This window comes from Ciconia boyciana, chromosome 4 (genome assembly GCF_034638445.1).
Source record: "Ciconia boyciana chromosome 4, ASM3463844v1, whole genome shotgun sequence".
NCBI classification, from domain to species: domain Eukaryota; kingdom Metazoa; phylum Chordata; class Aves; order Ciconiiformes; family Ciconiidae; genus Ciconia; species Ciconia boyciana.
Genome location: NC_132937.1, coordinates 31,575,191 through 31,719,369, shown reverse-complemented (window position 1 = coordinate 31,719,369; position 144,179 = coordinate 31,575,191). Strand labels below are relative to the sequence as shown.

The 144,179-nt window shown below is 39.7% G+C and overlaps 1 protein-coding gene across 5 annotated transcripts; it reads left to right on the top strand.

Annotated features, from left to right (window-relative positions):
* The first annotated feature begins 48,467 nt into the window (after positions 1 to 48,467).
* Positions 48,468 to 123,186, top strand: FGF10 (fibroblast growth factor 10). 5 transcript variants are annotated; one of them, XM_072860162.1, is made up of 5 exons: positions 48,468 to 48,578; positions 48,995 to 49,069; positions 49,182 to 49,727; positions 118,827 to 118,930; positions 122,959 to 123,186. In XM_072860162.1, the coding sequence occupies exons 3-5, from the start codon at positions 49,391 to 49,393 to the stop codon at positions 123,154 to 123,156; spliced, it is 639 nt and encodes a 212-aa protein (XP_072716263.1). In that variant the 5' UTR covers positions 48,468 to 48,578; positions 48,995 to 49,069; positions 49,182 to 49,390; the 3' UTR covers positions 123,157 to 123,186. The 5 variants fall into 5 exon arrangements, with proteins under 5 accessions (XP_072716263.1, XP_072716264.1, XP_072716262.1 ...); XM_072860163.1 differs by having other exon boundaries at positions 49,178 to 49,727; XM_072860161.1 differs by having other exon boundaries at positions 49,163 to 49,727.
* The last annotated feature ends 20,993 nt before the right edge of the window (positions 123,187 to 144,179 follow it).

The following is a 144,179-nucleotide window of genomic DNA, read 5'->3' as shown; positions in this document are numbered from 1 at the left end:
CTTACAAGTAGCACAAGTTGTTCATTCTAGTATTCCTCAGCCAAGTTAGTATTAACATGCATCCAATGATATAATGTGGAGAAGCATTGCTACTGCCAGATAAGATGGCTTCACAAATATATCAGTGGCTATCATACACATATATACACTTTTAGCTTCTAAGGTCATCGTCAGTCTGTATGTTAATTAGAGTAAAATGGTTTGAAGCATTCATCTTTTTCTTCCAGTCGGACTCCAGTCTCCCTGAACTAGGCAAGAGCTTCTGCTTTATGTCAAAGAATAAGACAGGTTCTGAACTCTCTTCTCATATCTGAAATCACAGAATCACAGAATCATATAGGTTGGAAAAGACCTTTAAGATCATCAAGTCCAACCATTAACTTAGCACCGCCAAGTCCACCACTAAACCATGTCCCTAAGCACCACATCTACACATCTTTTAAATACCTCCAGGTGACTCAACTACTTCCCTGGGTAGCATGTTCAATGCTTGACAACCCTTTGTCCAATAAATTTTTCCTAATATCCAATCTAAACCTCCCCTGGCACAACTTGAGGCCATTTCCTCTTGTCCTATGGCTTGTTACTTGGGAGAAGAGACCAACCCCCACCTGGCTACAACCTCCTTTCAGGTAGTTGTAGAGAGCAATAAGGTCTCCCCTCAGCCTCCTTTCCTCCAGGCTAAACAACCCCAGTTCCCTCAGCCGCTCCTCATCAGACTTGTTCTCTAGACCCTTCACCAGCTTCGTTGCCCTTCCTTGGACACGCTCCAGCACCTCAATGTCTCTCTTGTAGTGAGGGGCCCAAAACTGAACACAGTATTCAAGGTGCAGCCTCACTATTGCCAAGTACAGGGGCACGATCACTATCAAGTAGTTAGACTAGGATAAAGCAAGTGTCAAGGATAGTAGAGAAAAACAGCTGCTGCAATGAGTCTGTAAAAACATGTCACTTCCACCAGATATCTCTTCAATGGATGCCAACAAATCCCTATCTCTTGTCTCCCACTCGAATGCTGTAGTGCCTGTTACGAGAAACCTTGTTAGGAAGACAATTCAGAAATGAGATTAGATTTGTTGCTGCTTCTTAAGGTATTTAAAATGGTAACTGGAAAACTTGAGCTGTAAAAAGTTGAACTAGCTATTGATGAGAGACTATTTGTTCTGTTCTGCTTATTACACAGATGGCCATGATGGCAGCAAATTCCCCTCTACATTAATTCTGATTATGAGTTCTCCTATGATTATGAAATCCAAGAAATGTTTTCACCACACAGTTGTCAGATTTAATTTAGTGTAGCTCTTTCTTTAAAAAAAATTTGGCGCTCTTTTCTTTTGCTAGCTGGACACTAGTTGTTTCAAATGTACTTACACCCCTGTAAATCATTTTCTGCCATTTGTTGTTGTTGTTAGGAGCATCATGAGCTCATAAATCAGTGGACTTTTCACATTTTTAGGATTATGTCTAGAAAATCTTTAACACCCTTAAGCTGATTCCCACAAGAGTGTTTACCACACTTCATTCCATCATAAAATGTCTTATAGGATAGTCTGCCTCCACACATTTAGATCACATGGACAACCACTTCAAATGCACATTAGAAAACTCCCTGATGCGTTTGTTCTCAGTAGGACTTCAGTGTCTGCTACTTCCTGCCACCAGAGAATTTCCATGGTCTTTGAGGCAGCTTAAGGAGAAGTGAGAGTTTCTTAATGTGGCTGTGTGACAACACACTGGTGATGTTACAACATTGTCTTCAGGACTTAAGTTTTGTTCTCAGTTTGATGCCTTCCCTCTTCACAGTCTCATCCAGAGTCTTCTAAAACTATGAAAGCCTTTGATAGTCTGTGGTTTATTTCATCATGTGGGCGTGCATCCTATAAATGGTGCTTCTTAATGAATTACTTCATCCATTGCAGACAGCAAGTGCCTAATGGTGATGTTAGCTAGCATTAACAGGAGCTGGTTGATAAGTGGAGAGTAGAAACAAAGTTTCTCTTAAATGTTGAGTAGAAACAAAGTTATCACAAGTCCTATGGACCTTACAGCTACCAATAACACATTTTTTTTCAAGAGAGTGTTAGGATCACCTGAATTATTCTTATGTGGAACCAATGGATCAGAAAAGGAGGAACCTAACACTGAGCTCATGAGAGAGTGTTGTTAGTAAAACAAAAAAAGGCTTCAGAGAGACAGAGGATTTCATGAAAGATCCTGGGCTGAAAAATCTTGCTGGAAATGGAGACTAGGTGAAGACAAATATGCAATTATTTCTCCATTTTTGGGAAGAGAGTGGATAAATGAAAGGCAATTCATAACATAGGAAGAAAGGTAAGATAAAGGAAAATAGTTAAATCAAAATGAAAAATTGCCCTCCTTATAATATTATGACTTAGATTTATGAGATTCTTATTCCTGATGGACAACTCGCAGACTAAAGAACTTTTAATAGTCCTTGATGCAATTAAGGGTGATGGTCTTTTGCTAAATTCTGAGTTTCAGCCATGGTTTGTGTAAGTCATTCACATTACTCAACCTATAATGATGTACTTGGCTTCATTGTTTGTGGTCTGTTTCTCATTTATCTGGCATTACATTCTAAGATTGCAATAACTCAGATTTCCTTTAGTTTTACAACAAAAAGCACTAGCATGTATTGCATGAGACATCTCAAATTTATTCACTTGTTTGTGGTCTTCTGTGCAGGCTTCTCAAGCAGGTGTATCCAGACACATACCTCTGCATTCAGAGGATAAATAGGAACTCCCTGCTGTAGTGTCACTATAGTGACTCCTTCACTATATAAAGACTGACTTATATTTGAAGCTTTTAATGTAATTTGAAAATTTTCAGTCCAGAATGTTCCTGAGAAATTATTTAATCATAGTCCTTTATTTTTAATAAAGATTGAGATCTATGTGTTTCTTCCTAGTTTTGTTTTGGTTTTTGTTGTTTGGTTTTTTTTTTTAAGAAAGGCATGGAAGAGAAAGCTATACTCAAACTATACTACGTAGGAGAAAACAAAAATTGCACATAATCTACTTGGCAGTGTTTCCAGCAAGCCTTGCTTAGCCTTTATTCAGACAAAGCACTGCTAAAGTTGATGAGTCTTTTACCTGGAGCAGGAAGGCAGGAGTTGACTACTGTGGTGTTACAGTATGTTTTCACATCACTAAAAAAATAATTGCTATACATTTCAATTGGCTTTAAATCAATTAGTATTTTTGCTGTAAGCAATAAAAAAGGCTATCCAAATGTTCACGCTGATAAAGTGAAATGGATTCAAGAATTTTAATAGACTTTGGGATATGACTTCTACATATATTCAGACAGCAGAAACAATGGTGTAAACTTTAGCATATGCTAACCAAAGCATGTACTCAGATTCCCTTGACAGTCTATACTTTGACTATTTTTGCATGCCTGTGGCTTCATGGGCACTGGGTCCAGCTAGGATTATTAAAATTAAAATTATTAAAATTAAACTAGAGAGTCAAGTGTATGCTATTGTCTTACCTTCACTTTGTCATCCATGTACACAGCCAGAATACAATATGTCCAGGAAGAAAAAGCCTAAAGAAAGAAAGAAAGAAAGGATGAACTGTAAGCAGGTACAGAGATTTTGGAAAAATAGAATGATCAGCTTTTCTGCTGGGCCTGGAAATAAGATAGAATTCAAAAGGACCTTGAATTTAATTCCTAGGCTCTAGATTCCTATGGACATTTCTTTGGGCCTATCACTCCAAATTGGTAGGTGTCAGGGAAGAGTGTGGAAGAGGATATTGAAAAGACCCAGCAGAGACAGATGATTTTTGAGAGAAGAATGCATGTTCTACTTTGGATGGAGAATATTCTTCCCAAGACTGTAGAAACCCATCTCTTCAATAATCAGTAGGACCTAGCTAGTAGACTGAGCTCAGAGGCACTGTATAATGATTATAGAGGACTCTGGAGTTGACTGACACTGTGAGAAGCAACCCAGTGAAGCCTGAGAAGTCACATTTTGGCAATAAACAGATTTTCTTGGTGCTTGCAAAGACTCGGTCACATAATAGTTTTAGTTCTACACCTAATTAAACTAGAGTATTTGATCACTCTCTATTATGTTCAGCTATAGTCCTTAAATTAAAAAAATAAGGAAAAAGCAACAACAAAAAACCCCAAAGAGATGACCTTGAGATCCTGAACTACAGACTGCAGCAGGCTCAGCAGCAGTTTGATGCGGAGAGCCAAAATTTTGTGGTCAGGGGCTGCAACAGCTCATCCTCTGTGGATAAGTAAAGGGACAAACCTACACAAAATACTCACCAGGAGGTTTTTGAATAAAGTCTGTGTTGAAATAGCTGTATCTGGACGAGAAAATTTGTTAAGCATTTATTTATCATTGACAACAGGAATTCAAGAAAATCTGGAAGATGATCTAATGATCATTTTGTCAACAAAAAAAGACAGTCTTAGACATTTTCATATTCTCTGATTATTGCAATGCTTTTAATAGAAGTCATATATTTATATTTTTTCAAATAGCAAAACATGTTCTATCTTCCTGCAGGGGGCAAAAAATTAACTAGGAAATCATAAGTCCTCCTGACCATGGAGAAAGCTTGTGTGTATGCCTGCAAGCTGTTGTTGGCTTATTCTCTTCCTTTTTATTTTCTTTTTCCGTGGTACCCTCAGCACTGACTGCTGAAAACCAGGAACAAAAAACCAATTTATTTTTCTTTTCTATGAATAAATGGACAATAACAAAAATAAATATAGAAGACTGGATGGCCATTGCCCTGATTAATTTTGGCAGTTTACAATAATCTTATGTAAAATTCAGTTGGTTCCTGGAGTTTGACTATATGTCATTATTGATGCATTTCCTGGGGTCCTAGCTCAAATTCACTCAATCAACCCCCTAAGCAACTCCAAGGATTTCAGATCTCTTTCTCCAGGGCACATGGTTCCAAAACCAGTATTTGTTTTCTCAGAAATTACTTTACTGGCATACCAAAAGAAACTTTACATCCCCACACGTGAATTTATAACATAGATGATGCCGAGATTTCAATAAGCAATGCAAAGTGATGCTGATGAAAGCAATCAGCTTTCAAACTGTTCAAGTATAGAATACAATGGATTTGTAACCAGTGGAAAGGCTTCCCCTTCCCTTTCCAAGGTCACTTCAGTTGGCTTTGCATTAGGCATCATGATTATTATTTTCCCATGAGGACTATGAGGAAGGTCTGCATTCCTCATTCCATTATGAAATTCACCTTAACATGCTTTTTACATTTGAAGCTGTCCCAAAAATGTAAAATATGATAGTCTTGTTACATAGATGTTTTATTTTCAGAACAGCATTAACAGAAACATTAGAGTTTCAGGAAGAGCAATAAAAGTAAACACACACATTACATAATGCAGTTTAAAGAACCTGCAAAGAATTAGCTGGAACTGTAAATACACTCAGATGGACTGTAATAATTTTTAATCAGAAGATCACTAAGACTCAAATTTCATATGGGAAAAACTCTACTTTCCTAACTCAAATGAGTAGCCCCACAGGAGTCAGTGAATCAAGAGAGGAGTAATTTTGTTTATGCAGAGCTTACAGAGAAGAGAAACATTTCCTATCTGCATATTCCATGCTCTTTCTTCTTAGGACAAACATGAAAGCTATCCTTCCAACAGCAATTATTTAGAATTCCATCTTAATCTGCCTCCTTCTTCAGCTGACTGATTTGCTGTAGGAGGGGCCAAGAATGGTTGAAAATTGAAAGGAAAGGACCATCAGTCATCCCAAGCAGAAGTGTAGGATTAGGAAACTAAGGTAGCTTCATCCTAGCATCCTAGGAGATGCAGCACCTCCAAAGCAAAGAAGTTTGTGCAAAGACCAGTCCCAAAGGCAATGTCACCACATTGTCATAAAATCCTTCTGGTTTTCTGCAGCTCTACACTCTACTACATGCAGTGTCGAGGCTGAAAAAGATACAACTTATCACTGGCTTACATGTACTGTTATGCCCAGGAGAGGATCAGGCCTCCAGTAGGTTTAACTGCGTCTAAACTTCACTTAATGTGAGGTCTTCACCCATGGCTAGTGTGGCCCATTGGAGAGGAAGCCATTGTAAGATTCAGATGTGAACCCCAACTTTGATTTTAAACTATGGAATTTGAAAAAAACGAATTTAGTAATTAAGGATACTTTATAGTCCATTCTCATAACTTTAAGGGGGTGTCATATTATACAGAATTCTAACTAATAGCAGCTTGTGGACATTTTTTCAAACTGTATCATTTTGTAAGTTTTCTCTTCCTCTATAACACCAGATAAAAACACACAATTTTAAATAACTCCTATAACTCTATGGCTTTTCCAGCTAGTACCACAAAGAACCATTTGTAAGATTAAAAATTAGTATAAATTCTGAGTCTAGCAAGATCATTTAAAAGAAATTATCCTCTTTACCTTATCCTTTATCAAATAGTCAAAGTAATTATTCAAAATTAAATCCTTATTAAAATTTATCATATTAAATATACAAGACACAAGTGACAATAAATACCAAAAATATAGAATGCCTCCAAAACAGAATAACACTCTCCATATTGCAATTGCAAAGTATAATTACAGAATAATAAAGACTAGAAGAGCTATCAAAATTACCTGCTGTCTTCTCTTCATGTTATATTCACTAATATAACCTGAACTGCTCTTCAGAGAGAAGGAAACACTGGGGCAGTCTTGGGGAAAAGGGGGCAGGGGCAAGTGGTTATCCTCATGAACAGACACCAGAGACCATCTCTCAGTCCTACAGATTTTGAAGTGTTAGTGGAAGGGCCAAGGTCACCCTTACAGCACTTGCTCCTTGGCTGCAGATCTCTGACCACCCCTCGAAGCACATTTGTACTTGAAAGCCCCTCTTTAACAAGAGCACCTATTGCAAGACAGAAGAGATATGGGACTGTATTATCCCTTAGTCTAGTCCAGGATGCTGACAAAAAAATGGCATATGCTGTTCTCTTTGGATGAAGCTTCAGGTGCACAGAGAAACCTCCATGATCACCTAAGGAGAAAAACAGAAAGAAGAAAAAGGAACACTGATGTGAAAAAACGTCTCTCCCCGTGCTTCAGGCTCAGCACGTGGGAGCAGAGCCAAGACAAGGCAGCTTGCTTGGAGGAGGAAGTTGAGATGCTCTATATAGGCTTAAGGGTACAGTAGTCTTGGCAAGGCACCTAAGTCTGAATGGGAATGCACAATGAGAAGGCAGGACCTTTGTGGTGGTGGGGTCCTGGCTTTAGGGGTTTGCAGGAGAAAGATGGCAAGAAGAGGAGAGAGACGTTAGATTTCCATTTCACACACACAACCTGCATAAAAAAGGAACAACAGATTTTAAAAAAAAATCTGGTAAAAGAAAAAATAGAAGGCCAATTTGGGGATATACATAAAAAGTTATTTGTTCAAAACAAGTCGTAAAACAGTCCTATAGTGTGCTGGTCAAGTGGGTAAACTGTTGAAAGGTAAGAGCCCTAGAAAACCTGTAATCTCATTTCCACAAAATTTGCAAATAAATTTTTATTCTAAGTTTGTCATTACAGGCTGTCAGCGCAGGTACTTGTATAGCGAATTAAGAATCTTAAAAATTCAGTAAGAAATTGTGCCCAGAAGTTGAAAGTGATTTCTGAAAATGCAACTCTATGGGCCTGAATGTGTACGATTCCACCATCTACTTAGTGGAAAAGTTCCTGTGGGTTTATACTCCCTTACAATTGTTATCACTGGTAGTATTCATTGTGCTTTGGATCCTTCTTAAAGGCAATTTTGGGGGGGGAATATAAAACAGCCAGTCATGCTTTGTAGATGAATAACATATCTGAAAAATGTATACATAGGCCTCCATTAACCCAGTGCTCAAAACAGTATCGGTGTTCAACTTAAACAGCTGTTGAGAGCAAATTAGTGATGATAGAGCTAGAGCATTATACTGCTCTAGCAGTGTGTATATATATATTTATATATATATATATGTGTGTGTATATATAACCTCAGAAGTTATCTCCTAGTACCTTTATGAGTCCTGATGATCAATACATCTATGTAATCACACTTGAAACCTCTAACTGCTCTACTATTACAGCCCCATACTATAGTGCTTGCTTATTGAAATGAAATTATTCATTAGGACATTACTAATGAATGCTAGACTTTGACTAATGCTAGACTTAGACTAAGACTGCTAGATTTTGATTCCTGGACTTCTGATTACAACCCATTTTCTATCACCCTTACCTTTCATTTAATGAGAATTATCTACAGAAGTTTTATTTTTGTCCAAACTCTTGAAATCCAAGTACTGTGTCTCCCGACTAGGTTTTGTGTTAGTTTGCTGCTAAATTTCTGCCAGAGTGCATTGCTTGTTCTTCGAGACTTTCAGCAATTTTTAGCCAGATCTATCAGCTGCAAGGAGATCTCTCAAGTCCTGAGCAATTTCTCCTCCACAAGCCATCTCCTATTAGGCATAAAACTTGCTGGGATAGTTCCAGATTCCCTCTTCATCCCTCTGGGATGTTTCTTAAATCTCTGCACCAGGTCCTCAACAAAGGAATGAGCTCTTGGTTTTGGAATCAACAAGAATAAACTGTTTAGTTTCTTAATTACTGGACTAGGCTCTCTCCAAAAGGGACTAAGTTTGGAATTATTTTTCTGGCTATTTTTTCTAATCAAGAGCCAAGCATTTTCTGCTCCCTGGATGGGCACATAATTATTTTCATTTCTTTTGGGTTTCTATTGTCTTTACTTGCAGCTCAGAACTGCCTTATATTCAGGAACACTGTGCTGAAGGCAGAGATATAACACCACTGTGACGACAGCTACCTAGAGAGGACTCTGATAATTATCAGTGCCTTTTTGTTAAAGCACAGGAAATCAAAAATAAGTTCTGGGAAAGTAATGGATAATAGAACACTAGCAAAGACAACAAATGTTATTTTTATATTCTAGCATTTATAGTCTTCACCAAGACTTTAAGCGTTTAATTTGCAGCCTCCAAACTCCGCACCAATCAAGCTCAATTTATTCAAGTGCAAATCCCACAGCAACTTTTAGCATTGCATAAAAATAATTTCCCATACAGAAGCCACAAGTGACTAGGATCAATTTGGAAATTTAAATAGAATCTAGTTCATAAAAATCCTTTCTTCACCAATTCAAATCCTTTTTGCTGGTCCTCTGTCAAAAGTCACTCAATTATTTGGTACTACAATGGCATTGCCCACTCATCCAAACTGTATACAAGTCTTCTGTACTTTCAAACTGATGAATTTCTTCCAGTCTTGAAGAAATTTCCTAGCCCTTTCTAATGATCAGTTCTGTAACTGGAGCTGCAGGAGCATGGATACACACGACATTACTTTAAACTTGCATTCCATTCCTGTGTGTTAAGGTGTGAACTCTAAATTGGGAACATGCATTTGGATAGCTTTAGGATCCTTCCAGTTCCTACCAAATAGCTCTCCTCTATTCCATATAAACAACTGAAATAATCTAAGTACTTGAGAACATCTTCCATTCCCAAAAACTTGGGTTAGATCACTTACTGCTCACCAGTGAATCCAAAAAGCATTCCACAGTGAGTTTTTCCTCACTTTAATTACAGACAGAAACAAAATATATTACATATTTTGCTCCCAATGTTTTACATTGTCTGCTACAGGAGAAAGCTGTTAACTATCTTGAGCTACCTGTGCATTAGGGATCAGGGTCAACACATGTCCTCCAGTTTCTGTCATACTTTTAAAATTATTACCGTAAAGGATGTCTAATCAGCTCGTTATTTAGTTTCTTTTATCTTTAGGTGATACACCATAAAAATCCTACATGGTGACTTTCTGTCAATAACATGGTCTGGTTTAAGCTTGTCCTAGTAACGCACCAGATCAAATCTCCCAAGTTGTCTGTTATTTTGGAAAATATAATACCGTATGTTGAGAACTATATTTACAATTGCTGTTTCTTGCTTTTTCAGTTCCTCTCCTCCAAGGCATCCTCTAGATCTCTGACTCACGGCTGCTTCACAACTCTTGTTCTCTGCAATTAACATTGCAGCATAAGCTGCAGTGAACCTGGTATCCTTAGTCTGGTTTCTGACTGACTGATTCTTGGTCAGCCTCAATATTCTTAACCATATGTCACTCAGGAGTACAGCTCTCCTCTACAGAGAAAAAATTTTCATTTCAAATGCCAGTGCATTCACTGCCACAATCCAGTGCTAGTTTTATGCACTTGGATTTCTACTTCATTTACTTTGGTTTGAGAAACCTTCTCATGTTGAGTTGGCCTGTTGCATATTTTGTCCCAGTGGGACAAATATGACCTTAGAGGATCAATCATTTTGCCACAATTAAGCAGTATTCTGTATGTGTAATTGCTGCAGAATTCACCCCTGACGTGATCACCACATCCTTCCCCACTGCCCCAAGTTTTCTTTTACTCCTCATACCCCCTGTAAGCTACTGAGCTGCCAGCCAGGGGAGAAAAAAGTCAGCACTGAACACAAGTATTTCACGTATACATAGAGCTTCAAAAAGGCTACAACATGATGAAACAATATCTCAAATTATAAGATTTATGGACACCATTAATTAATTTAGAACTAGACAGGACAGACAAATTGCAACTACATGAAAGCAACCACCAGATAAATCTAAAACTAAGTGCCTTAACTAGATAATTTCACATCATTGCTTTTATTTGGTTTAATCAAATCTGAAACAATATCATCCAAGAGTGGGAGGACAAGAAGAAATTTAGATTCCTTTCTTAAAATTAAATTTTTTTGTTAATTTATCTTCTAGAAAGCTTTCATACTCAGAGAAATCAGATTCTTAGAAATGGAAAGAAAAATCTTGTTCCAAGACTCCATTGGGGTACTGTTTTCAAAAAGATCTTGGAGGTGTATGTGTCAAACACTTGGTTTAGGCAGGCTAGAGTCAGTGAGAGTGTTCTCTGTCAAAGGAAGATATTTTGACCATCAGAAATGAAAGCATTTCCAAAGTCCTAACAGATTTACAAGAAGTCAAGATTTTTTCCTAGAAAATGAAATGCTTTTGCAAAAACATCCTGTATTTGAAAACTTAATTTTCTATGAAAAACAAATACAACCAAAACCACTTGATCACTTCTGGCTGGACACATGGTGACATGTAGTGAATTATTTCTGAAGGCTTCTGACTTACTGTGTTGCTCCCTTGATCATCACAAATTTGAAGATATCCATTAACTAATAAATCTAGGCAAAATTTAAAAATACATTTATTTTTTAAAAAATGTTAAAATATGTAGAAATATGAACAGGGCAATATTGAATTCTCAAGCATGAAGAAAGCAAGACTTTTTTCTGGGCATTGCCCTGCAAGAGGAAAAACCTCAAATATTCTCTGAAGCAATTAGAAGGATCACACTTAAGAAAACTATACGCTCACTCTGTTTAATGTATGAATTCATCAATTATTCAGAAACAGAAGCAAAGTAATCCCATGTCAGAAAGTTTAATCTCTTAACTATTTGCTATTGTTATGTTCTCTTCATTGAAGCACTAACAAGGTCTTTTATTGTGTTTAATAGCTGTATTATAGGTGTACCCAGCACCACAACTGCAATTTAAGTTCTAGTGTGCTTGGTGCTGCACAAACTTCAACAAAAATACAGTTCCCTTCACAGTCCTATGGTTTCATAATTTGGATAAGATCCTAAGAATACAATTCCCATTTAATTCAATGGTAAGTACATAACTAAAAAACCCTGTGCAAGGCATTGAACATTTAGCACAGTATTCACTAAGTAGATTCAGATGATGGGCCAAATCCAGCTCTGATGTAGGTGGGCAAAATGCCATTGAAATCATTTGAGTTGCAACACTACAGTTGAATTTGACCTTATATTTTTTGAACATGATGCCAAATGACAGCAAAAACAATGTAGTTTTTACTCAAGTGCAAATGAATGCGGTGGTTTCATCCTAACCCCTGGAGGACATGTATTCAGAGCACAAAAGCATCACACAGTTTGGCACAGCTTGTAACTGCTTTTCCGCAAAGATCCAGGACTAGAGTGTTCAGGGCGTTGCAGGTCATGAGCGAAGGAGGCAAAGCAGGATAGCTGCATGGACATGGTTGCACAATGTTTGCCTCTCGCTAACCTCTTGCCAGCACTCATTTCCTCATTTTCATCATTCACTTTAATGTTTCAAGAACAACAGCAGCAATTTGAATTATTTTGAAGTCTCAGTGGATGTGCATTGTTCCTCCCCAGGGCCTACTGAAAGGCAACTCTATAACTTTGTATTTATGCTGATAGAACTACAAGCTGAATTTGTCTTAGTGTGACTATTAACACTTGGCCTGTGTAATGTTTTACCTTCAAAGATGTCAAGGGTCTTTCTGAAGGCAAATTTATAGAAGACAGTGATAAATGGGACCAGTATTTTTAATACATGTGCTTGTTAGCCATTCATATTTTCATATTTAGACTTTGGCTTACAGAATTCCTAAGCATAAGGAAATTTTATTAGCTTCCTTGAGAACTATATTCACCCTATGCCTCCAGGGACCTCATTCAGGATATAAATCCAAGCCTTTAATTTCCCCTTCAAGTCAGTGGCAACATCTTTAATGAGCACAAATAAGCACAAGACAGGTAACAAATGAAAAAACCCAAATCTATATAGCCTGCAAAAAGGCTGCCTGGATCATCAGATCCAGCAACTAGATAATATGAATGTGGTCAAGAAGGGCTCAAAATTCTACCTTAAACTTGTGCCTTCTTACTGCTTTATATAAGGGCGTTAAGTAAATTTAGCACCGTTCCCTGACTGCTGCTTTTCCTATTTACCTTTTCTGTCTTGAGAGCAATTAGAAACAGCAGAAAGCTTTCCATAGAAAAAGAAAAATAAAAGGCACAAAAAAATCATGTCTGGGGAAAATTTCCTCATTTTGAATACTGGGGGGAGACTGGCATCTAACAAGTTCAATATTCAATAAATAGAGGAAGAAGATGCAAGTCTTCTGGTTTTGCTGGTATTTCATAAGAATTTTTGTTCTGCTCTTTGTTCATCTCATTTGTACTCTTCCAAACTGTACTTCATCAAAGAAACTTCCCTGAAAGAAATCACAAGGATGACACCCCAGGGCCACAGAATAACTGAAGAAATAATCTGCAGCAGTACTTGTTATTTTCTCAAATAGAAAATGTGAAAGATAATTTGTTCCTCACAATCATCTCCTCCAATCTCTTAGCAGTTTTTATCACCAGTTTAATTCTTCCTTCCAGAGTTCTCTGATCTGTCCAAATGAGATATTATAGCAGTGTTTGTTTTGCAGCTGTATGGATCCCATACTACCTCAACCTGCAGACCAAATCTACAAAGCAAACTGAAAAACTGAAGTAAACCCAAAGCAGGCGGTACCAATGTGAACTGAGAAGCAGCAGCTCTTTGGTCATCTAGCTAGACTATTAAGGAGCAATTATGAAAAACACAAATGGAAGCTGAGGCTTTATCGGGAACTTTCCCAAAAGCAAAAAGTGAAATTAAAAGTCTAACTTCATTAACCCAGTTTTGACCATCTTGACTTACTGCTCTACAGGCTTCTGATTTGGGATTTTTAATCAGGAATACATGCCATTCAATGTTTTCCAAGATATTCTAGAAGAAAAAGGTTCTGATCTCACAATTCATTTAGACATCTTTCAAAGAATCTATTCAACCAACAGCATGTAACATTGTTACACCTACATAAACTTACTTCATCTGGTTGCAATGACATCAGAATTAGATTCTTCACAAGAACTGTTAAACTGTTGCTGAAGAAACATTTTAGATCTATCTTCTGACAGGTGGCAGATATACTTTTTCTTGCCCTTCTCACTCCAACAAGTACCAGGAAATAGATACAGAAAACATCATGGAAAACAAGCAATATATTTCTCTATGAGCCAAAACCCAGACTTTTAAAATAAAAAGATGTGCAACATAAACCTTTTAAAAATCTACTGGACAACATTTTTTTTTTCTCTAACTCATTTTTTCTTACAGCTGGGATGTCTGGAAAACTCTACTAAACTGGCTTCCAATTCCAGTAAGCCCCTCTAGGAAAGCAGCTTTCAGTTCCAGGAGAAAATTTTTACTTAGTGGCTAAAAGACTTCCAAGTTCATGATCCAGAACAGGCCAAGAGCACTTAAAAGTCAACATCATCATAACTTAGTTAAGTAAAACTAAAGTACTGAAGTATCTGAGGTTGATTTGAGGGATAACAAATCAGAACTGAACTCAGACTTCCAAACCCTATTTAATTTTCTTATAAAAATTCTGTCTCAAAAAATAGTCTGTACCAAAATACTACATCCCACAAGAAACACCACTGAAACCTTGAAGAGGCGTTTGCATTACAAAAGCCGATTTATTTATTTTTTTCCCTTGACCCTCTTTTTGCTAAATCAGACTTCAAAGAGAGAGCTTTTCTCGGTGGAATTAAAAAACACTCACAAACTACTCCCATTTTAGACTGAATTTGACATTTCATAAGGATGTTAGAGATAAGTCTAGACAACTCCTGGGTGGAAGACTTCCAACCCAGGATCCTGTGGCACATAGGGCTGGTGGATAGAATCACAGAATCACAGGTTGGAAAAGACCTTTAAGATCATCAAGTCCAACCATTAACTTAGCACTGCCAAGTCCACCACTATACCATGTCCCTAAGCACCTCATCCAAACGTCTTTTAAATACCTCCAGGGATGGTGACTTAACCACTTCCCTGGGCAGCCTGTTCCAATGCTTGATAACCCTTTCAGTGAAGTAAAATTTCCTAATATCCAGTCTAAACCTCCCCTGGCGCAACTTGAGGCCATTTCCTCTCGTCCTATCACTTGTTACTTGGGAGAAGAGACCGACCCCCACCTCTCTACAGCCTCCTTTCAGGTAGTTGTAGAGAGCAATAAGGTCTCCCCTCAGCCTCCTTTCCTCCAGACTAAACAACCCCAGTTCCCTCAGCCGCTCCTCATAAGACTTCTGCTCTAGACCCTTCACCAGCTTCGTTGCCCTTCTTTGGACACGTTCCAGCACCTCAATGTCTCTCTTGTAGTGAGGGGCCCAAAACGGAACACAGTATTTGAGGTGCAGCCTCACCAGTGCCAAGTACAGGGGGATAATCACTTCCCTAGTCCTGCTGGCCACACTATTCCTGATACAAGCCAGGATGCTACTGGCCTTCTTGGCCACCTGGGCACACTGCTGGCTCATATTCAGGCGGCTGTCAACCAATACCCCCAGATCCTTCTCTGCCGGAAAGCTTTCCAGCCACTCTTCCTCAAGCCTGTAGCATTGCATGGGGTTGTCGTGGCCCAACTGCAGGACCTTGCACTTAGCCTTGTTGAACCTCATACAATTGGCCTCAGCCCATCGATCCAGCCTGTCCAGATCCCTCTGCAGAGCCTTCTTACCCTCAAGCAGATCAACACTCCCACACAACTTGGTGTCGTCTGGAAACTTCCTGAAGGTGCACTCGATCCCCTCATCCAGATAATTGATAAAGATATTAAACAGGACTGGTCCCAATACTGTGCCCTGGGGGACACCACTTGTGCCCAGCCACCAACTGGATTTAACTCCATTCACCACAGTTCTCTGGGCCCAGCCATCCAGACAGTTTTTTACCCAGTGAAGAGTACACCCTTCCAAGCCATGAGCTGCCAGTTTCTCCTGGAGAATGCTGTGGGAAATGGTGTCAAAGGCCTTACTGAAGTCTAGGTAGACAACATCCACAGCCTTTCCCTCATCCACTAAGCGGGTCACCTGGTCGTAGAAGGAGATCAGGTTAGTCAAGCAGGACCTGCCTTTCATAAACCCATGCTGACTGGGCCTGATCCCCTGGTTGTCCTGTATGCGTCATGTGATGGCACTCAAGATGATCTGCTCCATAACCTTCCCCGGCACCAAGGTCAGGCTGACAGGCCTGTAGTTCCCCAGATCCTCCCTCCGGCCCTTCTTGTAGGTGGGCATCACATTTGCTAACCTCCAGTCAACTGGGACCTCCCTGGGTAGCCAGGACTGCTGATAAAGGAGTGAAAGGGGCTTGGTGAGCACTTCTGGCAGCTCCCTCAGTACCCTTGGGTGGATCCCATCTGGCCCCATAGACTCGTGTGTGTTTAAGTGGTGCAGCAGGTCGCTAACCATTTCCCCTTGGATTATGGGGGCTTCTTTCTGCTCCCCATCCCTGTCTTCCAGCTCAGGGGGCTGGGTACCTGGAGAACAACTGGTCTGACTATTAAAGACTGAGGCAAAGAAGGCATTAAGTACCTCAGCCTTTTCCTCATCCTTTGTCACTATGTTTCCCCCCACATCCAATAAAGGCTGGAGATTCTCCTTAGCCCTCCTTTTGTTGCTAATGTATTTATAGAAACATTTTTTATTGTCTTTTGCGGCAGTAGCCAGATTAAGTTCTAGTTGGGCTTTGGCCCTTCTCATTTTCTCCCTGTGTAGCCTCATGACATCTTTGTAGTCCTCCTGAGTTGCCTGCCCCTTCTTCCAAAGGTCATAAACTCTCTTTTTTTTTCCTGAGTTCCAGCCAAAGCTCCCTGTTCAGCCAGGCCGGTCTTCTTCCTCACCGGCTCGTCTTTCAGCACATGAGGACAACCTGCTCTTGTGCCTTTAAGATTTCCTTCTGGAAGAATGTCCAGCCTTCCTGGACTCCTTTGCCCTTCAGGACTGCCTCCCAAGGGACTCTGTCAACCAGGCCCCTGAATAGGCCAAAGTCTGCCCTCCGGAATTCCAAGGTAGCAGTTCTGCTTACCCCCCTCCTTACTTCTCCAAGAATCAAAAACTCTATCATTTTGTGATTGCTATGCCCGAGACAGCCTCCAACCATCACATCACCCACAAGTCCTTCTCTGTTCACAAACAACAGGTCCAGCGGGGCACCTTCCCTAGTTGGCTCCCTCACCAGCTGTGTCAGGAAGTTATCACAGCTGAAAAATATAACGAAAGTATCTGAGGGTGAAAAAGCAGTGTGCCTCTTTAGCTTTCTTTACTTTGTCTTTTCAAAAAATTCTTTCATTTCTCATGTGAGCAATTACATTAAGGACAAGTTTGCTTAGTGTCATGTATCATTTACATATGCGTTATATCTGAAGCAACTGCATGCCACAAGCTATTCAGACTAAACAATTTACATTCTCTATTCAGAAAACAGAGAGGGCCCTATTCTGAAAATCGTGGCTTGTGGGTAGCCACTGATCACTGGTCGTATTCCTTTGAGCAGAAGTTAGCAGGATTAAGTCCTAATCTGTGCACCTGACATCAAACCTCCAAGGAAAATCCACACAGACAACAGATGTTTATCCTGAAGTTCAACAGCGAGACACACTTTGGAAAAACACAGGAGCCCTTTTGAACTGTATTTATTATTGTCAGGAAATATATACCTTTCATCTCCTGTAATGGAATATTTTGGTTTATTAAATCTAACTTGAACAGGTGAAACAGTAAGAAACAGTTCAGTTAATAGCTTATCTTTTAAATTGGATGACCTTGCTATAGTTAAAGTGAATATCAACAGAAGGTGCAAAAGAGAAAATGAACAAAGTCGTCAGAGACTGAAAGATATGTTTGTTACTGCTTAAGATCAGTAGCTTCCAGCAAAATGTTTATTTGGTTACTCATAGATGCAAAACTATTATCACTAGAACCTTTCTAGTCACAGGTTGTTTTACTATCCTTATAAACATGATTATCTGGTTTCAAAATAACTTTCATGGAATACACAGATTTTACTGTATAAAACTTAAGTTCAGAAGGAATAATTATCATAATCTAAATCAGTATATTGTCTGTGTGATTATTGCCTCCCTTCTACAGTACTTGCATTTCCAAAATGTGCATGACCTACAAGGAATTTTAGCAGTTGTCTAATTCAAAGTTGCTATCCATGTTTGGCCTTGACTTTAATCATCTGAGCAGTGAGCCATTAACATTTGTTGTGTGCCTGTATCATGCCATAGAGTTGGGATCTCATTTAGGTGCTGCATTGTTAACATTGGTAAAAAAAGCATTGCTTTCAGAATGAAAGCGAAAGAATAAATAAGAATTTGAACATGCAGAAAGTTCAAATGTTACAGATGGTTCCTATCAAAAGACTGATATCTGGATATAGCTTTATTGGAAAGCTAAATATTTATAAAATAATTTGGGCTTGTATTTAAAGGTCATCTAATTAAACAAATAAGTAACATTAAATTAGTCACAAATGTTCTTAAAATATTGGTTTGTGCCATTTACAATTAGCCAGTAGAAAGCTGACATACTTCTCACATCTGACAAAGTGTTACTTTTAATTTTTAAAGCAATAAAAGGTTTTAAGCTGTATCAGGCTACTAATATTTAAATGGGAATTGAGAACTGGCTTTGAGTCATATTTGGCATGATCTCCTACTTTTCCTCCCAATGGTAAAAATTATTGCTGAATTTCCCATTAACTTTCACAGAAATGTTCTTTGGACACAACTGGACAAATTCTACCCAGATTTACATTCTGGAATCCCAAGCAGAGCCAGTAGGGATGCAAACTATGGCCCAGCAGCTGTCTGACAAAAAGTGACATGCTGTGATGTATCTGTTTGCCATCAGGATACTGCTGTGGTAAAAACTAATATTACAGTTATCCCAAACACCTTTTCAAAGCCACTGCTCTTACTTTGAACATTTAGGCAGTGTTTACTTCAGAGAAACACTAATCTGAATGTATGGAGATTTAATTTGATCCCTGCAATTTAGCACCTTTGTAGTACAGCATTTGTAAAGGAACAGATAGTGGTTTCAGAGGAAGGATTTTAATGAGATTTTAATTAGTGGATTTTAATTTTTTTTTTTTTTTAAAAAGGATGGCACCAGTTGTATCTAATCACTGTAGTACCCACTATTCTTTTGTTGGTGTTGACAATGGTTGCTTCAGCTTTATTTAATACCTTCTTGATTTTTGCTACAGACAGGGTGATTACATATGGTCCTGCACTGAAATGTTTGCCCATTTGCCAAATGATATGAAATTAATTAACAAATATATATCAGCAAAAGTGCTCCCCTTAACTATAACAAGCCAACAAGCTATAAGAAGTTCTTAGCCTGATACAGCAACATTTTATAAAGCCCTAATAGCATGGCCCTGGCAGGATTATACACACCAGTTCCAATTGCTGTAGAATTATTTTCACTTCAGAACACTTTATGCCCAGAGTACATTCAGTTTTAGTTTGCAGTGCTCAAATCTACTATATACAACAAGGTTTCTTTTGATCTAAACTGGCTTCAGTTTGGAGGTCATTTTGTTAGCATAAAACAGAATCAATTAAATTTCAATTATACTTGATTCCTCTTTTTCATTCTGGACATAGCTCTGCTCCTGAAAAAATTAAATTACAAGGAAATACAACATATGCCTGTCCTGGTTTCAGCTGAGATAGAGTTAATTTTCTTTATAGTGGCTGGTATGGGGCTATGTTTTGGATTTGTGCTGAAAACAGTGTTGATAATACAGAGATGTTTTAGTCGTTGCTGCACTGGTCAAGGACTTTTCAGCTTCCCATGCTCTGCCAGGTGCAGAAGAAGCTGGGAGGGGACACAGCCAGGATAGTTGATCCAAACTGACCAAAGGGCTATTCCATACCACATGACGTCATGCTCAGTATATAAAGCTGGGGAAGAAGAAGGAAGGGGGGACATTTGGAGTGATGGCGTTTGTCTTCCCAAGTAACCGTTATGCGTGATGGAGCCCTGCTTTCCTGGAGATGGCTGAACACCTGCCTGCCCATGGGAAGTAGTGAAGGAATTCCTTGCTTTGCTTGCGTGCGCGGCTTTTGCTTTCCCTATTAAACTGTCTTTATCTCAACCCTTGAGTTTTCTTACTTTTGCTCTTCCGATTCTCTCCCCCATCCCACCAGGGGGGAGTGAGCGAGCGGCTGCGTGGTGCTTAGTTGCTGGCTGGGGCTAAACCACGACAATGCCCTAATCTTTTTCTGTAGCATATGTCAGATAATAATATATGGGTTCCAGTTCCTGCTTCAATGATAGTCTTCAGCAAAATTCTCATGGGTACAAAATCACATTGTGTCATATCCTCTTGGCACAATATATAATTATATCCAGCAAGCTTAATACTCTACATAATATATTTCAACATCTGAGCCACAATTATTTTTAGACATCTAATTCTCTAAGCCTTTCTGTGTTATTGTAAGGACACTCTGGTCATCACATTTGTTCCCCACCCAAAGTAAGCTGGAATAATATCTGTCAAGAGCTCAGAACTTGTTACAGAGCAGACAGAGATTGCCATCAACCCCAACAGTCTACAGAGTTCCTCCTACTAGTGACACGCAGAAAGAAGCTGAGATTTTGTTTGATACAAACTTAATAGCCTTAAAATATTTGTAAAGGTGAATTTGAATGCCATTGTAATTCACCTATTTAATACAAATTTAAATCCATGTGAGACAGCAAAATATGCCTGCCTATTAAGGTTGTTTCCTTCTTTCAAGGATTTCAGTCCTTCCCTAATTAAAGGAAATTGCAAAACTCCTGCCCATTTCACTAGGAGAAGAATCAGATCCTTTCAGATCTTTACCAGGGACTACACCCTGCTATGCATGTTTTTACATGAGAATAAATCCATATCATCCAAAAGTATTTTTGCAATGGGAATTAATATGAAAAATGAGGCCCATAACACAGAATCCAGAGTAGAGAGTCAGTACTATTTTCTCAACCTCCAGCATTTGGCCATCTTATTTAGTCCCAACAGGCTAGTTATAATCCATTTTATAGGCTTCAGGATGTAGGAACGATCCAACAGTATTTAGCTGAAAAAATAAGAAATGTGCAAGTGGAGCAGGGCATCTCGCTTGCCTCATTAACAAGCCCTAAACATACATGTGCTCAGCTGAGTGTCACGCTCAATCACAGTGTAGGGAATCATAGTAAGCAAAGCAGCTCTCACTGTAGTTGCTTTGTGTCCATATCAGACTGTGCTGTCCCTTCTTCCCAGTAAAAATTGTCAAATTCTCCGCTTGGACACACCTTACAAAACACTAAAGTCGTGGTATACAACCATTTCTAACACTTCCATAATTAGCTTGAGTTCTGGCTTGGAGGGGGTTGGGAAAGGAGCAGGAGGAGAGAAAAAGCTGTGTGTTAAATATTGTAAGACTTTCTGATGTTACATATAAAATGGCGGAAGAGAGAACTTTTGCATAAGGTCGTTCTCATGGTTTTCATTATCACATATAGTTAATCAGAACCACTTCAACCCCAGGCAACCAACACACTGCAAAGAGAATATTAAGAGGGTATAAAAGCATCCTACTCACTTGGAAACTAATTAACTTGGTTAAAAATGAAACAGTTTTTTAAAAAGTACTGTAGTGTCAGGAAGGGCTTGTTGATACCTCAGATTTACTATGTGTGCACACAAATGAAAGCCAATTTTGCTTCTGTTGAAGGTAATGGCAAAAGTCCGACTCCAGTGCAGGCAGATCAGGCCTGTAACATTAGACTTAAATCTTGAAAGAAATAGGATAGCCTTTTATGTACTTATATTTTAGGTCAAACAAATTCGATATACTCTATGGTTCTTGAACCTCAAAATCCCACTTCTAGGACATCTCAGTTTCAGAGCTATATAGCAGCTCAGGTTTAAAAAAAAATAGCCTTTAGGTGCTTGATGCTAGTTTAAGAGCAATTTAGTCACTTAATTCCAAAATAATAGCCCTTAAAATCCTTCTTCAACAACTTCTTAAACTTTGCAGTGCCTCTATTATTGTGAATATTTATTTCCAGTTTAGCACAGACTAAACAGCTTCTTTCTTAAGCATTATAGTGCTCCCTACTTAACTTACCACTTACCCATGACTCAAAGATGTAGACCCAAAGCTCTGGGACCAAGACCCTTCCATCGAACTGCAGGGGTCTACAACGTAGGTGCCCCATTCTGATATTGTCAGCAAGAATCTTTCTATGGTCAAGGGAGATTGAGACACTGTAGTTAATGGAGTTTGGGGCACAACTCACCTTTCTCCCAAGATTTGCTCAGAAGAATTATGGTATAGATTCCACTATATCGTCAACAGGACAAGTACCTCAGACATTGATACTTAGAGGTAGGTAAGAAGAGCTTTGTGTTTGGGGTCACTCTTCCTATTTCTCTTATCAAGCACTCATTCTCTGAGCACATCTACTGAACACCAGCTGACGCAGGATCTGCATAAAATGCAGTAGCAATTCCTTTCATTTAGAAGATGCCTGGAAAAACTGCTTTCCCTTTTACATCAAGAGATCAGAGCACACATGCAGATTATGCAAGAATAGTTTTCTATCTGAGGACATTTGAATTCATGTCCCCAGATGTGCCAAAGCCCTCCAGGTATTGGCTAGTCTGATGACTATGTCAGATAAGCAATTGATTGTTTCAGACCCTCTTGATGAAACTGTTCCACTAAACAAACAAAAAAAAATCAAAATTTATTGAGGTGCAAGAAGACAGCAAGAAGGAGTAAGGCTTTTTGCAGCATGGTGCGCAAAACCCCAGTCTCCTGGAACAGACTCCAGAAGCAAGTGAATGCATCCTTTCTTTTCTCAGGAAACCTACCTCTCGGCACAAGCCCACATTCCCACCTCTCACGAGTTGGCCATGCTCGAGTGTCCCACCCACTTGGCACCCCGCAAGGTTTCCAAATTGAGATCCCTCTCTGAAATCCTGAATAAAATATATAAAACATCCAAGAGCAGAACAAAACCCACCTCTTTTCACTGCATTTCACCCAGACTAGCTTGGGTGATTCTAATCAGCTGGTTTGGATTCCATCTTGAGGTTTTTCTCTGTATGGAATTGATATTAATTCTGGGTTATTTTCCAGGCACCAAGTTTGATAAGAAGAATGCAGCTTCCTTAAGATGTACTCAGCCTCTGCCAATTTCAGTCCTGACCTTGCACTGAAAGCCTCCTGGCTAGACCCTATATCTATATGGGAAGCCAATTAAATTCTCAGCAAGTGCCTTAATGTTATGGGAGTTTCTGAAGAATGGAGGCCCTAATTTGAAATTCTCTCTTGCTGACATGGATTAAAATTAGAATAGACAAAATTAATAAATAGTTCTATTTTAAAAAATCACATCAAATCCTACATTAGAGTATCTTTAGACATAGCATCATAATGATTTAAACAAGGATCTCAAAAACTTAGTGCAGAATAGGTCAGAAGTCTTTAAAATTGTTGCTGATGTCTATTGCACACTGAGATATTTTAAGAGTTATTCTGTTGCGCTGATTAATAATAAATAGAGCACATTAGAGTGGTTTTATTTACTCAACTTTCTCTCACATGAAAATAATCCTCACATACATTATTGATAAATAATGTACTCCTCTCCAGTTCACAGCATCTAAATTATGCAGAATTAGGAACAGCTGACAAACTAATACACATAACTGTTTATCCTAGTAGATATCACTGTATTTGTTGCCAGCATACTTGGTGAACTGCAGTTTTGAGTAAAACCTATATAGGTGGACTTTTTTCCATAGATGCCACAGCAATGTTTGGCATTCAGATCAATACCACTCTTATTACTCTTTTTCTCAGATAAAACCTATTAGAATTAACTTAAATATATACAGAGGCATCATTTGAAAGCAATAATGCAGTTTAGTGCTTTTAGTCAGCCTTATAAAAATCAAAAGTTTTGCAGTATTTTAGAGTATATTAATTTGCAGATGTTTCAATACTGCATTACACTATAGTTCTTCCATCAACAATAAATAATCTTCTACCAATGCTCACTCCCGTGAGTGTTTATTTTCATCTAGGAACTAAACTCAACATTGTCAAGCAACATCTCTCAACAGTCGTGAAGTATTTAGCACAATATTCACCTGAGAACATCACTTAGCACAGATTTTCAAAGCAATAATCTTAGGTTACATTTGCATTGGGTTTCTAAGAGGAAGTATGAGTTTTCCTATGCAGATACACAAGGCCAAATTCACCTCATCAGTTCACTTAATTCATGTCTGGAATGAATTTGGGCTATTCTCTATTCAACTGTGTTGAATTAGACTTTGCATCTCCAGCTTTATTTAAATGGAAGTAATTACCTGAGAAAAGCCCTACAGAATATTCATTGTTTAATATTACAGTATTACAGAGAAGTATGCAAAAATTTGCATGAAGTTTGTTATACACTGTATGTTCTGCCAGTTATGACTGGACAGCTTAGGTGAACAATTCATAGGGCCAACTACATACATTATGGGGTTTGGGGCTTTTTTGATCACTGGGGCAATACAAGTACGAGACGAAAGCTTGAAACCCTAAAAGCAAGCCATTCTTCAAATACTGAAATCTAAATCCCATTTTATTATGCTGTCAATGAACTGCCGAGATTCTCCTTTGCTTGTTAACATGATAGCAGACAGATGAGAAGAAATAAAAAGTACTGGCCTGTGAAAGGCAAATCAAAAGGGGAGATTGGAGGGATTTCTCGAGTTACTCAGGTGAGTCTTTACGCCCCAGCCAGTGACCCAGCCAGTGGTCAGAACGGTGCAGGTTCCGTTTGGTTGCTCCGAACGCTTAGACACGGTATCCAACTGTCTGCCCAAAAGGCTGAGAATTTGCAGTTTCTTTGTAAGCTTACTACACAATAAACAAAAGAAGGGAATTTGATACTAACTAAACAGAGAATGAATAGTCAATAACATTGTATAAGCTTTTTCAAGTCACACATCTTTATGCAGTAGGAAAAACTTTGCATGTTACTGGAGTCTTTTACTGCAAAGATTGCTTTTTTTGTTCCCTCCACTCATTTTTTAGGTGTAAAATGTATTTTTCTAAAATGAAACCCTCACCTGTTGGCAGATAACAGCATCGAATCCCTAACTTCTATAAAAGAAAGGTAAATCATAGATTAAATAGACATTAAAGTAAATGAAGGAAACTGAGAGCACTATGATTACAGAGATACTTAAATATTCTGCAGAACTGAAAAATAATTATTTTATGACTTTCAACATGGGTGGCATAATGTTTATGAAATAAATGATTCCAGTAAAAAAAAAAAAGTATATTTTTTTCCATTGTAGGACCTCTAATTCTTAAATTTAAAAGCATTTAAATTTGAATTAATAAATTTAAACCCATGACCAACATTTTGAATAAAAGATTAAAATATGTAACAAGTTCCATGCTATCATAACTCAACAACTATGAATTTAGGTGGCACGTTAAGAAGAAACACAGAGGACAAAATGCAAACACAAGGATATTTGTACAACAATTTTAAGTGCAGTTAACTAGAGTTTATAGACCTAAACCTGAATACTCTTACAGTGGAAACATTATCGTATGCATCATGGTGTATATTTCTCAGAATGCGTTAGCTGTCAAGTTTAAGTAATACCTTACATGCCCTTTTCTTAACTTGCAGAATTAGCTTTATGAAACCCAGCTGTTCAAAATAAAGCCTGGACTAGCAGTGCCATCTAGCATCTTTTAAAAAAAAAAACAACAACAACAAAATCCCTGTGCACTTACAGAATTGGTAGGTTAGCATTTATTAAGACTATCAATCTTTGTAATAGATCTATGCATCAAGTCATAACCCTCAAGTGAGCAACAGGACATGTTTTGATAATCAGTGTATTACCAAATATAACATCTGTACACGTCACAAACCATCTGGACAATAAAAGTGTCAGACAAAACTCTTTAGCCTTTGAAAGAGCTGAACTGAGACTGGGGAGAAGAGGGCTGCATTTACTCATGCAATGTTGGGTTATAATACATGGATAGTGTGAAGCTGTGATAAAGATAGGAAGAAGGAACAGCAAGAGGTTTTCTTCCTTAAGCAATATTAAATATGTAGAATGCTTTAGATGACCAAAGAAAATATTTGCTTATGGCAGTAAAGAGAAACATCTGCTTTGCATGGCTTAATAAATGAATTCCACATTCTGAAATCTAATAGACTTCTGCTTTGCACAGGTATATATTGACATGTAACAATGCGTATGAAGTATATTTATTTGCTCCTCTCTATATGGAGTTAAAAGGCTTAAGATTTGCAAAAGTATAACAGTGAGCGAAATTTCACCCACTTTTATTGTTTGTTGAACAGAATGAATTGCTTGGCATTGAATAAGACAAAACATGAAAACAAATACTGCCTCTCAGAGCCTGCAGTATAGAAGACAGGCTCTGAAATGACAGGATGTACTGGAAAGCCTTGAAACACAGTCATTAATTATCATCATTGTTAGGAGCAAGCCTTTAGAAAGAACTTGAGTGCAAACAAGGATGGGAAGACACTGTGGCATAAGGAGCTGCAGAGAAAGAGAAGTGAGATGAGTTATTATTACAAGCTCAGCCATAGCAGCCCCTTGGCACAACAGTGTAGAGATATATAGGCACACACCTTTGCCCCATAGCTAAGAATCATTTCTATATTGCATAAAACAGAGAAATTAATTATATCATAGGCATGGAAATTAGATTACAAATCTTTCAGTTGAAAGTCCCCAAAGAACCGTTACATTGTGAAAAATTATGAATGCCTTGTGACTTTCAAACAGATTTCATCTTCCACTGTTTTCCCCTGTTCCTGTGCATTTTTGTGTGGACGTTCCCTGAGAAAAGTTTCACTGATTAGAACTGTAAATTTAAAGATACGTCTTGCAATACTCTAGATTATTCCATTCCTGAAGCAAATTTTTTTCCCCCCAGCAAAGAAAGTTTTCTTGGGATAGAAACAGAAATAGCATGCAAAGATTTAAACAAATACCTCTGGAGCAAAATTAAACAAATACCTCTGGAGGCACCCAGTCACCCAGTTTGGATAACCAATGTGATCAGTCTGTGACACCACCAGTGAAGTTTGTTTCCACAGAAACATGCACAAAACAAACCAATCAAGACACAGTTTAATATAACATTCTGCATCTGGCTTACATGAAAAAAATAAACTAAGTTATGTCAATATAACTGTTTGGCAGCCACTGTAAAGTCACCTGTAACTGTCTTAAAATCATCTTTCTGTTAGCAGCCTCAGTAGAAAAGTACTATACCTAGATATTTATTTAGATGATTCTCTTTCAGGGAACAAGTGCCTTTTACCAATCAAAAGCCCCACTTTACTATTATCTACTTATTACAACTGGTATTACATAAGGTTTTGTGAGCTTCAACTATGGCACAGCATTCAGCTGAGTTAGATACAAACACTAAGTACATATCCATGATATTCTCATTTTCCATGTCAGGACTTGAACTGCATGTTGTTAACACAGTAATTAATTGTGTATTTCTCCAAAACACTTTTTTTCCCTAGTGTGAAATGATACTTCCCTGTAAGAATAGTTATTTTAAAAATATAACATATCTGCAGTACTTTGAAAGAGACCAGCAGGTTTTACATAGAGAAGTGGAAAAGCAAACTGTCAACACTACAGTCTGACAAAATGTTTTTACCTTTGTAAAAAAAATATACAAATGGTGGCAGCATGCCATGTGTTTTCCAGTACAATCACCCTAACTTTAGACCTACCAACAGAAAGGAACAGCATGCACTTCGAAAGAGAGTCTAAAGGAAATGTGGGAATGGAGACATGGCAGATGTTTTACAGAGCTCCCTTCTGCCCTCAGTTGCTTATTTCAAGCTTACTAGAAAGGAAATGCTATGAGGAAGTAACACAGAAAATGTTTTATTTTCACACTCTTTTCAACTTTTGGTTTAAACGCAAGTTATTATCTTACCTTTTTGCTGTGTTCTAATTAAGAAACTTTTATTTTCCCTTCTTATTCTATTTCTGCTATGGGAGGCTGGTGTAATTAGGAATTCATGCCCACTGGGTGAGTCTCTGCTTATAGACCTACAGAGGCAAGGTACCTCATATACACTAATATAGCTATTTATGCAGATCACATCAGTTTATTCAGAAGACTCATCATATCCCTGCAGAAGTTCAGAGCTTGATATGACAGCACTCCCATTTGTTAAGCATCAACCTTTTAACACTTAAAGAGTAAGAATGTTTCCAAAGGAGAGCAGCAGCAACAGCAAATAAAATTCCCAACCAAAAGGCAGGGGAAAAAAATACATTCAAACTAGACAACCCACCCTTTCACAACTAACCCACTGGCACAAAACTGATTAGCTGCCTAAGGCCACTGAAAGCATAGACATGAGATGTTTTCCTAAAGGGAGGAGGAATTACTTTGACCTTTTAATTTATAAAAGGAAACCACACACCCAGGTGTTGCAGCTCTGCTCACAAGGAGCAATTAGGACGTAATCTGGGTTGTTTACTTTGTTGGGTTCAGAGGTCCGTGCTGAAAGATCAAAAAAAACTTATAGTCACTCAGTAAGCTCTATGTATGTGATGCTTTTCAACTGGATTTTGTGTTGGTACTGTCTAGTTATTTGTTTGTTTGGAAAGAAAAAACAGTCTCTTTAAGTAGGAAATCCCACTCGGGTTAGTCTACTACAACAAGGCAAATTGCCCCTTCATGTTAAAGTTGGATTTTAAAGGAAAAGAAACTTGAAAAGAAATATGTGCTTGTACAGTGAGCAGCTGCCATACAGCTAAAGGTGTATTCTTAAAACTGATACAGCCAATCCTTTCTAGATGAATCTGCTTTTAATGAATACTTTGTGACTTAAGGTATATTGTTATAAACAAACTTAGTAAAGAGATTGATTTAGTATATTTTAAACCAGTAACAGGCTTCAGAGGCTAGAACAATTCTGCTTGCTATCTAAAGAGAAGTATAAAAGAAAACATATAAGCCATCAATTACAACAGGTGCTTTAAGGGACTCTTCTGGACAACAGTGACACCAATGTCACAGCCAAAGTTGCACAATTACCTCTGCATCTTTCCTAGAATGAAGGAGTCAAGCTTGCATAGCTTTTCTGACCCAAACTGTGCCAGCATGGCAAAGAAAGTTAGGCAGTATTTCAAAGCAGCAATAAAAAAATGTTTCTCAGGCTGTCAGCACCGAACCAATAGTGAGAGAAATAGGATATGCTGTGGTGTTCCCAACCTCTGGTATCTTGAATCTCTCCAAAGATTTATAGGTGCTGTCCTAACAGTGCTGCCTGTTACTGTGGTCTCAGGTTTGTTTAAAACAGTCCTAAACCATAGAAGGTGTACACAGTAGACCCTTTGGCCATGATATTGGTTCAAGGATAAATCTGACTGTAACAGTTTAAGTCAGTTGTTTGGGTTTTTTTTTAATGGAGGTGGAAGATAGTATTTAAAGAATGATTGTTTGTGTCATCCGCCCAGGAAAAGTAGATCCCTCTGTGGGACAAGACCTATCATTTATTATATGGATATGCAACTTTTAGCATATTGTAATGTCTTGGACAATCTTCAAGCAAGAAAGAGATTCTTCCCCTCTACTAAACTGCTTGGTAGTTGATCTGTCATCAACTACCCACAAGAGAGGAGGAGGGTAAAAATAGCCATTCTTCACAAAAAAATTCCTTTCCAAATCTTTCAGATTCCCTGTCAATGCCTTTTCTGTGGCTACTGTTCTTGCAGCTACAGGGGACCTCGGCCAACAGGATGGCAGGCCAGCCATACAGTGGAAACTCTGTGAAATCTTGAGACTGGCACAGAAGTCAAAACTCGCCAACAGTGTAACATTACTGCAATGACTAACAACAGGCTGGGATCCTGCAATCTGGTCACTAATCTTGCAAAGACTTGTACACAACCTCAAATTAACATACTGTTAGCCTGATCCAGAAAACACTGATATTAATGGAGACCTTTTTCCAGCTGATGTGACAGACCTTTGGCTCAGGAGTTGTAAACAGTTGTAAACTTGTTTGTGTGAGTAGGGTTTCTTTCACTGTGTGAACTTAAATCATGAAGGTTATGACTGCAGCACCTACCTGGGACATGTTGGGATATGGCAGTCAAAAGCATTAGAAAGGAATTAATACAGGGTGCTTTTTTTCTTGAAATATTTTATTTCTAACATTTGCTGACATTTAGTCTTACATCAACAAGAAACTTTAAATAAAGACAAACTGACTGTTTGGTCTTGTCTTCACTATTCAGAAATTTCCTCTCTAAGGTTTTCATGGAAAGAAAATAAAAACCAAGTCTAACATCTCAAACTTCCAGAACAACCCATAAGCCTAGACATGTCCATTTCTTTTCTTTCTTCTTTTTTCCCATGAAAATAAAGCAAGCATGTTTTTCTAAAGGAAATGGCATACGAAAAATTTGGCACTGTAAGATCTGATTCACTGCAACGTCTTCTTCTTCCATTCCATTCCATTCCATTCTGACTAACACAAAGACCAGTGATGTAGAAATGCCAGCCCTCTTTTTATATGACATTAATATTTTCCACAGCGTTGATACTCTAAGACAAAAATTACAACAGAAACAGTTCTGCTATCTTTGGCTTCAATGAAGAAAAACTACAGCATCCTATAAGATTCACAAAACTAATTTTTCTTTCATCAGAGCTAAAAGCTAATTTGCCATGGCACAAACAGGAAAGAGAGAGAAAATCTATTTCTGAACACATCTGTTGGTTATGAGCACAAATTAAGCTGAGTTTTTGTTCTTTTTAACTGATGGAAAAGTTTTAAATATCAAAAATACAGTAAGAGCAGAAAATAAAATATGGCAGTTTCTTCAAGATTTCATCCAAAAATAAATGTCCTGAACTTAAACACTAATTGTTTCACTTTTATATAATTGGAACATGTTTTCATTGTTTCCATTTTTTATTTTTTGGGGGTAAGGTTATTGTACAGATTCGTGAATTTCTAGTCCGTAAGCCAGTGGATGTCATACTCGGAGCTTGTTCCTCCTCACAGTGTTGACTAGAATCCACTGTTGGAGGCTTCTGGAAAGTTACTTTTAGGTTATTGTACTAGCCGCAGGAACTGTGTGGAAGATAGATACAGGAAAGAGGAGCTTTCTGTAGCATACATTAGAATGCAAGATAGATCTGATAGCCATAATAGTTATTCCTGGATCTAGTGTTTATGAAAAAAATAGAATCTTAATCAATAACGGATGTAAATTTTATTCCATGTTTTAAAGAAAGCTTACCATGTACAAAGCTACAGAGCTACAAAGCTGGTAGTAATTTAAAAAGAAAGGCAAGATGTAATTGAGAAATACAGAAGCAAATTCAATCGTTTATTTCTTAAAATTTTAAACTACATCAGATGAGAAAAATAGCAAATGAACAAATGACCAGATGAGCCATATCTTATTTTGTCAGCTATTTTACAATCCAAGGTAAGTGGACACTACATGGGAAGAAAGAATTTGCTGCACAGATAGAGTAGCAGACTAGGATTCTGGAGATTTGGCTCTTACCTCTTCTACTGGCCTCCTGGGTTGCCTTCAGCAAGCCACTGCCATAGCTTGTACCTCTATTTCCTAGTATGTAATGTGGATTGCCTCTGTAAAGCATTGTAAGATCTCTTGGTAATGCTCTCATAGTTAAATTGTATTGTTTTCATATTTTAGAATCATAGAATATCTCGAGTTGGAAGGGACCCATAAGGATCATCGAGTCCAACTCCCTGCTCCTCACAGGACTACCTAAAACTAAACCATATGACTAAGAGTGTCGTCCAGACACTCCTTGAACTTTGACAGGCTTGGTGCTGTGACCACTTCCCTGGGGAGCCTGTTCCAGTGACCGACCACCCTCTCAGTGAAGAACCTTTTCCTAATGCCCAATCTGAACTTCCCCTCACAAAGCTTCATTCCATTTCCACGTGTCCTATCGCTGGTCACCAGAGAGAGGGCATCAGCACCTCCCCCTCCGCTGCCCCCCTTGAGGAAGTTGTAGACTGCCATGAGGTCACCCCTCAACCTTCTCTTCTCCAAGCTGAACAAACCAAGTGACCTCAGCCGCTCCTCTCAAGCCTTGCCCTTGAGGCCTTTCACCATCTTGGTCGCCCTCCTCTGGACACACTCTAATAGTTTGAGGTCCTTCTTATATTGAGGCACCCAAAACTGCACACAGTACTCAAGGTGGGGCCACATCAGTGCAGTGTAGAGTGGGACAATCACCTCCCTCGACCGGCTAGCTATGCTGTGCTCGATGCACCCCAGGACACGGTTGGCCCTTTTGGCCCTTTTGGCTGCCAGGGCACACTGTTGACTCATATTCAACTTGCCATCAACCCAAACCCCCAGATCTCTTTCCGTGGGGCTGCTCTCCAGCCTCTCATCCCCCAATTTGTACGTATAACCAGGATTACCCCATCCCAGGTGGAGAATCTGGCACTTGCTCTTATTAAATTTCATACGGTTGGTGATTGCCCAGCTCTCTAGTCTATCCAGATCTCTCTGTAAGGCCTCTCTACCCTCGAGGGAGTCCACAGCTCCTCCTAATTTAGTCTCATCGGCAAACTTACTTATGTATATTCGACTCCTGCATCCAGATCATTTATAAAAACATTAACGAGCATTGGCCCTAAAATTGAGCCCTTACTGTGATCTTATCCTTTTTGAAGGCAAAAAGTAGTTTGGGCATGTGGGATATAATTTATCCCACAGCACTACCCTTGGGCAAATAATATTAACCCAGGGTTATTTGCCGTATCCAAAATGGGATTTAAGGCAGACTTATGCATCTAATCAACTGAGCTTTTGAAAACATTTGCTCAGAGATTGTTTAAAGTTCATAGGGGCCTCAGGCTTCAACAAAGGTGCATTGGCACCTACAGATCAACTTCTAGTGTGTACAAAAGCACCTAAGCACCTAAAACTGGACAGGACCAAGCAAGTCAGCACACCAGTGCATTCCATATATCATGGTGTGAGCATATGTCCTGCTGGAATCCTGAAACTAAATCTGCTTATTTCCATGAGGGATTCAATCCAGTGAGCATTAACAATCATACATGTGAGAAGAGAGACTTGAATTTCAGTGCCTGCTTGAACTGCTGCTTATTTATTTTGCATTAGGCAGTCATAAAATGCATAAACATACCATGGAGCAATGACTGGAACCCACATCTTTATTTAAGAGGAATACTTTAACCCTAAGCTACTGTGTTACAGTTGGTGTTTTTCTGGATACTAGTCCACGCAAAGTGGAAAAGCAACATTAGAACTGAGTAAGAAGAAAAAGAAGAAGGGAGATTATCTCACCTAACATGGCTCAAGCACTTTGTTGACTGGAGATGTGGACCTAAATCCTCTTCAGGCAGAGGGATTTGAACCAGAAAGTCCTATCACATTACTAAGAACCTGTGGATGAAAGGCGATCTCCACTTGTGCTTTCACCTCTGTTTCGCAGTACTGATTCCTACTTCATTTGAACAAAGAAGATTTACCTGAAGTGTCTATAAATTCAAAGAAGAAGAAGGCATGTTCCTCTAGTACAGAAACAGCACTTAGGTCTCCAACAGAGTGATAACCAGGTCAGAATGTTTTCTCTTAGGTGTACAGACAACAGTCTGGATGGAACAGGCTGTAGCTTCTTCTAGAGGAGCCAAGCATCTGATACTTAGGGACTGTGATGATGAACATCACAGTGCCAAAATCCTTTATTATGAACAGATTCTCATGGTAGTTATATTGCACAGAAACAGGAGCTTACTTGTAGACATAATGATGTCTCCAGACACCCAGCAATTTTTGGCGGTTCTTACAGTGTTTCAGTTCAGATTCCAACTTTGTAACACATACATTTTCTCATAAAAATATGTAGGAATAATGTTTTAGACATCTTGCACTTACCAGTAAGAAATTACATTCTGACAGTCACATAAAGGCATAATCAGTAACTAATCTGACATGAGTCAAACACTGTCCATGTCTAGTTCAGGTCCTCAGTCATAAGTAACCTGCTGTCATATTTATTACAGCTAATTTCAAGAATGTTGCAAGAAGCTGTCAGTGGAAGGGGTGGGGAGTGAGGGGGTGTGTATGCACACACATTTCTTAAGAGGTTGATTCAGTCAGGATTTGTGGCAGTATAAATTACAACTTCCTGAGTTTTTATTATTGAATTATTTGTTTGAATGGCAACTATCTGAGGATATGATTCTTGGTTTAGTCCCCTGTTTTTCACGTCTTTTATCTATACCAAAAATACCACAAAATCTGGCTCAATAAAAGACAAAGACAAGACTACTTCTAACTCATGGAATATTTACACCATTAAATTTTTGACACAATTAACACGGTTAAATTTTTGACAGAATTTAAAACCGTCAGGAGCTCTGCGAGTAAACAGGCTGCAGAACTAGTCTAGGACCATTTACAGGACCTGGATTGTTAATGTAGCCTTGAGTAAGAGTGACAATAAACAGCATCATGACAGAAGAAGCCCTTCTGAGTTAGACAGCCTCTCATTACTTTTTTCCCCCTTTCCATGAAGGTCAATGATATCACCAGCAAAAGATTCCTTCCTCTAACTCGGCACTCAGGAGCAAGAGGAACTTAGTCTACCTATTCTGTTACCACCATCCCTAGCTAAATACCTTGGTGAGCCAAGCACATGCACACATAGCTCCTACTTACTGCTGCCATAGCAAACCAATGTTCAAGACACCAGAATAAGGGTAGCTGAAGAGGTCCTCTTTTTCTCAGCTGCAAGGATGCATTCTTCAGACTAATTGGTTACAAATGTTCACTTAACAAGCAAAGTTATTCATATGTTACAGTAATGTAATAGTGAGTCTTGAAGACTTTAAATGTTGTTCACTTGTCTTTCTAAATCAAAATCACCCAGCAATTATTATGAAAAAAACCCCATCCAGTACTTAAAGAAAATGTCATTTTTAATCTAGGGGAAATTTGTATCCCAGAAATTAATGGATTGTTAGCATTCTTTTCTTTTTCCTTTTTCCTTTTTTTTTTACCAGAAAGCAAACCCTCTATATGAATGCATAGCATAGCTAAAAAAACTCAAGGATTAGAAAGAAAGGTAGAAGCCTTTTGCTGCTATGCTATTGATTTTTTCACTCAGTTGTGATCAAATAGTCATACTGTCTGACAGATATTCAGTGCACTGTGTAAAACAAACTGCTAAGTCAAGCTCCTAGTGGATGTGCACACATGACAAAAATATACTACACTGGAAAAACTATAGGCAGAATGAAAAAAATCAGCACACATTGAATGAGCATTAATTACTGTCTTCCTTAGTCTGCACTGGGAATTTCCAGGGAGTTTCTAGAATTGCCACGCCCTGATGTATTTTCTGCAGTTTGGTCAGCGCAGGAAAACCACATAGAATCTGTTGAAGTCAGCTGCCCAGAATCAACTGAAATTTGAGTCCTGTTTATTCTCTAAGTTTTGCAGAATTAGAGTTTTAGAGAGAAAGGATCCTCATAAAAAGAAATTGAAAATAAATTATTGTGAAAGGATGAGAGAGCTTGCTCTGTTCTTGCTTATGCTGTAGTTTCACAGGAGATGTCACTTGGTAAGGCAAGCATTTTGTTAAGCTTTTACTCGAGATCTATTTGTTTTCTTCAAAATAATTTCAAAATCAGGAAAAGAATCTAGCAATCATCTAAACTGATCCCTGCACCAGATCAGGTCCACCTAGAACAACCCAAGAAATTTCTTTCTAACTTACTTTTGAAACTTCCCATGAAAAAGATCATACAACCTACTGGTTCCTTGTAATGCTCATCCAAAGCACCAAACATTGTGTCTGTAATAATGATCTTCTCCTGGGAGGATATATAACAGCTACTTTGGTACCATTCTTTCCAGTTATGAAAATGTTAGTATCTTTCAGACTTGCCATGCAAGTGCCATGCAAAAATACTTTTTCTTCTCACATTTTGCATAGTTTTTAATCCCTTAAAAATCCTGATAATCTCATTCCTGATACCCAGATTTCTACAAGAAGAATTCCACACCTGAGGAACTTTTTATAAGCCAGCTGAAAGACTAAGTAGGAAAAGCTGAATAATCCTGCCCAAAGAGTACTTAAACACACGTGTAGCTTAAATATATGTACGGTCATATTTAAATTTATTGGAATATTCAGATGCTTAAGCACAGGCATAAGAAATTGTCTAGATGGCTGGCAAAAGACTCAAAGTTCTGTAGGGCCAAGCCCAGTTTTGCTTGAAGACTTCTAATAGATTAGAGGGTCTTATTTATAGATAGTGTTTTCTATGTCATTTTACTTAGCAGAACACATTATATTTTGGTGAGTTGACTTGCATTTATTTCCCTGACATTAACCTCAATAATTATCTCTTCATAGATATGACTTGCACATTTGCTCCTGTTGTAGAGGACAATACTTTTTACATATTAGCTGATATTCATTGATTTGCTTTTGTCAGAAATCTAGACTGGACATAGTCATTCTTGGTGCCAGGCCACTCCCTACTCCCAATTCTATTCAGTGTGCAGAAACGAGATCTACACGTGTCAGCCATCAGTCAAAAAACTGGGGAGGCAACATCCCAGCCATCAATTCTCTGCAGATACTCCATGTTGGGAATAGGATAGGCTGTTTTTAGGGACCACAGAAATGTGCATTTCTGAACAGATCTTCACGGACAAGTTTCCATTTTGGAGGAGGTATGGCTTCTCCCCAGCTCCCATTTGAGGATACTAAGCAATTGCAAGAGAATGAAAGGATACTTCTGAAAGCCACCAGGGAGCAACTTGTCCAATGCAGCTGTGTATAAGCTCCCAGTCTTAGACTTCTGAAGGAGCACCTTTTACTGCAAACTGTAGAGAAAAAAAGAGCTTTATTCCCCCCTGACACACACACACACAGCTCAGAGCCTAATGTTTTCCTTTCAGCAGTGAGAGAAAAGAGAGCTGACTTCTGGTGGCTTATCTGATGATGTGATTTGTTGACAAATTTGAATGCATGTCCATAGGGAACCAGGACCAGAAATACTGTTTAGTAATTAAATTGTATGGTCTGAGTTCGTACATTATTTGTAAATGCTTTTTAAATTTTTTCTGACTAATTGCCATTCAGTAACCATGAATCTAACCAGCTGACTCTCATGCCTAGAGTTTTTTCTAGGGAGCATTTTCTTGCCACTTTAAAAACAAACTAACTAACTAACTAAATAATAAAATTGTTAATTAATTGAAGAGTTTTCTGCCTTTTGGTGTATGCCTGACACAAGCACCAACAAGCGAAGCTGACCTGGGGCAGGCTGAAGCAAGGGTCACCACTATTTTGTTAAATCGTTTGTACAACAGACTCACAGAAATTCAGAAGACATTAAAAGCACTAGTGTTGAATGCCTCAGAAATTAAGCAAATATTTTTACCCTTGCATCATCTGTGGATATTGTAGGTTGGCCTATCTATTCAGCCCTTCCATATGCTCTACTCTGCTTAGACAGCATTTTGTATTAAGCAGTGCTTTTCCACAGACAACAGTCAACATTTGCCACAACTAAGTAACTTGCTCTTTGCTGTTTATATTTCTATCATTCAGATACACAAAAAAGCCTCCAAGATTATACTCTTTTCCTGGTAATCACATGAATAGGAAAACTTGGTGATTCAGGGCTGGAAGGAATAACAGAGATAAGGCAGCATCACAAGCAGAGTAGGAGAGAAAGAAATGGAGGTGCCTCTCCTTTTTTTGCCTCCTCCCTCCATTCTTTGGGTGCAAGACACTCTTGTATGCATTTGAAAACTGCTCAGAATGAGCTTATATCATATATACAGGCTTCTACTGCTTGTTATGATCAGTAACTTCTCTTGGTTGGAGGCTGTCTTGGGCACAGCGGTCATGAAATGACAGAGTTTTTGATTCTCGTAGAAGTAAGGAGGGGGGTCAGCAGAACTGCTACCTTGGAATTCCGGAGGGCAGACTTTGGCCTATTCAGGGGCCTGGTTGACAGAGTCCCTTGGGAGGCAGTCCTGAAGGGCAAAGGAGTCCAGGAAGGCTGGACATTCTTCCAGAAGGAAATCTTAAAGACGCAGGAGCAGGCTGTCCCCATGTGCTGAAAGACGAGCCGGCAGGGAAGAAGACCGGCCTGGCTGAACAGGGAGCTTTGGCTGGAACTCAGGAAAAAAAAAGAGAGTTTATGACCTTTGGAAGAAGGGGCAGGCAACTCAGGAGGACTACAAAGATGTCATGAGGCTACACAGGGAGAAAATGAGAAGGGCCAAAGCCCAACTAGAACTTAATCTGGCTACTGCCGCAAAAGACAATAAAAAATGTTTCTATAAATACATTAGCAACAAAAGGAGGGCTAAGGAGAATCTCCAGCCTTTATTGGATGTGGGGGGAAACATAGTGACAAAGGATGAGGAAAAGGCTGAGGTACTTAATGCCTTCTTTGCCTCAGTCTTTAATAGTCAGACCAGTTGTTCTCCAGGTACCCAGCCCCCTGAGCTGGAAGACAGGGATGGGGAGCAGAAAGAAGCCCCCATAATCCAAGGGGAAATGGTTAGCGACCTGCTGCACCACTTAAACACACACGAGTCTATGGGGCCAGATGGGATCCACCCAAGGGTACTGAGGGAGCTGCCAGAAGTGCTCACCAAGCCCCTTTCACTCCTTTATCAGCAGTCCTGGCTACCCAGGGAGGTCCCAGTTGACTGGAGGTTAGCAAATGTGATGCCCACCTACAAGAAGGGCCGGAAGGAGGACCCGGGGAACTACAGGCCTGTCAGCCTGACCTTGGTGCCAGGGAAGGTTATGGAGCAGATCATCTTGAGTGCCATCATGTGGCACATACAGGACAACCAGGGGATCAGGCCCAGTCAGCATGGGTTTATGAAAGGCAGGTCCTGCTTGACTAACCTGATCTCCTTCTACAACCAGGTGACCCACTTAGTGGATGAGGGAAAGGCTGTGGATGTTGTCTATCTAGACTTCAGTAAGGCCTTTGACACCATTTCCCACAGCATTCTCCAGGAGAAACTGGCAGCTCATGGCTTGGAAGGGTGTACTCTTCACTGGGTAAAAAACTGTCTGGATGGCCGGGCCCAGAGAGCTGTGGTGAATGGAGTTAAATCCAGTTGGCGGCCAATCAAAAGTGGTGTTCCCCAGTGTGCTGGTTTTGGCTGGGATAGAGTTAATTTTCTTTATAGTAGCTAGTATGGGGCTATGTTTTGAATTTGTGCTGAAAACAGTGTTGATAATACACTGATGCTTTAGTTGTTGCTGCACTAGTCAAGGACTTTTCAGCTTCCCATGCTCTGCCAGGTGCACAAGAAGTTGGGAGGGGACACAGCCAGGATAGTTGATCCAAACTGACCAAAGGGCTATTCCATACCACATGACGTCATGCTCAGTATATAAAGCTGGGGAAGAAGAAGGAAGCGGGGGATGTTCGGAGTGATGGCGTTTGTCTTCCCAAGTAACCGTTACGCGTGATGGAGCCCTGCTTTCCTGGAGATGGCTGAACACCTGCCTGCCAATGGGAAGGAGTGAATGAATTCCTTGTTTTGCTTTGCTTGCGTGCGTGGCTTTTGCTTTCCCTATTAAACTGTCTTTATCTCAACCCACGAGTTTTCTCACTTTTACTCTTCTGATTCTCTCCCCCATCCCACCGGGGGGGAGTGAGTGAGCAGCTGGGTGGTGCTTAGTTGCCGGCTGGGATTAAACCACGACACCCAGGGCTCGGTATTGGGGCCAGTTCTGTTTAATATCTTTATCAATGATCTGGATGAAGGGATCGAGTGCACCCTCAGGAAGTTTCCAGACGACACCAAATTGGGCAGGAGTGTTGATCTGCTTGAGGGTAGGAAGGTTCTACAGAGGGATCTGGACAGGCTGGATCGATGGGCCGAGGCCAATTGTATGAGAGTCAACAAGGCTAAGTGCCCGGTCCTGCACTTCGGTCATAACAACCCCATCCAATGCTACAGGCTTGAGGAAGAGTGGCTGGAAAGCTTTCCGGCAGAGAAGGACCTGGGGGTGTTGGTTGACAGCCGCCTGAATATGAGCCGGCAGTGTGCCCAGGTAGCCAAGAAGGCCAATAGCATCCTGGCTTGTATCAGAAATAGTGTGGCCAGCAGGACTAGGGAAGTGATTGTCCCCCTGTACTTGGCACTGGTAAGGCTGCACCTTGAATACTGTGTTCAGATTTGGGCCCCTCACTATAAGAAAGACATTGAGGTGCTGGAGCGTGTCCAGAGAAGGGCAACGAAGCTGGTGTGAGAGACTGAAAGAGTTAATGTCTCAAACATTGTGGCGACTTGAGGCGCTATTTGCATGGCGATGGCAGGTCAGCAAGCACCGGGTGGGGGAGAGCGGGAGCGGGACATGCGGGACGTGGAGAACGAGTCGGAGGACGCACGGTTCTGGGTTCCGCCGGACCTTACCATATATGGCCAGAGGTCACACAGGGTTGATCTGAGGAAGGGGCTTGCAACCGCCTGAGAGACCCCTCGCGACCACCCCCCTCCCCCAGCACCTGCGCAGAAGATTGAGAACCTTCTAGAACAAGAACCATGTAAGTCCTGAAAGGGCGTACCTGGAGGCGGGGATTAGCTTATAAAAGACACGCCCTCCAGGGAACCACGCGCATGCCCACCACTGGAGGATTGCCATGTCTGTCATTGTCATCGTGGGAGCCAAGGGCAGTGATACTTTTTCTTTCTCTTTCCTCCTCTCTTTTCCTTTCCTTTTCTCACTTCTCTCTTCCTCTACTCTTCCAATATATGCAAGTTTGGGATAAATTGTGACGGGTTGCCCGGAAAATAGCTCCATTGCCAAGTCGCCTCTGTTCGTTCGTTGAGCTTGCCAGTTCGTTAAGTTTGTCCGTTTGTGGAATTCGCCAGTTAATAAAGTTGCTGGCCAGACTGTTCCTCTGAGTGATTGTCGTGACTCTACCGACCACGCGGCTCTGCCGAGCAGAGATCGGCTTTTGTCAGTACACAAATTGTTGGGGAATCGAAAGGATTCACCCATCTCACAACCCACTGAGTGGGACAAGACAGCTGGTGAAGGGTCTAGAGAACAAGTCTTATAAGGAGTGGCTGAGGGAACTGAGGTTGTTTAGCCTGGAGAAAAGGAGGCTCAGGGGAGACCTTATTGCTCTCTACAACTACCTGAAAGGAGGTTGTAGCGAGGTGGGGGTTGGTCTCTTCTCCCAAATAACAAGCGATAGGACAAGAGGAAATGGCCTTAAGTTGTGTCAGGGGAGGTTTAGATTGGATATTAGGAAAAATTTATTGGCCAAAGGGTTGTCAAGCATTGAACATGCTACCCTGGGAAGTGGTTGAGTCACCTGGAGGTATTTAAAAGACGTGTAGATGTGGTGCTTAGGGACATGGTTTAGTGGTGGACTTGGCAGTGCTAAGTTAACGGTTGGACTTGATGATCTTAAAGGTCTTTTCCAACCTATATGATTCTGTCATTCTATGATTCTATGATTGGTTTGGCAGATTCCAGCCTGTTTTAGGGGCTACATATTCCTGAGCTGCACTGAAAAAATTGCAACAGTTTTTTTTAATATTTAGAAATATCCAAGGAAGGTATTTTACGAATTATTGGCATGCAAAAAACAATGTGTGTCATTTTCAAAGTTCCTTGCTTTTAACTGCATGTATAGTACATGAAACATGATGTCAAATTTAGGGAATCTGGCATTTACAGCTAACTATTATCATCATTAACTGGCAACATGGTTAAAATCTGCAATAATTTGGATCTGTGTGGCCATTTGTTACCCACATGCTGTAAAGAAAAATAATCTCTTTAAACCTAGCAGAATGGATGACTGCTCTTCAGAGAGCTGCTTAAATCTTTAACATGCTGTAAACATTTTAAATAATGCTGGAAAGAAGAGACCATATTGTTATCCTTTGTCTCTATGTTTTGATCTTAATAAAAAGCTAAACAATATGCTAATAAATATAGAACTAATTAAGCTGCATTTCCAAAATCATAATCAGCAGCTGGAGAGTACCTTCTAACAGAAGAAAATCATCTTTAAATAGATCACAATTCAGCAATAAGCTGACTTTGAGGGACTTGTTCTTTGATACAGAGCCTAGCACAGCAGTAGAGCCTTGCTGTTCTTTCTGAAATCCAGGACTAAATAATAAGAAGGGTGTATCTAGCTGGGAAATTGTATCTGAGTCACAGTGTTCTTACTAATAACATTAAGGGTACTAGTATGCCCTAAGCTATGAAGTGCTTAGGAAAAAGTCACACATATTTCAGCTGACTCCACATTTATTTTTTTGTCTTCATGGTATCTTCAATGAGACATATTTGTCACATATGTTCAAAAAGGTATGGTTAAAGTCTTAGAAAAGGTGGTATCCAACCCTGCACAGCACTTCTGTGGAAACACAAGTGGAATGTACCCTATAAGAGCTACTATGCTACATATCTCCTGAATTATGCCATATGTAGGAAGGCTGACAGGTGCCCAGCCTGGCTTGCAGCGGCTCCGGCACTGCCCACTCAACGGGAGGCACAGGGAGCTGTCCCTTGCTTCCAGCCCTGCCCCACGCTTCTCTGCTAGCAAAGGGCTCGCTTCCATCACCCTTCCTCACGCTGAGAGGTGCTTACTCACAGAAGTAATTCTAGTGACTGCTACAAATTAACTGACAAAGAGGAGGCAATGTGTGAGCTCCCCCTGCAATGTGTGAGCTATTAACTAGCTCAGAGGGAGCCCAGCTGGCTACCCTGGTTGCCTGTGGTGAGGCAAGCATGTTCAGCTGTTGGGCTGATGTTCCTAGCTGTCAGCTGTTTCAAATAGCTCCACAAGCAATGCCTAGAAGTGACTTCTTTGCTCCCTTCCAGTAGCAATCAAGAAAGATGGGGCCTAGCAGAGCTGTGGAGTTTTGGTTTGGCTTTGTTGCCTTTCTAAACAGGATCTTGGTTGGATCCAGGAAGAGTATGGGATAGTTAGCACCTTTCAGCGTACACACCCCTGTTCATAAAAAAGCTTGTATAACTTTTTTTGGTTTTGTCTCAGTTACATCCCATACAAAGACCTTTTCCAGTAAATTAATAGATACAATTCAAAGATACAAAGATGATCTTACATATTTAAGTACCAAATTATCTCTATTTCTGGAAAGCTTCTTCCAGGGAACAGGAGCTTCAATGTCACAAATAAGCCAACACCTTGTTTCAGCTGAAGGTTTGGATCCTGGGAATGATTAGTGAAAATGTTTACAGTCTATCTTCAGAAGTTGTATAAACAGTTAGAATAACCAGTATGGGGAAAAAAAAAAAAAAATTACCATCAGCATTATCCATTACAAGGAAAACTCACAGGTGTATAGGTTTATGTGGAGGGAGCGTATATCAGAATGCACAAAGTATTTCTTCAGAGCCCTGGTAGGTTTCTCCATGGAAAATGTAGGCTTAGATGAGATTGAGTGGGGAAAAAAAAGAAAGAATTCTGCATAGACCTGACTGACATTTGCCTTTTCCTGGCAGTTTTTGAGAGTTTTGTTCTCAATTACTTATATTTATAGGAGTACTTAAGTGGCCTGTATTCATGGTAGTTCTGTATGAAATGAGAAAGAAAAACAAATCCTTTAATATTAAAGTAACTCCTTGAAAATATTGCCTTTTTAATTATGTTTGTGCTGCAGAGTATGCAAAACCAGCTGCCAGCAGACCATTACTAAACACGGTCAGTGTCCAACCCACGCACATAGCTATTTATGGCACTGCAGCTCAGTGTCTGGGGGTCTGTAGTCTCCTCTAGCTGACCTCTGTAGAATGCATTTTTTTTACTTATTTCTTCTTTTTTTAATAGCTATGTTTATCAAACAAAAATCACACAGATGTTTTCAAATTTGTCATACATACATTATTCACAAATCTCTCTGTAATTTCTTTGTCAGACATAGCATAACCATAAACATATTCTAAGAGAACAGCCATAATTAGCATTTTAAGAAGAATGAACAATTTTCTTAATTGTCTGCTTGAAGCGCAGCATTCAGACAGCTTTGCCAGTACATCCACGAGAGAGAAACGCATCCTACTAATCTACGTAACAGGGCAAATCCCAATGACCAAATCCTGCCTGGCCCCACAATTTATATGTCTGTATACAAGATGACCTGTGTGGTCCTAAAAGCTGCCATATTTTGATTCTGTTTCTTAAAAGAAAACCCTAAAACAGTGTATATTCCAGCTAATCATTACGTATCACCAGCAGGAGTACTAGCCCGGCCAACTCTTCATTATTCTACCAGATCTCACAGAATGAGTACCATCTTATTCCTCCTGAGGACTAGCCTCAACCTGGGCAGGGCACTGCCATTCTCACTGGTGACTCTGCGGGCTGGGTGGAACCAGCTCTGGCTGAACTACATTTTGGTTATTTCAGACTCATTTTGTACGTGTCTGTTGTTATATCTGACCTAGAAATGCAAGTGGTTTTGAAATAAAAAAGAAATGCTGAAACAAGCATTTTATTAACCTCTGCTAAACTCTGCTTGAGTTCTTTTCCGGTTTTGGATGCTTAGTTGGAAAGGACTGTGCACAGAGGAGCCAAGGACTATGCTCCACACACTGGCAAATCCCACTACAGGCAGCTAAAATAGTATTCTGGTTTTATATGTCTTATTCCAGCTACATATGGCATACGGATGAGTTACACCTCCTTCAGTCTTGATCTTTGACAACTTAAGGGCTTATTTTATACCTCATTCTATACATAAAATTAGAATAATATTAGTATTTGGACACTTTTTAAATGACATGGAGGTACATGAAATGATGAAAAATAGAGATAAATACAATGATGGTGATTTTGCAGATTTCTCAGAAGAAAACAACTGTAATGATGATTTTTTTTCAAGCTTTAAGATGCACTTAATTCAGATAAAATGCAATGGCCTTCAGTCCCTGTTGTTGGTGGGCATGAACTCCACAGTGTAAAGATTTCAGGAAGTAGCACTGCATCTCAAATCAAACAGCTTGTCTCATTGCTGGTTGGTGATTGTGGACACTATGTGCCACTGCTTTTTCTTTATAACCAAGTTTAGTGTTTTACAACACTGCCAAGTTCTGCAGTTTGGAACTGACATATAGGTGGAGGTATCTGAGCCGTCACTGGCATTTGGCATTCCTTGCCTCATTTCTGGCAGAGCTGCCTCACTGGCAGTGACGTTCCTGGCCCAAATCTCTCTCAATGAAATCACTGGCAAATTTCCCAACACCTTGAATAATAACAGAATTGGGTCCCATGACCAGAAGATGCATGTGCATCTCTCATCATACTGTAAGCAGCAAATGGTCATGATTGCTATCTAGCAATCCAAACTGAGGGGCTGGTGACATCTGAGAGTGAGTTGATTATATTAACACTCAAAGGCACAGAACTTATTTACAACAGCAGAAAAGATAACGCTTTGCCTAAGGGAAATCATACAAGGCAAAATCTATTCCAACTACCTTAAAATATTCCTTCTCTAATTCAAGTCATCTGCTTAACAAGGAAAAAAAACTCCTCAAACAAAAAAACCTCAAAACATCCCTCCTTGCTGATCAAAAGACAAAAACATGACATAAGCTATTGCTACAAGTATCAAAAAAATATTTTGTTTAGACTATTTTTCATTAAAATTCACCTGTGCAATTCATTTCCCTGAACATTCTTTGGAAAGAAAACAGCCTGAAAAGAAAATTCTTAAAATATATTTTCTACTTTTTGTACATTTTTTAGAAAAGTTTTTCTTTATTTCATTCTGGATGAGTCAATGTAATCCAGCATTTATAAAACTGCAGTGCAGGAAACTTTTCACAAAATCTTAGAGCAGTAAGAGGCAAAACAGAAACACTGTTTTAGAAGCAGCAGGTACCATTTCTAATCTAGGACCTGTACTGAAGGTAGCTGCTTTTCAAGCTTAGGAATGGAACAATTAATAAAGGAACCCATTAAGGTCTGATTGTTGCTGCTAAAAAGGAAGGTTGAATTTCAGTCCTTTGAAGTAACTGAGAATGATTCAGGCCTCCTTACAGAGATATAATCTACATTCATACATTTATGTTAGTGATTCAAATCTATTGGGACAGATTGAATTCCGTTAAATAGTGCATCTTTCCTGTGGAACTTTTCTCAGGCTCTCTCAGGCTAACATAAGAGGTGACCCGACAATACAAAGTAGTGGGGTATTTAGGGATTCAACTGGGCTATAAAAGAAAGGCTATACAGAAAGTAGAAAAAAGAATGAGATATAATCTAAAAAGCTATGTCAGCTTTTCATTTGGACTCTGTTTTGTAAATGCCCTCCCTGTCATCACACAGGATAGAAAAGGACTCTATGTGTTGTAGTAGTTTTAAGTACTGCACTGAATATTGCACCTGCCAGAAGCAGATTTAATATGAAATTCCGGATATATGGGTTTTGTTCTTAACCACAAGGTCTTACAACCAACATACAGCCAATCACAAGCTAGGAACAGGTCCAAGCAGAACTCTGCTTGAGTAAATTCAAGACTACCTATTTTTTTAATGAGTAGGGGTTAAATAGATCTGTTTGACCCCCAAACTAGTATTTTCTCCTGCCACCAGAGATCCTAAAAGGCCAATTCATTGTATTTTCCAGCATTTGACAGGAGAAGGAGAAAAAATGAAAGGTTTCTTCAAATGTATAATTTTAAGACATTATGGTAATTATTTATGATTTAAGCTGTTGGAATCAAAAGAACTTCAATTTTAGAAATAACGTGTTGTACCCTTCATGACCTAGACAGCAAGCAAACATTGACATCAGCTTTGTAGACATACATGTAAGCTGTCAGGCACTCACTGAAAAGTAGGCTTTTGCTTTTCATTTTGGTTTTATTTCTTTCTTTTATTAGTTGCCACAAAAGGAAAGCCTAAATCAGATTCACCAAAAATTTTCTGAAATGCTTTGCACGCAGTGCAAATACATGCAGAATAAATACTCTGAAGTACCATAAACAACATCATAAAACATATTGATTCTAACATTAAATGGTTTCATTTTTAGGGCTGTTTAAATGTCACCCCCAGAAGCTGAACTCATAAATTTAGGAGCTGACTCTCTCCAGAATAAACACCATAATTGGAGAAAATAATTTCTAATTTCTGTTGTGAAGATAACAATATATTTAACACCCTAATCTAATGAATCAGTCTAATTTTAGAACTATTTGTTCTTTTCTGCATTTTCTGTTGTTTAAATTAAGATTGACTCCAAATGCCAAATGTAATTGCATAGGCAGTTTTCCATTGCATTCCACTTATCTGTGTTATTAAACTGCCTCTACTTCAAAAAAGTTCTGGTTTTACGTATTGAGTAACTCACTGTGTTTCTGTACCACTTCACTTCTCCGCTACTCCATTCTCTTAGAGAATGTTCCACCTACTTGCATTCTAAAACAGTTATTTTACAATACTAAATACTGAACCAAAATTTAATGTCTTGCATGCTGCCCATATCCTGTCAGTCCCTGATCCCTTATTCTGGTGTTAAAAGATAGTACGTCATATGGAAGATGCCTGTTAATTACTGGGAAAGTTGACAGTTCAGTGATGGGCTAGAAATATGAATCTGTCATAACAATCAGTATGTGAAATGACAAATCCGTTAGGAGAGATGGAATCAAAAGGAGAAACCAACAACATATGCCCCTTCAGGAAAATAATAGCTTGAAAAATCGCTTTAAAATAGCCTTGAAAATGGAAAATTTGTTTCTTTCTGGCAAATGAAACTGCATTAGTTAAAAAAAAAAAAAGCAAAATATTCAGACAGATTTTATGGGGAAACCTTTGCAATCCCAATAAAGCCCCTTTTGCTTTGAAGTCAGACGTGTGATTCAGTAAATGACTCATGTTAGCAATTAGAAAATGGTCATTTAGGGCCCTGATTTCTTTTGAGACAAGGAGGATGAGGGTGGGGAAAGAGACACAATAAATTTTGAGAGGCTTAAAAGGAAGAGCAGGCTAAAGTGTGAACTTTTTATTTCAGCAACAGAAGCAAGAAATCAGTGATTCATTAAAGGAGGGAGAAAGACCTCCTGGAAGCTGGCAAAGAAGAAGGAAAAGGAGCTAATTATGTCTCTTCCCTTTTTACTCTCTCTGACCAGCATATAATCTGTTTTTCCAGGGTCTGCCTGTAGTATATACTTCTTTCCAACCCCTCCACCCAACCCCTCCTCCAGCGGGGGGGGAGGGGGAGATCTAGCAGGCAACAAGCTCCAGGTGGCTTTCTCAAGCACTTCACTGCCAAAAAAATAAAATAAAATCCTCCGCTAGAAAACAAGTTTCTTTTTTTGGGGGGTGGAGGGGGGAGGGAAGCCTCCCTGGAGGGGATTGGTTCAGCCTGCAAGACAGGGAAATTAGTAAAGCATGAGTCTCTAAGCCATTCTGGTAACCGGTGCTCCGAGAAGAACGCTTTAGGAGCAATTAGCAGCGAGCCAGCTGCTGCAGCTGCTGAGGAGGAGAGGGAGAGCAACTCCTAAAACTCCCTCCACAGCAGCAGCAGGCACCGCTCGCTCCAACTGTGTAAAAGGGTTTCAGATGTCCCACCGCCGCTTGACCCCCTGCAAATAAGGGTTGACCACCAGAGGCACATCCCACCTCTGACTTGTAATCGCTGACATTTAGGCTACAGCTTCCAACCTGTTTACAACCAAAGGGGGAGGGAAAGGAAAGGAAGGGAAGGGAAGGGGGGGAGACAAGTTGGGATTTTTCCCTCTCTTTCTTTCGCTCTCTCTGGATTTTTTTTTTTTTAATGCTGTTCTGGAGAATTCAAAGCAAAACAAAGAAACTGCCTCCTCTGGGGTTGTCAGTGAGAAAGGACGAGTTGTGCAACTGGTTTGGGATCTGCAAAAAGGTGAGTGGGTGGGGATCAAAAGAAGGTGCAAAACCACAAAGTGTGAGTGCGTGTGTGTGTGTGTGTGTAAAGGGGTATGTGTGAAAAATCCCTCCCAGCACCCCTTTCCGCTGGTTATTATTTATTTTTGTTGTTGTTGTTGTTCACTTTGCTGTCATCTATTTTTCAGACCTTTCTGCATCTAAGATGGTGAAGAAAGGAGTGAGGAAGAGAACAAAATAACTACTGGGAAGTCTCAAACCAGGTTGGGGAGTGTGTGTGTATGTGGGGGGGTGGGGTGGGGAAGAGAAAAAGGAAAGAGGATTAACCACAGCAACCCCCCCAAAAAAACCAACAGCTCTTTTTTTCTGAGGGAGGACTCGAAGGATTAAAAGGCAGCAACTTCTGAGGCGATTTGTCCCCTGAGTTATGGATGTTGGTGCACTTACTTCAGCCCAGATCAGAGCTCAGAGGGATCTAACCAGAAGCAGCAACCACCGGCTCTCCACTTGCCTTTTACCAGGTTTTACCCTTCCAGTATGTTTCATTTGATAAGACATTTTCCAGCGCCCAGAGTTTCAGTACAATGTGCAAATGGATACTGACAAATGGTGCCTCAGCCTTTTCCCACCTGCCTTGTTGCTGCTTGCTGCTGCTCTTCTTGGTGTCTTCTGTGCCTGTCACCTGCCATGACCTCGGCCAGGACATGCTGTCCCCGGAGGCCACCAACTCTTCTTCTTCGTCATCCTCCTCCTTCCCCTCGTCCTTCTCCTCTCCTTCCAGTGCGGGGAGACACGTGCGGAGCTACAATCACCTCCAAGGAGACGTGCGCAAGAGGAAGCTCTACTCTTACAACAAGTACTTTCTCAAGATCGAGAAGAACGGCAAGGTCAGCGGCACCAAGAAGGAGAACTGCCCCTTCAGTAAGTACCGCTCTGCCCCGCGCTGCCGGGCAGCGGCTGCCCGCCCCGGGCGCGGCAGCCCCGGCCCCGGAGCGTCCGAGCCCCCTCCCTGGGGAGGGAAGGGAAAGGTGACGCCTCGGCGGGGAGGGGGCGCGGGGCAGAAGTGAGGTGGGGTGGGCTCGGCTCCTCCGGGATGCCGCTCCCCGCCAGCCCGTATCTGCAAATCTCTCCGGTTACATTTGTTTTGCAAATGGCTTCGCTGAGCAGAGTTTGTTTCTTTGCCTGGCGGAAGAGCAAATGAGAAAGATTTGTAAGGATGTGGCGGGGGGGACATTGTCTCCCGAATCTGAAAATCATTATCCCCTGTCATTAAAGTGCCTTGACGAGAACGCTATATTGAAACAATGCATCGATTTCCCCCACGCACACACACGCTCTTCTCCCCGAGCCACACAAGAGCTGTCTGCTCCGTGCTCCCTCCTCCTCGAGCCCGGAAAAGGGGGTTTTCCTTCGGGCTGGGATTTTGCCTGGGTTTGCTCTTCGCCGTGGGGGTGCCCAGAGGGCGCTGGGAGCCGGTGCGCGGCCGCGCAGCCGCCCGCGGTGAGGCGACGCTGGTGCCCGCCGCGTCCCCGGCCTGCGCGCTGCGCCCCGCCGCCGCCCCGCTGCCGGGCTGCAGCGCCGCTATACTACTTACTACTCGCTCCGTTGTAAACATCTGGGGCTGGATTCGCACAGACCTCACACGCATTTCATTGTGTCTCTCTCTCTTTTTGTTTGTTTTTTGTTTGTTTTTTGTTTGGTTTTTTTTAATTATTTCAAATTAAAAGTTATATGGCCATTTCCATGGCTGTAGTTTCAAGCTTTTCTGTAGTACTAAGTAGGCTTTTAGTAATAGCATGCTTCTGGTAATGTATTTTTGGCTGTCAGTGTTAGACATGTACCCTTTTTTCGATTTTCCTGCCTGTGCAATCTCAAATTGAAGTAACTGTAGTAAATCACAATATATTGCATTGTAATTTAAGTGACTGCATCCCACTATAGGAACATGCTGAAAAAGTAAGCTCTGTTATGCAAGTGTTGGAGGAAACTCTCAGACTTGCTTCACCAGTAGAGAACTGCGTTTTGTTTCTTGGACTGTCTTACATAAATCCAGATAAACCTGGGGATAAATCTGTTAAATTAAAACAACTTAAAGTAACTTAAGTAGATCTCTTCTTAGCTAATATGTAAAGTATGGAGTACTTCAGTAGGTTGCCATGCTGTATGATAGATATTGCTGTTAATTCCACTGTATTTTTATTAAATACCCATAATATAGGCTTGCAAACAGGGAGGAGAGGGCTGCGGTATCATATGTCACTACTTCACTCGCTCCACCTTGTAACTTCATGCTTTATCATGAACTTAATGTTTGTAAAAGCTTTAGATGTCAAAGCAGCTGAATCTTACCATGCCCCTTTCTATATTTCATAGAAAGCCAAATTCTTGAAAAACAGAGCTATGATGAAGGCTTCACTAAGATGAATTTGTGTGGAACTAGGTTCTAGCACTGTATTTTTTAGATTACTTTTATTTGTGAGGGAGGACAGCGTCATTCCCCTAAAATGGGATTCTGAAAGCTTTGTGTGCATCTCTGAGAACACCAAGCCATTCTGTGTAGAACATTGCTGCTGAAAAGGCTATAAGGGGCCCAATCTGACAACAGTGTACTCAGAGAAGTAACTACTCATCTGAGCAGTCCCATTTAGCCAGCAGAACTGTTCAGTGAGTAAAGTTGCACACATGCATGAGCTTCTGAGAGACCTTGCCAAGAAGAGGTAGAATACACTGAAATGCACATATAAATTTTCCTATTCTTTCAGTCTACATGCAAGAACAACCCTCTGTAACTATAGGGTGTGATTTGTGATTATTTTTTTCTAGTTTTCTAGTCAGTGCATCAGAAAGAGAATAGGCATTCTTGGTGATGTCATGGTTATTGTCACATCTGCGGAGTATCTGCTGAAAGAGAGGAGAATGTAATTTGTTTCATAATAAAAGCAAAACAATGCCTTTATTATACATAGTGATATCCTGTCCCTCAAGTTTATGTGTAGTGAAGAAAGGACTCCCACCATCTTAGAACTTGCAACTTGCTAACTGCACTTACATCACAAAGTCAGACCTAGTGTACAACATCTTTAAATACAAAACAGTTAGGATCTTATTAGCAGAAGATAAGTCAAACAATTGTATGTTCTTCTTTAATAGTCATTATAATTTGCAGTGTGAAATAGTGTTTTCTGTAAAAGTGCATAGCCTGAGATCATTTAAGAATATATTTACTGTGCCTTTATTTCAAGGGTGTCTGTGTAGCAAAATGTTGCAAGTGATTCACAAAATCTATGCTTTTCATAACTTCACATGTAGCTGTGCCATCATAATGCTGCTGTAATCCCCAGATGGACTGATTCCATGCAAATATGTGGTATCTTTAAGATAGTCTAAAATATGTAATGACATGTGAATAGATTTCTGCCGTGCATAAAGGGTTAGCCAGCCAGCCCTCTAAATTGTAGCCTGTTTAACATTAAACACTTATATTAACTCTAATATAAGTTCTTCTTTTGAAACCATGCTTTCCTAAACAAATAATAGTGACTATTCACACACAAGACTTTGAAATATTGTAATTTGGAGGCTAATTTTCTTGTTCTCATATGCTAATGTTTAAAATCCATTTATGCTGCACTAAAGCCTTATCTGTAGGGCTGTAATATCATGATATGTTGTGCAATTAGACAATAGCTTTCATGGCTGGCTGCCAATTAAGTACTGTCAAGTAAGAAGAACAGTTGGAGAAAGTCAGAATAAACATTCAGAAAATAGAATTTAGTCCCTGGCCTTTAAATGACTCAAGCAGCATTCATAGATTTGCTCTATAAATATTGTGTAGAGTGTGCTAAATTAGAGCTTACTCTGGTGATGTTTTCCAACTTCATTGCCTGGAACTATTCCATCAGCTTTTCTCTACCTATAGGGTAATGGGAACAGAGGTGGCTTCTGACTGCTCTGTCAGGAGGCTAGGGGAACTTGCAGCATTTGGCATAGATGGAGGGTGTCGGTCACTAGATAGAAGTAGGATGCTTTTTAGGTTTTGTTTTAATGTTCCTTGCATCTGGAGTTTTGTCCTCAAAATGCAACTACTCAGTACTAGCTCATCCCTCAGTACCACAGCTGTGAAGTCCCTTGCCCCTGTTCTTGATAGGGCAATTTGCATGCATGAATAAGGAGAGCTGTACTGCTTTCTGGTGACTTAAATACTTCTGTGGGAAAAACAAAACCAAAAATCCTCAAAAGAGTAATTACAAAAGCTTTTGCTATAACTTGATCTGGGCTGACCGAGAGGAGCTTAAGCCATATATAAAAGTGGAGAGAGAACTGTATGTGTGCAGATTCTGAATTTACTCACACCCAGAAAGCTTTCTTGAAGATAGAGGAAGTCTTTGGGTTTAATGAACAGTATGCATTGGGCTACATGATATATGATAAGCTGGTTCAGGAAAACTTGAACATATTTTCGAGTGTTCTATTATTTTCAATTGACTTTTAAGGCAACTGTTAATAGTGCTATGAAGCACACAGACTTCAAATTTACAGGACAGATCTTAGTAGCTGAAGAACAGTAACACAATATGTGATGCTTGATTAGCAGCAGCTAACCTGCAGTCTGTAGGGGGAGTTCTGCCTGAGCAAGGATTGCAGGATCAGGCCGTTATTTAGGTACGTATTTAGGGAGTGGAGTCTGTGTCATTGAGCCTGGATATTAGTGGGAAGAATTGCTGGAGCAATTCCTGCGGGCTTTGGACCAAGCAGTGCTATGCAAAACCTACGGTAGATGGCGGCACAGCCGCTGTCTGGTGTCACCTCTGCTCGAAGTAGGTGGGCAAGAAGGGGCTGGATCCTCAGCTGTATGAGCTAATTTAGCTCAAGCAAAGCTAAAAGGGCTTACACCAGCTGAGAGGCTATTAATTGGCCTTCTGAGCATCCACAGTGAATTAATCCAAACAGTGCAAAGGCACTGCAATTGTAGAATAAGAGTGTTTACTGGGGGAGCTAGCATGAAATAATTAGCTACTTCTCACAAGCTAACCTATTCTAGGCTTTTCCCCTGAGTATGTGATTATCTTTTATACATAGTTTTAGGATCTGCTGAAGTCCCTGATAGTCTTTGGTTTTGCTTTAGTTAGTGTGGGATCAGATTAGCAACATAGTGACTAATAGCGAGAAAGTTTTGAGCCTCATTCTGTAGCCCAAAAGACTGTAAACAACCACTCTAATTACTAGAAATGCTGAACATTACTACTGAGGGTTTTAAGTGTGTGCATATATACATGACACACATACAGATTTATACTATATATTGGGTTATATACATAAAAATAGCATTAAAAGTGTTTTGATTAAGTATATTCAGTTTGATACCTAGTTTTGTTGTTATACGTCAGCTGTAATAAAATCATAAAGCTTGCTAGGTACCTTAACCTCAGCTGTAAAGCTCAAACCAGATTAGAATACTTGGTAAAATATGTTCTTTTGCTACTGAACATTTTTTTTAAGCTAGCTCTTTGGGGTTATCGACTCCTCACAAGCTGGTGTTTGTAAATTAATGTGAGAACTTTTCTCCATTTTTCTAAAGACTGATCCGTAGGCGTATGTGTTTTGTTGTTTCACTGTCCATAGAGATCTGGTTTATTTTTTTACCAATCAAAAAATCTTAAAATAGGAAACAATACTGTCTTAGTGAAGTAATTTGAATCTTAGGTTCTTTAATATGAAATTTATATGTTCTTATGGAGATGATTTCTCACTTTAAGTCTTTATTTTTTTTTCTTTCCCCTGCAGAACTCAGTTACATAATTTATAACCAGCAGTATACAACCTTAGGCACTTAGGATTTATGAATGTGGAAAGAATTGTACTATTTAATGTCTACATGACACTCCTGTTACCCTTACTGCATTCCTGCCTTGTGGACCCTCCATGCTGATACTGTAGCCCTGTCATAAATCTGTTAAAAATATACAGTTGTAAGAAGTCTTTTTGTCTTCATAAATCTAACTTATAGCCTCTTGAAAAAAAAAAAAAAAAAAAAAGAGTTAGGGGCAATTGGAAGTTTGTTCTTCGTAAAACCTCAGAAGAAAGAAACCGTGGGGCATGCAGGCTTATAGATGCTGTGCTGCTGTTTTAATGGGAGGGTTCTCAGGTAGTGGCTTAGTCAAAGCTTCCCTTGAAGATGGCATTAGCTGAGTGAGCATTATAGAATGTGCTTACACTTCTGAAACATCTTGGATGCATTCACTCATAGGATAAGATCCTCTGTTTTGAAATAAGGCATTTTAAGATGACTTTCAGATGTCTTTGTAATGTGTATGTGAATAGGGGCCTTTTCACTTCAAATGGGAGTCAGATCAGATCCTGCAATAAGGGAGTTTTCATTTATTCCACAGAGCTTTTCATTTTGGAAAAGGAAAAACCCTTCTATGAGCAAATCTTGTTAACCTGTGTGTCTTAAGTTAAAAATAGCAGGTACCTATATGAACATAGGACATCATCTCCTGTCATGGTGGATTCCTGACTTTTCCTCTGAGCAAGTAACATAATTACACAAGGAAGGTTCTAAATAGGAAAAGACAATCTTTGTAAACAATATTGCATTTCTATTCTTAAGCTTAATATTTGGGGTGATACAAATAGTTTCAGCAAGGCAGAGAAATTATTTGGTCAACTTGGGATTTGTTATAACAGTCTCTTCATGGCCTGTTTTTGTTTGTTTGTTTTTCTCAGTTTTCTGAAGGGCTTTCTGAATCAAGCTCTTACAGTCCCTTCTTCCCCAAAATAGCACTGAGTTGAAATTCCAGTTTGCACATTTTGAACAGTTGCTACCATTGCTTGCAGTTGCCATAAGACAGTGAACTACCTTATCCTAATATTCTGGGGTTTATTATCTAATGACCTCTTTGCCACTTTAAACAACACAAATAGTTTGAATGTTTGTCAGCGTTAGCAACCAACGTCAGCTTGATGAGACTGCATGGAGAAGTAAGCTTGCTTTGGGCATGAGACTGCATGGAGAAGTTGCTTGCTTTGGGCTATGAAAACCAAATTATCAGATCAGAAATGGAGGATGCATTTAGTTAATGTTAGCACACTATGTTTCTCAGTCAGTAGGTATACTAGTACCGCAAGTCTAACTGTATGTACTTATGAAACAAATTCTCCTTCTTTTGCTTCTACAACTTATTTTGATGCAATATTTTAATATCTTGCAGCCTTTCATTGTTCAGATACTTTGAACACAAAAAAGTAGTAATGGTACTTGCAACCATTAGTTCTGTTAACTGGAAAGATCCTTTCCTAGCAGTATTAATTGCTTTTGTCACTAGTGCCAATTTGTTGTAAAACAACTCTGTTAGTTACAACATAGTAAAAAGGAGACAGGAAACACTGTTACATGAAGTTTTGAAAAGTCAGCCTGGGAAAGCTCTCTGTGTTTATGAAGAAAATTAATATCTTCAAGGGTAGGAGTGAGGAGGAAGTGGCTTAATCTTTAATCACTGAATGGATATTAAAACTGAATTAATTAGCTGAGTAGATTATTAAAACTGATTATGCTACTTCATGAGTACAGTGCAACAAATGGAAGTTCCAGGGGAAAGAAACGTTTACAAGTGAGCCAGGTCACACCCTAAATAATGGCTTTAAAGTCACTCTTTGCTTTTAAATTAGGTCACTCGTGTTCTTTCTTTGAACATTCAGTTCTAATTGCAACAGTAAATCAAAGAATACACTCAAAGTAGATTCCCATGTAAGGTGGACAACTGGATAGTGCCTTTTTACTGCTACTAACACGTGCATCCAATTACTGGGTTGATATACTCACAGTGTCAGCTGTAAAGCATTCCCCTGTTTTATAGTTAGTCTAAAGAATTATTAGCCTGTCCCCTTTCACATTTACCTCTAAATAATCTGTCAGTAGTGTATATCTTCTATAGTTAAAGAGGAATTTTCACACGCATCGAAGCTGACTTTCAAGAAAAAGGAAATGTTGAAACTACACCAAAAAGTTTCATTCCTTTTCCCCCTTCCCCCTTCCATAATTTCTGGTATTGGGTGTGAGAGGAAAAGGCTATGGATACTAGGACCATGAATGCTCATGAATTTTATATAAAAACAAAGATCAGATCTTTCATAAACCTTGATTTAGTAAAGCAATATGGTGCCTACTCCTTTCATGGTGGAAAACATATGTGAAGGACAATAAACTTAGTTGTGTTTTGCGGTTCCTGACTCTTCTTCCTACATGGGGATCAGAGGTGAAAATGCAGGGCCTGAGGAGTCTAGTTGCTCTTCTTTCTTCTGCCACTGATATTAGAGGTTCAAACATGGCATAGAAATAAAGGAAATATAAGTTTTCTTTCAGGTTCCTGATGCACATCTGTGCAGCTGTAGTTAGTGTGTGTGTGGGAGTTGGGGAGGGAACACTGAAGCATTTTGGAAGCATTCAGGATGTTGTTTAATTGGAATTAAGGCATAGTGCTAAGTGGAGGCTGGTATAAATCAATGATATTGTGCCCGCATTAGAGGAAGGGGATGGGAAGTGTGACGAGTGCCAGAGCAGCACTAGAAAGGATGACAAGAAAGAAATAGGGGCAGCATGTCTCATGAGTGGGAGAGAAGTGGGGAGAGGGGGGGTGTGGCCTACCCATTTTGGCAGCTGTGAACTGTCGGTGATGTTGCATTCTCCTGTCTCATCTCAATCCATCATCAGTTTGCTCACAGACTGAACCTACGAAGCCATTAAGGTGCCTGTTGAATTTGTCTAAAAGTGTGTCATCCGTGTTGCAATATAAACTCTTCCCACTTGCAATTTTATTGTGTCTTCTCTAACCCTGTTCTGTAGATACTAGGTACTATTTGGTACATGCTCTGGGATTCTCTTCTTCACTTTATCCTCTTCAAGAGGATTAATAACCTGCTTTATTCCTAATGTCAAAGTCAGTATGGACTACTTGCAAGCAGAAAGGTGGGCAAACTTGCCCTTGGAAGTAATAAGCTATTCAGAACAGCCACAAGCAAACCTGTGTTAAAGAAGAAAAAAGTTGGGGTTTTGTTTGGTTGGGTTTTCTTCAATTTTTCACTATGCTAGTACTATCTACTGTATTTGTTATGAGAAACATACACCTGAAGGACATCAAGATATCCTAAACTTCTAAGTGTTTTAATCTTTTGAGGGTGGAATAAACATATGACTGATATGTTTAGTGTTATCACGTATGTCATATTTTGTAAGCTTATCTTTAAGATTTGAAGTAGTTACATAGTTACAAGCTCATATGTTCAGTAACTGTTTGTTACTACAGTGAGCAATGGAATATATGCTCTAGAATAGGATACAGGATGACTATTTAATATGAAGTGGATTTTATAAGACTGCAGTTTTAGTGCTGCCTTTTCATACATTTTTATGCCTGTCGTGGTTTAGCCCCAGCCAGCAACTAAGCACCACGCAGCCGCTCGCTCACTCCCCCCTGGTGGGATGGGGGAGAGAATCGGAAGAGCAAAAGTAAGAAAACTCGTGGGTTGAGATAAAGACAGTTTAATAGGGAAAGCAAAAGCCGTGCACGCAAGCAAAGCAAAGCAAGGAATTCCTTCACTACTTCCCATGGGCAGGCAGGTGTTCAGCCATCTCCAGGAAAGCAGGGCTCCATCACGCGTAATGGTTACTTGGGAAGACAAACGCCATCACTCCAAATGTCCCCCCTTCCTTCTTCTTCCCCAGCTTTATATACTGAGCATGATGTCATGTGGTATGGAATAGCCCTTTGGTCAGTTTGGATCAACTATCCTGGCTGTGTCCCCTCCCAGCTTCTTGTGCACCTGGCAGAGCATGGGAAGCTGAAAAGTCCTTGGCTAGTGCAGCAACAACTAAAACATCTCTGTATTATCAACACTGTTTTCAGCACAAATCCAAAACATAGCCCCATACCAGCCACTCTAAAGAAAATTAACTCAATCTCAGCTGAAACCAGGACAGTATCCACCCCTTATTCCATACCATTTATGTCATGCTCAGGTCTCACACTATCCAATACATTCTCATTACCCACCATCACCCTTCCCATCCTTTGATATAATACACACATATCATTCCCTTAGTCTATGGACCACCCCTGTGAAATGTCTGTAACATGTCCATAAATGTCCACAAAATGTCCACTGAGTTCATTTAGTCCATGACTTTGGGCTTCATCTCTTATGGTTGTTACTCAGGACAGGAGAGGTGGTGTGTTGCTTGGAGTTATTGGGCACCAAAGCCAGCTCAGGTCAGGTCACTGCTGCACTTGCACTGCTTCTTGTAAGGCTTCTCCTCCATTGGTTCAGGTGGTTCCTGCTATAGTAATTCCCACAACATGCAACTCAAATCCCGGGATACAACAATTTAAAGGTATTTCCATTACAATCTCCACCTCTGGTCCCTTTGGACAGACCATCAGGTTTAACATTGCAATGAAGTCCTCCCCTTGCCCCTGCTCCAGCTTGGACTTATCCACAGACTGTAGTCCCTTCAGAAGTAAACTTGCTCCAACATGGCCTCATGCACAGCCACAGATGCTTCAAGGTGTACCTGCTGCAGCATGGACTTCATCCACAGCCACAGATGCTTCGAGGTGTACCTGCTGCAGCATGGACTTTATCCACAGCCACAGATGCTTCGAGGTGTACCTGCTGCAGCATGGACTTCATCCACAGCCACAGATGCTTCGAGGTGCACCTTATCCAGCGTGGACTTATCCTTGGGCCACAATCCCTGCAGAGGTATACCTGCTGTGGCACAGACATAACCATGGCCACAGACGTTTCAAGATATACCTGCTCTGGCATGGGCTAATCCATGGGCACAGACGCTTCGGGGTGTCCTGCTCCCACATGGATTCATCCACAGGTCACACTCCCTTTGACTCGAGTTCACACTGGAGTTCCAGCCTGTCCAGTACAGCAGCACAGAAACAGCAGTGATGTCCTGGCCATCTGCCAGCCCAGGCGCAAGGCTATTGCTGTTATCAAAATGTTCCCAGGCACAGCACAGTAAGATGATCAGCAGTACAGCAGCACGGCAAGCAGTGAAAGCAAAAAGCAGCCACTAACAAGCCCTAGACTCTAACATACAGTAAGGCAGGCAAGCCCTATGGCAAGCACAGAAGCCTGCCGATTAATAGCTTAACAGCAATAACAGCTATAAATTTTATCTAGCACATTCCAATCAAATCCGTCATTATCTCAAACCTTTTGAGCCCCACGTTGGGCGCCAAAAAGGACTGTCGTGGTTTAGCCCCAGCCAGCAACTAAGCACCACGCAGCCGCTCGCTCACTCCCCCCTGGTGGGTTGGGGGAGAGAATCGGAAGAGCAAAAGTAAGAAAACTCGAGGGTTGAGATAAAGACAGTTTAATAGGGAAAGCAAAAGCCGCGCACGCAAGCAAAGCAAAGCAAGGAATTCCTTCACTCCTTCCCATGGGCAGGCAGGTGTTCAGCCATCTCCAGGAAAGCAGGGCTCCATCACGCATAACGGTTACTTGGGAAGACAAACGCCATCGCTCCAAATGTCCCCCCTTCCTTCTTCTTCCCCAGCTTTATATACTGAGCATGATGTCATGTGGTATGGAATAGCCCTTTGGTCAGTTTGGATCAACTATCCTGGCTGTGTCCCCTCCCAGCTTCTTCTGCACCTGGCAGAGCATGGGAAGCTGAAAAGTCCTTGGCTAGTGCAGCAACAACTAAAACATCTCTGTATTATCAACACTGTTTTCAGCACAAATCCAAAACATAGCCCCATACCAGCCACTCTAAAGAAAATTAACTCAATCTCAGCTGAAACCAGGACAATGCCATTTTAGGAGATGCTAAAGCTCCTGATGTTCACTGAAAGAGTCTTTTGACTTCAACAGAACAATTTTTTTTTCTCTGTGTATGTCTCAGATACTTAGTTTTTCCCCATGGTTTTCCTGGAGGTAAACATTAAAAGTGTAAACTGTGTCGATCTGGAAGTACCTCTCTTGTCCACGTGAAGTATCTTAGTACCTGTGGCACCTGTCCCTTGGAGGCAAGGAAGGTAATGAAGACCTTCCCCTGAACTGTAACCTTAGCTGACTTCACTGTCCTTCTCCCCTGTCTCAGGGGAAGCAGAAAGGTGCACATGGCCCACATTCTGATGACAGGACACCTTTCCTTTGTCAAAACACTAGTGCTAATAACTGTAATACAGAAATTTTGTGCTCACTGAGGATTTGTAACTGCAAAACTAATGGTAACATGAAAAGAAGCATCAGAAAGAGTCTAGAGCTAACCACGTGAGCTGAGCTATGGCCACTTTTTGTTAGTCCGAGGTATGGCCACTTTTTGTTAGTCTGCTTCAAGGTGTAGGCCTGGTTGCTCAGCTGGCTCTTCAGATGCTAAAAAAATAACCTCCTCCCGTAGAAGATACATGTGTCGTTTTGGTGCTACCCTTACTGGGTAGCTGGGTCAGCAGTAGGTAATTTGGCCAAAGGGCTGGGCTAAGGCACCATCATGTGTAAACTGGAGCAGAAAGTTAGTACGAGCTGAGTTTCACCAGATGGTACAACCAGACATCCAAACCATTGCAAGCTCTTTAAATTATCAGTTTACCTGGTTCTGACAGAAATAGATTGGAAAGTGAGTAGCATGTAAGAAATGGAAGGAAATTATGATTGTTCCAGCTTCTTACAGGTGAAGATGCTGGATGAAGGCACATGTTGTGCAAGTACACCAATTATTAGGAACAGTAACATTTACTGTCATGTCTGTTAGCTTTTATTCACAGACCAGCTTCACCTCTGCTTCCAAACACCCATGAGCACACACAAGCAATGACTCACTTCTCAGTGCAATGCACAGTTTAAACTGCTTAAGCAGCTAAAACAAAATTTACGAAGGTTAGCACTGGGAGGTGCAAATTACGCCCCTTCTGAGGCCCAGAAGTGGATTCAATTCAAGCGGTTTTGCCACTTCCCTTGGGTTTTGCCGCTTCCCTTGGGTTTTGCCTTGTGGGCAGCCCTAGTCCTAGGCCAAGAAGGATGGAAGGAGATGCTGAGATCATGCAGACTAGCAATTTTATCCATCCTGGCAATGATGATGTTTCCTATGGCTAACATACGGTGGGAGATACTGCAGGACAGGGGAAAGGGAACAATACTAACAAAAATCTCTGCTCTGAGTACTATGTAGAGAAATGGACCATTTCTCTCACAGGTTCACATGCCCGAATAACCTGAGGAGTGGTAATTGGAACCCAATCTGTACATCCCATGGCATTTAGACTATGCAACAGCTATATATTACTTAGTTATTCCTTGGTACTTCCTTTTCTCATATGGCATAAACCAGTCAAGAACAGGGAATGCCGATTGCTTCAAAGATCATGATAATTGTATATTAAGGAGCTACAAGACTGAACGCACTGACATTGCTAAAAACATTTTAAGATCACTGTATGGAAGACACAGAAAGATTACTATTAGTAAATGCAGTGTGTAAAATACCTTGCTATAGGGCTTTGGATGAGGAAATGCATTTCAGCTGGATGGTATACCTCACAGAACAGCTACTCCTTCAAGGCTGCAACTAAATTGGTTGGGAAAGAAAAGATCCAACACCAGCATTCTTTGTAGAAGAGTTTGGGGTTTTTTTTAACTTTAGAAAGGTTATGAACGACCATGATGGAATTTTTTATCAAAACAAGACTGAAACGCATAAGGGCTGGAATAATGACCTGGGACTGTGGGAAACTAAAGGCTCATATCCTTCACCACGAGCTGTGAAGATATCATGGGCCTAAAGGGAGCTGGGGGACCCTTCTGAGTTCTCCATGTTCCTCCTGCTGATGGTCAAACAACACAGAGGAGGAATCTACTTAAAGGGAAAGGGAAGAAGACTGAACAATTTGGCACAAGGATAGTCTGCAAGAACTAAACTTTGAGTATGAGGAGTGCCATAAAGTGTTAGGTATTATGAAATACCAGGTCCTCTATATGTTTGTTATCCATTGTATCCAAAAATTTATAAATGTGTTTGACTCTAATCTCTCTTTGGCTCTTTGATGCCTGTAAAATGAAGATAGTAATACTTCCTACATGAGCAAGGTTGTTATGAAAACAAATTATTTGTGAAACACACCAGTAACACTGTGATGAATGCCAGAAAAAAAGCCCAGGAGAGTAATAATTATCTTTTTACAGAAAGGTTTGGATATAAGGAATAGCAAGGGTAGTTTTGTCCTCTTTATAGAATGGGAAAGAGTAAGCTACTTCATAACTCTAGCAGAGTTAGTTTTTTCTAGTCAAAGGACAAACACCTTAAGATTCCCCCCCCAAAAAGTATTCTATAGCTTCTCTTGCAAGGACTCTGTCAAGATTACTCAACAAATTTGTTGCATAGCATAATACAAAAGTTAATGGCAAAATAGCTCCTAACCAAACAGCATGGGTGTAGGCGCAAATTGGATCTGTCCTTCCGTCAAACTGAGCTCTAGATCTGGTTGTGCTGCTTGACCATTATAGTTGAGAGATGTCAAAATTGACTTTGCTTTAAAGGTCTGAACATTAGGATGTTTCAGCTCAAGGATCTATATAATTTCCATGATTAAACAGTTAAAATATAATTGCGATTTCACTCTCTTTACTGTCAGGTCTATCAGTCAAAGAAATCTGAGCATGATCCCCGCCTAATATTTATTGTATTTGGCCCTATTATACATTTTTGGGACTGCCTTAATTTCCCTGAAATGCTGTCTGTGTTGGAGTTAAGCTACTGGAATTATTTGTTTGGTTTTTATTTCTTTTCCTACCATTTTTTTATTATTGATACTTCCTTTTAGTGTCACAGACATTATTCTTTCAGTTTAATTTACTACAGTTACTTTTACATGTCACAAGTTCTCTTTGAAATGACAGCCATCCAAGTTAAAGTCTTTTCAACTTTAGTGAAAACACATATAATGAGGCTGACACTTGGCTCATGTGGTATTAATCTGGTCTCTTGGTCATTTCTTCTGTGTCTCCTGCTGCAGTCTGCTCTCAAAAAGACATAGCTGCAGCTGGGGAGTACATAAGATTAACTTCTGCCTTTCTGTGGCTTCTTGCCTCAGACCACACACCAAATAATTCCTCAAAGCATTATCCAGATTTGCTCAAAATTCACCATGCTTGGTTCAGTCCTTCAGTTCTGCCACACATGCATTTGTGAACTCTGCTTGCAGCTGATTCTGCTTATGAAACAGGAAACATTTTGCAAAGATGAGGATTTGGAGACAAATACTATTGTAAAATATCTATAATAATTTTTCTGTGGAACTCCTCCCTTTTTGGTTTTGCTGATTTTGTAAATGTACACAGTAGACCATAAAGGTCAACAAGATGTAACCTTTTTGTTTTCAACTGTACTCAGGGCATAAGAAAGACTGAGGTAGCTTTTCAGTACAGACTGAAATATAGTAACTCCTGTATCCAAAATGAAATAAATAAAAAAAGCAAACCACAGTGCTTATATTCAGGAAGATCTTTAGTGCTGTCTGAACTATTAAATTCAATAATGCTACAAAAAAATTGCCGTTGTGCGGATGAAGGAAGTGTTAGTCAGTGCTCTTATCCAGAGACCTCCAAACCTTAATCACAGTTTAAAATCCTTAAAAAGGGAGCCGCAGATATGAGGGGTACAAGTATCTGTGCTCACACACCAATGCAGACTCAGGAAATATCTGTAATGATGAGCAGGAAAACCAGTGCGTAAAAGCATCTAACTACTTTCTGTTACCTTGTGCTTAATACAAGAGGTTATAGCTGAGCTTACCAGACACTTCTCATTAAGTCCATAATAGGCATGGGAACATAATTTTGGTGTTTGACTAAACTTCAGCCTAGCATTTTCTAATATTCATATTGTTGGCTTTTCAACTAAATATTTTGTAATGGTAGTTTCAGAATCTTTCTTTCTCCCAGTGCATGAGATCTAATCATTTTCAGAAATATTTCACTGGAAGACCACCAGCCAGATCACATTTTCTGCTTTTCACAGTAGACAGTCATAAATATGTATAATCTCTTCATTTATAGATGTTTTGTGTGCCAAGCTATGGAAGTTCTAAGTGCAAAACTCCTCTTACACACTTACAGACATACTGATAATGCAAGAATAGATTGCATGACAATGCAACTAATGTACCACATAAGATTCCAAAGAATCTGTAAGGGCCCTAACAACTGAAGAGCACACTTATATTTTCAGATCTAATCCTTGTATAGCTATTGCTGTGAGCACCTCTGAGAGCTCTCTCTATCAAGTGTATGATGTAAAAACTCTCACGATGGGAAACATCTTTAGAATAAGTAGAAATCTGTGTCATTATTGCAGTGTTTGGACACATTAGATTAATGTCTTCAGGAGGACCATAGCATATGCTTTACCTAGCAAAGGATGACAAATGTTAGAGACGTCTAGATATCTAATAAGAATTTCAGAGTTTAGTCAGTTAAAGAACTTATCTTATTCTCCTGTTCCAATAAATACCTTGCAAATGAATCCTAGTTAATGTGACCTTGTAGCAGAGCTTTTTGTTGTTACTTGTTTTTTTTTTTGCATTCCTCATCCAAATGGTAGATTTGTTTTCTGATTTTGAAGGAGAGCTGATACTCACAACTCATATGTCACAAGCCACTAAAAGTGTCAAAATCTTACAGCAGGCCCTTGGTGGCTTGTTAATCTCTCCTTTTTTTCCCCTCCTTTTTTAAAGGAAACAGACTAATTCACTTAAATATAATGAGAGCCATGCTTGCCATAGCCTACTTTTTAAACAGTGTCAGCCCAAGTAAGATCTGTCTTATTTCTTCACCTCCTTTTCTTGGCTCCAACAATTAAACACAAAGCTAAAAAATACAGGTTTTTATGGCAGAGCTATTTCATATGTCAAATGAGAAATGGAGGCTGCTGTTTTCATAACAGAAAAAAGTGTTAGGGCAGGGAAGTTTTTCTTTTCCTTTGTGGCCCCCTTCTAAATTCTCATCAGCAACATGCAAAAGATAAACCTCTATGTTAAATAGGGAGACCAAATGTATGTCTAACCTCTTGCCCTCATTTTTCTAATTGGCTTTCATTAGGAACAAAACTTTAAAATACCTCTAAACAAAAATAACCAATATGGTAAGGTAAACTTTTCAACTGGATAAGAGCTCTTTATAAAAAGACAGTATTACAGAGTCCTGTGTTAGGCCAACAGACTGTTTTACTGTAGTGATACATCTATACTTGGAGCAGTAACTCCATGTTTACTTTTGATAAGTAGTGGCAGAAAGTTTGTTGAATTGCAGCAAAAATGAAAGTAACAAGTAGTTAAAATTCTCATGTGTTAAAGAAAATCTAGAAATTTCATGCTACAGATCTTAGGTTTGCTATTCAGTGTTAGACTTTTTCATCTCTGCAGACATTAGCTAACCAAATCTTGAAATATGGCTGAGTTATTTTCCCCTTTTTCAGAGACAGGGACTGAGGCAGAGAGTTTAAAGACCTGGATTTTCTCTCTTTTATCTTTATTCAAGCTTATTCCACCATAAATCCCTGGATTGATGATTCTACTCTGTTCCTTATTTTGTGTTCACAACACAAAGGATGACATTCATGTTCGGAATAGAAATGGGAATTGAAGGGTAAAGTGTAATTCTGTTTATTTTGTATAGCAGAGTATGTCTCCAAATAGATGTACATGTATGACAGATTAAATGACAACTTTAACACTAGTTAATGATATAGAAAGTAGAAGAAAAGTTTACAGAAGTGATTGAAAATAGACAATATGCAATTCTGTTTAAATACAGAGGTATTGGAATGTGTCTCCTCTTGGTAAGATGCCCTACAGCCAGTGGAGTTGAGAAAATTAACAATGTTTGAAAATTAATTGTTCTTAATGAGCAAAGCTAGGAGCTTCTGGTAACCCATAAGCTATCCTTTGGAAGAGTTTGGGAACTGAGTTTGTTTTATCATGAAAGATAAATGTTTTAAGTGCTGTTAATGTATTCACTACAGATACCAGCTGGAGAGAGTCTGTCCTTTTGGAAGTGCACAGTCTGAAAACCAGATTTTGCATATGGATTCTAAATTCATAATTTTAATTGCTTCCTTCTCACATTGTCAAGCTTTTATGGATGAGTTAGTGTTTAGGAGAGATTTAACTGAAGAAAAGATATTCACCCAGGAACAAAAGAAAATTGCCTACAGTAAGGCAGGAGAAAGAGATCTGACATTGAAAAAAATGAAGAGACTATTGCAATCAGAGATTCAGGGATTCGAGTAGTTATGTGCAAAGACACTGAGAAATCTAAGGCTGTGGATGTCTCTACCAGAAGTGATGCCTCTACCAGTACCTCTGCTGGAGGTTACTAAATCTCACCAGCTCATGTGAGCATTCCATAATTTCCCCCATGCAAAATCACCCAGATTAGTTTTACTAGCTTAAATACAAGATTTCAGCCATCCAGGTTGATATTATCTAAAGCAAGCGTACACTGGAGTGTTTGGAGGGCAGTTAAGCTCCATCTGGGGACAGTGACGAGCAGCTGGAGACAGGAGGCTTTTCAGCCAGTGCAGGAAAGAATGTCTTCATTCCTACTGAAATCAGGGATATTTAAATATCTGGATTTCTCAGCAGTTGAGATCTAAAAGTTTCTAGGGACACTGAGATCAGACTTCATCAAGGTGTAGCGAGGAAGAATTTTACAGGACAATTTTTCAGTCCTTTGAAATATCTGTTACTGCCATTGAGAGAGGTAGGACATGAAATCACATAAAGACTGGCTGGTATAGATTATTTTTTCCCCTTTAGTCATGATTCATAACAGAGATCCAGGATGTTTCAGAAGGAAAAAAGTAAAGGGAGTGTTAAAAGGAGTGACATTTGATATAAAATCACCAAAATCATTTAGACTTTGAACAGAGAGAAGGGAGTTTTGACCCCGTACCTAACTGTAGCAGTCCAGGATCTCAGTTATGTATTCCTTGTATTTCTCTCAAATTGACAATGTAAAGTAGCAAATTTATTCACACTGTGATTTAAATTTCTATCAAGAGTATAATTTCAGCACCTTATAAAAGTAATAATACCACCTTAGAACCTAGTCCAGGAGAAAATACCAGTTTATTTTATGGGTTGTGCCAATGCTGGAGAAGTTGCAGATGTCAGCTTTACAGAAGGCTGAAATAGCCGAAGGAAAAGGTCAGTTGTGGGATAAAGAGGAAAAGGAAATTAAAAAAGAATTCTTTGTACTACAAGCTGCAGTGGGGAGGCAGGAACACTCTGAATTCACACAATAAGCTTCTCATCTTTTGTGCCCTGCAACTACCTTATAAACTGTCTTCTCTTTATCTGCATAAACTTCAAAGCTAAAACACTAGTATTGGAACCATTCCTACTGGATAGCTTCAGCAGACAGTTTCTGTGGAACAGCAGTCTATGCATGGTATCAGCAGTATCTTTACTACACTTCCAGAATGCTCCCTCTTCCACAAGATGGGCACTTCCAGATGGCCTCTCTCACCTACAGACATCCAGTCTGTGGCAGTTTGAGAGCTGTAGGTAGGCGGGGAGTGTTTTGTGGCTCTTGGCCTAGAACAGGGAAGTCCTACAAAGCCATGTCATATGTAACCAGTGAACTTATGGTACCAAAAAAAAAAAGTCTCTACTCATCTTTCTCTGGCTTCTTCTTTTAACATCAGCTTTTGGTGGATCACTTCAAAGTTGTCAAGCAGGCCATGTGTCCCAGGATCAGGAAGCAGCCAGCATTGCTGTGTGGCTTACGACGACTGGGGAGCTCTGCTGTGTGCACAGCCTCGCCATGGGCATTTGTTACACTTGGTCGGTGTGTGTCCATTAGTTAAAAGTGTGTCAAGGCACAGGAAAGCAGGACCAAAGAAAACCTTCTGGGAATCCTAATATAGCCCCTGTTATCACCAGTGCTTGTCATATAAATTTGTTCAGAAGTTTATCAAGTTCAATTAAAACCAGATAGGTTCTGCTCACCATACTACTTAGCTGAAGGCTGTTCCACAATCTCATTCCTCTAAGGGCTACAAATAATTCTTATTTTCAGTCAAAATGCATTCATAGTCAGCACTACTCTTCCCACTCTTTTGCCAGTAGTGTCCTTCACTGCCCCACAGCTTTTCTTCTTTAGAGTTCACCACCACAACATACATGTGGGGAACAGTTATATTCTCTCCTTTTTTTTTCCTCTTCTAAACTTAATATGGCAAGCTCATTGCTAGACAGCGAACGTTGTGCTGAGACATCACTCACCACCTTCCCACTGGTTCTGGCCACAAAGCAATGTAGATACATCTACATAGGCTAATAAGCTATGCGTCTTGGTGGAGCATATTAATTCCTGTGTGGCACCCTGGAAACATAGCTGTCTTGCTTTCCAAACCCAAGTTTAATAGCTTTTCTGGGGCAGTTTAATTTGAAGTATTTTTTGTGGTTCTTCTGGTTGGTTCTGTGTAGACATGCCCTTTTCTTGTAAGATAATGCTTTCATTCTCCTGCCTTTCTAGAACTGCTTCTAGGTGCCTGGTCTTAAACCAGAATTGCACACCATGTCCCAGGCCTAATAAGAATTCTAAGATTGCCAAAACTAACAAATCCCCCAAACACCTTATATGTGCCACTTGGCAAAGGCCACCCTTTGTCCAGTAAGTAAAAGAAATGTGGACTATAGAAATGGGCCTGGTTTACAGTGTGTTTGACAGGGCAGAGTGTTGGAAAGGTTGAAGTACTCTAAGAGTGATGGTCAGAATATAGCTGATGTAGACAAAGGTGAATTGAAACAATTTATCACATAATGTTTTACTCTCTTGATTTGCATATAAGACTTCTCTTTAAATTTGAAAGGAGAGTATTAGTTTATGGGCGTTTTTGGGAAGGAACTAATTTTTCCCACTTTCTGAAAGATGTTGAAATGTCAAAGCATTTTCTAGAGTGAATATGAAATACTGAAACAGACTTTCCTACAAAATCAAAGTCCAAAATAATGTCAGTTTAGATGAAGCATGACATTTTGTGGGAATTAGTTAGAAATATGTCATGAAAACTGTCCAAATTGAAATATTTTTTTACTATAGTAAGCTTAACAAGATGTTTCTCTTTTTCTTTTAAAAGTAGAACAACTGAATTGTATCATAATTTTTAGAAAGTTTAATTGAAAATTTGGTTGAAGCCCATTATTTCTAGGGAAAAAATTAATTTCGTGATATTTTCACATGAAATAATGTTTGGTTATAAAAGTTCCATATATAGCTTACTAATTTAAAAATAGGAAAAGAATTGGAGAGTGAGCAAATAAATGCTCAGAAGAGAGTTGTAGTATTCTTTGCCAAAATAATCAGGCTCTTCACTGACATGATGCTAAACACAGAGAACGACTATGTTTTGTTTTGCCCAGGCCTGTATCCAAGTCTTTGGTCCAGGCAAGCAGTTTGTCTGTAAAATGTCTGTTAATACTTGAGGCTCAAGGCACTGATGTCTGTACGACTGAAGGAGTAGACAGTTCCAGCTGTCCTTAGGTAGCTTCAGTCCCTAAGAGTTATTGAATTAGAAATACCAGAGAATTAGGAGGCGTACCCATAATGGCTTAACACTGCGCACAGAACTGTTGCTTTCCATGCAGAAATCTGTCCACAGGTCATTATCTCTCTGTCCCACATGTAGAAGGGAACAGGCAGCGCTCTACATTTACTTCCTTGGCTTCATTCCCCAGTATTATCAATGGTTTTAGGGTAAATATTAGGAAATATGCTTGTTTTTTCCTCCCCAAGCAAAGCATTGTTTCCCCTGACTTTTTTCCAGAGTAGCAAGACAACTGCCATTTGTTCTGGATACAGTGCAAACTGAGGAACCAGGACTTTTATTCATGACGTTGTATCTTTATGCTAAACACACATTTGTATTTAGAAAAGCACTTTAGGAAACAGTATGTTTTATGTGGCTGTGTATTTGCATTTAATATAATCCGTACAGGTCTCTTGCTTCTGTGTTGAGGAGGGGTGAAAAGAATCTGTTGACAATTTTTTTTTTCATATTGTGACAGATCTTTTCAATATAGTATTTCCTGATGCCTTTAGGTATAATTGCACTTGTTCCTGCCATTCTAAGATAGATATATCAACCAAAGCTATTCTTAGTGCTCCCCTGATGCATCAAGATGTCATAGAAGTGTGGACCGTTGCAGCTGATATATGGAGATAATGGGCACCACATGACAATTTTTTCTTCTGTTTTCCTTTTCTTTTACTGTCTGTATGTCTGGCTTTAATCAGTGACTTCTCTGTGAAATGTTGCAATTGGGCCTGAACAAACTCTTTGCTCTTCTCTGATACGGACCTGTGGATTATAGGTGAAACTGCATTAAGAGGCTACAGGGGTTAATGATGCCTGAAAGTTTCCAGTACTATCCACATCAGTTGACACTCTCAACACACTACATAAACAACCTGGGAGAAGCTATCATTAGCAAAACAGGAGAGCTGCACTTGCCCAGCCCCGGCACTATCTGCTTGCATTTTGAAGCCTTCACACATGGTTGTGCATTTTGGATGAGTCATTTATGCATTCAAATAAGTTTGTTGGTCAGCTGCACATCCTGTGTGTGGTATTTATTTCATATGTACAAGGAAAAAGATTCCTAGCTATCCTCCAAAACTTTAACACCTAAATAGTCTTTTCTAAAAGCTTTATTTTTATTTAAAGTGCCTGATCTTTCTTTTTTAATAATAGCTTGAAGTAATTTTGGTAGAACACCTGCATATATTGTACTTGTCAAGAACTTTTGAGGTTCTGTGATCACATTTTGCTACTTTACAAAACATGTTTTCTCTGTTGTCCCATAAAAATTCCATAATGAGAAGCTAACTTTCATTGGGAAAATAGTAAAACTGATTGAACAGAAGTGTTGTTAAGAGTGCAGTGTAAGCATACTGATAAATCGTTGATCTCTTTTTAATAGAATCCTTGTAGGTGTTAGGTTAAAAACAGAAAGCGTAAGGTTTTCAAACAAAAAGCAGTCTTCAGGACAATCACGTCTCATTTAAGATTATTTTATTTCAACTCAAACTCCAGTGAAATTGGTTATCTCCTATGCAAAAGAGAGAAGTGAATGTGCAAGTACCTGCTTCCCTCCATCTCTTGTTACGATGTTTTCTTACATTCCAACACCATTTTCTTTACTCTTTCTGAAGAGAAGAGGCAGCTTTATGCTTTGGAGTGTGCAAGAACAAGTTGAGGAAGGGTTGGAAGGTCAGCCAGTGAGCTTAAAGAGTGGCAATTCACTTCTGTCTCACCTCATTCCTGCTTCTTCAGAGCAGCAGCACAATAATCTTTTAAATCTGTTTGATATGGCTCGTATGCTTGAAGCAACTCAGACACTGCTTGCATAGGAGCTGTCTTGAATTTGCCTATATGAGATCACAGAAAAAAAAAAATCATAGGACAGTCAAGGAATTCTCCAGGTTGCTAGATTTAATTACTAGAATTTCTAAGGAATTATTTTGTACCAAAAATAATTGGATCATCATTTTTTTTTAAGTGGATTAGATACAAAAATATAATGTAAAACAGCCATTACATTGAGATATGATGTGGGACATTTTTAGCTGTCAAAATGCGCTTAGAAATGTATAACAAATGCCAGCATGATACTGTGAATTGTGAAAAGGAAAAGGCACAAGTTCTGCTGTTTGCTGTTGCCAGTAAATGTCTACTTTTGTTTAGACATTATTACTACAAAAGCCAAGATAAGATTGTGATTTGCCAAGTGTTGCATTGTGCTGTCCAACTTGGGTTTTGAATTAAAATACACATATGCCAAAAATTATGTTTATATCATCTAGTATGTTGTGTAATAAAACAGTGTTAGGTAGTCCAGTGAATGAAATTATTAAATTTTGGCAGAGTGGTGTTAAATTGAGTTTATATTTAATATTGTTTTGGGGGAGAGTGGGTGGAAGGAGAGTTGAATTCTGCTTTATATTAATTGAAACAGACTAAACTGTTGATATAATAATGCCTGTAAACACCAATTAACTGCTACGTGATGGTAGGTTTTTCTAAGAAGACAACTTGGAAAGAGTTTGCTTTAGAACGGAACAGTCTATAGTGGAGCTTTTATTCCCTGTAAGCAAGACTCTGTGTAGCCAACTTCTCTTTTGGACAGGTGAGATGTTGCTCATCCCAGGAGAACCATGTACTGGGAAAAGGTCTTTCAACTCATAGTACAACTCAAAAAATGAGAGTTAAATATTCCGTGGTAGAAGTTGGCCCATGGAAATTAGCACACCTTATTATCTTCTATCAAATGAGATCTTGGTTCTCAAAACAAGTGTGGCCTTTTCCATTTTTTGTAAATTAGAATCATAGAATGGTTTGGGTTGGAAGGGACCTTTAAAGGTCATCTAGTCCAACCCCCCTGCAATGAACAGGGACATCTTTAACTAGATCAGGTTGCTCAGAGCCCCGTCCAACCTGACCTTGAATGTTTCCAGGGATGGGGCATCTACCGCCTCTCTGGGCAACCTGTTCCACTGTTTCGCCACCCTCATCGTAAAAAATTTCTTCCTTATATCTAGTCTGAATCTCCCCTCTTTTAGTTTAAAACCATTACCCCTTGTCCTGTCACAACAGGCCCTACTAAAAAGTCTGTCCCCATCTTTCTTATAAGCCCCCTTTAAGTACTGAAAGGCCGCAATAAGGTCTCCCTGGAGGCTTCTCTTCTCCAGGCTGAACAACCCCAACTCTCTCAGCCTTTCCTCATAGGAGAGGTGCTCCAGCCCTCTGATCATTTTTGTGGCCCTCCTCTGGACCCCCTCCAACAGGTCCATGTCTTTCTTGTACTGAGGACTCCAGAGCTGGATGCAGTACTCCAGGTGGGGTCTCACCACAGCAGAGCAGAGTGGCAGAATCCCCTCCCTTGACCTGCTGGCCACACTTCTTTTGATGCAGCCCAGGATATGGTTGGCTATCTGGGCTGCGGGCACACATTGTCGGCTCATGTCCAGCTTTTCATCCACCAGTACCCCCAAGTCCTTCTCTGCAGGCCTGCTCTCAATCCCTTTATTGCCCAGGCTGTATTGATACCAGGGGTTGCCCTGACCCAGGTGCAGGACCTTGCACTTGGCCTTGTTGAACCTCATGAGGTTCACATGGGCCCACTTCTCCAGCTTGTCCAGGTCCCTCTGGATGGCATCCCATCCCTCAGGCGTGTCAACTGCACCACTCAGCTTGGTGTCATTTGCAAACTTGCTGAGGGTGCACTCAATCCCATGTGTACGTGTACAATTTAAAAGATCTCATTCTTTATATCAAAACCCTATTGTACTCACTTGGATAATTTTCTTGAGGTTAAATATCACTTGGATGGAGGAGTTTGCAGCATCAGCTTTGGTCTGCTTGCAAGTTGCCCAGGCACTTTCAGTTGGACAAAATCTGCACACCCTAGCTTTTATGAGTTATGTTTGTTGTTAATTTTTCCATTATCAAGATGACCAGTCATATGTTTCATAAGTAGTTTTTTGATTAAGAGTGTGGCAAACAAGCTCCATTCATTCCTTGTTTGGTTTGACACCCTTCCTGGATGCTAACACTTAATCAATCATTGTCCAATCTGAGGAATTTGAGTAGCTTATTGGTTTTGTTTATTTATTCCGTCCCATCAGTAAGTAGAGCAGTGTAAGATGTATCTTGAAACAGAACATGATGTGAAATGTCCATGTTGAAAAATTGCTCATTATGGATAACAGAACTTAAACCATTGCACCATTCTTAAATTCATGTGGATTGTGCAATGAGAGATTACACTTTCTAAATTACATATCAGAAAAAGAGACGGATGGATTGAAATTGTAGCTAGGAATATCTCTCAAGTTTGAAGGTGAAATTAAACTCTCTTTAGGAAAAAAGAAAGTAGGACAAAATTTGAAAATACAGTGTATTTAAGCCAGTTTGAAATAAAGCTGTCTGAAAATCAACAACTGCAGTTGTAAAGGGCTCATGCAACTGTTGTGCTGTCAGCCTAGACATATACTACCCATTCTTCCAAGCATTAGTTTTCTAGTTTGGGTTTCACTGAATAAAAATGTTAAAAGAAAATTCAAGTTCTGGAAAGATTTCCACATAGACAAAAATACCAACCCTGTTCCTCTTTGAATCATTTGTGTAAACACTTGCAACAATACAATCCCAAAATGTTCATTAAAGTCAACATCTGCTAAGCTTCACAATTTCTGGCTTTACTGTGAATATTTCCAGTTGTTGCAAACTAGGTAATTGGGGCTTTTTTCCCTATTACTTAGCATATTTTGCTGTAGCAATAAGCAGAGAGGTAGGTAAAGAGGTTTTAAAGTATTATTTTGTTTGGAACAATTCAAGCCAAATGTTGACAGCTTGTATTTGTATGAAATCTTTCCGTTCATATTTTTTTAAAATTAAAAGAACTTTAAAATCTTTGATGCTGGAAGCTAAGCCTTTGGGTATCCACTGATAGTGTCCAAATGTGCATAGTTTTTTGCACATTCAAGCATTTATAGCTGCTGTCCAGAAAGATATGCCAAATAATTTCACTCTGCTCACATACATTGCAACAAAATAGTTAGGAGTAGATAAGAAAGCAGAGACAAGGCCCAGAACAATAAGATAAAAGATGAGATATTTGGTTATTTAAAATTATAAACAAAAATGTCATCAATGACATACATCTCATGAGCATTTTCTTAGCAGAAATATTTATATAAGATGACCAGGTCTGACTGCCCAGATGTAGGAGAGTATTAGGTGTCTTGTAGTGCTACAGGTGTAGTGAAACCATGAGAATTAAAAAGAGTAGGTGTGTGTATTTGTGAGTGTGTGTGTGCATATACAAAGAATAGATTAAATAACAGGTGTTATCTTACTCAAGGTGGTTTACTGCAAAATAGCTTTTTTGTTTGTTTTGGGTTTTTAATTAATAAATCATTTGGCTTGTTATCTAGCTGCCTGGTTTTGTTCTCATGGCTACAGTTGTTTTGCCTAGATACACACATGCATGAACATATATTGCCGGGGATTTGGAGGAAGGATTTACAGTAATTTACAGAAGTTAGCAACATGAAATGAAAGCAAGGGTATTCCTGTTAGAAACCTGGCTTCAGCTAGTGTCTGCGTAACCACTGTTGAGTCTAATGAGTAGCAATGGATCCTGGTATTAAGAAGTACAGGGAATCATCAAAGGTAATAAAATCGAGATCAGACCAAAGCAGCATCTGGGAGTGAAGTTTTAAGTAGCAGACAGGAATGTGTACTAATCATGCACTAAATATAACAATTGCATTGTTAATATGTTGCATATGTTGGTTGAGTAGAGATGGTGTGACTAAGGGCAGGCAGTAGCACAGCCAGTAGCCCTGGATTTTATCCATCACAGATTCTGTATTAAATCTCCAGCTGCTTTATAACTTTGCTAATACAACATATTCCCATGCAAAACCTGTCTGTCCAACTGAGCACACCACTTCTTTCAGATGTCACCAAATTTATGTAACAGCCTAGGACCATTTGGCTTCCTGCTAAAATGGATTGAAAGCTTAGAAGAGACAGCTGGACAATGTTTCACTGCTACTAAAATATTTGCATTGTATACATCAGACACTCAAGTTCATCAATGTGCTTTGATGGTTTCTTTCCTATATATACAGGAGGAACATTTAGTTGAGATGATGTTGCAGCGTTGCCTTCAAACACAGCATTCCAAGGTGTCTTTTATCCTTAGAGAAGACTGTTCTTCAGTCTGTTCTTCCTTTTTATAGATCAGGAGGCTTTGGAAAAAGTATTGTTTTGTTTTCTGTTCAAGGTGTGCCAAAGAGATACAGAGCAAGTACACTTCCCAGCCAAAAAAACCTCTTCATCCTGAATTTTACAAATTTATTATTTGAAGTATCAAAGCTGTGAAATTAAATGTAATAATATTCAACCTGTTGAATAGAATAATTTTTAGCATTTGTACTTCAAATTTTCAAAGGTATAGCGATATAAGCTAATTAATGTTCTGGAAGCACAGGAAGCAATAAAAGTCCTGTAGTGCTTTGAATGTGATGTAGTAGGATAATATAATCAGCTTACATGTCTGCATGAGGAATAGTCTTGAATATAAGCTGGAGTAATAGTGTAGTAAGTGAAGCCATCATTTTTCTCTATGAAGTCTTCCAAATTTGATGCTTTTGCCATCAATATCTGTTTAAAATGCAGAAAATTCACCTGTTATCATCATTGCTATTTGCATCATTCTCAGTTTATGTCCTGTTCTGCTCCCAAACTTCCTGGGGCTACCTGATATCAATGAAAAATCATAGGTTTATGACAGATGTCAAGGGGATTTGCCTCTCATGCCTAGCAGCCTTGTGAAGCTCTTATGGAAAATTTTTATTTCTCATGTCAGTCTAAATGTTGTCTTCATCTTAGGGAAATATTTTAACTGTTTATAAGTAATACGAAATGGAATTTGTCTATCGTGTATTTGTAGGTATCAAATACTTCATGGACAGTCTGCCAATGTAGTTGTCAATCCATGATGAAAACTTTTGGTTAGAGTGAGTGAAAAGTAGAGAGGTACTGAAGGACCTCACATCACCATCCCTTTGACCTGGGAATGGAATTGCATTTATGATTTGATCAAGAGCGTATGTCAGGAACAGTCACATTTTGTTGTGGCTCCTGTCACAGGGCCATTGAGAAAGAAGGTAGAAGGGTGCAGGCCACCAGCTTGATTATGGTGGTCTGGATGTGCCCTATGATATTGAGGATTTTCTCACCCCACTCTTAAACTATCCAATGACCAGATGCTATCACATTGAAGAATTTACATTTGAAAAGAGCAAGGGGAAGTGTGCTGTAGCTCTTCTGGGCTTTGTCCATTCTCCTGTACATAATTTTTTGCCAGGCTACCAGGACTCTGATTAGGTTTTTCCTATTCTTAGTTTGCTCTCAGACTCTAGTGGTAAGAAAGTGTGATTTCTTTTCCCTGACTCTGTGGATTTTGAAACATATCTTGTCACTATCTGTTTTGCTTTGTAACATATTTTACTTTGGACACAAATACCCATCTGATTCCAGTGGTAGCAGTGGCTTGGTCAGCCTCCTTGGTGCAGAGTGGGAACACTTCTGAAATCTTGAAATGTTTCCTGGGCTAGAGAGATGGTTTCCCACCCAGCTCGCACTAGCAGTCACATATTTATCCATGGAATCCCCACGTGGCTTTGTGGGTGGTAATGTGTAGAGGGCAGCTTTCCCACCACAGCAGTTTTCCTCAATATAGATTTATTTCTCTTTTCTCTGCAGAGTTTTCAATCTTAATCACTGCTAAACTTAGGCCTGGTGTTTGTAGACCAATATTAACTGTATGAGGAAATAGCCTATATTGAACCTTACAGCTCCTTGGATACCCATTTGTTACTTTTTGTCTTTAAAATTGGATAATTATTTTGAAAATTTCCTCATCCTGACTAGAGGCAGAATAGAATGTACAAAATCCTGGCACCAAGACTTTAATTACAAACTCCGTCCTGGAGGCAAATTGGTGACTCTCTGAGGGTTAAAAACCTCAGCCATGCAGAAAGCAGAGAAGAACCAACAAAAGCAGAGTCCTCTGGCTGACTCCTATAGATGAGAGCACTGCAGTGCTCTGTGTACACAGCAGGGGGCAGACAGCAGCCAACTTTTGGCATCTTTGTCAGCTCTGAAGTAAGCACTCCTCAGAAATTCATGGCACAAAAGTATGAGAGCAACAGGGTCACCCTGAAATTGATAAATACCAGTTTGAAAATGTCTTCCATTATATAAAGATTGGCCTGAAGCAGACCGAGTGTCACATATCTTGCCCTGTTAACTTGTGAGCTGAATCCAGGAATTTGAGATGTGTACCTGTCTTTTGTTATTAATATGCTCCAAGGGGCTGAGAAGTCTTTGGGTTCCAGTCCAGTAGATACAGATCTTAGCTCAATTAGAGGATGCCTCTCTGGCAAATACCACTTATTCTCTTACTTTGAGGAAATTCTGTTATTATATTGGGGGGAAAGGGAAAGAATAAGGCATGGTTCATATATCCTGTCCTCACTTGAGACCTGGGGTGCAAGAGGCATTTAATGCACATTGTGGGCTTCCATTGCAGCCTGGTCCAAAGGCAAACATTGTGGCTGGAGACAGCAGGCACTCACCTCTCCTTCTCTTGTAAGGTGCATGGAGTACCACTATCCCACTCCCATCATACTCAAGGGACGTAAGTAGACTGTAGCTATCACTGTGTTAAGAGTTTTTCTTCACTTCATGAAGCTCGTTGGGGGTTTCATACCCACAGGCCAAAATTCTTTTTAAAACAGTAGTTTTCAACAATATTATTTGATGATCTCATATAAAATGCAAAAGCTGTTAGAGATGTGAGTGTCCGTGCAGAAACCGCACAATGGCATGCCAATGCATATCATCTGGCTCAAGTCTGGATTTTTGTTTTTAATTTTAGGATTGCCTTCAAAGTATTTTTCTCCTTTAACTGCTTAAAATTACATGATCATATACCTTTTAGTTGGACCTAAATTTGCATCTCACCATGTTTTGTTATTTCATAAATGCTACTGCTTAGCATAATGAAAGTACAAACAAAACAGGAGGAAAGATTGGTTGAGTCTAAACTTTGTATGGAAGTGCTAAACACTGCCATTCAGATGTTGCCATTCAACTGTCTCTAATGGATACTGTTTAAGCAAAAAAAGGAAGTAAATAAGACCAGTTAATAAAGTACACCAAAGCAAATCAGTCAGTTGTAATTCATAATTAATTTTATTTTGGTTCACATCAATAAGTTATCCCTACATTCACAACCATTAGAAAACCAAAGTTGTGAATTAAAACTAGGTGCAAGTGTATATGTAAGTAAGCACCTAGTGAATGCAACTTACTTTTTCTTAATAAAACAGCCAGTAAAGTAATCTGATTTTCTGCTGCTGCAATTGAAAGAAAGATTGCCCTAACCTGTGTATGTTGTTTGCAAGCTAAAGACATGAGATAGATTCTCCTCTATAGTAACATTATCCTGATTTAGTCTTATAAAAAGAAGTACTGAAGTACTGAATATTTTTGAAAGTACATCTAAAAGATGTGAGGCTGTTCTTTCATTGTTTCTAGTTGTTTGGTGGTGTGTGTGTAATTTTCTTTGTATGAAGAAGTTGGATTCTGGGACCACAACAGCCGCTTTGTGAGGTGCTGTACAAGCACTTAAGAAAGCATAGTCTCAGTACAAGTGAAGCCTTTTACTTGTATCTTTGGAAGTGGCAAGGAAAAGAGGAGCAGGAAGAGGATGTGTCAGGAACTGTCATCAGACTGGCGATTTCAGGATTTGTTGTAATAATTGTAGGACCTTAGCCTTACAAAATGAGGCATTTGCTCCTGGTTTAGGAACAAGAAAAGGTTTCCTTCTTTAGTTATAAGGTTAGTGTGAGAGAAGATTGAGTAGAACAACTGCAACATGCTCTGGTGTAAGCTGTGCCCCAGGCACATTTGCCGAGTTGGGTGAAAGGGACAAGAAGAGACTGGTGCAACCTCAGAGAATTAGACTGAACTAAGGGAACTGAGCACTGGAAGGCACTAGAAAGGGCCCTTGCCCCTCCATTTGCTTGAGTAACTTAGTGGCAGTATATTACAAACCGCAACTTTGACTACAAGGGAAACAGTTCAACAGTTAATGCATGTTAGTGCCTCTTCTTTAGAAGGAAAACTCTCAGAATAAACCTTAAAAGAGAACAATTTTTTTTTTACTTCAAGCAATTTGCATAGTTCTGATTTACCCTCTTGTTTCTTTGGTGGAAAGCACTAAAGAACTCTTGCTTAAATCTAAGGCAAATGTTTTCTTTGTAATGTAAATCAAAGTTATCTTCCCATGACACTGTGGTGCAATCTCTTATCAATGATAGATATAGAGTAACAAAATATACTGCTTTCATTTTCTTTCCTAAGTTGGCAAAAGTTAGTTTTCTGACAGAGACAAAGTCAGTATCACGTCCTCAGCAGATTTTATGCATCTATTTGTTGTATTACACCATAATAAGAAAGTAGCAGCTGGAATTGCAGGACCTGATGTTGTTCTTCTGCAAACTAGCAGTAGTTTTGCCATTGACTTCATTGGGAGCAGGGCAGGTTTACATTTCACTAGAGCATACACCACTGATTTCTGAAGAAGAATGGCACTTCTAAAGCAACCGTTGAACTACCTTTCACAATCTTCAGGTGTTAAGAGTGTCATGCAGATTTTATCTCATATGAAATAATGCATTGAAAAAATACTACCCTAATTAGAAGTCACTGACAGAGGCATTCCCAAAGGTGGTCTTGGTGCATAGCAGATCTTAGTAGAGAGACTACTTCATTAGCAGCAAGGAAAACCTTCACTTTTTTGTCTTACAGTGGCATTTTATTTTATGCAGTTATAGCAATAGCATAGCAGTGTGCAAATTGACAATCTGAGACAGATTTGGGGTGCCTTTGCTCCAGGCTTATTTATCTCTGTTGAAATTGCTGAGGTCTTTTTTGTGTTTTTAAGTAGCCTCTTAATTTGGTGTCACAGATAGAAATAAAGAAAAGCATTTTCTGGGCATTAGTTCTTTGTGGACTACTAGCAATGTTCAGAGGGTGACAAAAGGTCTGGGCATCCATATTTGAATGTCACTAAATCACTGAAATTCCAGAAACCAAAAACTTCATTAGGCTGTTATGTACCACCAGTGCCTTTACATATCATCCCACTCACAAAGTCCAAACAACCTCATATCCAAGAAACTAATTAAAAGGTTTTTTATACTACCCAAATAATATTAATGAACAGAGTAAGACCTCACTGAGGTGTAAAAGAGGATACTCTATTGATTCCAGGGGACCAGTTTTGATACCAAGTAGATGAGGGTTTGATCCTTTTATTTTACTGAGGTGCACAAGTTTTTGTTTGTCTTTGTGAGTGGGAAAGGCTTGATAGTATTTTTGCTTTTTTTTGGTTTTGGTATTCAAATATTTCCCTTTAAGAGGTCAAATAGGAAATGCCTCCTTGCATATGTTTGCTGAGAGTTGTTGATAGAGTGATTATAATTATTGTTTTTTGAAGAAAAATATGTCCTTCATTGTAGATTGATAAAAAACAACTGTTGACTGTATCTGGCACAGACATAGCTGTTCATCAACATACATTAATATGTAATTTTGGTATGTTTTATTTTACAGACATTTTCCATCTTGTGTGTATATTTTCAGATTGTGATAAAGTAATATTTATTCTGATTGAGAGTTGAGTCTGAGTTGCGAGGAAATGGACTTCACTGAGATATGTGCCATTAAAGGGTCCAGACTGAAGTTCATGGAAGTGTTTCCACTGACTCCAGTGAACTTTAAATCTGGTCCCTTATGAATGTCAAATTAAAGATGCCTTATTTTCTCAGATTATTCAAACATACTGCCCTGCACTTTTGGTTCACAACTGGAGGATAACAACAATTAGGTTCAACACAAGAATTTCAGTTGTCCTATATAAATCACTATTTTTTATGAGAGAGGTTGGTCCCTACATTGTTAAAATGTGGTGTTAAAAAGCAGGTACTCCTTTGTGAGGTGAGGAGAAGGAAAATCTTTCAAACATACAGTTGACTTTTGTTTTATTTTTAAGCCTCTTGCCTTCAAGAGCTACTCTTTACCTTAACTTTTAAATGGGATTTTTAAAATCAGGTTTAAATGCAGTTCCAGATAAATCAACTTCTAACATGGTTGTCTTGGCAGAATATTTGTTTTAAGTAGAACTAAGAATTAAAATGTGTTTTAGCTTAGACAAAAAGATTGAAAAGCCCAGAGATTGTTATATTACTGTTTCTCAAGAGTACCCCAGAAGATTCCCATTCTATGTTTCCAAGCTTTAATGATCCATAAAAATTATTGTATGCTTGGGATGGATGACAAAGTATCAAATTTCTTGCTTTGCCTTACAGACAAGCATGCATCCTCCTGAAAAATGATCCTGGGTTGCAATTTCAACATGACTTTGAACTCATCCTTGACAGCATCTTATTCTGAACACAGTTTTGTCTCAAAGGGCCCTACTGGACACATGGCTGCCCTCAAAGATTCAGGTCTCTGACATCTGGAGATGATCTCACTGTGATTGCTCTCTCATCTCCCACCAATCTTCCCTCAAACAATTTCCAACTCATTTTTCTCACGCAGGCATTATTATGCCCAGAATTCATCTTTGGAGTATTTTTATCTGCACAAAGAAACGGTAACAGTACAAAGCTATGACTCATTGAACAAAGTCTGTCAGTATGAATTCTGAAAACTGTTACCATCACAAAGCTTTGTTTGGCTTCTGCTAGCCATGTTAGTCTTTATTGACCATTTACTCCAGCTTTTGCAAATGCTGTTGCTAATATTGTCTGTTCCTTCTCACCTTTCTCACACTTTCAAAAAAGTAAAAAAAAAGTAAAAATAAGTAAAAACCATTACACCATCCTTTCCAGTCTCTGCTTCCAATTCATATATCACTACACAACCAGAAAACTCCTGCTAATTGACCTCACCACCCTGTCACAATGTTAACTTGTGCTCACTTATCCTATTTGTTGCATCTTGTCAATATTTTTTTAGGGTGGAAACTCTTGGGACCAGGGTCATTTCAAGAATGAGCGTGAACACAGAAGTCTGCAAAATAGGGTGGTAGATCCTGCGTGAGGTCTCCAAGCACCATTGCAGCTAAACAGAAACATTTTTTATGCATGTACATACATACATAGCCCAAACTTTCCATCTTAGGAAAACTCTGCTTGTTATTGTAAAGAAGCAAGGCACATGCTTTAGATGGTTTGTGCAGGACCATGTAGAGTCCATGGTCCATATAGGACCATGTAGGTCATGAACAAAGATATGGTGTAATTCATTCCTATGCACAAAGCCTTGTAGAAGTGTGTATATTAAGTTCAGCTTAAGCGTATTTACAAGATGAGAGGAATAATTTTGTCTTGTTTTTCCATTAGTATATTCATCCCCTACTTGCATGTGCATTCACCCTTTTAATTGCATGAAGACAGCAAGGTTGTAATTTCCTTCCATCGTTTGATAAACAAGGACAGACTGTGATTCTTTACAGTGCCCTCCTGCTTGTGCAGGACCTAACCTTTTTTTCCCCACAAGACACATTCAAGCTTTTTTTCAGAAAAACACCACTTGGTGAGCTGTTTTTCAAAGGACATGGGGTCTTAAAGGCAGGTTTGTTGGGATCTGCAGCTGATTCAGGAAAAGGAAGACTGCTCATAGTGATTCTGACTGCTCTTAGATTCTTCTATTAATTCCATTCAAATTTTTCCTTTTTGACTCATCCACACAGCTAAAAATCAGATAACCTAAAAACCATAGGATATAATTGTTCTCTTCTTCAATAGTCACTTTAAATGCATGGAAATAAATAGAAAATGGGATAAAATTTAACATGGATTTTCCAAATGAGCATAATGTCAGGGTAATCTTTCTTTCTTTCATCTTTCCTTGATGATTGTTTTTTCTGGAGAAGGAAAATAAATGAGACTTCATCTGTCTGGCTGGACTTCAGGGGAGCTGCTACATTTTCAATGCTTTCAGTTGTAACTTGGACAACAAAGCAAATTAAATTTGGTGGTGTGACATCGAGAAATCTCGAAAATAAAAAGCAGTAGTAGTATATAGGAAGTATTTGATGAGATTGGTGAGTGGAGAGGTGGGAGGAAATTTGATAGTTTAAAGAGCAAGACATACTATTATGGGCTAGTAACAAGAATATATATTATAGGCAACTATTGATTAATCTGGAAGCAGGATTTCATCATACAGCTTCATCACAGAATGAATACGAATTTCTAATGTGATGCAGCCATGGAAAATATAAACACAAGTCTCTAGTGTTCTGCATTAGAGATTTCCTGTAGAGGTGGAGTAATTGTGGGTCCATTCTACAAAGCACTGTTAAGAGCTCATCTGAAATAAAATGCACGATTCTAGTCAAGAAAAAAAATGGAAATGGGAGCTGAGGCAGACAAGAATCTGTGGACAGCTCTGCAATGAAGAGGTACAGTTTTACCAGAGAGTCTGAAAAAACCTTACTTGTTTAACCAAGCAAAAGAAAGGCTGAAAGAGGATGTAAGACTTCTCTGTTAATATATCTAAGCAGGAAGATAAAGAGGAGTAACCCTACAGGTATGGAAAGAGACAAGATGACTACTTACAATAAAAGAGACTAATGATACAGAAGAAAATAGGTAAAAACTGATCCTTTAAAAATTTTGCTGGAATTTATATTTTTTAACTGTACAATACAGGAGATTTTTGAGCTGCACTTTCAGCAAAAATCTAAGCAGGAATTAAGGTTTATCAGTTTATGAAATGACTATATGATGCGGTTGCTTCACATAATAAGTAACTTAACTCAGCTTTACTACCCCACTCTATATTATCATGATTTAAAGCATCCAACAGAAATATTTAATTTTAAAAAAATAATTTTGCATTTATTTGTTTTAGTCATTTTGTTGGTTCTCACTGCTTGGTACTGTTTAACACTCTTCTTGCTAACCACAAAGTATCTGCAGATTTGTATGTGCATAGTTATATGGCTTAATGAACAATTATTCAGATTCTTAGTTTTTCCTTTTTGGTTTTGCTAGAAAATGGTGGAGGATAAATTAGTTATTTACAAGATAATTATTTACATATGGCTTTTGTCAAGCCACATTTGGAAAGAAATTAGCATGTAACTAAAAAAATTAAAAAACAATTTAACATTGTTTTGTTAGTTAAATTACATTAAATGACATTATGTTGGAAACATAAAGAGTAATTTGTCAAAACATGCTTTGCATTTAGTATGAACTAATTTATTAAGCGAAAGAAGTGTATGCAATTAGTGTACTAAACTGGCTGTTTCTGGTTACTGTTTCCTTTGGGTTTTTAAAAGTAGTAGAACTTATCTTCTGACACCTTATTTTTAATCATTGATTTCTCTCCTGTTACAAATTTCACTATCTTTCAAAATCCCAATCACTTCTTAACTTTGAATGGATGACTTACTGACATGAATAAGTTGAACAAATCATAATGAAGAAGTATTTTCTCTGCTAAAACTCTGATGCAAAGTATTTCATCCATGTCCTTTACTACTCAAGTGTTTGACACCTAACTTCATTAGCAAGTGTACTACTTCATTTAATATCATGTTTTTAGTGTCAGTCTTAATATGTTGTCATACAGCTGAACATTCTCATTAAATAATATTTATTAAATGAAAAATAAACTAGATAAGTAAATATCATGTTAACATTAAATAACATGTTAACATTGATTCTTTTTTAATTAAAACTAATGCTACAGATTTGTATTTTTCCAATTATACAAGAGAGAGAGACATTGTGGACAGTTTAATAATGGGGAGGGCTGTAACATTGCCTATAATAATTACTCAAGCAACTTCCATGATTCAAAAGTGTCACAGTTTAACCCCAGTAGGCTCCACACAGCCACTTGCTCAGTTCCCCCCTGCCATGGGATGGGGGAGAGAATCAGAAGGGTAAAAGTGACAAAACTCATGGGTTGAGATAAAGACTGTTTAATAATTTAAAAAAAAAAAAAAAAAAGAAAGAAAACAATAAAGAGGAAAAGAAACAAAACCAAGAAAAACAAGCAATGCAAAAAAACCCCAAAAGACAATTGCTCACCACCAACCAACTGATGCCCAGCCAGTCCCCGAGCAACAGCAGCCCCAGCCAACCTCCCTCCTCCCCCCCCCCCAGTTTTATTGCTGAGCATGATGCCATATGGTATGGAATAGCCCTTTGGTCAGTTGGGGTCAGCTGTCCCAGCTGTGTCCCCTCCCAGCTTCTTGTGCACCCCCAGCCTCCTCGCTGGTGGGGTGGGGTGAGAAGCAGAAAAGGCTTTGACTTTGTGTAAGCACTGCTCAGCAATAACTAAAGCATCCCTGTGTTATCAACACTGTTTTCAGCACAAATCCAAAACATAGCCCCATACCAGCTACTGTGAAGAAAATCAACTCTGTCCCAGCCCAAACCAGTACAAAAACCAATGTTGTATTCAGATTTTTGTACAACCCACTGCAATCAAAGAAATATCTGTTTATGTATCTAAGAGATTCACAGTGCGTGGCAGGGATGTCCAAGCAGCTTGCAGGCATTTGAATCTCTTGATAAAGCCATATTTGAGAGGCAGCTGCTCCCATCATTAGCTTCCAGCATTTTGAGCTTGCACAGAGACAAGATGCTGGCAGCAAGGTCAGCTGGAGCTAGGAGTCCCTGTCTTGCATCAGTGAAAACCAGCATCTGCGTGTTCTTACTGATGGTATGCTTAGCCCCTAATCTAGAGAAGCAAGGTGACTATAAACCACCCTTGAAAAGTTATTCTGCACTTGATACACTCAGTGAGTCCTTCAAGGCTAAGCGCTCAATCAGTAGATACTGAGGTGGCTATTATAAAGGGATAGAGGAATGCAGGGTTGAAAGAAATTCAACACTGATTTTAGTGGAAGTAGATTTAGCACAAGAATGAACTTTTTAGATGTAGGCCAATCTTAAATGTCACTGTGTGTTTATCTTATTTGCCCACTCTAACGGCAAAAATAAAATATTACTGCAATAAACAAGACAAAATAATGTTGCCTTGGAAGTTATATGATGAACTGTAAATGTTCTTGTGTACTATAATATCTACTAATTCTGCAATATTCACTAAACTGATTTTTATGATTGATGATGTTTCCAGGGACCTGAGCCTTTCTTCAAGCAGTAGATTGTTTCCAGTGTTGGCAAGACTTCCAGGCTGTAAAGTGAAAGTGTTTTATGTGGAGAAGTCAGAGAGCAAACTTGAGATTTAACTATAGCTGACACATCTCTACTAAAACTGCTGTCATCACTGTATTTGCCAGCCCTGCTCATGGCTCACAGGAAGAAAAACTATAAACTCCAGACATTTTGTGCACCCATTTTCAGACACTGCATTTCGTAATTACATTTCACAATTCCTTTTCAGCAAAGCCAGCCAAATGTTTCATTGCAATCTCTTCTTTATTAATGAAGTGTCCCTGTATGGACAAATTTTTTGATGATGCATTGGTGATATATCTGCGGTCAGTCTGTGAGCACACTGCGTGAATACATTTCAGCCCCGTGCTGAAGTGCACACTGCAATGTAGTCCATCAATTTCAGTTTTCATTATTTATTCTCTTTTACCTCACTTGATGGTGTTTCTGCTTACTTATAGGATTAGTGAAAATCATGCATTGGGATATGTGGCAGAAAATTTCTGTGGCATGGAGAGTGATGCAAACACCTGCATTAATGAGCATAATATTAATCAATTAGATTATTAGTAGTAGATATTATTATCTTTAGGGATATATGGATGTAAACGTGTTATCTGATGTCACCAAAAACAAATCGTGTTTTTCATAGATGTTTGCTAAAAGTTGGCTAAACACAGCTGAGCTGAAAAGATACTCATAATTAGTTAAATGCTTGGAATACTTTCTGAAAGACATCCTTCTCTGGTTCTAGCTGTTATTTCTTTTGTTTTTCCTGCCTCCAGATGGGAAATAGCTTAGACCAGATCTATCCATTAGACAACATTGACATCTATCTTGTAGGTAGAAATATGAGAAGCGAAGATGAATCGTGTCTCATGCCTGTGCTGAAATATATCAAATTTTAAGAGAAGCAAATTCACCCTGTGCCCTTGGATTATATGAAGTATTTACAAGATGGTCACTATCATTTTGCCTGCATGTAAAATCCTGTAACTTTTGTTTTTCTATATTATTTTCCATGTCAAAAATATTCATTACTAGCTAGTGCGCTTTATAAATTCTCAATATAATTTGAGAGTATGAACAATTTGATAGCTATGCAACAATTTGGCTCTTGATGGGAAATATACCAGGGATTTCGCATCCAGTTAGAGGTACTTCAGAGTTTAGGAGTACATTTCTAAATTATATGTGAAATGCTCAATATATATATAGAAGCCTTCATAAACAGTATTTCAGTAGCTAACATTCATATGGTTGGATCTATATTTTTACATCACAGACATAGTGAGGTACATATATATACAATGATATATATATGTTTAGTACATATGGAAAATATACATCTATATACACGTGAAAAAAACATTTTTCTACGCACACTTTAATGTTATGAACAAGATAAATGTAGATACTTGCAAAGTTAGATAAATATTTGACCTCTATGAGTTTAGTTTTGTTGCTAAACCTAGAAGTCATTTGTTTTTCTGGTGTCTTTTAAGTAAAGGGACGTGTAAAACTGTTCACGGCAAATTAGTCTTTACAACCAGATGCCAGTTTATAAATACTATCTGAAGACATGGTAACATAGGAACAAAAGTGGAAACATCACTGGTCAACTGGACCAATGTCTCACAAAAAGATAGCATCTAATGCGGGAGCATCTAAGCACAGAGAATCAGAATGAGTCGAACAGAAAGGGTGAGGTTTATTCTGGAGAAGACACAATGTATTTCTTCACTGTATTATTACAGAGCTGTTCAAACTAGCTTTAAACTAGCTGCCTGAGTACCAGCAGCAGTCAAGCCTCTGGGCTGAATCCCTCTGCAGAGCTAACACATTGCGTGCTGAGCACCTAGAAATCTGTGGTTCTAATCCCGTTATGCTAACCACAGTACAAATACAAAATAGGAGACAGTTCCTCTGAACAATGTGATGGCATTAAACATATTTGCCTGGGTTTTATTTTTGATCAGATACAGTGTAACGCCTCTAAGGGTGTTACATTCAAATCAAATGATTTAGATAAATCAGTGCAGGCTCCTAGCCTGCGTGGGAGTTTGTCACACAGGTAGGGCTGCTTTCTCAGATGCTGAGATGTCTTAACAAGCAGACAAATCATGTTTCCTTTTAAAAAATTATCTGTACTGCCTCAACTGTTGCAAAACCTCTGTAGTTTTGTTTTAATTGTTCTGGTGACATTACCCAAGTTTCACTAGTCACAAACAATAATGAATTCCAAGGATTTCAGAAGAGCTGTTTTCAGTTTACACTGTGGTATTTTAGTTTCTCTCTAGCAGGCAAAATCCTACCTCCAGCACTTACACATGTGATGATACATGGTGTTTCTGCACATCATGCATATGTATTACTTGGAATTTTACTGTCACAGATGTTCAAAAAATTGTATTTGAAACCAATGCTTGTTTGAAGGAAATGAATGCCAAAGTTACTTTAGTTTAAGTGTAAGTCAGTATTCACTATTTTAGCCTTGTGTACCTAGAAGTAATTGTAGATGTGCTGCTTTGTTTACAATACTGATCTATCCTCTGGTTTCAGGCAAAGCAACACAGGGAGAATGGAGAAGAATCTTAAGGGGTAAAGATGGCAGAATAAGGCACACTTCCTATTTATCTCAAAGGAGCAAACATATTAAATTTTCATATTAAAATTACAGCATATACTGACTAGATAAATCTAATCAGTTATTGATTAACTCAAAAATATGTACACTTGGGGAAGGAGACTGTGAAAATGCCTTGCCTCTCGGATTTTGCAAGTTATGTTCTCTCTATCCCCCTCCACCTCTTTTTGTGGGGTGATATTCAACAGTGGCTTCAAATTTTTGCATCTATTTCTACCTTTCCTAGAGTGTTACCTACATTTAGTAGTTCCTTCATACATGAGCTATGTGTATCACTTTTGTGAGGAGCAGTGATATTCAAATCTGGTTGTAGGTGAAATAATAATTTTTATCTTGAAACAAATTTTTGCATGCTTAGGGTTTTCTGCTTTCTTCTGGCTAAACTTGTTTGTTACATTTGATTTATAGAACTGAATTTTTCAGAATAAATCCTATAGCCAGTATACAGCCTGTATACTCTTGATGTCCCCAAGCATCTATACTTTATTTCCACCACCATCATTTATTTTTCCTGTGGTAGATAAATGGTCAAAAACTATCAAAAAATGTTTAGTGATCTTAGCTCAGATATTATAGCATTTCTTATAAATAAAGTTATGCTAAAACTGTATGTGGCAGTTCAAAACTGCTAGGAAGCTTTCATTACAATTCAGCCTTTATATAATATGTTTTCTTTGAACTTGCACTGCAATGGGGAAGATGAGGAAAAGGCTCTACTGATATTTGAAACACATCAAAGGCTTAAAAAACTAAACATGTGAGACAGATGCTTTTGTTAACGTGTGCTATATCTCATTTCACCATCTTTAGCAGCATATACAGCTTCATGATTTGACAGACTTACTATTTTGCTGCTTATTGATGTGAAAATTTGATACAGTAGGAAACACTTGTTTCTGGAGGGAAATCTCATTTTTTTACAATTCTAACCTGAAAATACAACTTTGAAGAAAAAGAACAAATAAATAGACAAAAAACTGCTAATATACAGCAATTTTTAGAGTTCTTAATTGTATGGAAAGATCCATAGCATCTAGTCGTACTGCTTATATATCCCAGCCTATTGCATTTCCTACAGTTAACACTGCAAAGAGAATAGTAACTTGCACATTGAGCATAACTAATCTTTGGCTAATCATATATCCCAGAAGGGCATTAGTCTTGGTTTAGACACATCAATATATGGAGAATCTGCATTCTCCATCTTCATTCCGTAAAATACAATAAAAATTGTTTCTATAAATACATTAGCAACAAAAGGAGGGCTAAGGAGAATCTCCAGCCTTTATTGGATGTGGGGGGAAACATAGTGACAAAGGATGAGGAAAAGGCTGAGGTACTTAATGCCTTCTTTGCCTCAGTCTTTAATAGTAGGGCCAATTGTTCTCTGGGTACCCAGCCCCCTGAGCTGGAAGACAGAGACGGGGAGCAGAAAGAAGCCCCCATAATCCAAGGGGAAATGGTTACCGACCTGCTGCACCACTTAGACACTCACAAGTCTATGGGGCCAGATGGGATCCACCCAAGGGTACTGAGGGAGCTGCCAGAAGTGCTCACCAAGCCACTTTCAATCCTTTATCAGCAGTCCTGGTTAACAGGAGAGGTCCCAGTTGACTGGAGGTTAGCAAATGTGACGCCCATCTACAAGAAGGGCCGGAAGGAGGACCCGGGGAACTACAGGCCTGTCAGCCTGACCTTGGTGCCGGGGAAGGTTATGGAGCAGATCATCTTGAGTGCCATCACATGACACATACAGGACAACCAGGGGATCAGGCCCAGTCAGCATGGGTTTATGAAAGGCAGGTCCTGCTTGACTAACCTGATCTCCTTCTACGACCAGGTGACCCGCTTAGTGGATGAGGGAAAGGCTGTGAATATTGTTTACCTGGACTTTAGTAAAGCCTTTGACACCATTTCCCACAGCATTCTCCAGGAGAAACTGGCAGCTCATGGCTTGGAAGGGTGTACTCTTCACTGGGTAAAAAACTGTCTGGATGGCCGGGCCCAGAGAGCTGTGGTGAATGGAGTTTACTCCAGTTGGCGGCCAATCACAAGTGGTGTCCCCCAGGGCTCTGTGTTGGGGCCAGTCCTGTTTAATATCTTTATCAATGATCTGGACGAGGGGATCGAGTGCACCCTCAGGAAGTTTGCAGACGACACCAAGTTGTGCGGGAGTGTTGATCTGCTTGAGGGTAAGAAGGTTCTACAGAGGGATCTGGACAGGCTGGATCAATGGGCTGGGGCCAATTGTATGAGGTTCAACAAGGCTAAGTGCCCGGTCCTGCACTTCGGTCACAGTAACCCCATGCAATGCTACAGGCTTGAGGAAGAGTGGCTGGAAAGCTTTCCGGCAGAAAAGGACCTGGGAGTGTTGGTTGACAGCCGCCTGAATATGAGCCAGCAGTGTGCCCAGGTGGCCAAGAAGGCCAGTAGCATCCTGGCTTGTATCAGGAATAGTGTGGCCAGCAGGACTAGGGAAGTGATTGTGCCCCTGTACTTGGGACTGGTAAGGCTGCACCTCAAATACTGTGTTCAGTTTTGGGCCCCTCACTACAAGAGAGACATTGAGGTGCTGGAACGTGTCCAAAGAAGGGCAACGAAGCTGGTGAAGGGTCTAGAGCACAAGTCTTATGAGGAGCGGCTGAGGGAACTGGGGTTGTTTAGTCTGGAGGAAAGGAGGCTGAGGGGAGACCTTATTGCTCTCTACAACTACCTGAAAGGAGGTTGTAGCGAGGTGGGCGTCAGTCTCTTCTCCCAAGTAACAAGCCATAGGATGAGAGGAAATGGCCTCAAGTTGGGCCAGGGGAGGTTTAGACTGGATATTAGGAAATTTTACTTCATTGAAAGGGTTATCAAGTATTGGAACAGGCTTCCCAGGGAAGTGGTTGAGTCGCCATCCCTGGAGGTATTTAAAAAACGTTTGGATGAGGTGCTTAGGGACATGGTATAGTGGTGGTCTTGGCAGTGTTAGGTTTATGGTTGGACTCGATGATCTTAAAGGTCTTTTCCAACCTAAACGATTCTATGTTTCATTTTTCTTTGATAGCTGGTATCAAAGGCTGATCAAAATTTTTCATTAAAATGTTGTGTTTTCATTCTTGATGATTTTTCCTGGCTTCAGCTTCTACAATTTGATCTCTGCTCAGTCTCTGAGTATTTTACATTAGGCAGTCATTGTATTTTTAAAAAAATGAGCAGAAACCTCAACACAGAAATAATCTTAGCAGTGAGGAAAGTTTATCAGTATGATGGTAACAGCAAATCTTTCCTAACATAGGCCCAACTTTAGACTTGAGTTCTGAAACTTGAGTTGGAAACAGAAATGGAGTTTGGATCTCCCTGTTCCTGCATGTGGATAGTCCCAGCTGCTCTCCCCCTCGAACTCCTATACGTACCAGCATCTGACTTCCAGTATTTTTTCTTGAAGTAAAACAGTAATGATGGTGATGATAATCTAATAAATTGGCTAATGAATACAAAATAAATTGGCTAATGAATGTTGCCTTCTACTGCATAGACTCTAGGGTATGCATAGGTCTAGCCCATTTACACTTAAAGACAATTCTTACTAAGTCCAAGTGATAGAGAGACCTGTTATAGCAGGAAAATCTGGGTCCTATCCCCACTTCTGCTTTGTAACCACAAATTTGTTACAGTACTTTACAAAATTTGTTACAGTACTTTACACATACTGCTTTTCATTTGTAGACCTCATTGAAAATATTAATCTCTAAATATTCCCAGCTTTCCTCCTCTTTCAGAATATCATATACCACTGGGATTTCCTTATCTTGTTTTAACTGAAAATGGGCATGGACTAAGACTGTCAGTTTTGGTTTATTCCATTATAGTTAAAGTAGCAGCCTTTAATCATTACCAGCAATATTAGTGCCACAACAGTGTTTACATCTCAAATATGCTTCTAATTTTCCCATTCAAAGGCAAATTGTTGATGATATCTTAATGTTTTTTTAGGTAGCTAATGCCAAAATGCAAGGTTATGATCTTGATCTGAATATTTCCCAGATGTGTGGTAAGGTGAAAGGTGGAACAGCTAACAGAACTTGACTTCCTATCCGTGTTAGTCTAAGTTAAGTGAATTGTAAGTCAGGCATAATTAGAGAATGAGACCCCTAGAAGCCTTCACCTTCACAACTGTTTGAGATGAAAGCTTAGTGCTTGGGTGGATGTAACATAATCCACATGTTGGAAGAGAAATCAGAATCAGCTGTCACTGTCTTCTTGCATATGTTTTACAGTGCCCCATTAGCCACCTTCTTGTCAAAAGTCAGTGATCTTCTCTGAGCTTAATGCTTCTAATTAATTTTCAGTGGAATCAGGACCAGATTCTGAATCTGATGCCAGTTCTACCCCAGTGACGTCCACTGAGGTTTCAGTTTGCCTATGGCAGATCCAGTTTTGGAAGAGATTGTTGATAGAGACGGATTCTAAAGATCCTCAGTCATGGAAGTCACTTACTTAACTCTTTTCCAGGACAGCCACGTCAGAGATAACAGAGATGCCAAAAAAAAGAAATAGAGCAACTTAATGAAACTTTGAAGTTGGCCCTGTTCTGAGCAGGGGGTTTGGAACAGATGACCTCCTTTTCCAACCTAAATTACTGTATGAATCAAAAAGGCACCTGGAAATCTTTTCTGTGTCCCACAACACTGGAATTTTTAAGCTGAGAATCAGAGATTGATATTCAAATCAGTTAAGATAATTAGAAAACTTTGCTCTTATTAAATAATGTAGCTTCACTGGATAAAACACTGGAATAGAACACAGATAGCGGAGTCCTATTTCAAGCTTTGCTATTATTCTGCTAGGTCACTGCTGCAAAGCTATCAGTCTCCTGAACCAACCGTGTTTACTGGCTTCTAAAACTGATCTTCCTGCCTCTGATACCTAATGATCCTGGAATGAGGGTCACACTCTTTCAGGGTATTGTAATATGTATACTAATATGTACATAAAGGGGAAATTACATTCAGGGGTATGTCTGTTAACAGTAAACAGGTAATAGCCTGTTTTTAACATATATGATAAGAAATATTTTATGAGGGCTGAGTAGGAAAACATTGTACAGTGGTCCTATAACAAATTCATCAGTGATTTGCTTTAGCCCACTTGTTACTAAGAGGTAAGCTAGATTTCTTGAAGAAGTAAGGTTTATGCATTCATGCTAGTTGTCTTCTTCTAATAACTTTTGCATCTGCTGTGTATTTTCATTCAGGTTTGTTAATGAATAGCTTGGAGGTTTCATGTAAACAAAGATATAGCACTTATGAGATAATAGGCAAGCAAGAAGAGAAGAGACAAATTATTAGTTCTATGCTAAGAAAAATGGTAGATTTAATCAACCACAAGGCCACAGATCTGCAAGAACATTTTTTGTTAGTTTTCAGAGCTTTTTATATTTTGTCAAAAGCAGCACAGCAATAAGGAATTTCTGAAGTATCAGCTGATGATTACAGTATATTTTGGGACAGTACTGATCACTGGCTCTACACGTCATACATTAACTAAGAAGAAGAGATAAGGCTTCATAAATTAGAGCATACTGCTCATTAAAATCTTTCTATTTCTGAGCACTGGACTTAAGATGTTTTCAAAGAAATAATGGTGAACCAGCAGAGAACCGTGCCAGTCTGCTCACTTATCAATTCATCTGACATCTCCTGTTGAAATGAGATTTAAGGAGGAAGGATAGATCTGGCATAAACTTAGGTCAGCCTCTGGAAACTTCCAGTCTTCCTGACTCTGAGAAGTCTGCCTCGATTTGGGAATGTGGCCACGGATCTCCCTTTTATGTGTCCCACACCACTGGAATTGTTACGTTGGAAATCAGAGACTGATATTCAAAGAGTTAAGATAAATTAGAAATGTCTGCATGATTGCTGAGGTCAGTGGGCACTGGGTCTAGTCAGCTGACATTTGCAGCAGTGGCACTGACAGCTTTGAGATCCTTCAGGCAACTTGCTAGAACTCCTTGCACCAGAACTGTTCCATTTTGATACTAGAGAATTGAGAAGGTGGTTTGCCAACTGGGATTTTTTCATCTTGGTCTTATTTAAGATTTTACAGAGCACTAGCTGTTGCTTAGTATGTACATGAAACATATGGGACATGGAAATTATAAATCACTTGGAAATAGTGTTGGTAATATATTGAATCATAGAATCATAGAATGCTTTGGATTGGAAGGGACCTTTAAAGGTCATCTAGTCCAACCCCCCTGCAATGAACAGGGACATCTTCAACTAGATCAGGTTGCTCAGAGCCCCGTCCAACCTGACCTTGAATGTTTCCAGGGATGGGGCCTCCACTACCTCTCTGGGCAACCTGTTCCAGTGCCTCACCACCCTCATTGTAAAAACTTTCTTTCTTAAATCCAGTCTAAATCTGCCCTCCCTTAGTTTAAAACCATTGCTCCTTGTCCTGTCACAACAGGCCTTGCTAAAAAGTCTGTCCCTGTCTTTCCTATAGACCCCCTTTAAGTACTGGAAGGCTGCTATAAGGTCTCCCCAGAGCCTTTTCTTCTCCAGGCTGAACAATACCAACTCTCTCAGCCTGTCCTCGTAGGAGAGGTGCTCCAGCCCTCGGATCATTTTCGTGGCCCTCCTAAGGACTCGCTCCAACAGCTCCATGTCTTTCTTGTGCTGAGGGCTACAGAGCCGGATGCGTACTCCAGGTGAAGTCTCACCAGAGCAGAGCAGAGTGGCAGAATCACCTCCCTCGACCTGCTGGCCACGCTTCTTTTGATGCAGCCCAGGCTACGGTTGGCCTTCTGGGCTGCAAGCGCACATTGTCGGCTCATGTCCAGCTTTTCATCCAGCAGTACCCCCAAGTCCTTTTCCGCAGGGCTGCTCTCGATCACATCATCCCCAGCCTGTATTGAAACCGAGGATTGCCCTGACCCAGGTGTAGGACCCTGCACTTGGCCTTGTTGAACCTCATGAGGTTCACACAGGCCCACTTCTCCAGCTTGTCCAGGTCCCTCTGGATGACATCCCATCCTTCTGGCGCGTCAACTGCACCACTCAGCTTGGTGTCATCTGCAAACTTTCTGAGGGTGCACTCGATCTTTGCTGTCAATGTCATTGATGAAAATATTGAACAGCACTGGTCCCAGCACGGACCCCTGAGGGACACCACTTGTCACTGATCTCCATCTGGACATTGAGCCGTTGACCGCTACCCTCTGGATGCAACCATCCAACCAATTCCTTATCCACTGAACAGTCCACCCATCAAATCCATATCTCTCCAATTTAAAGAGAAGGATGTTGTGGGGACTGTGTCAAAAAACTTTACAGAAGTTGATAAATGACATCCATTGCTTTTCCCTTGTCCACTGATGTGGTAACTCCCTCGTAGAAAGCCACTAGGTTGGTCAGGCAGGATTTGCCCTTGGTGAAGCCATGCTGGCTGTTTCGAATCACCTCCCTGTCCTCCATGTGCCTTAGCATGGCTTCTAGGAGGATCTGTTCCATAATCTTCCCAGGCACAGAGGTGAGGCTGACAGGTCGGTAGTTCCCAGGGTCATCCTTTCTACACTTTTTAAAGATGGGTGCAATGTTTCCCTTCTTCCACTCACCAGGGACTTCACCTGACTGCCATGACTTTTCAAATATCATGGAGAGTGGCTTGGCAGGTACATCAGCCAATTCCCTCAGGACTCTGGGATGCATCTTGTCAGGTCCCATAGACTTATATATGTTCAGGTTCCTCAGGTGGTCTCGAACCTGATCTTCCCTTACAGTGGGAGGGGCTTTACCCCCCTGGTCCCCAACATGTTGTCCATTGACTCGGGAGGGGTGAGGAGAGCAGTTGCCAGTGAAGACTGAAGCAAAAAAGTTGTCGAGTACCTCAGCCTTCTCCTCGTCTGTTGATACTAGGTCACCATTCTTGTTCATCAGTGGAGGTATGCTTTCTTTAACTTTCCTTTTCTGGCTGACATACCTGTAGAAGCCCTTCTTGTTATTCTTTGCATCCCTTGCAAGTTCAGCTCCAGCTGCGCCTTGGCCTTCCTGACCCCATCCCTACACAAGCGGGCAGCGTCCCTATACTCTTCCCAGGTTACCTGTCCCTGCTTCCACTGCCTGTGCAGTTCCCTCTTGCTCTTTAGTTTGACCAGCATGTCTCGACTCAGCCATGCTGGTCTCTTGCCTTCCTTGCCTGATTTCCTGCATCTGGGGACTGAGAGCTCTTGCGCTTTATGGAAAGCATCCTGGAAAGCAGCCTTATGGAAAGATCTGCCAGCTCTGTTCTGCTCCCCTGTCCCCGAGGACCGTTTCCCAGGGGGTTCTACCCAAGGGGGACTAACTCCTTGAAGAGCTGGAAGTTTGCTTTCCCTAAAATTCAGGGTCCTGACTATACTCCTCGCCTGTCCCATATCCCTCAGGACTCTGAACTCCACCAATGCGTGATCACTGCAGCCCAGGCTGCCTCCAATCTTGGACGTCGCTCATGAGCTCACTTGCATTGGTGACCAACAGGTCCAGTATTGCATCCCTCAGGTAGGGGTGTCTATTACCTGGGTTAAGAAGTTATCCTCAATGCACTCCAGGAGTCTCCTGGATTGCCTACAGCTACGCCGTGCTACTTTTCCAGCAGATGTCGGGGTGGTTGAAGTCCCCCAGCAGGACAAGAGCTTGCAAGCGTGAAGCCTCCTGTAGCTGGAGGAAGAAGGCTTCATCAGTAGGCTCCCCTTGATCAGGCGGCCTGTAGTAGACACCAACCACAAGGTTCCCTTTGTTGCCTTGGTCTCTAATTCTTACCTATAAGCTTTCGACCTCCTCGTGGCTATTCTTCAGGGACAGCTCTTCACACTATATCCATTTCTTGATGTAGAGGGCAACACCTCCGCCCCTCCTTCCCTGCCTGTCCCTTCTGAATAGCCTGTAGCCATTGATAACCACACTCCAGTCATGGGATTCATCCCACCAGGTTTCAGTAATGGCAACCAGGTCATAGCTTTCTAGCAGCATGGTGGCTTCCAGGTCCTCCTGTTTGTTGCCCATGCTGCGTGCATTCGTGTAGAGACACTTTGTCTGGGCTGTTGGCCATGTCACCTTCCTAGTGGAACACCCCTTGTTTCCCTTAAGGTGTTCCACGGAAGTTTCCTTGTTGGCTCCTACTACCTCAGGAGCCCCCTGGCTCATCTCCGCAAGACTCTGACTGTGGTGCAGTGTCCCCAGCACGCCCCTGGGCAACAGGTTGAGGGCCCATACTAGCACCCCGTCCCTCTAACCATTGTGTGTCCTCCTGCGGCTTGTCGCAGGCAAGCCTGATATGTTCCCCCTCCCCCTTCACATCTAGTTTAAAGCCCTGTCAATGAGCCCCGCAAGCTCCTGGGCAAAGAACCTCTTTCCCCTTTGAGAAAGGTAGCTCCCATTTGACGCCATCAAGCCTGGTGCCGTGTAGGCCACCCCATTGTCAAGAAACCCAAAATTGTGTTGTTGACACCAGCCACGGAGCCATGTATTAATAGACTGGGTCACTATTCCTTCCAATGTCACTGCCCACAACTGGAAGGAGGGAGGAAAAAATCACCTGTGCCCCAGATTCCCTCACTAACTGTCCCAAGGCCCTGAAGTCTCTTTTAATCTCCCTTGGGCCACGTACTGCAACCGTCACCTCCCACATGGAAGAGCAGTAATGGGTAGTAGTCGGAGGGCTGTACCAGGTGTACCAGGGCTGTTTCCTAGTGATATCTCTATCCCGGGCCTGGGAGGCAGCAGACCTCCTATGAGTAGGGTCTGCCCAACATATTGGACCCTCTGTTCCCCTCAGCAGGGAGTCTCCTACAACTATGATCGTCTTTTCTTCCTTGTGGAGGTTGTAGTAATATGGGGAGGAGGGGTATGTCTTTCTGGTCTTGGCCGCTCCTCCGGTGTAGATGGATTGACATCCACATCGTCCACTGACTGGTCCTCCACCTCTAGAGCCTTATATCTATTGTGCAGGGGCACCTGGGGAGGCATGGTGGGCAAGGAGGGCGTTCGCTTGCTGCCCTGTTTGTGGACTTGCTTCCACTCGCTGCTTCCCCTTAAGTCCCTGCCTACATCCTGGTGGGGGGAGGGTACTGAATCCCTTTGATCAGGGGCTTTTTCTGGTGGCTGTCTCTGTTCATGTTTCAGGGAGGTCAGAGTGCAGTTCCACCAGTCTATCTCTTGCTCACACTCCCTGATGCTCCTTAGTCTATCTACATCCTCTCTTAGCTCTGCCACCAGGCAGAGTAGGTAGTCCACCTGATCGCACCTCACACAGCTGTTCCCTCCACTGCCATCTGATTCCAGCGTGAGCTGGTGGCACTCCCTGCAGCCGGAGACCTGGACGGCTGTGTGTTTTCTTGTGAGCTCAGTCTGGGTTGATGAATCCTTTCTGGCAGGTGCAGAGGATGCAGCATTCCGCCGGGTGGGTACCATGGCTAGGCTCCCTCTCGCCAACTGAGCTTTTTGAACTTACCTCCATATTGATGTTACTCTATTGTCATAAAGAAGGAAATATTTGCAATATAATTTCTGTCCTGATACAAAAATTTATTTTCATCTTTTCTACCAGAGAAAACAAAAAAGAAAAAAACGGGTTTTGTTATCTTCTGCTTCCTCCGAGGGCTTTCATTTTTTCATAGGCAGCTGACAATGCAACTGGTGAGACTGAGAGGTCAGGCAGTCCAATTGCTTTGTAGTGGCATGGAAGTGAATTATGATTATCCAGATGCATGACAATAGATTTAGCAGTGCCTTGTAACTGTTGATTATTGTGTTATTTTATACATAGCAAGGAACTCCCAGAGAGTGGTCTTGGCACACATAGATTTCAAAACTGCAAAATAAATAAAGTAAATAAATAGACTGACAGTTTAAAGGCAGCCACTGTGATTCTTAGTCATATGTTTCAACTTACTCTTTTTCTATCAAGTTCTTTTCATAGGGTCTACTAGAAGGAGATAGGAGGAGATTATTGTGTGGGCTTGAGGGGAAAAAGAGGCACCAGGAAAATGATGACTAAAAAGAAAATAGTTCACAAGAGGTGGGCAGAGGAACATGGACATTAAGAATCAAATTTTCAGAAGTGGTTCTGTTATCTTCATGCTTTGCTTTGTAGAATACTTGCTGTCTATGAGCCTGATTTGTGAAAGGAGTCCCACAAATTTGTAAGTCTTGTGGGAACTACAGTTGGGAGTCCAGCTTTCAGATACTGAATCCCAAGTTCTGTAGGATGTACCAGATGAGAGCTCGTTGTTTGTTTTTTTTTAAGTAGAAGTCCCTTCAAATTTCAGTATAACAGGCCTAGTACTGTTTTCATAATTATGCTTTTCATTACAGAAATAAATAGGTGTCTCATTTCTAAACACCACTGACTACAGTGTTTGAATGGTTTCTAATAAAACAAAAAGGAATTATGGTTAGTGTTGTGTTTCATCAGATATCAATTAAGATCAATAAGCACAAACCTGCAAACAAAGAACATGAGGACGACAGACGTAAAGTTCACAATTTAGAGGCAAGATCTCCAAAGTTTATACATCATCTGTAAAGACTATGCACTGTGCAAAGATTTATGGTCTTGAAGTTTTTGTGAGACAAAGCTAAATGATCACACTCCTACTCTTGCCTAGAGCTACCACATATCTGAACTGACCTCTTCTGCTGCCCGGGCCTTTTAATGATTCTTTGCATTTCTTCTGGAATTCCAATGCATTGATCAGAAATATCATACAGTAGTTCTAACTGGTTTCTGTGTAACCAAAAAACCTGAATATTTCAGGACATCAGTTGCACACCATGCATGCTGTAAGTCTGTACATTTCTGGAAGTGTTTGACTTCCCATGCAAATACTGTACAGAATACTGCTCTGTGGCATAGTAAGTCCAAGATTTTCAGAAACATTTGATTGAATTCTTGTGTGTGGAAACACAGCTTTATAGGCTTGTAAGAAATCTCAAGATTATGTGCTGCATCCCCTTGTCCCGCAATGTACATATGGATGATACCTACTATCGACTCTGACAGACACTTTTATCACCTGCTATTGAAGACTGCACACACTCCAAAGCATCTTTAATGAATATAGAAAGTTTTCACCACCCTTATTAAATCTTATTATTCTTAATATCCTCCCTTACTCTTCTGTGCTGTTGAGCCCATTATTTGTGTTGCCTCTTGCATGGAATATTCCCCTCCTCTTTCCAGATATTTTTTAAGTATTTGAAAATTACTGATGTGCTTTCTCTTCCCAAATATCCTCTTCTTAAGATAAACAGGATGAATTTATTTAATTTTCCATTGCAAACCATATTTTCTAGATCTATGGCCATGCTAGTTGCTCTTCTTTAGACATATCTTAAAATGAGCATAGAGCCCAGATGAGGCCTTCCAAGTGCTGGATGAAGTGGAAAGATTTTCTTTTGTGTTTCACACACTATATTCATGTTTAGATGCGTTAAGAAGATGTTTGCTTTTCATGTCATTCACTCAAGCCCAGGTTGTGGACCACTAGCTACCCAGAGGCTTTTCTGCAAAATGGATATCTCATTCTTCTCCATCCTGTATTTGCATTTCCTCAATACTTCATTTAATTTTGGCAGTGAATCATTGACAATGATTCTCTAAATACGGTTTTCTAGCCTGTTTTTCATCCTACTTAAAATACAGTTTTATATGAACCTAGTGTATTTATGATAATGTAATGTGATTGTGTCAAAAGCCTAACTACATAGCTCTTTTCATGATATGACCTGTTACGTTGTCATAAAATGACATTAGATTTAAAGAATTTGCTCTTGACAAATCTTTGTTGGCTGTTTCTCTGCCTTCTTCCATTTCCCTATATGAGGGGATGTATATGTAAGAAATTAAAGGGCAACTCCACTGCTGCAGACTAAAGGTCAGTCTGGTTTCCTGCCTCTGACAGTAGCAGTAGCAGAAGCCTGAAGAGGAGAAGAACAAGCATATAGTGATAACTGCCTATTATACTTTTCTGCTGTCCATCAGTATGCAATTCAGAGACTAATGATTGTACCTATTTACTTGACAAAGGAACATATTTTTGGAATTAATTGTTCCGATTGCTTTTCAGTTCATGTAAACTGACATCCCACCAATGACTGCTGTAATCTAACAAGTGTGAAAAAATACCTTCTTTTGTTTTAAACATCTGGCCAATAATCTCACTTGAGATTCAGTGCATAGTTGTTCCTCCTTCACTTTCTCAAGGTTGCCTACAATTTTATAGATTCCCCCTCATCAAGCCATTTCTGTTCCACCCTGCAAAATGCTAGGTATTTGTTACTCCTCAAACAATAGTTGATCCTTATTTCTGATCATGCATGTTGCCCTTTCCTGTAACTTTTTCAGTTCTGCTCCACCCTTTATGAGATGAGAGACTAGGGTAGCATGCATGTTCAAAATGCAAACACAGATGGATCTATCTTGTTGCTATATTTTCCATTTCCTAAACATTCCCTACTCCTGTCCTGTACATTCCTAATTTTTGTTTTGCTGTCTATTATAAGACTAAGAAGTGATAGCTGGGCTATAAGCCATTCTGTAATACATTCCATGTTTATAAACCTAACATTACTTTCCCTGTGTGCACCACTTTCTACAACATTCATCCACATTGAATTTTATCTGGTATTTTATTGCCTTGTCAGCTTGGATCCTGAGATTTTTCTGTAGTTACTATGAGTTCCTTCAGATTTACTACCCTGAATAGTTTAGTATAATCAGCAGGGTTTGTCATGGCATTACTGTGGATTATTAATGAATATGTTAAGCACAGACAACACCAGGACTTTGCTGATTACTTTCCTGAGAGAACTGATTACTTTTGTTCCCTATTTTTAACCCATTACTTATTTATTTATTATTTTCTATACATAAGCTACACAAGATATGTACAGAAAAGTCGATGCTTCCTGGAATATAATTGTGGAGTTGGTTCATGCACGAGCAATAAGACACTGTACATAGAAAGCTTTATATTTATTGTCTGCGCCCAGGCTGTACAAGCAGCACACACACCATTGCTCTGACATTTCTCAGAAGTGTCTGTCTCCACATGCAAAATCCCAGACAAAAATATGTCAGCTCTGTTCTTCAACTGCTCATCTCCATAGCTGTCTAAGGCTAGGTCTACACTTTCAAATAACTTAGCTCCCTGGGTGGCTTTTGGGTCCAGCACTCCTGACCATTTCCATTGCACATGTTAGTTCATTCTTAGCTTTTTTTGGCATGAACTATTTCCTCCTGAGATTAACCTCCACAAAATTCTCAGCATAGTTCACTGCAGGGACCACTCCTGAGAGGGAATATGGACAAGACCAAGCTAGGCTTGGTTCCTTTGGTTTTATACACTCTCATGCCAGGCCCTGCAAGAGGATGTCTACATGACCTTGGCATCAGACTATACAAACAGCACACTGGTGGGCTGCCGCACCGTCTTCACAATAAGTCAGGCACTCAGAACAGATAAACCACAGACATGTCTGAGGGCTATGGGTAAAGTCTCTAGAGGTAATCATCTGAGGAAAATTAAACCAAGCACTCTCATGGATGCACCAGACAACTCTAGAAGGTGTGAATATGATTGTCAGCCAGTTTCCACCAAATGGCCTAGAGGCCAGGTGCTCTTTGCAATGTTAGACAGTAGTGTAAGTGAAGGTATCTCTGAGCCTGACATAAAAGTACATAGAGAAGATGGGAGGTTCTTTGCCTGCCCTCTACATGTCCCCTGACAAGGATTCTGCTGGGATCACAGCAGAAATCACACTCACTGTAAGCTGAGTGGTTGATTGGAGTTTGTTAGCCCAGTGGGATTTTGTGTCGTTAGACTGCAGTGAGCAGAAACCCCGATTTAAATACAGAAGGTTGAGTAGAAAAAGTGAAAAGAATGTATCAAACCTTCTGAATCATACTGTCCATTAACTGTCCCAAGCATAGTTTTATGAGTATTTGTTCAAAAGACTTACTTACATAGTTCAAGGAAAGGGAAAAACAAAAAGACTTCAGCAACTCAGGCTAGGGAATCAGAGTTTGTATAAAAGGACAAGACAGGAGGTGCAAGCACGTGCAATTAGATCACATAATCCTGTGTGCAAAACATGCTTGTTAGCTGCTATCTGAGGATGTCAGCAGGCAAGATGGGAAACAATATAGAAGACTTGAAGATAATGAAAGCAGAAGGATGTGAAGTGATTGTTGCTCTGCAGATCAGCCTTTTAAGTTTCTGTGCAAGATTGACGATTTTGTCATGCTGCTTTTTGATGAGGTGTTGAACGAATGTTTAAGAAGACAGCACTTATCACTGCTCATCAAAGTTTAAAAAAACTGTTTGTACTAGAAGACTGAAGATAGCACATCCAGCCAGGTTAGGAGACAGTCAAGTATTAAAGATGAAAACACTGTGACAGACATATATCAGGTGCTTGCACTATAGTGGGCAACAGTTTACATCTGTGTGCTAGAGTACAGACCCTGTTACTTGCTTTAGTGTTTCAGCATACCTTTGATGATGAAGGAATTGTACAGAATATATAAGACAAAGTACAAACCTAGCATTAAAAAGTGAGAAGCATTATAGCATTATAACATTATAACGTTATAGCATTATAACGTTAAAGCATATAGCATTATAACAAGAATAATACAGTTACTGAATGGTGTCTTTTTGATTGGTTGTAATTTAAGATGAGTTAAGTACACAGAATTATTTATGTCAGAGAAAACAAAAAATGAATGGACAAAGCAATGAACTGGTGATCAGAGGTCATTGAGTTCTTTTCAGCTGCTAAACTGTTGGCCTTAACATCTTCTCATATAGTAACAACTTGGAATTAATTTCTCTTTATTTACTGCAAGACTGTCCAATAACAACTGTTATAATAATTGTGTCTTTCAATAAATACTTTGTCCAAAAAAGTTTAGAAAGTAGTTTGTTTGCGAAGTACCCACTGGGTTATGAGCTACTTACAATCTATGACTGGTCATCTTAAATCATATACAACATTGACCCAAACTATGTAAATATGAGTATTAGGGTCAGAGACCTGCCTTTTATTTGACCACATCCAGGTCAGTCAAGAAAAGAATTTGAGGAGAAAAAAAGCTACAAGGGACAAACAACAGTTAAGAATTTTAAGATATACTGAAATACTGTTTGCAGTAATTTTCTTAATACTGATCACTCATACCATACAGCTGCCCTAATCTACACTTCTCATATGTTCATTCTGTTCCCACAGTCATTATAAAGTTGCCTTAAAAAAAGTTATTAGTGTGACCAAGCAATATTAGGAATATTTCTGGCATTGTAGAAAAAAAATGCTGAAAGTGTTGATGAGTAACTGCCACCTAAGATAATTATGTGAAAAAGAGCTATCATTATAGCTGTCCAGGGGGAGTCTTGCAATATAAACATGTGGATCCCATATTTTAAAATACCATGGATTCCTTTTTCCTGTGTGAGGCAAAGACAGACATAAACCATTAGAACCAACAACTAATTGATGTGGTGGATTAGTGCTAGTTTGGTTAACTTTCTGATCTGTCACAGGCAGACAGACACTAAAACATCCTTTTTTTTCAGAGAAACATAGCAGTAGCAGGATACTGTTAGGCACTGTACCTAGCCATGGTCCCTTAAAGAGAAGCCTGCAGAACTTTGTGATTTTTCTATTTTACCTCATTGCTAGGTCATTATGCCCATACAGATTTAGGAGAGGATCCTACCTGCCACAGGCAGTGCAATGCACATTCCCAAGCTTTGTGGTACAGTTATGCAGTGAGTTTCCCACTGTCTCCTACCTTCCACAAGAAGATAAGTATTTGAGACTAGCAAATGAGAGACCATATTTTTCCAGTCCTGTTGTCTTGCATAATAGGGAGTCAAGTTGAGATCCATCATAAGAACAAATGAGGCCCAAAATTAAACATAACTGTTGAATGAAACCATTGTCTCATTTTGATGTGCAGCTGAGCAGCCTTAGCTAGAACAACAGCTACAGTATGTGTCAGACAGTCTCAGTAGGAGGCAACAAACCTGTCATTTGGATAAAGATTGTTGAGAGACAAATAGCAGAGGCCATCTGCAGCACACTGAGTTTCATAAGTGTGGTAAGTTGACCTTGGCTGGATGCCAGGTGCCCACCAAGCCACTCTATCACTCCCCCTCCTCAACTGGACAGGGGGAGAAAAATATGATGAAAGGCTTATGGGTCGAGGTAAGGATAGGGAGATCACTCAGCAATTACAGTCACAGGCAAAACAGACTTGACTTGGGGAAATTAATTTAATTTATTGCCAATCAAAATCAGAGTAGGGTAATGAGAAATAAAACCAAATCTTAAAACACCTTCCCCCTCCCCTCCCTTCTTCCCGGGCTCAACTTCACTCACGATTTCTCTACCTCCTCTCCCCTGAGTGGTGCAGGGGGATGGGGAATGGGGGTTGCAGTCAGTTCATCGCATGTTGCCTCTGCCACTCCTTCCTCCTCGCACTCTTCCCTTGCTCCAGCGTGAGGTCCCTCCCATGGGAGACAGTCCTCCACAAACTTCTCCAACATGGGTCCTTTCCACGTGTCCTTTCCACGGGGTGCAGTCCTTCAGGAACAGACTGCTCCAGTGTGTGTCCCCCACAGGGTCACAGATCCTGCCAGTAGCCTGGTCCAGCGTGGGCTCTCCACGGGGTCACAGCCTCCTTTGGGCACATCCACCTGCTCCAGCGTGGGGTCCTCCACAGGCTGCAGGTGGATATCTGCTCCACCATTAACCTCCATGGGCTGCAGGGGGACAGCCTGCCTCACCATGGTCTTCACCACAGGCTGCAGGGGAATCTCTGCTCTGGCACCTGGAGCACCTCCTCCCCCTCCTTCTTCACTGACCTTGGTGTCTGCAGAGTTGTTTCTCTCACATATTCTCACTCCTCTCTCCCAGCTGCTGTTGCACAGCAGGTTTTTTTCCCCTTCTTAAATATGTTATCACAGAGGCGCTACTACCGTCGCTGATTGGCTCAGCTTTGGCCAGTGGAGAGTCCATCTTGGAGCCAGCTGACACTGGCTCTATAGGACATAGAGGAAGCTTCTAGCAGCTTCTCACAGAAGCCACCCCTGTAGCCCCCCCCCCCGCTACCAAAACCTTGCCACACAAACCTAATACAGGTCTCACAACTTCCATACAACATCTCATAGGGATACCTTTTTTCATCTGTTTGTACATACTTTGACCACTTTAGCACCCAGGCTCACTTCCATCTGCTCATACCTGTCAGTGCCTAAGTAGCAATTGGCTCCATTTGATTATAATTTGTGCCCCATTTGCGAATATCTGTACTGTATCTGCTAGAAGCTCCTGACTGAGCAGCAGCTGACTGCCTAAGCAGTGAAGACCTGCCTTTCCTGAGATTGCAGGTGATGGACAGCTACCTCTCCTGGCAGTCACCATGCATTTGACTGTTTCTTCTGCAGTGCCACTGCCTATATATTATTCCTTGTGTGTTAGAATGGGCAATAAATGGAACAGCCTTAACTCCATCCAGTTTCTTCCACTTTGCTGTTATTCACATTGAAACTTATACAAATGGTAAAATGAAGGAGGTGAACGTAATGATCATGAATGCAAAAGATAACTCAGGATTCCACCCAGGTTGAAACAGGCAGCTCCGCACACCACTGAGAAAATTTACTGAGCTGTACTCGTCTCTTATAAGCTTTTGACTGTCCTATGTATTTCTGTGAAGACCTAGAAATTTAAGATTTGGCAGAAATCCTGACTGCCTGGTCCTGTCTACTAAATGGAAACATATATGGACTGCCAAGTTTCGATTAGGATTTGGACTGGGATCCAGGTTTCCTTATAAACACATGAAGTAATCTTTCTGCTCAATTCAATACCCATCAGGCCTTAGTTAGAATATCGGTCCATTCTTGGGCACCTCACTTCAAAAAACTTAGCCAATTGGAGAGAGACCAGAAAGAGAGCAATAGGAGGTCTAGAAAACATATACTACTAGGAATGACTGCAAAAACTTGGATTGTTTAGTCCTTAGGGGTTTAGGTTGATTTGTTTTCTATTGAGAGTTATTTCCAAGCCAGATCATTCCAATGATTTTGTTTATAGTGCTGCTCCACAGTTATATTTAAAGGGTTGGTGAACTTCAGCACAGAGGCAGGAAAAAGTATCTAGGGGAATGGAGGGCTGAAACTCCTTAAGCCATCTTTGTCAAGAGATCTAACAAATCTGGTAACTACAATCCTGCATCTAACCATATATACTATGTGTGGGTGTTTTGTTTTCCTTTTGTTCTCTTGGCATATGAATTGCTACCATTCCTTGGTCAGTACTAGTTGTCAGTTATAACGCCTCCACCCCAGAAACAGTTCAGATAATGAATTCTGACACTGTCTATGTCTAATCTACAAGTTATCAAATCTTGCAATGTTGGGGTCAAGCACACCGAGATGTTCAGACCCTTATATTTTCCATCAACATTAATTGCTGGTTATACGTCTTCCTGTCTTGGCTCAAAGCATGGAGCTGAAGAACTCTGAGCTCTGATTAACAGAGCTAGGTACAGTTGGCTCTACCTGTAGCCATCCCGTCTCCGCAGTATGAATTAAATGCATGTGAAGGAAGCAAATGTGTTTATCTTCCCTCCCACAAGATAGTTCCAGCACTTTGGCTAAATCTGATGACATGCTTGCATGTAAGCGATGAAAGTGATGGACAAGGTGAGGGCAGATCTGAACTCATCTTAACTGACAGTATAGATGTGTCCTCAAAGTCACTTCCTGCATTTCCTTTGCTTAAGTTTAATCCATGTAACTTTGGACATTTAACAGAAAGAGTAGTGGTGTTTAGAACTGTTCTTTGCAGTTGCCTCCCTTCACTGACAAGAGGGAAAAATGTAGGCTAACTAACTATGCTCCTGAATTAATTGTTTCTGTTACATGTTGGGATGTATACAAGCTAAATTGATTCCTGCCATTCTTGTAGCTAAACTTAAACTCCTCCTTTGCTAACCAACAGCTCTCACTAGTGCATCACTAATGAGGTTCTCTCTTCCCATGTACCCTACTGCTGCCACCCTTCCATTTACTTGGTCTACAGAGGAGCATTGGTTGAGTGGTCCTTGCTCTGCTCTGAAATTAAAGTCATAAAAGCAGTAGATAAGGAAAGGAGAAGCAGCTTATTTTCCTTTAATCCCCTTGTGGGTCTGTGAAAGGGCTCTAATAATTAATTTTTTACATGGTCTTTATGCACCATCGAGATTTCACATCTTATGCTGATATTGTGCTAATGCAGGAAGGCTCAGAGGTCCTGTTTCCACAGCCTTCCACAAGTTTGGATACTTATCTGAGGCTTATCCAAACGCATCAGATGTGGGAATTAGACTGGAAAGCTCATGGGACATTCACATTTTGGTTGCAGTTGATCTAAATATTACACATTAGCAGCTTGCTTTGTGGTCTTTCAGTACTTTCACTTCTGATTTAGAGCAGGAAGGGTGGAGGTCTCAGCAAATATTAAATAATAATAAAAAGCACCAAACTGATTTTAACTTCAAATAATATTTTTAGTTTTAAGTCAAAGCTCAGGTTATGGTTCAGGTTGGTTCTTAATTGAGATTTCTGCCCGTAACTGTGGCATCGTGGGTTGTGAGGTTTGTATCTCAAGCTGCTTTCCAAAGACAACCACAAAGTCTGTAAGATTATATTTTAGTGGAACTACTTTTCTTCATTGAAAAAGCTTCCAAAGGCAAGTCTTGCTTAGCCCATCTTCAGTTTCCTAGGTTTGTTTCATCTTCTACTCCACCATCTTCCTCTTTCTGTTGTCAATAATTCTTATGCAAAACAAATAAAAGATAGGTATAACAGTATAACTTCTCATTTGGGGATGTTTTCAACTTGCTTTGCACAGGTGTAAATGGTGAAACAGAGTGGAAACAGAGTCAGTGGCCTCATATTCCTTAGCACTTCACTTTTTCATGACCACATCCAACCAGTCTTCTCATCTTTTCAAACCTCCCTTTTTCAAGCCACCTACTAAAAGTAGCTTTTTGAACTAGCAAATCTTTAGTGTTATGCCTTATCACCAACTTTCTTTGACCCAAGCCAATGCCAGTCAAAGGAACCCCTTCAGAGAAGCTCCCTGGAGGGTGCACAAACCAAAGTTCTGGAAAGTCAGTTTAGAGGGATGTTACCAAGTTCTGCCCTCTCCAGTTACCCACCAAGAGCAGCAGCTGTCAGCATCTGTCACACTGCCTTCACAGGCCCAGCAGCTTCTTGTCACCATTCGGGAAACTGAGAAGTTTTGGAAGCTCTCGAGTCATCATCACATTCCATCTAGCTGAACTCACTCTTCATCTGCGATATTTCTGCAAGCAGAAGAGAAAGCAAGGGAGGGAGGGACTGCCTGTGAATTGCCATGCATATGGGATAATCTCTGAAAGGGGAAGGCTCAGAATGGGGGAGGAAGATGCAAGGTGGTCCTGTTCCTCTACATTAAGAGGACTGCAACTAGGGTTGCAAATGCTTAAAGTGCATTTTAAGAACTTATTACACAAATGACGCAGCTACAGAAAAATGGTCACTGCCTCACACTGCAAATAAGTTGAATTTGGTCCCAGAATCCAGTAGTTCTCATTGCAGGGTATGTTTGGATCCATTGCAGTACTGCCTTGATAATATATCTGATACTCTGTCAAGTTGTCTTCCTAATAAATTGCTTGACATAATTTCACTCAAGTTCTAGGATATTTTGTAAATTTTTTGCTTTGTATTACCAGCATTTTTATAAAAACATAGGACACTTGGCATTAGCATACAGAATTATGTAAGTGCAATTTTTCACTTGTATTTTTTACAGTGACTCTGTGCAGAGCAAGACAGCCATTCAGCTTTCTGTTGCCTTGCCATTTATATAATGATCACTTTTATAAACTATAAAATACAGTTTAAGTTGAATATATTTGCTTTCTATTGGGAATATGTTTCTAGCTTTTGGAACCTGTAAAGAGAGCACATGCATAGCTACAGGGCACATCTCAAGTTGATATTTTAAATGTTTCTAATTATAAGGAGTTGGAAATGGTTTGGGTATTGAAAACTATGCTTTTACAGTGGATGTGGTCAAAGGGGATTAGTTGTAATTGTTGAAGTTTACAGAGTTATGGCTGTAAAATAATAGTGTGCTATCTGTTTTAAAACCTTAATGGAGGCCACAGCATCTTATTTTTTTTTATTATTTTATTTTCCTTGCCAAGTTCCTAAAGAGCATGGAACCAGAAATGAGTAATGACTAAAGACAATTTTCTCCCGAGAATATTAATGTTTTGCAGTGCTTGTTATCAAGCCTAATTACAAGTCACATTATATCATGGAAATTATTTACTTTACACATTTTCTTGGAGTGAAAAGTTTTAAGCCATGGAAATGCCTGAGCCCAAGCAAGTGTATAAAATCAGATACAAGAAACATACAAGGAAGTATGTTGAAATGCCTTTTTTGTTTCAGTCTTCACAGAAAAGAAACATGAGCTCCAAAGAGAAGCTAACATTGGTTGGAATAGAAAAAGAACAAAATGAAAATGAGTTGGATGATTTACCTGTTTTTTACTTGATAAAATTCACTCGCTCTACTGAATAGGCTGGCCAAGCCTCTAGAGATTCATTCTGAAAACGTGAGGAGACAAAAGACTCCCCATATAACTGAGGAAGTAGTAAATATAATACCTCTCTTTAAAAAGGGAAAAAAACAAAGATCTAGAAACAAGTCAGCATATCCTGAGAAAAAATATGGGAAAAGTAGTTTTTAAATATATGTTTGTAAACACCTAAGAAATTATTAACCAAAGAGAATTAATCAAAGAATTAATCAAAGAGAAGTAATACCAAACCAACCTAATTTTCATCTGTGATGAGATAAAAATCTTAATGTATAGGAGAGAAGCAGTAGATACCATACATTTGGAAAAGATTTTTGAAACTAATGTCTCTAATGATATTCTCTTAACCAAGATCAGCAAGCAAAATCTAAGTGAAAGTCTTACAGTATGGAAAGCCATACTCAGGAATTAGCAGTTTTTCACTGCCAATCTGAACAGAGGCATCAAGTTCCACAAGAGTCTCTTCAAGGTATCTCCTAATAGAAAATTCATTAGTAACTTGAATGAAATAATTGAAAATATGGTTATAAAAGTTGAAGGCAATATAAAACTTGGAATAGTTGCAAGTATTCTGGAGGACCGAATAAGAACTCAAAACAACATTGACAAATTAGAGAAATGATAAAATAAATAAGAGGCCACTTAACTGGGGCATGTGCAAAGTATGAAATTTAATTAGGAGTAATCAAATTCACAACTATAGAATGAGGAATGATTGCTTACATTTCTTCCATGTATCTCAGGGTGGTGGATCTCAAATTGAGCTTGAATCAGTATTATCATATTACTGAAAAAAAAAAGAAAGTATGCATAAATGTATGAATATGCATATATCCTTTGCAGGAAATATGAAATGTTCCTTCATGTATCAATACTGGTAAGCTTTCAGTAAGAGTATAATGGCCATGCTGTGGATAAGCAATAAGAGTGTTCAAAGGTCTTAGAAAACCTGAAAGCTTTAAGGAAAGCATTTAAAAACTGGGCTTGTTTAGAGAGCAAAAGTTGGTAGGTAAGATAGGTAGATGTGATAATAATTCCTGAATACGTAAAAGGTTTCTGCAAAGAAAAAAAATAACCTATTTTTCATGTTAGTTTACAGTTTAAACAAGAATTAATGGGCTCAAATTACAACAAGGTCATTTAAATTGGATACTACGAAAACTTTCTAATGTAGATAGTGGAATAGGTTACCCAGGAGGTTGTAGAATCTCATTTTTTGAAGGTGTCTGAGAACAATCATCTCTCAAGAATAGCTTTCCTAACTAAGGCCAGTGGAGTACCCACAGTGGTCTGGCATCCATTCAGCCATATTGTCTATGACTACACATAGGCTCTTACCTCCAAGCCTGCAGCACTTGAAGAATATGAAACTTTACAGAGTTAATCTTGAGAGCCCATGGAAATGATGTTTTTTATTGCAGTAGTATAGAAGTCCAATCAGGGCCCATGACTCTACTATATAAACCTTGAGAAAAATACAAAATTTTGTGTGCCCTCAAAGAAGTCAGTTTCATTAGATGGTGAAAACACTACAGTTTTAAGCTTCATGCTGTATGTCTCAATTTCTTTTTCTTATACATTCCTGCTGAATTTAATAATGACTCAAGAATAATCAAATACATATTTTCACCCTTACATCAAAGTAATTTGATTTAAATCCAGTCTATTTCAAAGTTCTGGAAAGTCCTTATGACTTCTGCTTGTAGATCCATGTCAGATGAGTTGGTGCTCTCACGCTGACCTTTGAAATTTGTGTCCACATCACTGACACCTATGAAAAGATTCCTATTGCCTTCAGTAGATTTCTATCAAACTCATGAGAGAATCTCCTCCTGAGAAAATCTGTAAATAATGCTGAATAATTTGCAATCTAGACAAAAGCTAGTTCACTGCTTGTAACTAGCATGAAACTCCAGTGAAGTATCTGGGGTGTACAGATAGTAGCAGAGTAGATAAGTACCAAATTAGATCCCTGTTATCCAAGAGGTAATAGATCAAGACTATTAAATTCATTTGAAAGAAAAATACCAATTAAAATGTCTCTTCTCCCCTGAAAATACCGCAGAGGTTACAATATGCAAAATTGTCACTGAAAATTATAAATTTTTCAACTTCCAAATACACAAAACTAATTCAGTGAAAATAAATCCAGGATCATTGGTGATGAGATCAAACTGATAATAATTCCAAAGAATTCAGCTACATTTGACTCCAGTTAAATAGTGTAACTAGGTATAATCAAGCTAGTTACTGTGGATGTAATGTAAATGTACTAACATTTCTCCTCATGACCTCCTTTCAGCTGCCCCATTGGGGATATAATGGAGTGTGAGATTGTGACCAAACTTTATCAGAAAAAATTACTATATTTTCATGAATTACATTAATATTTCTGTTACTGTAACTTAGGTATTGTACTGAAGAGCAGTGTATCTCCATCATTCAAGTGCAAAAAAACCTTAAAATGGGTTAATTCAGTGCAAGTTTCTTATTTAAGCACTGTTCTCCTTCAGCTGCAAGTGTCATGATCAATTGAAATGGTCTAATATGGTGTTCTTGTTACAGGGATAATATGACAAAGTATAACTCAGTTTAATCACTTCCAACATAAAAAATAATAATGGTACAAGTTATGCCAGTATCTTCTTTTTCTTTTTTTTGTTACTGCTGCTGTTAGAAATGGACCCAGCCTAGTTATACTGGTGCCACAGGTCAGGTTACAGCAATTCATTTCTATAGAAAGAATTAAGTAAATTTTTCTCATCACTTGTTGGCATGGAAAATACAAAAAGCCGTGTCACTTATGTAAAAAGAAGTGGGTATTGTAGCAGTGTTCACACCACATTCTTACCCTCTAATAGTTTGTCATCCATATAACTTATGGCACTCCACTTAACTCTGTTTGATTTTGAGCACAAATACTTTAGGAGATGTCCCATGGGAGAGAAATATTAAAGACCACTGCTCTGTATTAATGTTCTCACAGAAAATCAAGAAAGCAACTTCAGCTTTTCTTTGCTGTGAAAATGAGCAACATTTTAAGAGTGATACAAGCATAATAGGCCTTGGCTGGTATGGACTTACTGATCTGCTTGTATCAATGGCATGACACTGGTATATATGAGCTATCAAGACCTAATTAAGGAGCCCTCACAACTTTTCTTGAAATGAGAGAGTATAATTCTCTTCATCTTACATATGGAAAATGATATATGGCTCCTTTGCAACAGTAGACAAGTTAGCCTTAGAAGTAGGTCATGGGTCTTAAATTTTCTTACATTTTCTGGGTCTTCCTAGATTACAGAGTTTCCCTAAGTTATAGCTCCTCTTATTTACACCTAACCACCTTGTGCTAATTCTCAAGCTAACATTACATATAAGTAACTAATGGAAGTTATGTTTAGAGTTTTCATTTAAATAACTGGCCATATCTTTTTGTCTTGGCAGTAGTTAGGCAGGTCCAGATATCAGTGGGGCCTTTGCTGCTACTGAGTTGGATACTACTGATGATGGAGTGAGCTGATTTTGGGAACAGTTGTTTTTACCTCCTCACAGGTTGCAGACTTGCAGTGCCATATGTAACTGTGCATTCACTCTGTTTGTTCAAGTCTGGGTTTCAAACCTGAGAGGCTATTAGTGCAGTATTGTTCTCACACAGCTGTAAGAAGCTCAGTGGATATTCAGATCTCTCACAGAATAGGTGAATCTCTCTTAGTTTATATGTGCAACTCCATCCTTAGCAATGCTGATTTTTCATGCTGCAATTAAGAATCTTACCATAAAAACCTTACAGCAGAAGGCTTTATAATTGTTTTTTTTAATAATACATGATCATTTGTGCCTATCAACATTTATATTTGCATTTTGATATCAATATTTGTATTGTGAGGCACTCACAAAGAAATTAAAACAAAATAATCCTCCTCTTTCAGCTCTTTATAGGTTTGGACAAGAAACTTTTTTTAAAATATTATTATTTCTGGTTTAATATGGTCCATTTTCTGAAAGGCTTTGCTAGATGCTAGACCTACTGTTGTTTTTCTTGCAGTTCTCACTGAAGTCTTTCTCATATGCAAGGACTATAGACCTTGTAGCTGTGGCCAACCTAATGCTTCTTGCTAAGTAAACACAAAACCTCTGGTAATTGCACTGGAATTTATATATCTTCATATGAAAATTTAGGTAGTTTATATAAGTATAGAATTTTATACATATTTAAAAATGCATCCAGGAAAGGCTACCTCTCCTTTCTTGACAATTAAAGGAGGTCTTTCACATCAAATTGCCTAGTTCAATGTTCTCTCTCTTCTTCACAAGCATAAACTATGTCATTAGTTTACTTCCCAATAAAAATCAGCTATTACTTTTTCATGATTGATTCACAGCCACTGCCCAGCTAACATCAAAGCCTCTACTTCTGGTCACAGAACAAGTACCACCCTCACTCCTGAGCTTCATAGACCAGTTCAGTGGCCATACAGAATGGCTTTTGCATCGTATACAAAGCAGCTGTTCTAAAACAACATTTACAGTGAAAGAACTTCCTCCTCACCTCCTCAGCACACTAACATCCACATTGTTCCAGAGTCTGAACAGATTGCATTCAGTTTTCAGGGACAGAAAATCATCATTTCCAGGAAAAGCACTGAATACCAAGTTACACTGCTGGCTTTAGTTGATGTGTGGTTACCATAAGGAATTTTTAAGTAAATGAAAAAACACAGGGATTTCCCAGTACTACTCTGCTCAGACAAAAAGCATAGAACATATTTAGGAGGAAATTATTGCAGATTCTTTTTTTTTAAGCAGGTAGCAACTCATCAATGTTTTCCAGCTGATCTATTCGTCACATTATTTGTTGGCTTGGTCTAGGATGTTCTTTACAATTTCTCAGCACTTCTACCCCTCCTGTAATTTCCCCATTGGTAGACCCTTAGTGACCACTGAGTTAGACGGGCTATTGTTCTGACTACTTTAATATCTATTTTCATACCAAGAGAAATGTTGGAGCCAGGCATACTACCTGGATAAACCATTTAGAAGATATTTGGTTGGAGCTATATTTCTCTTATATTAAGACATGATGCCCAAACAACGTAGCTATCCAGTTACTCTAGTAATAGCTGAAAAGGGATCTCTAAAGTCACTATGTAAGTTGTAGTAACTTCTACTACTCCCAAATCAGTATGCTTTTGGGCAGAAAACATAGAGATGAAAAGCTCTGTCTCCCATTATTGGCCCCTTGACCCATCCAGTATCGCAGAAAGAGTTTGTTTTAAGTATGATTATTTTTTTTCTTTATTACAAACAGAGCAAAATGTTTCTGATATCTAAAAGACAAAGATAATGTGGCTGTTAGGGTTAGTCTTACTATATCCCAAAATGTCATCACACTTGCCAAAAATGAATTTTATCAGCTCAGTGCAGCCAAGGGATTTAGTTTATCTAACTGTTCTACAAGGAATAAATAGTTTACCACTGTTTTTGAAGATTGAGGTAAATCTAACATTCTATTGACATATGCTATAGATTTAATTTAATGCTGTGGTTCAGATGTCTCTTCTGATAAATTTTAGTAAAATCTATGCTAAGAAGAATTGAACTGTTTCAGTATTTATGGGGTTTAAAATGCAGGGTTAGCAAAGCAAACATGTTAATTGAAACAATGTTTGAGTATATTCTTGAAATGGTTTAGAGAAGAATTTTGCTAAAGTTTGTTGGTCTGTTGGTTCTGAATATTAGAAGTTTTAGTATTTTTCAGGTTTATTGTCTTTTCCATAGTGAGAAAATCCTCTAATGAAGTGATTAAATAGCTCAATTTTTATTTTTTAGGCATATTGGAGATAACATCTGTAGAAATTGGAGTTGTGGCAGTTAAGTCCATTAAGAGCAACTATTATTTAGCCATGAACAAGAAAGGAAAAGTCTATGGCTCTGTAAGTATTTTTTTACCTTCCAGATGTATTGCAGTAGTCAGCATAGTTCCCTCTCTTACCTCCTGAAAACCCCACTTGTCTGTGTATGGCTACTAATTAGAGCTGAAATGAGCTGTTCATCAAAATTTCATCCTGTGGTAAACCAGCAGCCCCCCTCTCCACAAGCTCCCTGGTGTTTGTTAGGCTCATATCATACCAAAGCAGCTGCTGGGATTTACCATGCTTACTGCTTCAGTCAGGTTTCTTATTAAGTAGTGGCCAATGGAGAGGGTCCTACAAAATGTAATGTTGAAGGCTATTTTTCCCTGGTTTTCTGCAGTACAGTAACATTTAGTAGTAATTCTGGGGGGGATAAAGTGTACCTGAAATCTTCGAAACTTCAGCTGATGGAGGAGACACACCAAATTATCAAACTACAACTGCCAAGAAGATTTCTAGAGTAGCCAGCTTTAAATTGACTGTATTAATTAATACACAAGATCATGGGCAGTACAGAGAGATATAGACTTATATATCAGCAGATAGATAAGCTTTGACTCAGCAGAATTTGGATATCATTTGAAAATTGTCCATATATACTTTATTTGTATTTGTGTAAGTCTGGGGTTACTGATACTTTCGGGGGGGAAAAAAAGAAAAGAAAACAAAACCAAAAAAACCCAACCCGACAAAACCCAGTAACTATGCAAATATTTTTAATAGGAAGCAATATGATCTATAAATTTGACTACTAAACTCAAGTGTACCCCCACACATCCACATGATTACTCAGATTGTTCTGGTATTACATCTGGTTTGGTCTGTAATTTTGCAACTTTTTGCCAGTTCCAGTGTGTTTGAGCCCACATAAATGTAAACTTAGTCAAGTCATCTGCAAAGGTTATAAGCCAATCTTCAGATTGCTCAGTATTCAGAACATCCATAGGTTTTAAGGAGGTCACAGACAGGTACTGGGGCTGGGTTTATCCTCAGGCAATGTAGCTAAGCCTCTTACCTCTTCTGAAAATAATGAAGTAATGGCAGTCTCAACTGAAACTCAAGGGGCTTCAAGTCATTTGGGCCTCTTTTTTAAAGAAGCATTTCTATGGAGTGGGTTTAGTTCACACAAACTATGTAACTCCTCCCTCATCTGCACTGTGGCTAGTCACTCCCGGTGCAAAAGGTTACTTCTGACCTTCTAAACTCCTGGGCAAAGAATCACATTAAGGAAAGACCAGAACAGAGAAATGTTTAAGTTCCTGTAAATGTGAATTTTAATTTCTAAAATTACACTGGTCAGAAATACAGGATGATCAGTGCTCAGTCCTGCACCATTGAGAGGTATAAGGGTATACTGAGTTGCTGACAAAGTTACCATTTGTCAGTTAAGCTCCATTCATTGATCATGGGTATGCTTCTGTACATATGTGAAGGTGTTAGCATAAATCACCATCTTCAGTTCACAAGTCTCAGTTTACAGCATTTAATTTAGTCATTTTTGATGGTCCATCCCAAAGCCCGAGATAAGTTTTCCTACCCAAGTTGTAAGCTGCGGCTGGTGTGATGAGAGTCCAATCCCAACCCTATACACACACAAAAGAAGGCAAAGCAGCTTTCACGTACCATAAGTGGAAACTGCTGCCATAAGATTCAGTAATTCACAGTGTATTAGAAATAGTGTTGACAGGAGGATACGAATGTGGAAAGCTGTTTTTTTTTTAATTCCAGCTGAGATAATTTTTCAATATTCACATCATAAAATCACAACATAATTACTTATCAAAACCTATTCTATAATACTTCAGAGATTTCAAGAATGCTTCTGTTGTTATTTTTCCCATCCTCCCAAGACTTGCAGTTAGACTCATATTACTACAGTGTGGCAGCTTGCAGATGAATATGAAAAACAGAACCAATAAAAATTGTAAAAACACTCTTAAGTATCTTTCCTTAAGCATCATACCCTGGAGGTATTTAAAAGATGTGTAGATGTGGTGCTTAGGGACATGGTTTAGTGGTAGACTTGGCAGTGCTAGGTTAATGGTTGGACTTGATGATCTTAAAGGTCTTTTCCAACCTAAACGATTCCATGATTCTAAGCATGTGCACAATAGATTGATGCAGGGTTATACTGAAATTTGTTTGAAATGAGCAAAGCAGTCCTGGGCTAACACTCAGACCCCTGCCAATAAGGCTTTTTAACCACATCACAACATCATCTGTTCTCTCTGTATTATCTAAGAATAGAGATAAAAGTTTGGATTCAAGCACAGTTCTGCACCTGGGAAAACAAGTCAAGACTGTTTCTATGTTTATCAAATACGTTTCCATTTGACTGGTTTTGGTTAGAATGAGGGAGCATTTGGTTTAACAGAGTAAGATGCTGGCAGATAGGAGAAGTTACTGCTGTTTAGAACTGTGATTGATAGTCACCAGCCTTCTTAATACCTTGACGACAGAGATGGCATACTACAGCAAATAAATATTAAATTATATATATGTAGCTTTGTGAATACAGGCAGTATCAAGGGTCATTTTGTAGAGAGTCTTTGCTTGATAGTGTCTTCCCCAACAGTCATTGTTCAACTAACTACTAATCTCAAAGTCAAAGAGCATTTTGGGAGCCAAATTGAGTTTGAATATGTGCAATTCTGTTAGGAAAACATAAGCATGTGTTCTGTAGTCTTAGCAGCAACTAAGTAAAACATTAATTATAGACCTGAAATTCTTACTGTATCAAAGTACTGAACATTAACTAGTTTAAAAATTCTAATTTAATAGGAATGGAAAATATATATTTTTTAATATTCTTATGTCCTTTTTTATTAATGTGGATACTGTCTATATCTTTACTAGCTGAATATCTAAGGATTTTGATTGTAATAAAAGATAAAACATCCCTGAAATTCTTATCTGTACTATGAAAATTGTTTTATTATTCAGACGTATTTCTTGTCTTGTTCGTATACAGGTTAAAAATACCACATGTAGTTAGTATATCATACTCTGAGATTCTGACCTGCTTCTGCATGAGCTGTGAAATAACATCTTGTTTTCTGAAAAGCAGAAACAACAAAATGCTAATTTTTGGCTGTTATTTAAGTATGTTGTAAATGTCCTACTTTCAAAAGCTTTTGAAATGGAATATAAGTAACTTGATCAAACTGGTTTTTTATATGTAGGAATTACTTGTTTGTGAACACAAAGCATTCTTGTCTTCGTTATAGAGAAGCCGATCTGCGTAGAGGTGCATTTAGCATTATAGTAAAAAATAGTCTCCCCCTACATGTTTCCACATGCTTGTATTTTTTATTCCTTCTAACAAACTGGCAACTGGTTCTCCTTTGAAAATAGAAAACTTTAATCCCTGGTACCCTACACGAAATTGCTTTCAAGTTTACTTAGTCGATAAGATACAGGATCATATATGATTCTTTTTTAGGCTAAGTCCCTCTTCAGGTCAGCAAAGTAAACAGGCCTCACATCCATTGTAACAGCAGCATACCAGTGATTTGCACTCATCCAAAAAAAAGCCCTTTTTCATGGCCAGTGTGGTGTAAAGGATCTTACTTTAAATAAGAAGTAGGCCTATGCCACGCATATTTGTTTAACATATGGTACCAATAATCTGGTTCAAGATATTTAAGGGTTATATTTGTTAGAACTGAAATATGATGAATGATTCGAAGATCGCTACCTCATACTTTGAGTTTATGACTGAGAATTTGATTTAATATTGTTGCCATATTCCAACACAGAGAAGTTTAATTTCAGCTGTGAATGAATTATATCATTTCACTGCTATAATTATGCTGAATAATTATGTCTTTTGTTGGTTTCACTTTTTGCAGTCTAAATGATGTCACTTTAAATGCTGTGGACACAGCAATACTTCTCTTTAAATAGACTATAGAATCCTAAAAGGGTGTCACATACAGAACACTCAAATCTTCCAAAACATTTTTAGAAATTATTTACCTTCAGTATGCTGCAACTCTGAAAGATTATGTTTATTCTGAATTTGTGCATTTATTTTCTTCTTTTAACAGAAGGAGTTTAACAGTGACTGCAAATTGAAGGAAAGAATAGAAGAAAATGGATATAACACATATGCATCCTTAAATTGGAAGCACAATGGAAGGCAAATGTTTGTGGCCCTGAATGGAAGGGGAGCCACAAAGAGAGGACAGAAAACAAGAAGGAAAAACACTTCAGCTCACTTTCTTCCAATGGTAGTAATGTCATAGATGAAGGAACTATTTTATTGATGCAGTTGAACCAAAGGCTCTTATGTCAAGAATATTTACTCTTGAAGAGTAAATGCAAGGAAATAGTGCAGACTTCTGCTTGTTTGAAAAGAGAGCATGGGGATACTTTCAAGGTTTTGTACTCGTTGCTGGCACATGAGATACTTTTATTCAGTTCAGTGTCATATCTTATAATCAAGATACAAGCTGGATCAAATGGGATGGAAGTTATTGCCAGTGTGAACAATCTTTTTTTATCTCTGCAACAGAACTTAAGGGACATGAGACAATCTGTTGAATGATCTTCACAGGGAAAGTTATTTATGGAATACTAACTCATATCAAAGACCTTAATTGCTCATTCAAGACTAATGATCCAATGAACAGTTAGACATGCTAGCATTTACTGGAAGTGCTTGGATCACATGCACAAATAATTACATTTCTGGAGAAGCCTTGTGGAAGAATGGATAGGATTAAGGAATATAAGCAAAGTAGTGTAAAACTGTTCTAACAAAACGAATAGTATGGTTTGCTTGTATGTTCTAACTTCATTTCCTTTTATTTCTCTCTAAGTTATTTATTTAATAGGATGTTAAATATCTTTTTGATTTGAAATGTTTTCCTCATTTGCTTCTTTGTTATTTTCCCTTTTTCTCAGTATTTCACACAGAGGTTGATAGGTTAAAATGTCAAAACCTCAGAAATACTCTGAGAATAGGTATTAGACAAGGCTTTAAAGGCAGAATTTAATGTGTATAATCCATTTTTTCCCTAAACTGTCTTGCACTTAAGCAAAAAGACCAAACAAGCAGTGCTTGGATTTATGGTATAGGGTGTCTTTGGGTGTTGGAGAAATTTTTTTACTTATCAGCACTCAAGAACAAACTTCAAGGAATACTTTGTTCAAAAGGTCTTTCTGCTGTTTTGAAATTGAGAAAAGGGGACACATCTGTACTTGGGTGTCCATGCATCTGTGTGTATATTCATCTGACTTATTTCAATTTGGAACTAAGATCTAATGCATTGCAATCAGTGTGATATTCTGCAGCAAGCATTGGGCTGGAACCTAGATGTGGACAGCCACTAAGATTGCAAACATTAAAATTAAACAGCGTGTAATTCCCAAGTGCAAGATTTGGCCTCTAAAAGGTAAGTAAGAAGGCAACACAGTTCTGCACTCCTTATTGAGTTAATATGCCCATTCAGCACATTTGCCCTTGTTACCAGCTTGTAGAATCACGGGCATATAGTGGGAGCAAAAACTAAGTAAGGACTGAGGGGATAGGAGATCCAAAATCATGCTCGTGCATTTATCAGAGATTATTACTCACATGTATATTATATATGAGAGCCAACCAAAAAGCTGTGCTGGTATCCAGCTTTAGCATGCCTTTCATATCCATCATAGTAACTGAAGGCTCAAAATACATAATATCCAGCACATTTTTATGAAGTGTTATTAGTCCCATGGCTTAACTTTAGCAACTGCAGTATAAAAGTTAAGCATAATATGAAGTCTGTTCAATTAAAGGTACATAAGGTTTGTTTTATGTTTTGCTTTACTCTGTAATTTTAGAGATCTCTGGATAGCTCACCAATGTAACCATATTGAGATTCATTTTGTTAGAGCAGATAAATAGAAAAGAGTACATCAAACAATTTGTACCACTGTCTTCACATTGTATTCCACTAAATAAATAAATAAGCCTTTGCAGTGTCTTTAGTAAGAAACAAAAGTAGTAAAATATTATTTTGTTCTAAATACTTTAAGTATGAGATTATATCGATGCTGCAGTTTTATCGTCAATATTTCTTGTTGTGAAAAAGTTGGGTTTATTTTTATTGTTTGGAAACTGTATTTTGGTACAAAGGAGAGCCTTGCTTAATGTGTCTTTTTGAGAATGTTTAACCTCTATAAAGGCTGGTGTTGTTGGAATCTTCTATAACTTATTTAAATCAATGTTTAACCAGCACTTCAATCTTAATCTGTTATTTAAATATTAGCTGTTTTTAAAAAAAAAGCAAAAAATAATAGCTTTCCCATAAAATACAAAATGGTCAGATTGTATTTCCTGTCCTTAAATAAAGTCAACTGTTTTAAAACCAGGGATTCCTTGAGAGACATTTTAGCTGATAGCTGACATTGTATTTCATGGTACTTTATCTCCAGCTTGCTTCTTCACAAATGAGATTTTTCTAGAAAGGGAAATAAGAATTTCAGATTTTAAATGTAATTGCAGCCCACAGTAAAATTTAACCACAATAATAAAAGCGAGTTTCTGTTGTTTAAAATTTGTAATCAATAATTAAAACTGACAAGACACATGGACCACCCGCAGTGAGCATTCAACGTGAGCTTGGGTGAATGCAGTATTGGATGACCACTTAAAGAACATTTAGGGTACAAATTAAGTTCTCTGTTGACAGAATTACCTAGATGAGTTGGTCAGGGGAAAAATAATGCATAAACATTATCATAGTACTCAAAATACCATGCTGCTCAGAGGCCAAAATCGGGAAATATCACTTTTCCAAAGTGGGTCAGGAGCCATTTGTGACATGAATAGTTGTTTCTGAAAATTAACCAAAATAAACAAAAACGTTGAAGGAATCAATGATTCCTGTGTGTTTGGTATACTGTAATACCCACTGTAGTGGGAGAAAACTGCAGACACTCTACCTGGAGTATGATAGATCCTCAACCATAAACTATGTTTTCTTTCACCCTTAGCATAACAGACTCCTGAGCAAAAGGAAAACAGGGGGAGGGATTTAAAAAAGAAAAGGGAAACAAAAATCACTGAGCAACAATGTATAGTATGTTATATTTAAATAAAAATAATAAAATGTGGGGAACAGAGAGTAAGAGTATTGTTCTTGTTTGTTTTATTAACCTGAAATTATACTGCACAATAAAAATAAAAAGGGAAAAGATCCATTGTACTACAGGATGTGGTTTGGTGCTGTATAGCCCCAAAACAAAACAAAAATCACTTGAACATTTGTAAGTTTCTTTAATTTTTTGCACGTGTGAGTCAGCTATCTCCACACTAATAACAACCAAATGCTTTAGATTCTTCCTGCAAGTATTCAAATCCACCTAGTTTATACAGTGAAAAAAGCAATGAATTTAAAGCAAGTACATTTGATGAAAGAATGGAGGGGTTTAGGAAGAAGAATACATAAATTTTTAAAGTAAACTTTAGACATGGAAAAATAGTTAACATTTTATGTAAGACTTCATTCAAGACATTTCAGGTTATAAAGTTCACTAAAGGTTATGTGCTGGTTTTGGCTGGGATAGAGTTAATTTTCTTTATAGTAGCTAGTATGGGGCTATGTTTTGGATTTGTGCTGAAAACAGTGTTGATAATACAGGGATGCTGTAGTTACTGCTGAGCAGTGCTTATACTAAATCAAGGACTTTTCAGCTTCCCATGCTCTGCCAGGTGCACAAGAAGTTGGGAGGGGGCACAGCTGGGACAGCTGACCCCAACTGACCAAAGGGCTATTCCATACCATATGATGTCATGCTCAGCATATAAAGCTGGGGAAGAAGAAGGAAGGGGGGGACATTCGGAGTGATGGTGCTTGTCTTCCCAAGTAACCGTTATGCGTGATGGAGCCCTGCTTTCCTGGAGATGGCTGAACACCTGCCTGCCGATGGGAAGGAGTGAATGAATTCCTTGTTTTGTTTTGCTTGCGTGCATGGCTTTTGCTTTACTTATTAAACTGTCTTTATCTCAACCCACGAGTTTTCTCACTTTTACTCTTCTGATTCCCTCCCCCATCCCACCAGGGGGGAGTGAGCGAGCAGCTGGGTGGTGCTTAGTTGCCAGCTGGGGTTAAACCACGACAGGTTAGTAAGCTTTAGTAATACAGTAATACCAGTGTATGAGCACAAATTTGTAACTAACTCATGCCCCTGCTGAAACTGATTGTCTCTGTTCACACAATCAGTCGTAAATGCTTCAAGGAATGATCTTGAAACTCATGCATGAAGACAGCTCCTCTTTTGAAGTATCAAGTATCATTATTTACTCTATTAAGTTAGACTGTGGAGCAGAATTCATCCTCCTAATTTCCTATTAAATTGAAGAAAGTACAACACATAACACAAACACATTTTCTGCTGCAGCTAGTCAATGTGTGATTACTGATGGTATTTTTCAGAAAAAGCTCATTGACTGAAACAATGTCAGTGCAACTACTAGTAACACACACATGCAGAAAAAGTTGTTTCCCATCACATTATAAGCAGAAATAGAATATGAAAAATTAATTGGTTTTGGACTGATCAGATTATGATTTATAGTTATGCTTACCCGCTCAAAATATTTGAACCTCATGTTTAACTATATGGGAGCTTTCTTTGACTAAATTTTGGGACTGCCATTTTCTAATGAAGCACAGTGAATCTCAAATACCTGATTGATGTCTTTTCACTCACGAATCCCAGAAAAGAAATGTAGTATGTCCTTTGCCCACCCCAACAATGTAAAAAAAATGTGCTCCTGGCAAAATAAAGGAACCATGACTAAGCCTCAAGTAACTGATATGGGTGCACTGATCTCTAAGTTACTGCAGTAGAAATTAGGAGAATTTGCACTCCTGAAATTCCTCACCAGGAACTTTAGTGGTGCCACTGTATACTGTTTCTTTAATGCAAAATACTAACTCATGCAATTGAATAAATGGATATGCTGGTGGTGACATCAGAAATACATGTCCTACTAAACCATTGTCCAAATACAAGGCTATGAGAATTGCAATACTTGAAAAAAAGCACAGGAAGTACCCCACTGTATAGTTCTGTGTGAAATACTTAGGGCACTGATAGTGTATAGATAATATACCACAGTGGAAAAAACAGAGTCTATATTTACATCAAAGCTCAGACTCTATTTATCTTGAGATAATGTAGTAAATGAAGAATCAAGATATTACATGTTCTTTATTACTGCTGAAATGTAAAGTGTGTGCATCTTTGGTGTAGCCATTCATCCAAGCTCCAGATGTACTAATTCACCATCCAAACTATTCTGTGGTTTGGTTTAAATTATGTTATATGATTTTTTGATTATGAAGCTGTTTTACTAATTGCTCAATAAACTTTTAACACTTTAATTTGCTAACAGTCTTCACAGAAGTCTGGGAAAAGGCCCAACACTAGTCTACACCTGAATCTGCACTTTTTGTCTAGCTATAAATAGCTGAAAAACAGATTACATTTAATATTGTACATGCAGGAACTTGTCTTATTCAGTGAGGCATGTCTGAGTGGGATGAAATATGGCAGTCGCAAAACATTCTCCTCAATTCATTTATCCATTATTTTCATGATGCCCAGCTAATTTGCATAGTTTCTTGCATTAGAAATATTCTTGCAGTCTCACATTGTCCCTATGTTTCCAAAATGTATGTCACAAAATTGTATGAGCACTTTAGCTTTCCCTTGTATCTCTCTTCTTTTTAAGAAGTTGAGACAGCACCCAGAAAAGGAACTGCCGTATCAGGAGCCTATACATACAATTTAACATACTTTCCAAATTGTAATGAAATAATCCATTCAGGACAATCAAAATGTTTTGAGTTTGGTCTTCTAGTATCCACATCAGTAGACTTCAGATACAATTAACTATTTGGAAAAACGATTTTATTTATACTCAATTGTAGAAAGACTAGTCCAGGAACAGCAAAATCTTGGAAGAAACTCAATAAGCACTTTCTAGATGTTAGGGCCAATAGGCTGGGACCTTTCAGGCAATATTTTTAACAAATCACAACAAAAAATGAGGGTATTAGGTGTAAATAAAAATCACAGCATAAGTATTCACATGAGGCATTTTAAATTTTGCACTAAAAATGTGAAAACATAGCTTCTTTTTTCCCCAGCTCAAAAATCACACTCTTCATTTAATCTTTTTGAAAAAAATATAGCTTTCAGTTTACTCTTACACTAGTATGTGCAGCATATTTCTTGTCCAGTTATGGTAATTTCCTATGATTTCTTTCTTCTTTTACATGTAGTGATGCCCACAAACAACAAGATTCATAAATGGTTCACTAAGGGAGCTTGCGCAACTGATGTCTGCAGTATGCTGTCATTAATGCCACAAACATAAGATTCTCATTTCTGGTTCCATGTAGAACATGACACAGAGATCCAGTGATACTGTTAGTGTTTTGATAACCTTTGGCTCCCCTGAAACTACCCATATACTTAGCAGTAAACATGCAAATTAGGTTCAAAAGTTAAATATACATTGAGAGGATAGCTTGGCTTTTATAACAACCACCATGCACAAGATACACTGCAAGTGAAAATTTATTTTGCTCCTTCTTTCCCTTTCCATGGTTCACTCAAGGAAAGGGGAACAGAAGGAAAGGATACGATATCATTATTGTTATTTACAGTCTTCAGTGCTTTTCTTAACCGGTAGCCAATATATGACCTACACTGGTCTTTGACTGGATCTTATTTTAGTGATGAAATAGAACAGAGATATCAGAAATCTTGTAAAAGAAGGATCAGCCTCTCTCTTCCTTATGGTCAGCCAATTTGACTTACTGAGTGCTACTGATATAGCATACAGTTTATGCTCACTTAAATATAGATTAAGCTGAAAGATTCCAGCTTTAGAAGAGATATGGCTCTGCTTATCCTATTAAATGAGTACTTTATCCTTTACCCGACAAAGATGGATAAGATTTAATTCATTAATTTATTTAACCAATTGCTTATTAAATGCTCTGAGGTGAATGATACAGTGTGAGAGAAAAGTCTTGCTGATAGCTGTAATTGAAAAGTCTGAAAAGTCTTGAAAAGCTGAAAAGTCTTGCTGATAGCTCCCACAAAAACATGCAGCCACCCAGGTCTCAGGCTGCAGGGAGTGCCAGGGCCTCTCACTGTTCACGCATGGCAGCTGTGAGGACAGATGTGTGAGGTGCGACCAGGTGGATGATTTGCTCTGCATGGTGGCAGAACTACAGGAGGAGGTAGAAAGGTGAAGGAGCATCAGGGAGAATGAGAAAGAGATAGACTGGTGGTGTCATGCTCTGCCCCCCCGAGACAGGAACAGGAGCAGCAGCAGCCACCAGTAAGAACCCACGATCAAGGGGATCCTGTATCCCCCCCACCACCAGGCTGAAGGCAGCAGCTCAAAGGAAAAGAGTGAACGGAGGCAAGTCCACGCTCGTGGCGGCAGGCGAACGCCCTCCTTGCCCACCTCGCCTTCCCAGGTGCCTCTGTACAACAGGTATGAGGCCCTGGAGGTGGAAGGCCAGTCAATGGAGGATGGGGATGACAGTCTATCTACACCAGAGCTGTCGCCTAGGTCAGAAAGGCAAATGTCTCATATCAACACCACCTCCACAAGGAAGAGAAGACGGGTTATAGTTGTGGGCGACTCCCTTCTGAGGGGAACCGAGGGTCTGATATGCCAGACGGACCCTCCTCTTAGGGAAGTCTGCTGCCTCCCTGGGGCCCGGGTGAAGGATATCACTAGGATACTCCCTAGCCTGGTACGGCCCTCGGACTATTATCCCCTACTGCTCTTCCATGTGGGGGGCGATGAAGCTGCAACATGAAGTCCTAGGGCAATTAAAAGAGACTTCAGGGCCTTGGGATGGCTAATAAGGGACTCCTTACTCTCTCTTACAAAGGAGAACCTTTGATCTCCTTCTATGACAAGGTGACCCGCCTAGTGGATGAGGGAAAGGCTGTGGATGTTGTCTACCTGGACTTCAGTAAAGCCTTCGACACGGTTTCCCACAGCATTCTCCTGGAGAAACTGGCTGCTCATGGCTTGGACGGGTGTACTCTTCGCTGGGTAAAGAACTGGCCGGCTGGCCGGGCCCAAAGAGTGGTGGTGAATGGAGTTTACTCCAGTTGGAGGCCGGTCACAAGTGGTGTCCCCCAGTGGCTCTGTGTTGGGGCCAGTCCTGTTTAATGTCTTTATCAATGATCTGGACGAAGGGATCGAGTGCACCCTCAGTAAGTTTGCAGACGACACCAAGTTGGGCAGGAGTGTTGATCTGCTTGAGGGGAGGGACCTGCTACAGAGGGACCTGGACAGGCTGGATCGATGGGCCGAGGCCAATTGTATGAGGTTCAACAAGGCTAAATGCCAGGTCCTGCACTTGGGCCACAGCAACCCCATGCAACGCTACAGGCTTGGGGAAGAGTGGCTGGAAAGCTGCCTGGCAGAGAAGGACCTGGGGGTGTTGGTTGACAGTCAGCTGAATATGAGCCAGCAGTGTGCCCAGGTGGCCAAGAAAGCCAATGGCATGCTGGCTTGTATCAAAAATAGTGTGGCCAGCAGGACCAGGGAAGTGATTGTACCCCTGTACTTGGCACTGGTAAGGCCACACCTCGAATACTGTGTTCAGTTTTGGGCCCCTTACTCCAAGAGAGACATTGAGGTGCTGGAGCGTGTCCAGAGAAGGGCAACAAAGCTGGTGAAGGGTCTAGAGCACAAGTCTTATGAGGAGCGGCTGAGGGAACTGGGGTTGTTTAGTCTGGAGGAAAGGAGGCTGAGGGGAGACCTTATTGCTCTCTACAACTACCTGAAAGGAGGCTGTAGAGAGGTGGGCGTCAGTCTCTTCTCCCAGGTAACAAGTGATAGGACGAGAGGAAATGGCCTCAAGTTGTGCCAGGGGAGGTTTAGACTGGATATTAGGAAATTTTACTTCACTGAAAGGGTTGTCAAGCATTGGAACAGGCTGCCCAGGGAAGTGGTTGAGTCACCATCCCTGGAGGTATTTAAAAGATGTTTGGATGAGGTGCTTAGGGACATGGTATAGTGGTGGTCTTGGTAGTGTTAGGTTTACGGTTGGACTTGATGATCTTAAAGGTCTTTTCCAACCTATACAATTCTGTGATTCTGTAATTATTACATTTCTATGGTAATTGGGAGGTGCAGTGGGAAGGTGCAGTGTCAGGATAGTTAAAGTACTTCAATACAAAATCCTGCAGAGCAAGGTTCAGCCTATATTGATACTGAAAGCCACCATCAAGTTGTAAATGAATGCCTGGGCCTCCAGATTGATGAAGTCAGTTATCCAGAAGCAATGGCAGGCCCTTTGCTCCCCTGACTGCCCTAGTGTCTTAACCATTCTCCACATTAAAGTCACAACATATTTGACTCTGATTACATGTACACATGTAGAACATGAGGCAAATTCTATTCAGAGTCAGAAAGTGACACCAACCAAGTTTAAGTCACCTGCAGCAATCATGTGTTTCTTCCCCTTCACTCTTGTGACATTTTCCCTGGACTTCTTGTCTGAGTCCTGACACAAATACAGTTTTTCCTCATTGCACTTGAAATGCAATACAGCATAAGGTTTCTAGCACCACATCCTACATATACCAAGTACTAGGGATGAAATTTCACTTGTGAAAAAAATCAAGTGAAAACTGTCAGGAGGCACCTGGCAAACACAACCATTGCTGAAAACTGCCTGTGACACACAGGACTGGATGTAAAAGCACACTACTCCTCAGCACTTATGACAGGTATTCTGCTTGGGGACAAGCCTTACCTATATTAGATTTTCCCCAAACTTGTAATTTATTTTTCCAAAAAGGACTTCAGTGAGCTTCAGACAGTTGTCTCAGCTTGCCCACTGGGGGCTATTCATACAAGACACCAGGTTTTGGCCCGGGAAGTACTTGAGCTTCTCAGTCCTAGACTTTGGAAGTGTACTTTAAGGAGATACTATAAAATTACTCCATTCTTCTGTTCATCCCTCTTGCCACACTATTATGCTTACTGTTGGAAACAGAACATTTTAGAGGATAGTTTTTAGTCTGGCACAATACAGCTGTTCTCGTACTTTATTTGGCATGTCAATAATTCCATTTTGGTTTGCAGACTTCCAAAAAATGCCCACCTAGCCACCATTCTTATGCAGATCATAAGCAGTACTGCAGTAGCTGGGCATGCCCAACTCCATTCAGACTGACTGCATTTACCTAAGTCATTTGTGAAACATAGACACGGTACATAAAACATATCCCAGAAAGCCAGACCCTCAGCTTCTACTCTACATGTAATATCTGTGTCCAAGAAAATCAAGATACTATGGCACTATGTAAGAAATACTTAAGGATTTCTGCCCAAAATGTTTATATTAGATTACTAAATCAAACTGCAATGAAAGAGGTATCCAGTAATAAATTCTGCAAAATAATCCTGGATTGGGAATCCTAGAGACTGAGCTCTTCTCAAAAGCTCCAATGCTTGTGACTATCATATGACAGCATTTCCATATCACCCTGTACATCTAGCCACATCCGACTTGGAGGTAGAACTGCTGCTACTGAGGAAGCTGTTCTATTTCCAGAACCATCAGATTAGTTCTTCAAATATGTTGAGACCAGTCAGAACCGTTAGTGTGGATTTTGATACCAGTCCAGTTGGGCTATTCTGTTATGTTGAGGAATGTTCAAAGCTTGAGAGGAGCCATGGTAACTATCCTGAAATATATATGTATGTAAAAGGATTCTGCAAATAGGAAAGGCTCCCTATTTTCACCACAGATAGTTTAAGAACAAAGTTATCAAATTGAAGTCAAGGAAATTTAAGTTTAAATATTTGGAAAAACCTTCTTAACACTAAGGGCTCCAAAGTAAAGCAATTAGGATAATCGTACAACTTTCTTCTGAGTTTTAAGCATGTATGAGCTGTCAGGAATAGTTTACTTTGTTGATTCTGCCAGAGACAAGAGGATGGACTAGCTCTCTTCCAAGGTCCCTTATAGCAATACTTTCTAAGATTCAGTTGATGGTTCATAGAATCAACGTAAAACACTAGGCAGTCAGCTGCAGTCGTAACTTTCAATTATTACCAACAGGCTCAAGCTCAAGTCAGTAACATGTAAAGACCCTATAAAAAACAAAACCGAGGCATCCAGTCCCATCCATTCCCCCCCCCCCGCAATTACTTTACATGAGTGTGTTGCAGTGCTGAACAGAAAAGAAACATAAGTAGCCAAAATCTTTCTAACTAAAAGAAATCAGAGTGACTAAAAGCAGCCCAAGTGTAAGTTTTTTCAGCAGAGCACAAACTTTTCCAAGAAACGTCAGCAAGGTGGTATTTGGTCCCTTTTTACTAACCATTAGAGAGATGCAATCTGGGTCTGACTGAGGCTTCCATTGCACACTGTTTGCAGGAAACAAGGCTGACCTGGGCAGTTAGAATATGCAAAGGTCAGTATCCACTTCCTTTTGACATTTAGTAACTTGCACAAAAAGCAACAGATAATTTTCATAGATAATTGCTATATTTTTCAGTGGTCCTTGCAAGAATAATGACACAGTGAATAAACCTCTGCATTAACCCACTCCTCAAAATATGCCAATATTGGTTGACTTATGGATACTGTCCAAGAACCTTTACTTATTTCAGCTATCGCTAACAGCACTATAAATTAACCAGTAAATCAATTTGTTCTATTTAATGCAAGTTTTTGATCTGATGGCATCTTAATAATTTGTAATGCTCATTTTATGTTTATTTTCTTTTGTTCATTTTTAAAATAAGCGTGGCAGTTGATCAAATGACAGACTGACCCTGCATCATATAGAGCCCTCTATACTGGGGACAGCTCAGCCACTCACAGCTTCTTCTTCTCACACTCTGTGTCACCATTTCATACAAGCCCTGAAAAGAAGGGCTGTTCTAGGGAAGAGGAAAAACATACAATGTTCATGACTATTCTGTTACTGCTTAGACTCTGCAAGGATAGCAAGGATTCAGCATAACTCAAATACAGGGAGAAGAGAGTAAAATTATTCTTCCAGTTAACCGTAACACTAACAAGATATGGATATATCATAAAATATGTAGTATGCTACACATCCTAAACTCCATTTTCTTAAATTAATTCTATGTTAACGTATATAACATGTAACAATATTTATACCCAGTAGTCATAAACACCACACACATACATACACACAGACTTATACCACTGGCAGTTTCCTGCCAAACTCATTATGTTGTTTTCATTTTTTTCACCCCATAGGAGCACCAATGTTATCCCCTGCTGTTGCTTCTATAACTTAGGTAGGAAGTTAGCTTAATCAGCATCCTTCAAACATAATGCCCATCTCTAAAGTTCACGATTTTTACAAATCCATGTAACAAAGCCTTGCACCTCAAAGCCATTAAGGCAGGTGTCCTCCTTTCTCTGTATATTTAGCAGCTATCAGTCTACTATTCATAGCAAAAGTACAATTGTTAATTACAGCTACTGCTGTTATCAAAACTCCATTGTTTTAGGTGCTAAACAATACAAGGTAAGAGAAGACATGTTACTGCTCCAGTATGATTACAACTCTCTTGTCTGTTATGGTGGAATATGACAGAGAACAATAAATAGATGAGAGTTTTATCATGAAAGTATCATTATGCATACCTCTAATCCACTTCAGGGAGAATGGGGTTGTGGTCCTTACTGAAAAGGTAGACTTCAAGGAGTGATTTATAAAAAAAGAAAGTAAAAGATATACAGATTTTCACATGGCGGATTTTTTTTCCCTCAGTCCAATGGAAGGAACATGAACACAACCCCTGCAGACATACTGAAGGCAGAGGCAACAATCACAGCTAGTATCATGAGGCCAGTCAATCATATAAGGCATATCAAAGAAAGTCTCAATGGAACCCTCTTCTTTAAGTGTGGTCAAAGATAGAAAGACAATAAAAGGGTACCAAGCCCTGTGATAGAAGAATGATTTGAGCAGCTGTGTCCTTAATACTTATAATGAGGGGACTCAGCACAGCTGGCATCTGAGCCAAACAGCAATAGGTCATAATCCTTAAAGTATGTGATCATGATGGTCTTCTCAGAACAAGGCACACCTTTCTCACTTAATAAAATCAGGAAGGAATTAGAAATAAATTGATATTTATCTGTGTGCTGGTTTGGGCTGGGATAGAGTTAATTTTCTTCATAGTAGCTAGTATGGGACTATGTTTTGGATTTGTGCTGAAAACAGTGTTGATAACACAGGGATGCTTTAGTTATTGCTGAGCAGTGCTTACACAGAGTCCAGGCCTTTTCTGCTTCTCACCCCACCCCACCAGCGAGTAGGCTGGGGGTGCACAAGAAGCTGGGAGGGGACACAGCTGGGACAGCTGACCCCAACTGACCAAAGGGCTATTCCATATCATATGATGTCATACTCAGCATATAAAACTGGGGAAAGAAGAAGGAAGAGGGGGACTTCTGGAGTGATGGTGTTTTGTCTTTCCAAGTAACCGTTATGCTTGGTGGAGCCCTGCTTTCCTGGAGATGGCTGAACACCTGCCTGCTGATGGGAAGGAGTGAATGAATTCCTTGTTTTGCTTTGCTTGCGTGCACGGCTTTTGCTTTCCCTATTGAACTGTCTTTATCTCAACCCATGAGTTTTCTCACTTTTACTCTTCTGATTCTCTTTCCCATCCCACCAGGGGGGAGTGAGTGAGCAGCTGGGGGGTGCTTAGTTGCCAGCTGGGGTTAAACCACAAGAACCTGTTTGAAATACAGTCTCTAAACAGGACTTCATTATTTAATTTGGAAAACAAAGTTACTGAGAAAAACATAGTAATCATGCAAATACAGTTGTGCCTTGGAAGAAAATACATGTATTTCAGAGGAGCATAAGATGAACCTTGCCAATGCACTGTAATGACCAACATAAATGCTCGCTGTTGTTTGCAAGTGTCATGATCAACTGTGTTGACTAAGAGCTGCAGGAATGAGAGGGTGGATAGATCTAGAGCCACACATGAAGCTTTTATTGAAAATGTTTTACCTCTAGTTACTTCTTCTTTAAACAAATAGTTATCTCAGAGCTGTATTACATGAGAATAAAAGGGATCATATCAGTATTGTAAAGCAAAATTAGAGCCTTAATCTTTACTTAGAAGGTATGCCCTAAGTGCAGCAAGGTGATAAAAGAAGTTTTATGCATAGAGGATCGCTGCAAGAAACTGCTAGGCAAGGACAGGCATTATATCACAAAAGCAACAGAAGATTTTAAATGTGGCTAAACCAGGAAGCACAGAAGTGGAAATAAGGAGTATTTGGAAGAATGAGTTAAATTAACTTTGCAGAACCTCACATAAAAGGTTCAATTTAAGTTTTGGGCAGTGCCTGAGCCTTAGGGAGAAGTTCAAATTTTCTTCAAATCCAGTCCTAGATGCAAGTTGCTATTTGGTTCTAATTATTAAATTAAATGTGATTTTTGTTTGTTTCAGTCCCTCCCAGATTGTCCATGTTGTAAACATTTTACTGGTAACATTATTGTGTTTTATGTAAATATGGAGAATTTTCTTAACTTGAGCCGGATCACATTTAAAACAGCACCATGTAACAAGGATGGCCCTAATTAAACAGAGGACAGCTGGCAGTACTATTGCAATACATAGAAATCTTGTGCTGTTTTCTGTCTTTTTTTTTTAATTGAGCATGAAATCAACAACAGATTTCTTGCCACCTAGGTAGAACTGAACAAGATACACTCTCTCTCTTATTCTTCCATGCAAATGCATATAGCTGGTACTGTATGGAGCCACAGCATTGACTGTGGGACTATGCAGCAGTCTGTGTCTCCTCAGGCACATGATATAGAGCCCTTGCCAACCCAGGTGCTTTTACAGGGAATATCAAGACAGTTGAGCATGCATGGTAAACCAGATCTCTATCATTGATCATGCTTTAGAAAATCCATTAGGGAAGAAGTTTTTCACTTTGGCAGCTGTTCTCAGCTAACACATCAGACCACTCTTTGGAAGAATAGCAACGTAAAGCAAGAATGGAGGTAGTTTACACAGTGGAAAAAGGGCAAATAGAGCTGATACAGTCCGTTTTATATGAAATGTCCGGGCAATATTTAGAGCACTCCACTGTGCTCTAAATATTGCATCCTACAAAGAACAATATAGGCAAGAGGAGAGAAAAGATCAGAAAAAATGAATGAGGTCAAGACGCAAGAAGAAAAAGGCTGAAGTAGAAAATGCAGGAAACTGTCTGCACAGTGAGCTGGCAGACCTGGGTTGATGCAATTATCTGTTCTTTAACATACTGTCTGCAGTGACCAAGAGAACTCCATCAATACAAGAAACGATCTAATCATTCACTGCAAACACTTGACACTGTTTAATGAGCCACGGCTTCCACATTCCCATGACCCATAAGGAGTATCAGGGAGTGTGAGAGGGAGATAGATAGATAGAGCCACACCCTACCATCCCTGAGGCCAAGGCAGCAGATGGAGGCTCCACAAGAAGCAGAGGATCCCCTACCCTCTTGCCACCAAGCAGGAGGAGGGGACCTAGGAGACTGGGGGGGGAAATGGAAACAGGTCCCTGCTTGGGGTGGCAGGCGGACCCCCTGGCCTCCCTCACCTTCCCAGTTGCCCTTACACAACAGATATGGGACTCTGGAACTTGAGGGCCAGGCAAATGAGGATGAGGATGTAGGTGAAGGTCCATCCAGGGGGGTGCCTAGGGTAAGCCAGCCAGCCCCATGTATTACGACTGCCTCTGTTAAGAAAAAAAGGAGGGTAATTGTTGTAGGCGATTTCCTTCTGAGGGGAACAGAGGGCCCAATATGCCTACCAGACCCATCCCACAGGGAAGTCTGCTGCCTCCCTGGGGCCTGGGTTAGAGACATTACTAGGAAACTCCCTGGTCTGGTACTGTCCTCTGATTATTACCCGCTATTGGTTATGCAGGTTGGCTATGATGAGGTTGTGGAGAGAAGTCCAAAAGCGATCAAAAGGGACTTCAGGGCACTAGGGCGATCGGTTGAGGGATCAGGAGCACAGGTAGTGTTTTCCTCAATCCCATTGGTGGCAGGGAAGAATACTGAAAGGAACAGGGAAACTCACCTGCTCAATACGTGGCTCAGAGGCTGGTGCCATCGGTGGAATTTTGGTTTTTTTGATCATGGGGACGTTTACATGGCACTGGGCCTGCTGGTGACGGATAGAGTTCAGCTATCTCAAAGGGGGAAAAGGATTCTCGCCCATGAGTTGGCGGGGCTCATCGAGAGGGCTTTAAACTAGGTTTGAAGGGGGAAAGGGATGTAACTGGGCTTACTAGAGAGGAGCCTAAGGGTGGCATGCCAATGTTGGGAGTGAAATTGATAGCCCAGCTGAAGTGCCTCTACACCAATGCACGCAGCATGGGCAACAAACAGGAGGAGCTGGAAGCCATTGTGCAGCAGGATAGCTATGACTTAGTTGCCATCACAGAAAGGTGGTGGGATGACTCTCATGACTGGAGTGCTGCAATGGATGGCTATAAGCTCTTCAGAAGGGATAGGCAAGGAAGGAGAGGCAGTGGGGTGGCTCTGTATGTTAGGGAGCGTTTCGATTGTGTAGAACTCGGTGATTATGATGATAAGGTCAAGTGCTTATGGGTAAGGATGAGGGAGAAGGCCAACAAGGCAGATATCCTGCTGGGTGTCTGTTATAGACCACCCAACCAGAATGAAGAGGCAGATGAAGCATTCTATAAGCAGCTGGCAGAAGCCTCACAATCGCTAGCCCTTGTTCTCGTGGGGGATTTCAACTTACTGGATGTCTGCTGGAAATACAACACAGCAGAGAGGAAACAGTCTAGGAGGTTCCTGGAATGTGTGGAAGATAACTTCCTGACAGAGCTGATAAGTGAGCCTACCAGGGGAGGTGCCTCGCTTGACCTGCTGTTTACAAACAGAGAAGAACTGGTGGGAGATGTGGTGGTTGGAGGCCATCTTGGGCTTAGTGACCATGACATGACAGAGTTCTCGATTTGGGGCAAAGTAAGGAGGGGGATGAGCAAAACCACTACCATGGACTTCTGGAGGGCAGACTTTGGCCTGTTCAGGACACTGGTTGAGAGAGTCCCTTGGGAGACAGTCCTGATGGGCAAAGGGGTCCAGGAAGGCTGGGCATTCTTTAAGAAGGAAATCTTAAAGGCGCAGGAGCAAGCTGTCCCCACGTGCCGTAAGACGAACCAGTGGGGAAGATGACCAGCCTGGCTGAACAGGGAGCTTTTGCTGGAACTCAGGAAAAAAAGGAGAGTTTACCACTTTTGGAAGAAGGGGCAGACAACTCAAGAAGAGTACAGGGATCTCATCAAGTCAAGCAGAGAGAAAATCAGAAAGGCAAAAGCCCAGCTAGAACTCAATCTGGCCACTGTTGTAAGAGATAATAAAAAATGTTTTGACAAATACATTAACAACAGAAAGAGAACCAAGGAGAATCTCCCTCCTTTATTGGATGCAGGGGGGAACATTGCCACCAAGGATGAGGAAAAGGCTGAGGTACTTAATGCCTTCTTTGCCTCAGTCTTTAATAGTCAGACCAGTTATCTCCAGGGTATTCAGACCCCTGAGCAGGAAGACAGGGAAGGAGAGCACAATAAACCCCCCATAATCCAGGAGGAAGCAGTTAACAACCTGCTACGCCACCTGGACACTCACAAGTCTATTGGGCTGGATGGGATCCACCCAAGAGTACTGAGGGAGCTGGCTGAGGAGTTTGCCAAGCCACTCTCCATCGTTTATCAGCAGTCCTGGTTAACTGGGGAGGTCCCAGACGACTGGAGGCTTGCCAATGTGACACCCATCTACAAGAAGGGCCAGAAGGAGGATCCGGGGAACTACAGGCCTGTCAGCCTGACCTCGGTACTGGGGAAAATTATGCAGCGGTTCATCTTGAGTGCGCTCAACAGGCATGTGCAGGCCAACCAGGGGATCAGGCCCAGCCAGCATGGGTTCATGAAAGGCAGGTCCTGCTTGACCAACCTGATCTCCTTCTACGACCAGGTGACCCGCCTAATGGATGAGGGAAAGGCTGTAGATGTTATCTACCTGGACTTTACTAAAGTCTTTGACACTGTCTCCCACAGCATTCTCCTGGAGAAGCTGGTGGCTCATGGCTTGGACGAGTGTACTCTTCGCTGGGTAAAAAACTGGCTGGCTGGCCGGGCCCAGAGAGCTGTGGTGAATGGAGTTTACTCCAGTTGGCGGCCAGTCACAAGTGGTGTCCCCCAGGGCTCTGTGTTGGGGCCAGTCCTGTTTAATATCTTTATCAATGATCTGGACGAGGGGATCAAGTGCACCCTCAGGAAGTTTGCAGATGACACCAAGTTGTGTGGGAGTGTTGATCTGCTTGAGGGTAGGAAGGCTCTGCAGAGGGAGCAATTGTATGAGGTTCAACAAGGCTAAGTGCAAGGTCCTGCACTTGGGCCACAACAACCCCATGCAATGCTACAGGCTTGGGGAAGAGTGGCTGGAAAGCTTTCCAGCAGAGAAGGACCTGGGAGTGTTGGTTGACAGCCGCCTGAATATGAGCCGGCAGTGTGCCCAGGTGGCCAAGAAAGCCAATGGCATCCTGGCTTGTATCAGGAATAGTGTGGCCAGCAGGACTAGGGAAGTGATTGTACCCCTGTACTTGGCACTGGTGAGGCCGCACCTTGAATACTGTGTTCAGTTTTGGGCCCCTCACTACAAGAGAGACATTGAGGTGCTGGAGCATGTCCAGAGAAGGGCAACGAAGCTGGTGAAGGGTCTAGAGCACAAGTCTTATGAGGAGCAGCTGAGGGAACTGTGGTTGTTTAGCCTGGAGAAAAGGAGGCTGAGGGGAGACCTTATTGCTCTCTACAACTACCTGAAAGGAGGCTGTAGAGAGGTGGGGGTCGGTCTCTTCTCCCAGGTAACAAGTGATAGGACGAGAGGAAATGGCCTCAAGTTGTGCCAGGGGAGGTTTAGATTGGTTATTAGGAAAAATTTCTTTACTCAAAGGGTGGTCAAGCATTGGAACAGGCTGCCCAGAGAGGTGATGGAGTCACCATCCCTGGAGGAGTTAAAAAAAAACGTGTAGATATGGCACTTCAGGACATGGTTTAGTAGGCATGGAGGTGTTGGATTGACGGTTGGACTAGAGGATCTTAGAGGTCTTTTCCAACCTTAATGATTCTGTGATTCTATGACTGTTGTGCCTTCGATCATGAGTAATTATTTGACCAATAGTTTTATACACATATTCAGATATATAATTTTTCAGTAATTGTTCTTGCAAACAAGACAATTATCTTGTTCATTTTTCTCTCACGTACCCAAAAAAGCATGAAACTAGAAGGGAATATCACTTCATCTTCACAAATTTCTCTATCGTAGCTATATTTAGCTCAACCAGTTTGTAACTGACTACAGCCTAATTTGTGTTTGATTAAAGCATATCCTCTTAAAAATGATCTTGTCTTGACAGGGGTACCTGAAGAGAGAGTGAGTCCAGTTTTGTCCCAGTTACGTACTTTATTTAAAATTTGTGTTTGTCTGGCTTTAATGCGAATCTTAGTTTCAATTCTACCTTTTTTCCACTGGAGCTAAAAGGCAGTGATAGCCGGTGTTTTACTCTCTGTGAAGGACCAGAATCAAGTCACTCCCAGCATTTCTGAATAGACAGAATTCTTTCAGTTGCTGAGCATAAGGCACATCGCTCTTCCTCTGATAATATTTAAGGCACTTTTTTTGTGTGGCAGCATCTATGGTGTCTACAGTATCCTACTGTGCAGAAGCAACCCAAAACTTTCTAGTTTTATCACCCCTACTTATAAGTCTGAGGATGAGACTAGTCCATCTTTTGCCACAAAATGCTTTTTTATGAACTTAGTTTGTACAGATATGTAAGAAGTTTATGTTTATTTCCCGGTCATTGATTAAAATCCTGAATAGCATCAGGCCTATTATGCTCACTTCTGGAACTTCTGTCTAAACCCTCTATTTGGTTTCTCCGATTGCTACTTTTTGCCAATTGGTATATCATTTAACATGTGTTTTACTGCTATTTCATAATGTTGATTTTTGTAACTGCAATATGATATGATGCTAGATGGAAAGTTTATAAAACGTAGTATAGCTACACAGTTACTTTTATCTATCAAACTTGTTATCTTATTAAAGAAAATCTAATTTACTTCATAAGGTCTAAATTTCCTTTGAGGCCTATTAGCTATTACTATGCTTTCATTCTCTGTTTCACAAATCCTGTAGCAGAGATTATATAATGCTGGGCTGGCTTATATACCCCTAAGTCATCCCACATGCCTTTCTGATGATAATTGCAATTTTGTATGCTACATATAAGGACTCTGATTTAATTCAATAATTTTGAATGTTCTCTGTGTAGATAGTTCACAAAGAATCCAAAGGATTAAGAAAAACAAACCTATCATCAATATGCCTAATTTGCTGAACATAAGTTCACATCTCCGTTTCCACTGAATCTGCAAATTGGCTGAAAATTATTCGTCTAATCATTAAGACAATGGCTTGCTGTAGGAACATAACAAATAAGAAAATCCATGCTGGTTTTGTTGTTTATGAATCATTAATAATGAGTCACAAAATTTGGCAGCTTATCCAGTAAAACAACCAAAGTGATGAATTACTGAATCTCTCTGAAAATTTACAGTTAATTTTCTATTTGCCTAGTACTTATTACTTTTATCGGTGAGCTGGAGATATAAAACTGATCACAAAATGTTCTGTTGCAGTCCTTTTGTCTAAGGTATAATCCATTATCTAGACTATCCCTGACAGAAGTTCATCCAACAGTTTTAACATATCTATTTATGGAAATTCTGCTGCTTCCTCAAGTTGCCTGCTTGGGTGTTGAACTGGCCTTTTGATGTGAAAGGTTTTCTTAATATCTAAAATAAATGGTCCTTGCTACAAATTAATCTTAACTAATTCATGTTCTATCTTTTGCAGGGATGAAAACATTTGATCACTATCTTCTTTGCAATAACCTTTTATGCATTTGAAGCTTGTTATCATATCCCTTCTTCATTCTTCTCTCTTCCAGACTAAGCAAGCTACATTCTTTCATACTTGCTTTGGAGGTCATATTTTTTAAACTGCTTATCATATGTATTATTTATGACAAGTTATCTCCAATTTCTATGTCTTTCAGAAAAAGTGTCCCCTCCCCCAAAATTGCTCACCAATACCAGGTAGCATGAAATAAACAT

What these genes read in the sequence shown, in the direction of transcription:
- FGF10 (XM_072860162.1), top strand. Translation starts at nt 49,391, where the DNA reads ATGTGCAAATGGATACTGACAAATGGTGCCTCAGCCTTTTCCCACCTG. An exon ending in GAAGGAGAACTGCCCCTTCA is followed by an intron (nt 49,728 to 118,826) that starts GTAAGTACCGCT and finishes TTTATTTTTTAG; the next exon opens with GCATATTGGAGATAACATCT. An exon ending in AAGGAAAAGTCTATGGCTCT is followed by an intron (nt 118,931 to 122,958) that starts GTAAGTATTTTT and finishes TTCTTTTAACAG; the next exon opens with AAGGAGTTTAACAGTGACTG.